Genomic DNA, 144,179 nt, shown 5'->3' with positions numbered 1-144,179 from the left:
AATTCACCATCTTTTATTGCTGCATATTGGTTCATGCCAATATGATCTCATCTCCCTGTGGAAAGGTATGTGCAGCGTTTCTGACAGACTGACATCTCCCCTGTTGGAGAGGGTTGGTGGGAGCACAAAGGGGGGCGCAGTTAGAGAGGGTCTTAGGTCAATGACTGTATTAGACACACTGATTGATCCTGTGGAGAAAGGTGCCATCACACCTAATTAATGAGCGAGAGAGACGTTTATGTGGAGTGGCCCTCTTTCACTGACCTGGAAAGGAAGACATGAGGGAAGAACACTGTTGCTGAATGTGAGAGAGAAGAAAACTAATGATCTGTTTATGAATTTATATAACATGTTAAATAAGCATGGAAATATATTATCCTTATTATTAATGTATAAGTATGAACGTACGTGAAGATGGAACCAGTGACCTGTAGAGGGAGAGCACTGGATGCTGTTATAACTATAGATACTTTCATATGAAAGTGATCCATATATCAACTGGGACTCTAAACATGCTTTGCTGGGGCTTATTAGGCAATAAGAACCTTTATGACACTGAAAATAGATAGAATTATCATTTCCAAGTGAAATACCACCCTGCCTAATGCCATTCATGTCCATTACTTGCTAAATTACTGGTAAATGTTTCCCTTTCAAGCCTGTAATACTCATCACCAAAAAGGCTTGAACCTGATACACTCCTTTGTGTAAAAGCGGATACATACTAAAAAATACAACCATTTTCAGTGAGCTGCTAAGTTAACTGAAATGCTGTCTTCACCAAGACTATAACACAACTCCTTTTAAGATTTCATGAGGTGGTGTCTCTTATGGGTTGCAATGTCTCTCATTCGTTTCACTTTTCAAGTCTGCTTTGCATCTAGAAAGCGAGAACGTCTGGGCTGAGTGTGTTTGCTTGACAGGGGCAATCTGGCTGCGTGTGGGCACTGATGGCATTTATGTGTACATTTTCAAGAAGTGTTAGGGAACCCTAGCAGAAAGATGTTGTGGTACAGACAGAAATGGAGCTTTTTCAAGGTTTCAGAAGAGACGAGTAAACGACTGGACAGGAGAGAGAGAGAGAGAGAATGAGGGAACTGTGGGGACATTACACTGCGACTTTTCTTAGTTTTTGACTAATCAAACATTATTTTACACGAATAAAACTCACAAGCAAACAGTACAGACAGTAAAAGCTAGACTGGAGACACACAGGGCAAAAAAAAACAAAAAAACAAAAAAACATGAGCAAAGATATAAATGAACTTGTTTAGAGGAGAAAACAAAGGAAACTTAATCTGTCAGAAATGTCCATCACATTTTGCAGGGCAGCTTGGTGATTCAACGTTGACCTTCTGTAATTATTGGAGTTGTGTATGCATGGTTTTTCTCTGCCCAGTCTTTGAAGAATCCTTCATAGTGGATAAGTCTTCTGAACAAAATTCTTATCCAATGCCTTTGTTCAGTGGATGTGTAGCATCTGTGCTCTCTTTCTATCTAGTCTTGCATAGCCAGATCTATCTCCACATAGCTGCACCAGTGTTGGTGTACGGTGTGGTTGCAACCATTATCATTCTGCTATTTATTTTATCCAATCACAATCTTCTTGGGCGGCACTACGCCCAGGATGCAGTGATGCTGCACTTGCAAAACAGTGTCACGTGGGAACTTGTTTTGGTAGAACATTTGCACGAGGGGAGGCAAGCACTGGCATTGAAATGGATTATTTAAAAAAAGAAAAAAGTCCATGCAATAGAAAAGGTAACAGCTGCTAGCTTGTTTACTTTTGTACCATTAGTGACCAGGTTAGGCCTAGGCTAAATTGCCATTTTCAGAATAGATCAGCATGTAGGTTCCCAGCTCTGGGGTTGCTGTTCATGCCCAAATAGTGGATTGGCAATGGCAGGCTTATACCCACGCTCTACATCCAGAGGATCCGTCTAAGTAGCGTGTAGAAGTTGATGCCTGACACGAGGGTTCATGTTCTGTCTCACATCATAAATTAATGTTGCTAGGCTATGTTAATATTTAAGCAGGACATGACAACCTAACCAAATGGTTTTTGTAACTTTACTTCAACCATAGTTTCCATGTGTGTATACACTATAGTAATGCATATTGAAAAAACATAAAATTTAGCAAGGGTTTTGCAGAATTATCTCATTTTTAATGTCTGTATAACATAGCTGGGGCTTTGTTCACGTTACCACTCATGTACCCGGTTGGGCTGTTTTCAAGCAATGTCACTGCCTACTAGGATGTTATCATAACAGATAACTGATGACCATAGTTACGTACCTTAGAAACATGTAGTAAAAAAAAAAAAAAGTGTAATTTTCCTTTAATTTACAGCTGCGTGTTCTCATGTTGGATCATAGTCTCGGTTTTGTGGCCTGACTCTTGATTCATAACAGATATCTGTTATATGTGGACATAAATCCCATCAGTGCTCAACAGTGCAGGTAGTGAACAGAGAAAACAGCTGCCCATCACCCCAGAGACCAGATTCAATTCCCCTGCCTCTCAGTTTTAACTGTCAGACATTGTTTTCTCTTTTTTTATCTCCCGCTTCTCCTCCTCTTCTCTTTATGCCTGGATCATTTGTCTTAGATAGATCTCTGCTTTTGCTCCTCATTTTTCCTAAGGGGGTTTTGGGGCTGGGGTAGGTGGTGAGGACAAACAACTCAGAATTCAGTAATCTCAAAATAAGAATATGATTTATTTTTTTTTAGGAGAAAAGCCAATTGGGAGCTAGAAGTTTTTCCTCTGGGCTCTCAAAGCAATAATGGCCTGAATTATAAATTCTGCCTCATTTTAATGCTGCAGTTTTTATTGTACTCTGTACACACTGCTTGTTTTTGCTCCCAATATAGATTCCATTTACAGTTTATTTGTGAGCAATACACAGAGATGGCCCTCTGGTTGTCCTGCCGTCACCTGCACTTGCTTACCAATGTGAAAGCGATTTGTTGCACGAGCGTCACATGATATCTAGCCTAAGCAGCATTTGAGAACCGTTTGTTCATGATGTAGTGAAGAAGGTCGTTTGAATGAAGGTGTCCTCCGGTGCAAGCAAAGTTTCAGGGGATCATTTGTCTTGAAAGTGTTCGAGTGAAAATGACTATATGATTGACATTACAAATAGTTTTTTTTTTTTTTACTAACTGCTGTGAAAACATGAAATGTGTCTAACAGAGTTCCAAAATGATATGTTTTAAAAGCACTACTGAGAGATTTTCTTTCTCCCTCTACTGGGCATGTGAAAGGTGACATGTTTCTGATATCCTACTGGGACAGTCTCTCATTAATGCCTATGTTGGGACCTTGCAGATAACCTCACACAGCAATTAATCACACCAGCCTTAATTATCTCATTATGAAAGCCAGTTCATCCCTCACGCTGCTCCGCATGGAGAAGAAGCGAAGGAAAAAAAAAAAGACTAAATCCACAGTAAAAATGTAGTGAAAGGAGGATTTTTGAATAATCCCAAAAGATATGATGAAAAAAATATGTGTTCTTTCTGACTCTATCCCGCTGCATGTATCTTTTTTCTCTCTCTCCTCTCCTACCTTGTTGGCTGTTTCACTTGCTGACAGGAACTGTCGAGTGAAAGATCTCTCCTGCAGCAGACGGCGGTGACGCCTCATCAGACTTCCAGCAAGCCCTGTGGCCCCTGATGGCGCCACAGCTGGGTGGATGGACATGATCACTCACTCACAGACAGGATTAACCCCCCAACTGCATCTGTCTTTGCTGTCCTGTTTCTAATCTCTGTCTCCTGGCCTCTGCCTGTCTTCGCGCTTCAGATTGTCTCTACCCCACAGTGCTCATGTCCATGTCACAGTGGTGTTAAGTCTAGACAAAGCAGGCAGTAGCCCAAATTCTTAAGACTGCTATTTACTGAGCAGGCTTTCACAGCATTGAGGGATTTTGTTGGTAAAATGCAGGGCTGTGCAGTAAAAGTACAACTTAGACATTTCATCAGTATAAAAGTTGTTGGGTAATTGTATGCATCTTTACATCACATGGTATGCAAGAAAGCAAAAAAGAAAAAAGAAAACTATTTATAACAAGCTCAAACAATCCTGATCCTATTTTATAGCAATTCTCTTTTCCTCTTTTTTTTTAAGATAATGATAAGACTTATAATTATTACTTTGAAATATACCACATGATCAAAGTTTCTGAGCTTGCTTTAGTCAGAAAAAGAGAGGACTATCATTTGACTTTAACAGCACTGAGAGAGGTCCCATTATGGTCTCCAAGACTCTGATCAGACACGTTATCTGTGCTGTTATTGAAAATGCACTCCTTAATTTTAATGTCTATTTGCTGCCTGTGAATCACACTGCTGCACTAAACATAAAATGGAAATGAACAGTGTCTGAAAGCTCTTTAATCTGACTTAAATATTCTTGTAAAGACAGCCTTTCCCTTTGAATTTCTCCTAATCAGATTTTAAATGGATTCTAGCTCTGTTGATCTCTAATGATTTTCCTTGTTATGGAGCCTTGGTGTCACATTAAAAACAGTTCCTTAGAACATTATGCAAAAAGGCAGAACTTTACTTCTATATATTGCACAGCTTGGTGTGGCATCAGAAGAGACTGACTCGAGAAAACTGGGCGGCTTACTGTTATCAATGCCGTCACAAACAAAAGGGTTATCATTAACCCCCCCCCCCCCCCCCCCCCACACACACACACACAAATCTAAGGTAAGAATTGAGCGTGATGATGCTTTTAATATATACAGAAAATACATATACATATAATTTTTAAATGTAAAGTGAGGTTGAAAAATAATACAAAAACATATTATAAATACATTTGATATATAAATGCATGGACACACACAGAGAATCTATAAAATGGTTCCAATGCGATATGCAGCGCTACTTCAAAGCTTGTTCAGTTCATTGCCACGGTCGTTTAACTTCCTGTGGTGCGAGGCTCACACCACCACACTGACATGCATTTCAACCAGCACCATAACACACCAGCAATGCCCACTCCGGCTACACTATTCACACCAGCTAAGGCTTTTAGGGTCCCGACGGACACACAGAACAGTGTCATGCTGAGCTGCTTTGATAGAGACAGCTTAGTTCTATCACAAGCAAAATGGGTTGGGAGGGATGGAAAAAAAAAAACAAAAAAAAAACTGACAAAACACTACATCAAAGTGTGGTTGCAAAACAGAAACTCTCATGTGACCCACTCGTTTCCTGCCTCACACATGCTTGCATAGCGGACTTCACATCCACGGTTCACATGCAGGCTTTGTTGTTGCTCATTTTGTTATGAATATTCCAAGGTGATAAGATTCCTCATTATTGCCCCAGAGAGTTGCTTTTTTAGCTATTAGGTCAGCGAGAAACGTGTGTATTGCTTTTTCTGCTCATTTAGTGTCATTAATGACCAGAGCAGAGCAAACAAGATCCACAGACATCCAACTTGGTAACCTAAATACACTGAGTTATGGCACCATCCCACTTCTGGGGTAATTTCTGATAGTGGGCTTCTTCAAACATTTGAAAACTTTTTTTTTTTTTTTTCACATTTTCTGTACATATTCCACACTAAATCAGTAGTGTCCATTTAGCAAGTAAAATCTCAGGGGTGAATTCAGACAGAATGGATTGTGGCCACTGATAGTACCATGAATTGCGCAACCCTTGCAATCACTATGTACCCTGTCTCAAGGTCTGATTCACAAAAGCACTAATGATATTACAGCACAAATACACCCATAAAGTTTTGCAGCTGAGTGCAATTTGCCCTTGTTTTGCATCTGATTGCAATTATCCATGTGGCAAACTATAAATGGTACACAGTAGGCAGGACAATGGCAGAGAGATGGAGACAAATTAAATTTTCAAGCCACGAGCTACAAGTCCTGACCGACGAGGTGTAGAGGCAAAGGAAGAGACTCGAAAAAACGTGCCAAAAAACAGGAAAAAGGCACAACATAATTTGAATAAAATGTCAACATCTTATTTCATGGACAAAAGATTTAATGGTAATGTTTCTCATGTGTGTTATTTGAAATAAAATGTTCCAGCTTTTTACGATGTACCTGGTGATCAACAACCTATAGGCTGACGAGAATGCTTGGATTCGCTGGCCATGCTGAATATACCTTTATCGGCTGTGCCATTTTTACTGCATGCAACCGAGGGTCGTATTTTTTCACATAGACTTTCATAGACTCACAATTTCTTTTAAGAAAGACAGAACAGGGTCTGGAAAATGAGAGTATGCAGGGGGATGTTTTATTAAGTTGGTTGTTAGCAAATACTCCTAAAAAGACGCTCTGCATCACCTTCTTACCAAGAATTTCCGACAGCTGATCCCCAGATCCGTCATCGAGAGATAAGTTAAACTAAACAAACTATCCTCTACAGAATTTGTCATGGGTTATTGATACAGTGTGGTTTTTGAGATACTTTCCAGTTGTTGCTGATGTTATTTTCTTATTTTTTCACCCCCGGCTATGATTACTGGAAAGATTACAAATGCACTTCACTTACTACCAACCCTCTGAAGATGCTAATAGTTTTCACTCTGACTGCTTTTGGTGTTTGTGAATTGGATTTTTTTGCATTGAGACACATTCGCATAACAGGCCAAAGGGTGCTTTAAGAATTACACGGTTTCTTTTTGCCTTTTTTGTGCAGGTTTAGCACCTGCAAAAGCTACACAGTCCACTCATACTTTCAACAAAGATAAAATAATGATTAGTTTGTCTGTATAAGGCAGCCTGCCAAGAGGCTTGTTCATAATCTTCCATGGTAGCCCAGTTGCCAGAAGAAAATATTGGCAGTGCACATTGCATGCCACAGATACGTTAAATGATTATTACGTTGATTAAAAACAAACAGCTTTCCAACACATATAATTTGAGTTGTGAGGAAAATTTACTTTCATTTTTAGATATGTGAAAAGTTGACAGACTGAAAGCAAAAAAAAAGGGGAAAAAAATCACACTAATCCAACCTAAGGACTAATTATCTTTAATTTTAAACCCCAACATAAGCAGCATACATTTGTCTCCCTCTGCAAATGCTTCCCTCTGGGGATGCACCACCTGTCTGGCTCTCTCCAGCAGTCTCCACTTGTCAGATGTTCCACCCATGATACAGGAACTAATTGGGCATGAAGGTGACAAACCAAGAAGCATCCTGTACAAGCCCTCTGCAACACACACCTGTCATAATGGAGCTAAACTCAACAATATGGCGAGTAAAGTACCCAAGGCTGTGTGTACAGGAACTTGTCAAACTGATAAAATTAATAAGCGATCCTCAAAAACGAGTGTGGATATGTGTACCAAACCAATTAAAACATCAGACTGATTTCATATCTGAGTTCATCGTGGAAATTCCTGTTGTATTTTTCTCTTTCACCAAATATCAGGAGTGTCGAGAGCGGCACTGCAGAGGCATGGTGAAGAATTAAGTTTAATATGAGCCCATAAAGTTGAACAAAGTCTGACCTGACCTGTCTCACTGATGTCCCAACACGCTCAGCTGAAGTCTTCCTTCAACAGACTGCGAGAGTCAGAACAGAGGTTATTTAATCAAACAAGCAGTCTTGTAATATAACTTGCAGGAGCCTGTCATCAAAACCTCTCCCCCCCCCCAAGCCTTCTTTCAAACCCAAGACAGTCTTTGTAAGCAAAACGGCTTAGGTGTGAATGTTGAGTGCAGATTACTCCAGATTTATGTGTTCTAAACAAAAACACTATTGCAGCATCAAATATTCATAGTCCTCTGTGATCAGCATACACCACCATTGATCCATATGGAAAATGCAGCTGCCAGTAACACAGACCTGATCCATCAGCGGCAGCAGAAATAAGAGTGAGGAACGTGAAGTGCAATTTGCAATCACATGGAGAAAATACATGAATTTCCTGGAGTGGAGTGTGAAGGTGAAAGATGTTGCGCCTACGTGAAATTGGAAGCAGACACAACTCTTACATAAATATGATCCTCAGACAAAGTGGCTTTCTCCATCCTGACAGCTTATTTTCTGAGCAGACAGATGAGCGATGTTTCAATGGGTGTGACAGGAAGAGAGTGGCTGACAGTGGTTCTCTGTTTTTTTTTTTTCCTTTCCTCGATGCTATGAGGACAAGAGGAGCTTTTTTGCAGAGTGGATTCAGATGGAGGGAGAGGATATGTTAAGTGATGGAGAGAAGTTTTCTGATTGAAAGACATTTTTAGAGGAGAAAGTATTTTGGAAAGAGGTTAAGCAAAAATGGAAAGGGACTGGCAGCAAGCCTGAAGGAGCTTTTCTGGTTTACCACAATTTTTCTTTGGAGTATAATTCTGATTCAGATTTCTTTTAGGTGTGTGCAGTATTGACCTACATTATAGCAGAGGACCAGTTTACCTTATCTTATTAGCACAACCAGCAATAACAAAATCTACCCCTCTGCAAACATGCATTCTTCTTCTCTATTCACATCAAGTTTTAATGCACATGCAATAAAATATGGGGTGTTGCATTCTACACGGGCCACTGTAAATGTTAAATACCACCATGTGTCTTCCACAGTAAAGGATGGGTAACCACAGAGAAAATCACAGAATACAAGAAGACAGAAAAGTTTCATCAGAGTAAATAGGCCAGCTTAAACTTGTCTGCTCGGAGGCATCATTTTAATGTTCTTACAGTGCTCTTAGACTTTCAGAGCTTGGGTGCAGTGCAGCTGAATGCCACGGCAGAGCTTTAAAGGTGAGCAGAAGGATTTTGAAGTCAATCCGGAGTTGCAGCCAGGATAGCTGTGTCATAGTGAAATTGAGGTGGTCGCAGGTCTCTGTTCATCCTTTAACATGTCAAAAAAATAACAATGACAATGTGCTGTGCTGCTGCTTATCTACTCCACTTTTTGAGTATTGTATCTATCCAACAAGTCCCTCATATAAATGGCAATATACATTAAGACTGATGTCCCTATAGACCTGACAGGCATTTTGAATTGAGGAAAAACACAGATGTAAATAATAACATTAATAATGGTAGCATCCCATTCTATTATGCATGCTTGCTCGCTGGCTTGGCTTACTGGGACAACCGAGCCATAATTTGTGTTAACAGCACTTTTCATCCATGACAAGTCAAAATATTTGCAGTGAAAAAAAAAAACCTGTAGTATATTGGCAGGATGACAATTTTTCCATTCTTATAATCTGATAATTTGTTAGAGATCATGGTTGCACCTGATAAAAAGTAGACACTAATTTCAGGTTAGTGATGGGACTGGAAATCAGGTCTCCTCCATTTAAGTCTGTGCCCATGACAAATCCCGGGTGGCAGGTTTGTCCAGCATGAGCATAATTCCTCAGACTGTGTAACCGTGTGACCAAGTTGGCTGACATTTCCATTGTTTTCAATCAGTTGTTTGTATTTGAGTGCACACATTTGCACTGTAGTATTTAGTCTGCTCTAGAGCACAGTATCACAAAGCCCCCTGTGAGCACATGGATTGTTTGTATCGCCTGTATTAAGTATCTGCATGGTTATGTAATATAGTGATGGTAATATAAATCGCAAAAAATTACATACAAGTGGGTTCTGTATGACCTGCAGCGATACTCTGGCTCACCGTCTACATGGATAAAAATAACCCACTGGCAGATAATTGCAATAAATGATTTTCTCCACATCTACATATTAGGATGTGTGTAGTAACACCATTTTAGGGCAAGTCAAGGACACACATGATGTATGGGTTAGAATTAACAGGCATATAGAGTGGAAAATGAAGTTAAACAGAATAAAAACATCTCTTTCTCAATATTAGTCCCAAGGTGTAGAACGAAAATGGTATAAAACACCTTTGTTCCAGCATTCATCAGATGAACAACTCACAGCAACATTGCGCAGATGCTATTTACTTTATCTGCATTGTGCCTTACTTATTCTAGTAGTTATATATTAGTGTTTGTTTTGTATCTAAATGAAGTGTAATTTGCATGAAAGGTTTATATCTTTTGAAGCTTCATCTTACCTAGTCATCTGGATTCACACTGTAATGGATTACAGTCATTTTGAAAGACACCATTGGTCAGCCCTCAAAGGAAAGATATCTGGTTATATCCTCAGTCTAAACCACAGCCAGCTGTATATTGTAGAGAAGTTGCTTAGTGTCTGTGGCTTCATTTCAAATTAATGTGGGATAGTCTTTTGCTTTAATAGACAAGAGGCTATTGACATTTATTTTTCATGTTATCTTGATGTGATCTGGATGAGCAATGAGAGTCATTTCAATGCAGGACGAACCGAGCAATCATACATTTTAATAAACGATTCTGTCAAATGCATGGTTTGAGAAGAATGCCTTTGAAACTGTAGATATGCATCAAGGGAAAATATGAGTAAGCTGGCAGCCTAGCCCAGTGTTGCTGAAACAGGAAAAAAATACCCTGTCAGTAATTTTGAATGTGAACAGTTTGTTAGAATCCAAAAATGATGACAGCAGAATAATTATTGTTGACAAGTCGATTGATAGAGTGTTGGGCTGTTGATAAATTGCAATAACAAATTCTTGTTTCTGTCAGCCACTTTTGTGTATTACCATTTCCTTTTATATGAACAGAACATTTTTAACATAAAAATTGACATCTGACTTGATACAATCTGTCATTTACAATATATTTAATATTTCTTTGTCAAATTTAGAGATCTGCACAAATGGCATTTTGATAAAAAAAAAAAAGTCCCTGTTTTATATAGGAATGGCTGATAATATGAATGTCACTGTCAGAGCTTTATTAAACAAGAGCAATGGACTATGGTGTGGAATTACTGCGCAACTGAGACTATTGTCATATGTCAAACTGTCTATCTGCAAAAAGTACTACTCCCTCGAAGTACTTCTAACACAAAAGTATCACAAGTCCAGCACCTGACCAGGTAACAAAAACTACTGCTTCTATTTGTGGTCCAACCAATCATATTAATAACTCACCTTTATGACCAGAGGTGTTTTTTTCCAAATGTCAGAAGCACCAGTGGTTGTTCAAAATGTTTTTTTTTTCAACCAAAATGGGAATACAAAGCTTGAATGAATTTCAATGATTAATAAGAAGTCTGAGCGTAAGAATTTTGTTAGGTATGAGACAGTGAATTTCCTGTTTGGTGCCTTGGTGAGGTGGAGCTTCGAGGTTGTGTTAGTGAGATTTGATTCCACAGAGTAGAAAGCAAAGAACTAAACCGTACGTCTCAAGGCGCCATATTGAGCTTCCCTCTCTTCGCTTGTTGAGTCATGATAGGGAGAAGCAGAGGAGCACATTCCAATATTTATTTTTCTTTACTTGAAAGATCTGCCAAGAATAATTCAGCAGTCTCCGCTGGATTCGTGGCAAACAGGCTATTGTTTTCATTGGAAGTCTTTCTTTCTTGTGCATATTCTTCACTTTTTAATTTCAGTCAGCAAAACTGGCATCAGACAAAAGGCTTTGCTAAATGTTACATTTTTATTCTGGTTCATTTTAACGCATGCACGCCTATAGGTCATCATTCAGAATGACTAAAATGAGACTCACCAATAAATGAAACAGACATTAAAACATTTGAAAATGTCTAAATGTGACTGAAATTCTTTAGCAAAATAACATGAACCATGGTGTTGATGTTATTGACATAAAGTGCTCCCATAATGAGGACTTGAGCACCCCCAAAGGGACAATTAGGAGCAATGAGAGAGTTGTGCTGACACTGCTGATCTGTAGAATAATTAACACCTCTGGCCTTTGTGTTATCCCTGAGAGACCCTCTTCACCACAGTGGTGCGTAAGGCTGCTGGAAACTTTTACACCACAAACACATTTACAAGCATATTGTAATCGTTCAGCAGACACCCCGAAGCCATTCAAGAGACTCAAGCCTTGCAGATGAGTTGCCTGTAAAGGCAGTGACATATACATATGGTACACATATAGTGTGAAGAATTCCAGTAAAAACAGTTGCTTTGCTAATTAAAATCATATTCTTGGTTTTAGTAATTCAGGGGCTGAGGAGCACTTTGGGAGGGATGGACGTTGTGTGATGTTGATTTGTGTGATGTTGTGATGTTGGTTTTGAATCAGTCCCTCGGTTTTGTTCAGTTATTTTTACAGTTGTTCTGTCTTTTCTGTCCCTGTCTGTCACAGCAGCTGCAATAACTCACAATTCATTTAGATTTGGTTAAAATTAGATGTGTGCTTTCCAATCAATGACAGATGCTTGCGAGGGGTCCAAGTTTAAACTCCATCTCTGTCTGGAGACTCTCTGCCTCCAGTCCAGCCAGTCATTGCTGACTCCATTCCCCAGGCACTGTTAGTCACCTCTCAGTATGACGTAGTATTCAGTGCCTAAGTAATGAAAAGTACATCCAGGACCATTAAATTAAACTTGACTGTTTGAAGACACCAAAAGCTTTCTGAACAAAATGATGAATAACCGAAAAGTTACAAACACAGTTTGCCTTTAACAAAGTTACTTGCTTAAATCAGTCACCACATTCTGCAGCTGGGGCCTCTTGAATTTCCTGGAATATTGTACAGTATTTACATCATCTTTCTAGTTAATACTTGCGAGACTTATAGATATCAGGGGCGCCCAGTCCAGTCTGTCTATTGACATAAATGTTATATTTACGTTTGTAGTCATGCTGTATATCGTTGGAAAGCTAAGATTCTTGTGATTCAATTAATGCAAATCATTTCAAGATCCAGTCAGGTACAATCAATGCCAATAACAACCAGGTGCTTATCAAATTGAAGCAACTCCTCTGTAAAGTCTCATAGAAATCCACTAATTGATAACACTCTGACAAAAACATTAAATATAGTAAGTAAACATGTACACATAGGCAACATGTTGGTCTCAAGATGGTTGCTGCACTCAGACTTTGTGACTGACACATCACTTGACCAATTAGGGTCTTCCATGTCATCTCCACATCCAACAACTGCCAACAATGTTGGAAGGAACGGCCTCTCTCTCCTCTTTTGTGTAAAGATTGAGCTAGTTGCAACTGATTGTGCACAGGACTGGCACTTTGCATAGTAAACGAAATTTCAAAAATGATGATATGCTGCTTCAGTTAGTAATTTATGCTCACATCAAGGACTTGTGCAACTAGGGATATTCAACAGGATTTAAAATAATAAATACATTAAATGGCCTCTACATAGCCTAAATGTGAGTATATAAATGCCCAAAATATGAGTATAGATGGTCTAAATATAGACCTCCTGAATATAAATATAGATATTTCTCTAGTTAATACACTAAATTACCTTTTTTTGAAGATCCCTGAGATATACTGTTAGAAAAACATACAGAAAACATTCATTTTCTTTGGCGTTATTATCAGTTTTTTTATGCTTCATGCTGTGGTCCCATTGTGTTTCCTAGCTTATAAAGCCCAGATATAGTCATCCGTAGGCAATAACTTGTAAAAAAAATAAAACTAAAAATAAAAACAATTTAGGTGAAAAAAAACCCCTTCGTTTTCAGTATGTTCAAACTTCTGTTACTCAATGCTAGCAGCACGTACTGTGATTCTGACTACTGGGAATAAAACTTGTATTACTTTTTAAAAGAAACCAAAAATCATACATGTACTCTAAGAACAGCTGTCAGTTTACTTTGAGTATGTCTTGGATTGCTATGTTAGGCTAATTTTACAGGAAAGGGAAGGGGCTAAAATGTTAGTGACTGGATGTATTTTTCCTAAAAAAAAAAAAGAAAAAAAAAAAAGAAAATAAGAAAAAACAACTATGAAAACTGTGAAATTACTGGATTTTTGACAGCTATTGAAAGATGCATGTGCGCAAAATGTAACCCTGGAGTCACAAACAAAAATTTCTGTCAGAAATATTCCATCCAACACAAAATCTGCAACAACGCTCAATGTGTCCATCATTTCAGTTTTGTTGGGCATTTCTTAATAAAAAATTCAAAATCTTTCTTTGCCATTGGCTGAAAGGAGGATGAAGAAAAGAGAAAATCTTCTCTTGGAGTAATAGTTAGTGTCAGCTACAAGAATAGGGTAGAATGGTATGATAATATGTACGACAGAAACGAACAGCCCCTGTCCCCCAAGGTACCCAATGACTCCTTGTCAATTTAGCAAATTATAGTTCCATTATTTTCTTTTCATTCCACTTATTAGAATGGTTGGAAAATTAATGAGGGATGTACCCGTAATACAAATTTGCCATGAAGCACTGTTTTTTTTTTTTTTTTTTTCTCTGCTAATCACAATCCTCTTGAAGGATAGAGTGAGAAACAGGGGAATAGGAGAGACAGGGCATGTGTTGGGGGAGGGGCGTGCAAGGGGGAAAGTTGCGGGGTGAGTTAAGAGGACCCTTGGCAGCAGCTTTAAGAGTCATAGATATAAGTGAGGAGGTAATGTGACTAGGCTGAGCAGGTGAGGAGCACTGAGATCAGCCTAGAGGAGAGATAATTACACAGAGGCAGAGGGATTACCATGATTCTAGATGAAGTGGAAAAGCCATGCAAAGCATATTATTATGATGAGAGGAAGTAGAACTAGATCTGTATATAATTTAACCTCTGTGGCAGCATGAGAGGGGAGGATTGAGGAACTTATTTATCCCTGGAGGAGTTCAAGGTGTTTAGGCCTAAATAACAAGCAGGGAGACATCAAAGGGTGTCAGTCCACAGAAAGAACTCCAACCTTGCCAAATATCATGATGGCTAAAGCTGAGTGAACAGATCTATTAAATCGTGAGATCACTGATTCTATATCTTCTTCTTCTGTATTCTTTTTGTGAAAAGCAGATAGAGAAATAGTCGTTATTTTCACTAGTCATTTGTGTCAGTATTGATGTTCACAGTCATGCATACTAATCGCTTTCAGCTATACAGAATGCAGAGAGATCAGAAATTCATTCACGATGAAATATACATACAGGAGTACATACGTAATATGTGTTAAAATATTCATATTCGATTCAGCCCTGGATCCTAGCACGTGTGGTTTCTCACATTAAGAGCAAAAAGCCCAGAAGCTCTGGTGATATGATACTATGAAGCACGCTTTTGCTTGAAGGAAGTGCACAAGCTTTTACACTTGTATCGCAGTTTCAAGGTGTGGTCTAACGTTCTTTTTTTTTTTTTTTTATCTACACAGTAGTTTCCTGCCTCAGAGCATTACTGTCCCTTTATGCATTTCTGCCAGCTGTGTTTTTGTCAGCATATAATTAGCTATAGTAGGGGGGCAAATTAGTCTCAGAGGAGTGTGTTCTGTTCTTGCCCTGACATGATGGAACATAGACTCACACAGCACAGCGTATATACAGTAGATTTTACACATGTGGTGATGATAATATAGACCTAATTGTGATAATTGTACAGTTATTTAATATTGTCTTATCTCTTGGGCCCCTGTGCATTAATCTTTGTCTCTATCTCTCATCTCAGTTTTATGGTGCATGCAGTAATATCAGGCTACTTGATTTTGCTTTGCGACATAAGGCTATTACAGAAGAAAAGCACACTGTGCCTAAACCCATTGTTGAATATTTTCAATACAGGTATTCCACTACATACTATAAATCCATGCTATTTTCCCTGACTTATCCTGAAGATGTAAACATAACAGAGGGCAAGATAATGGGGCATAATAAAGGACAGAAACAGTTAAAAAATGGACACCTCCTAAATTCAAATAAAAATATAAATTGCAATTCTCATTGGTGAATGAGAATTGCAATTTCAAACACAAAGTTGAAAAAACAGCTCTGAAAAGTATTTGAACTTTGAATTTTTGCCAAAGTCAAGTCACAATTTTCTCTGGCCTACACTTCATAACATGTATCTTGAACGAATGGCCAGATTCCCCTGAAATGTTCTGTGGATACTCATGATCACTAGAGGAGGAATTTTAATGAATTTGGAGACACGGTCTTCCTCTGACCTTTGTCCCAGTTTTACCACCAGGCCATCAGTTTTGTTTTCATCATAAGAAAAAGCTGAATGTAATGGGTAGATTTGGTTTCGGTTATTGTACAGCACATTGTGGATGAATTATCTCATTGTTGAGAGCCTGTGAGGACAGAGAGGACATCTCGGGGGTGTCAGGGCAGCAAGGTGGTGCTTTCAAGCCAAAGTTGATTGGATCCACTGTGAGGCCAATGAAGTCATGCTTGAAACTACACTTTCTCTACCAGGTGACGTACAAGTTCCTACAATGGCAGCAACAAAAGGGAAAGGTCTGAGTTGATGGATGCTAAGAGTAACTCTCCATTATCTGAGACTGAGATTATGAGAAGAAGCCCTGACTGTCAAAAACAAAGCAATAAGTCTAGCAAGAAAGGATAAGTTTTCCAAGATTATTATGGAGAATAATGGAAACTCTAGAATATTATTCTCCACTGTTGACTACCTACCCAACACTGCCCCCACCCATCCGCAGTTCTCTGCATCAAACTATGAATAACTTGCATTGTTTTTAATGTAAAAATAGATCTAACCACATTTTATGTGACCATGAAAATTCTCCTGTATTACATTAATTGAGCTCTGCAAGGCTGTCACTCAGTTGAACTTTCTACCTTATGTGTTGACCCTGTACCTACAGCATTTTTAAAGCAGGTGTTTGACAGTGTTTCAAGTCATGACCTGAAGAGTATAAATATATACTCTACAAACAGGCATCTTACCAGATGCCTTCAAAACAGCTGTCATCTTTGCTAAAGAAACCCAACCTCAATGGTGATACACTAATCAACTGTTGGCCAATATCCAGCCTTCCATTCATCAGTAAGATACTGGGGGAAAAAAAAATTATGGGTTTTCTGAAAGAAAATAATATCCTGGAGGAATTTAAAGCAGACCACAGCACTGAAACTACCCTTACCAAAATAATCAGTGCCCTCAGACTAAATTCTGATAAAATTTATGTCTCAATCCATCTTAAACCTACAGTAAGTGCAGGGATCGATATTATTAACCATGATATCTTGATCAGTCATTGCAATTCACACACAACTATACATCTGTACAGCACTTCTTCCTTGCATACAACCTTAATGGTGTAGGCTCGAGCTACATTGCTAACTCCTCTGTTCACTATTTGCCTTCAAAAACACTTCAAACATCTGCTGCTGGTTTATTGGAGGTTCCCAGCAACAGCCAAAAGAATATCTGGGATTCAGCCTCTGTCAATTACACCCCAAAGCTATGGAACACACTACCAATAGATAAAATAACAGCAGGAAGAGTCAGGGGAGGCTTTAAAGTCAATTATAATATCTTTGTTTTAGACACATTCATGTCCAAGCTGGAGAGTTTGCACCAGTCACTAAATTCATCCACCACTGGACCATACTCATTACTGAGCAGGGACACAATGACAGAATCATGCTCAAACTTGATGATATGTCTGCCCTGATAATGACACTGACACTCATCTGTGAACAGCAGTAAAAGTAGTGAGAGGGTTTGTCTCTGGGAGGAACTGGTGGAAGATAAAAGGGCATAAGATAAAATGCCATTGACTTTCACCTTTTGAGACCTGTCAGTTGGGTCAATTTTGTGGATGCTGGTAAGTCCATCTGCTAAAATGTGAGGTTGGACACAATTAAAAGTGGAGGAGAAGTCAATAAAAAGAAAACATACAAAATTCTTTTGCACCACCAAGGTGATCCAGAACCATATTAAGTCGGGTGCCTGTGGGTTCCTTAACAGCCCTTTAAGCAAATTGGAGTGGATCCAATTTTGTCTGAGTGGCATCCAAAAGCTTTTATAATCTTCTCGAAGGTTTTCATAACAAGGGGTCTTGTCTCCTGGAAATTACATTTATATACAACTAATTAGCAACACAAAATATGTTTTGAAGGAGACGGAATGCAGACTGAATTACATTTTGTATTAACATATACATATATATATTAACATGCATTCATTGTGACGACAGCACACAACTATGTGATGGTTACATTTAGAAACTGACAGCAATTGGTTAAGATCGTGGTCTTGGTGGTTCAAGTTTATGTTTTAATACAGAAAAATATCAGCAACAATCACAATCCTTCCCTAACCGTAACTGAAATGTTGCCTGTTTTGTTGCCTGAACCTAACCACAGTCTGGATGCGAATCCTGGTGTCACAGCCCTGCACTTTGTACACAAACCATCCACACCGACTCTAGTGTTTTTGGTGATTTAATCTTGGCCAAAGGTATAACCACTGAATCCTTCCGGAGACAAGAATCCCAACTGAGTTGAAGTGACTTCATGAAGATGAAGGAAAATATGTCAGGCAATGGTTCTGCACAGTTATTAAGAAGTCGACTGCCAATATTATCTGGACTACGACTTTTTCTCTCCTTCACTCCCTTGAAGACATTTAAAACTTTGTCCCTATCAGCATGTATCTCACTCTGTGTATAGAAATGTTCTGAGCATTTCTGTACACAGACAGCTCCTTTCTGAAATGTATGCTAAAGTGTTGAAGCGATCATATAAATGCTAAGGTCATTAGTAAGTTTCGAGTCCATCTTGCCAGCAAGGGAAAAGGAACTCTTGTTAGACTGCATGTCTATCATGGACTTTGCGCTCTCCCATGCTGGGTGTGAATTACCAGTGCTCAGCAGGGTTTCTACTTTGTCCTTATAATTAAGTTTAGCAAGTTTACGTTCCTTCTTAACTTGCGTCTGCGATGCCCTGTAATGAGTATCATCCCCCTGGTTAACACTAATATTCCTCTGAATAATTGTGGTTTTAACAGATTTGGACACCCATGGTGTGTCATTAGGGAAAAAGAAATTGATTTCTTGGGGATTACAAACTCTTCACAAAAATCTATGGATGCAGATACAGTCTCAGTAAGTTCATCCAAATTGGAGCAAACCTCATTAAATAAATACTAGTCTCTGCAAAATGTAGCAATCCTTGGACAAAGTGTCCCTCAGGTTGCTTCAGGACAGATTTATTTATCTGAGCCAAATAATCCATATTGTGATTGGACATGCCAAGAGGAGTTCTACACAAAGATTTCTGAGCTCCCTTAATAATCAAACCATAACCAACATCCAAACATTGCATGTGTCTAGTAGAACAACCGACATATTGACTAAAGTTAAGTGACTTTCCAAGCTTACAGAGATTGATGTTGCCCATATCAAAATTTCCAGTGCAATATTCTGTAGCCTGTAGCCTCAGTGTTTCCACAATAGGCCGTGTTGTGGTGTCATAATTAGCCTTTGGGTGGATACACAAGTATGACAAATATCTGTGGGAATTCTCTTGGTAGAGAAACGGTCATAGAGAAACAGACAAAAGTTCAATATGCAGAGATTCACAACTGTGTTGCACCAGTTTTGTTGACATATAAACACAATCCCAGTCACTGCTGAGTCCCTATCAAGTCGCAGCAGTACCCGAAGGCAATCAATTTCCAAATTGGGGGGCAGGTCCTGCTGCTTGAGCCACGTCTCAGTCAAGGCAATAAGACAGGCATTCCTATGTTCTGATAGGAACTTGACATTTACCTGGAGTTCATCAACCTTGTTATGGAGGGACTCTACATTGACAAAGATAAGGGGAAGGGGAAGCCTTGTTTTCTAAGTGGTATACTCAGTCGAGTCTGTCCCTTTTCTCAGCCCTTGTTGGCCTGGATACCATCCATGCAGAGACGAACCATGCTGAATGATCTCCATTGGGAGAACTGATGTTGGGTCCATGACTCCTGTGAGTTTTGAAATAGCAGAGGGAATCCTGGCTATACTGGAGAGGCTCATGATTCCCACAAATCCTCTGAAAAAGTGACAAAAGAGAATGAGAAGAAGGAGAAAGTCTGTCAGCCTGAGGTGAGTCGTTGTTACTTCAATCTCATGCAATCTCATTAAAAAGAAAAATAAGTTAACAGTGATGTTAAAGTGGGTTTAAAGTCAACAGGGTAGCACACATGTAGAACTGCTGCCTCTTGTCACCATTAGTCCAGCGCCACCATATTTCCTGTGATGCTCCAATACACTGAGTCTCTCTGTTATGTTCTCCCAGCCTTACATGGAAACATCACCCTGGCTTGCCAACAGAAGTGTGGAGAGAGTGCTTTCACAGTTAACACAGCAGATTTCATACACAGCAGTAGATCTAACATCAGTGGAATTTTTTGTTGAACTAAAAATCTTCTGATCGCTGTATTAGGCCTCATCACAGTGTTAATGCCAGTGGTGTTAATATTTTCTCATGATAACTTGTCTTAGAGGGCTTTGGCTCTTTTCCTTTATTTTTATTTATCTTTTTTGTTGTTGTTGTTGACTGTCATATAATCTGTGCTGATGAAAACAGATAAAAACTACAAGGGCTGGGGGTTAAAAAAAGAATCAACACATGATGTGATCACCTTCTGTTGCTTTAAAAAGAAACACAAGTGTTTTCCAAAAAGTGACATGCACACAGTGTGTTGCAGTGCCACATAATTAGTGGCAATTCACCTTGCAGTTCTGTGTCACTTGGCTTTGAGGAGAAAAAAGATGACGAGCTAAGTCCATGTAGCTTGCACTGTTAGTATTTAACCTGCGATGGTACATATTGGTGTATTATTCTGAACATTATTACAAATGCATAACCCTCAAGTAAATACACAATGTAAAAAAAGTAACCCAGCTCGGGGCATTTTCTGTGTTTAATGTGTACAATACTCACAGGGATTCGGTTAAAATGAAAATAGTACAACACTACTGTTGAGCTTGCACGACAGAGTGATACTTGCTGACAGTGGCTATCTGATTTAGAAAGATTAGAAATGAAATTGCAGATGGCATTGTTTTATTCATGATGGAATATATAGCTGACAATGACAAATTTCTAAACTTGTTTTATAAATGCATTTTATATTGCGATAGGGTTAGGGTAAGGGTAATCGTATATATTGCAAATTGGTATTCGAAGTGTACATTGAAAAGGAGGAGAGCATGGAGCATTGTGGAAAAAAACCCTTTAACGGTCTCAACAAAAGTTCTACATGAGGTAGAAATTGTAGGTTATGCTCTAACAAAAGCTAAATGATAGCAAAGTCTGTAAAATATTTTGATGCCCCAAAAATGTCACCAAAGTCCTGAGAACTCCATCCTGAACGAAGCTTGCGAGGTGGATAAATATGCTTTCATTTTTCATCCTCTGTCTTGCCAAGGCGAGCAAAATATCCCCCATTTGCTAAGGTCTTTGCCAATAAAGACAGAAATTTGATATCTTAAGATAACAGAAATGATATTACCCAGAAGCCATAACTGAGTCCTGTCAGAGAGGAGACGGAGTGAGTGATTGCCCCCAGTTATGCAAGAGCTGATCTATCCCATTAGGGTTTGGTGTAGGCGCAAGCCCAGAGCTTGTGCCGCTGAGGCTCACTAGCGGTTATTGCCTGACATGAAAATTCTTCTTCAAGCGTAAAGTGTCAGAAAGTAGGATTGATGCTTCTGCTCATTATTACTTCTGCATTTTGGGATGAGAAAGGTAATATTAGCTTGGAAAAAAATATGAATTGTAAAGCCATGTGATTGATATTTCTGGGGACTCTGTGGCAGTTAAGACTTCAGCTGATATACACGAAAGGAAATAAATAAATAACCATATGAAAGAGCAACACACACTACATACAATAGCATACATCATACAGTACATATGGTAATAAGTGAGAGACAACACCCACAAACTCTTTTAAAACAGCTTTCTGGTACACACACACACACAAAAACACACACACACGCACACACACACACACACACACACACACACACACACACACACACACACACACACACAAGACCGATGTATAATGCATACATTCTGGCACATATTATAGTAATATAAACGGCTGCTGGTTGTTGGGAGCTCTCAGGAGTGTTATGACCAATTTATCCGCTTGAAGTGGTCCACCCTCCGTGGCCTCCAATCAGGTGATATTTTACAGTGTATGTTTCAGCACTACCTCCAAAGCGTTCTGGAGTCTGTTTCTGTTGCACCGAGCAAGAGAATTGTGTGTCAAAGAGATGGAGGACAGGAAAGGTCCCAGATAAGACCTTCACAGGAAAAATGCTTTATGTACATACATTTGAAATTAAATATGTCTGTCATAACTTCTCACAGTAATATATACTGCTGGATTAAGAGTTATTGTTGTTGGTTGACTTCCCTCCATCCATATATATATCTACATACACACACACACACACACACACACACACACACATATATTCACCTCTAAAAAATGTCCCTATTCCATGAAACTGTTATTCTACAGTGTACCTACCACAATCTATAACAACAGTTTATTACTGTAAAAATTTTTTGTACTGTACTGTGGAATTTTTATTTTTTGCATAATACTGTCAGCTTACATGATACTGTTACTTTAGTGTTCCTACTGCAGGCTCCAGTTTATTTTAACTAGTTTATTACTGTAAAATGTATTATAAAACTGTAGAATATAGAAAGAAAACCCTGAAAATTGCTTGCACAGAAATGACCTGGACAAGTGATGGCCTTACAAAAAATGTCTTTTATTGAAGTCAATACAGTATCCAACACATTCAGTTACCGACAAAAATAATTTCATTTTTGTAGAATAGATAAAACAAAATCCATACAACTACCGTTCCTTGTGCTGAACAGGTACTCAATCTGCATGTCCCTGTCCATGTACCCTGAATTCACTTTCTTTTTGGTTGTAGTGTGGGCTGTTCCTTTGTGAAAGTGAGGTCCTGTGTGGAGATGTGTTGTGGCCTAAAGCTCCACTCCATTAGTTTTTTTATGAGGACAGCCAAATGCAGATCAACAGTTGCTTCTTGGACACCACCATCCTCATTGCTGGCCTTTGTTCCACTCTTGGGGTTGATACCAATGAAGTACCTGAATGTTTAATAACAGAGAAAGCATATATTTGGTGTGGTGAGTAAAGATCATCTGCTTGTAATCCAAATAAAAATTTTAGGATGTTTTCTCATGATAATCACCTCTGTGTCTCATCATAATGAAACAATGATCCCAATCCCAGACGGGGAGAAAAGCAACATGACACATCATACAAAACGTGAATGACTGAGCTAGTTAACTCAACTTAGTTTGTTGATTGTGTAGAAATCCGATCCTATGGCTATGAAAATCAAATAAAGTGACATGTTACTAGTAACATGATTTAACAGAAAGATATCAAATGTTGTCCACTCAACAGCTGAAGAGGAGATGCCAGCTAATGCTGGCTGAAAACACCTGCGTGCATGCTAGCATCATGCGATTAACACAAAAAAGAAAAGATCATACAATATAAATTCAGCACAAAATGAGATAACAGGGTAACGTCTTTGATAAAACCAGTTTCCTTCTTCAGTAAACCACAGGAACAGGTTGGATTACGCTATGTGTTTGTTGTCTAGGAGGAGAACAGCACTTTGTGTTTGTCCACTCAGGTGCAGTCCGGTCAGAGGGTGAAAATCGACTTCTTCAGTAGGGGCGGGGCTTACGGACAGGCAAGCCAGGCAGTTGCTTGGACCCCCCGGCCACTAGGGGGGCCCGAGCCGCTTATTTACAACAACGATTATCGATAGGCCAGGGCTTTCAGGGACCTCTGTTGGTCCCTGGACCTCACTTTGAGAACTACTAATCTATTTTTTCAGTATTCATCTCAAATGTCCCAGAAATTGTGCATTTATGTGTGCAAAAACCAAATTTTTGTGGTATGCACGGGTGGGGTGGGGGCCCCAGGGAATTCTTGCTTGAAGCCCCAAGAGACCCTGGCAACGCCACTGTTCTTCAGTTCTGTGTCTTCTTGTTATTTTTCCTTCTACCGTGAATAAAATCAATGATCAACAAGACGTTGCACTTCTTTCTTAGTGGTGAGGTGGTCGGACTGGATGCAACACGACTTCACTGAGATGAGAAATGGGTTGACTAATGTGAAAATACTTTACTATACTGTTAAGATTTGACAGTAGCCTGTTGTTAATATTTCGTTCTTCAGCGGCCTTGACATTTACAGTATTTGACTGTATTTACAAAGAACAGTACATTACTGTACAAAATGGCCCGTATTTTTACAGCAATATGTTATTGTGTGTGTGTGTGTGTGTGTGTGTGTGTGTGTGTGTGTGTACATGTGTACATATATATGTACACACACACACACAGACTATATACAGGCTTTGAGTGACTCTAGGTTTCTACAATGACAGAAACAACAAGAGCCAACATTCACAATGATTTCTGGACTTCTGCTGCTGCTGCTTTTCAAATGTTTTGTTTTTTCCATTGTGGTTCATTGTAAAAGAGTGATGGCAGACATCTACTGCAGACATCTTCAGCCCTCGCCAAATCAGACCGAAACAATTTGGATGGAGAGATACAATTCCCAGCAATAGAATAAGTTTATGACCCTATAGCTCAGACTAAAGTCTGGAATGTGCTACTGGTATGTTTTAGATTATTTATTGGAAAATTTTCCACATACAGTATCTACATTTAACCAAGTCATAAACAGACTCCAGTGTGGATACAGAATACACAACAAATATTGGCTTACTCAACGGAGAAAAGTGAAAACTTTGAGTAACAGTACCTCCATTAGCCCTAAGATTAAAGTGACCTTTCAGGGTACACACGGACATACATTATTCACAGTAGAAGACACAGTGAATACACACAGTACTGTCACATTTCACTGTGTTTGATTGAAGTAACTAATTTAAGTGTGGAAATAAGCCTGAACAGTACCAGTGTAATTTGTTTAGCTGCATTTCCATGGTAATTTAGGTCAAGCTTAATTAAACTTCACTTGCTTCACTGGGAACTTCAATTTGTGAAACAGAATCTGTAAGCATAAAATCTTGCCATGACATCATAAAGGTGCAATCTAAACTTTAAAGTAGTTTGAAACTGTTGGCTGAAAGATGTCTGATAAAATATAGTTCAGGCATGAAAGAAATTTAAAATATTGCACACTGAAGCAACATATTTAGAATAAAAGATATGTTATGGATCCCTTCCAGATATTTAAGACATGTAAAAATACTTTACTTTTCTTAAAATTCTTAAAATTACATCTATTATTTCTACATCATTGAAAAATCTAGATTCTATGAATATGCCTTTAATTTCAGTTGCCTGACACAATGAAAAGTCTATTCTCAGCATATGTGCAGAAAGTTCTGAATGTGCACATCACATTAGTGTATGTTGCACACTGGACTGTGACTGGCTTTGAAACTAATTGTGATGTTGTGAAATCCTCCTTCAGCAGGTGAATGTGAAAAAAACCTTCCAGTGTCAAGTTGTACATATATCATTCTGCACAATGAAGGTCAAACATCCAAGTGCAGTGACAATAAGCATGCTATTTCACCTGAGAAATGAATTTCTCAGGTGAAATAGCCTCATAGAGTATCTAAGCAGCACGGCCTCAGCCACATATGTGTGAATACAGTCTGGTGACAGTGCTTTTTAAACCAGAACACTGTCAGTGGTCTTGACATAGCTTCAGACATCGTTGGAGCCACATGCTGTCTACCAATCAAAGACAACAAAGACAGATGGGAGGTGGAAGGAAGCCCCAGGGGAAAGGGCTTATGTCTCAGTTTCACTACAACAATGGAGCACGTGCGCTTGGTATTGTTGCTATTGTTTGCTCACACTGTGTGCATCAGCTGACTAGAAAACTACATCACATCCTGTCTCAGAGCTATTGATCTTGAGTTACAGGGCCTCACGGTATTTTAACGGATGAAGAGGTTTCCTTGGCAATCTTCTGCTGTGAGTGGGGCCCCAGTGACCCTGGCATCTGACAGATGCATCATTCAAACAGGAACAGGAAAGTGATGCTTGCATTTCCACCAATCACATCATGCTATTTTGTAGTGTTTTGCTGTTTTAACCAATCAGATATCTCTGTATCAATTCAAGTTTCCTTTTCGGAAAAGCTGTTTACATTTGACTTCCACTGGTTAAATGAGTAGGCTTTAATGAGTTCCTTAACTGTTTCATAGCCGTATCAGTATCTGTCCATTTCTAATGTGAGTTCAGATGTTGATATAACTAAAATAATACATTTTGGTTCAGATGCCTGTTTAATTTGGAAAAAGTTAATGAGAGATTTTAGAATTAGTTGCTGAACAATTTTAGTTTAGGGCAAAAAAAAACCAAAAAAACATATGCATTAAAGGTCACCAGATTTAGTAAGATTTCATCTGTTTCAATTCACCAACAAAGGGTAATACTCAAAAAGCATCAAAACTCAAATGAAGACTTACATTAAGTAATTGTACAGTAAGTCAGAGGCTGTTAGACACCTGCAAAAGAAGGATGAACTATTTCTGAAAGGAAAAAAAAACCAAAACTTTTTTTTGCTACCATCATTTTTGTGTATTTTAATAAGAAACATTATTTTGGGTCAAGCAACAAACTGGTTAACACTACTTAGATAAATGGCTTTAACTGGAATGCTGCTGGAAGAGTAGTCTATGGGACTTTTGCATAGCTCAATACCGCATGCATGTGTGTATATTGAAGGAATTTTATTCTATGAAATAAGAAAATTCTTGTATTCTGGGAAAAAAGAAATACGCATGAAGCAAAAAATAATTTTGCTTTAGTAATTTATGCTACATAAAATTAAAGCGGTTTTTATTCAGTGGTTTTACATTAAAAGTCACTCTAACAACGCATATATGTTTTCACGAAGGCTGTCTGTTTGCATTTTTCAAATACATCCTGCCCTTTTGTGTTGTGCCCTGTGATGGCCAAGGCTGTTAAATTTGAATTCCTAAATTGAAAACGTATTGGGCGGTTTCAATAAGCAGCTGGGTTAAAGGGTTATAAAAGCAGCTTGGGTACTGAGGAAGCTGATGAAGGAAACCACTTTGAATGGGAGGGGTTGGACTGCTTGACTGCTTTCTATTGTTGACCATCTGTAAGTGTGCCTCACAGAGACACACACACACAACCTTTGGGCACGGGCCACAGAGTGGTGTCAATAGACCTATTGGGGGATGGGCAGTTTCTACCGTTGAAAGTAATTAATTTCTTAAGGGTTGTTTTGTAGAGTTTTTGAAGGAGGGGGTTGGGTGTTGAGAGGTAATTTAAGGAAACTGAATTTATTTCCTTTGGTTGAAGGGAAAGTTTTGTTGTTGGGAATTGACAGATGTGGGTTGAGAACATCTTGGAAAAAGAAAGTGAACAACGGACTTTGGATATCAGCACTGTTAGAGGTGAAAACAACAACAATAAAATTTGTGCTGGACAGTTTAATTACATGACAAATCTAATGGGCCATGAAGCTCTGTTGTGTATTTTATTTGCATTGCTTCACCCTTCTGTTGACCTAATGTATGTGTGTGTCAGAGCAGCTCTACAATTAAATTAATGCCTGGCTTTGATGACGTAAAATGCAACGCTCAAGCTAAAGTTTGCAAAAAAGACATTCATTATTTACTAAGCCTTAAACACCTGGTAACACAAGCAATAGACCAACCGTCATCAGATGTGATTCAAAAAATGCTAAATCCTGATTGGTGCCCATGAGTGACATCACCTTTACAATGGAGCACCACCCACTTCAAACCAGTCAGAAGAGCCAAGACCAAAATACAAACACAAAGATCTCTTGATTAAATCACCAAACCCACAATGTAAGATCACTTACAGCAAGAAGCTGATTAAAAAGGGTGTTTGGAGGGGGCTTTTAGACTGTGTTAATGACATAAATGATATAAAATGTTAGAGAGCTGTGGTTATATTGTTTGTTAGAGAGTTTGAAGTTTGCAGAGCTGCCTCACTGAAATTTGCATGTGCAGGTTTTGCTAATCGGGTTGGACATGCCAGCCCTTCCTTTCTGGTGTTGCATCATACCCACAGCAGGGTGACAAGGTTACAAGGCTCTGTCTGTGCTCACACTCTCACTCTAGTACCATTCTGCAGGAGGTGAGTTGGGCAAGGCCACATCAACTGAACCTGATTGACCTCAAACAATGCTACAAGCAGACAAACAACAAAGCCCTGATGTGTCTGTGTGTTTTTTTAGGGAACCTGAGACTCATGCAAGATAGAGGTGCCCATTCCAACCCTGTCTGAGAGCCGGTGAAACATCAAAGTAATGAAAGTGTCTTTCAAGTCTACAGGGGTAAACCAGTCACCTGATTGCACTAGCTCCAGTGGCGTTTTTAGTGTGAGCATCCAAAAGCCATGCACGTGGTCAGTAGGTATGGGCCTAATATCTTTCCTTAAGAACCAGGAAATAGCCACAATAGAGCATTTTCTTCCTGTCCCCGTCAGGAACTACTAAAATTACTGACTTGACACAGCTGGCCAGGACAATAAAGACAAATCTGCTGTGAACTTATATGTAGCTATCTGAGTTTTTGAATTATAGGTTTCAGTGTGGCGTGTTTATGAGTTTTTAATGAAGTCATAATTCTGGTTAGGACCCCAAACTGCCAGACCTCCCATGCCCCTGGACTTTACAGCTAGACGTTTGTTGCTGTTGAAAGTTTAAAAGTGTCTGGAGAAAGAACACATGGGCAAAATACTTGTTCACCAAAATGTGTGTGGGTTCACTTCCTGGCATGTTCATCTTCATGTATTTTGTCAAACACAAGTAGAAGTGCTCACAGTTGGGACACTGTTGTGGGATCATGTCCTTGTCTCTGCATGAGTGACTTATTGTAACGGCCTAGTGGAGGACCCATTTGCTGTGCTGGCCGATTGACGGGGAATGGGGGAAATGTACAACCAGGGTAACACTGTGCTGTGCTGAGCAGAGAGCCGGCTAAGATGGAGTTACTGTGATGAGAGCGGATTGAACATGGAAATCACTGACAGATTTCGGCATGGTTGAAACCATTCTTGGAGGAGGAATATGCTCTTCATACCACCAAAGTGGTGAGATCTGAACACCCGCAGACACAGGGATTTGACGGATGGAGTAGTCAGGAACGGGCGAGGTTGAAAACCGGAGATCAAGTTGACAAGGAACGCTGGAAAGTCTGGCATGACGCATAGACAATCTGGCAACCAGAAAAAATGCCAGCGCTGCTTAAATACCCTCCCTGAAACTGTCTAACAGGCTAGGTGTGCAGAGGAGTGAGTATGGGCGTGGCTGAAGAGCTGCAGCAACAGGTAAGGACTGGACTGTGACACTTATTCTGGTTGTTTTGGGTGCATGCATTGGGGGGATCAAGGAACATTAGAGTGACAAAAAAGACCTGTCAATGTATAGTCCAGCTGTGAATTTGACATTTCAAATGTAGAAGGAAAAATGTGGGGAAATCACCAAAAAGGAAAAAAAAATGCCTGAAAATCTTTAATTAAATTGTGCCAACACTGTCTATTGTGTGCTGCTGACTGGCACTCTGCAAAGCTGTGTGGTATACTTAGTCATATGAGTCATATAGCAAAAACAGTTTGTATTGCACAGAAGCCAGCCAGTTTGTGTGGTTATTTTACAACATTCTGGACCTGGTTGCAAAAATTAACAATCAAGGTACCCACACTGGTTGAGGTATTTCAAAATGTGGAATAATCAGACTTATCTCAGATTTTAATTTCTGCATCTCACTAAGGGCATACCTCAAGGGCATTTTGCCAATTAAATCTTTGTGAATACCCAAACCACAAGTATGGTATTTAAAGGCAGTCTTCCAACAAAGGCATAGAGGAGAAAAGTCTTAAGCCAAATTTTCCTCTATACCAGCAGGAAAAACAGATATGTCAGCTGTATGAATGAATGAAATGAATGAAAGATTCTCTTGGGAACCATCAGTCAAAATTTTTTGTTATGTGTTTTCCGGTGCTTTTCTGGTACTTTGTTTAGTACGTAAAGCTATTAGTATTCTATATACAACATGTATTATGCTTTTCAGTAATCCAGTATATATAGGATGAAAGGATTATGAATTGTTGTTAATTTCATGAACAAAAACTATGACAAAATATGTTTGTTCTTCCAGGGCTAAAACAAGATGATGCACCAAAGCCATTAAATGCTAACTGTGACTATAGCAATACCCGAATCAGACTTAGATTAAACCAAAATGAATTATCTGTATTTCTTCAAATTTAGCACCCCCCCTTTTTTTTTTCCAATTACAGGAGACACACAACCAATGTTGTGTCTGATATGTTGAAAAAAGTAATCCAGGTAATTTGGTAAATTTTTCTTCTTCTTTCTTTGGGCTTCTATTTTGGTTAATCCAAACCGATCTGTGTCCATTGGGAAAATGAGAGACTCTGTTATGCTTGCTTTGCTTCATAGACCGAGACACCGATGAGTGCGCACACAAAACAAAACATTCCTTGAGTTTTCGTCGGTTAAGTCTCAAATTGCTGACTGCCATTGTATTAAAGGAATGAGTTTGATGCTTCTATTTTCATGCTTATTTTCACCACATCTTTATTATTATAATCAAGTGAGTTTTATTCTCCATCTTAATCTATGTTCATTTTCTTTTAGAAAAGATGCGATACAAATACAGTGTATTATTATTATCATCATCATTATTATTATTCCTGTTGTTGTTGTTTCTAGCTAACACAATAACACAGTGCCTGCATTTGGAAGAAGCTGCAATTTGCCATTTTTGGATAGCACACACAGAAGCAGGATGAGTAGAAAAGGCCACTCATGGTATCAGTAGCGTCCAGGGAAGTCGCCGTCCTGCTCCCAGTGATGAGAGGTGATAGCCCTGGATCACCAAGGACAGAAAACTGCAGTTGTACTGTTCTCTGTAGGCTGATATTTTCAAGCATGTTGCACTACTGACCGCACCTCAATCAGTGGTATCAAAGCTGTTAAAAGCTGATTGAAAACATCTGCATGCATTATCAGTTATTATGTTAGTACACTTGTGCGCTGAATGGGTTGCATCTGAGACTATTTCAATACCTGTCATTATACATATTTCTCTGCAAAATTCAGATGGCCTAGTAAAGCAACAGCAACCCAGTAGATTTCGATGCCATTAGCCACCCTGCTCAATAATCAGCTTCATTTGCTAAGAAAACAAACTGGGGCCAGATGGCGAGGCTGATGAGTGTTCATCGATCTGGGTCCCTCTTGCATACTTGCTTAATTTTGGAAATGGAGGGGATGGCCTTCTGAAGGGTGAAGAGGGAAACTCTGGGGCAGATGTGACTTCCCTCCTCAATGCTAAGCACAACACTCAAAATATGAGTGGTATAAGAGGTTTGGAGCGGCCCTTTGAGTTTGAAACAGCCCCACTAGTGAGCCTATGTTCACTTCTATCCAGGTATTTTTATAACTGCAGTCAGTTAAGAGGGCTAAGCCTGTGTGAAATAGAACTTCTCATCAAGATATAATATGAACATTTTAAGAATAACCTTCCATTTAATGCACTTTTGTCTATTAAAATCTGCAAATAATGTCTTAATACTCTCAAAGCCGTATTTGATAAGTCATATCTGATAATAAAAGTAGTGTTTGATGAGCTCTTATTTTTTAGGTAGAGGAGATTGATCTCTCATCTAATCTGATAGCGATTTTATTCAAGAAACATTTAACCGGCAGTCTGATGTTATGTCACCTCTACCACTTTCACGTTTGCAGTCACTTAATTATTCATATTATATCATATTTTTACATAAACATTTGTGCAACCCTTTACATGGTGTTAAAACCAAATATTTTAAGTTTAATTTTAAGACTGTGTTTCATAATATAGCCATTATCTTCTCACTGTAATACCACAGAATGAGTCTTAATTTTTCTTCTTTTTTTTCTTTCAAGTTTCAATAGATACTGAAGATTTCAGAATTAAAAGTGTGCAGCAATTTCATCTGAATTTGACCCAAGTGACCTTCCTACTTAGGCTGAGATATTAGTCTCACATTCCTGTGAGATAGAACAGGCAGCTTATTAAAAACAACCCTTCATTACCATAAGACATAGCAAAGCACTTGGCTTCCTAATCTTTGGGAAGCTCCAGATGAATATCTATCCATGACCCAAAAGTTGTTATGGACAGTGCAGCAGAATGCAGTGTTTGCCTGAAAGCAGAATCTGGTGGTTGCTGTTGATTTTTAGCTGGTGTTGTGGCCAAATAACTATTGTCTCTGTGAAATCTTGTTTAGTCATGCTATGATTGTCCTTTATTGGCAGGGACATGGATGTTGAATGTTGGTGGCTGTAAGCGGAGGAGGCAAAGCAGAGGGAGGAGACAAACAGATGGTGTCAGCATCAGGTTTGCTCACATTTAGTTGAAGTTAACAGAAAAAAAAAAAAAGACAGAAATGTTTTGGAGACAGACGGGACTATTAACCTGTCCATTTAGCTAATTTTCAAGAAAGAAACAGATATTAGGAATTTAATTATGATCTTGGACTTGGAAGTGACCAGAGGCACAGGAGAACCTGAATCCACGCCAGGGTGACAAATGCAGGAAGGCAATGACATGCTGGGTGAATACCAATTGATCTGGATACAGTGAGATGGCGAGTGCTGTCGAGAAGAGCTGGCACGCCCGGTTTCAACTCTACTGCTAGCAAGAGACCATGAAACAAATTGAGCTGATTATGCTGATTATGTTAACAGGAAGAGAGACAAGCAGGGCTGATAGCAACGAAGGAAGGGGCTTTGGCTCCTTAATGAACAATTGACTTATTTGCTGGACATGCAAGTAGATGGAACCATTATGTTGATATAAGCTGCTTATTTTAATGGATTGACTCAGGTGCCCAGGCTTATTGTGGGATTTTGTTCTTACATAACAAGTCAAAATCTAATTATGAATCTCAATGAGGCACAGTATATATATATATATATATATATATATATATATATATATATATATATATATATATATATATATATATATATATATATACAGTATATATATATATATATATATATTTTTTTTTTTTTTTTTGCAAAACAGTGGAGAGCTTACACCTAACTCTTACAAAAGAAGATGTTTTGCTACTTTTGTTCTATAACCCATATTGAGCCAAAAATTACAATAACATTGCTTGTAGCCTTTTCCGAACATATTAAGTCAGCTCCCCCAAAGACAGATTTTCCTATCTATAGATGCCAAATGTTGATATCTACAAACACACCCAATTGTATTTTAGGTTTATTTACATATTGGCACTGTATGTGTCACACATAAGCTCCTTTAACTGCTCATCACAGCCATTGTCTTCTGGTCTACACAGTACGGTTGTGTTCTCTGTTTTGGTGTCAAATTCATGTCCTTCCATCCTTGCCACAAGTCTGCTTCTGATTGTTCACTTAGGACAACCTCATCAGCAGCTGCTCTAGGCTCTCCCTCATACCTCCTTACTGAAGTACTATCATTCATAACTTAAAATATCCCAGAAAGTTCTGACGTGCACTGAACCTGACCCACCAGCGATGCACCGTAATGTTACTGTGACAGTAAAGCAGCATAAAGAAACCTCTTCCCTGTATACTTGCTATATATTTACTTGCTATGCTGTAAGAAAAAAAGAACACTTTTACACTGTACACTCAGGTGTCTAAATAGGTTTTGGAGAAATAGGTTAGAAAAACAATGGAACCGAATTTTGACACTTGACAACTGTTACACACAGTTTTATGAATCTAAATTGCTTGAGAGTCTAACTGGATAAACTAAGGGAATTTGTGTCTGAGTCCCTAAGAATCCCAAGATATCTGTTTCAGTCCACTGGACTGTTATGAACAGTTCAGTTTGGTGTGGTATGACTGCCTTGATTGTGTAGAGGTTGCTTTGTGGATAAAAGAACATATCACATGGCTGATTAAAACAGTATGTTTTGAATTTGTTTCCTGGGTCATCATACTGCAAAACATAAAAGGCACACAAAGTATGAAAAATTTCCATTGAGAAAAAAGAGAGGGAAAGAAGCATCATCTGAGTAGCCTTGGCCAATAGTATCTTTTCTCTGATTCAATTCAATCATTTACATCAGCTGGTCTTTTGTGGTACTGTACACATCGCAAGCAGCAGACCTTCATTTAAAGAGAAATCAAATTGTTTCTCCTCTGCTACAGAGAATGTTTTCAGGCAGACCAGCAGCTTTCCTTATCTCCTCATCACTTATGTTACAGATTGGCAGTAGATTAAGAAAACTAGCAAACCCGTTAAATATATTTTTCATTATATGTAATGCATACACACCTGCTACAGCCCACCCAGGAATGAGTTTCTGACAAAGACCAAGCTTGTAAATTGCTTGGTTTCCCATGTTACAGAGAACTGAAAAGACGTTCTGTTGTTGAGGCATCCTGAATGTAAATGATCTGGAAATTCAACTTTATGATACTGTTCGGCTGCGATGCCTTTGAAGAAACTGTTGTTGAGAAGCAGAGAGAGTATAACGAGATCCTGTGTTGCTTTTCTAAAACTCTATAATGATGTCAACCATAATGTAGTTGGATCATAATCCAATGTTTATGTAAAATATGCTTCTCTATCTGTAGTTCCAGCTTAATCAATTAGCATTAAAAAACAAATGGATATGCAGAGCTCCCTGAGTAAACAGAGCTCCCATATCTGGCCTTGTAATTGAAGGAGAAAAAGGAAAATATGATTTTCAAACAAAAACAAAGCCTCTCATTTTCACAGTGTTGTTGTCCTGTATTCCGTCTCCTTTTCACAGAGCACTGTATGTAAATTGGCTTCCATGCAAGTTGTGAACTGCTTTTAATCCACATCTTTTAGGTGGGCTGGTGTGGATTGCTGCTGAATCAGAGGTGGGCGATAGAAAGGCTAAGGCTTCAACAGAGAACATGGGGTTTTTCCTGTTCTTCCCCCAGCTTTAATGGCTGGAGCATTCCTATTACCTGCTCTGAGCCCTGAAGATGGGATTCCTGTGGTGCAGGCCGGGAGCTGCTCTGCTGCGCTGCATTGTGATGAGTTCTCCACTGATGTTTTCCTGCTCTTGCTCCTCGCAGCTCTGCCAGTCCTACTTTTCTCTCCCGCCTGTCTTCAACCATGGTGTTGTAGCTTTCTCAATATGTCTAGTACTTTTGTGCTTCTTTTTTCTATCCTCTTGCTGAATGTATGTGTACGCCTTTTGAGTGTTTTCTTCTTGTGTGTGAGTGTGTGTTTGTGTGTGCACATCTTTTCTTACTATGCTGCATCTGTTGTTACTATTCGTATGACGACACTACTACTGTGGATGTGACTTGAATAATATCAACATCTGCAGTCAAAGCTGAAAATTGAATTGCTGTACATTTTCAGGTGGGCTGTGAATACAGGTATCTGGTTTTAAGTGTCACCCTCTGATTTGGCCAAGTTAGAATACAAATCCACAATTGTTACAACCCACGTCAACAGAAAACGTGCATCACTGAGAAAGAAAAGACAAAGTGAAATTGTTTCTTTTAAGAAGAGAAGTGTTATGATGTATTATGCATTAAATCAGTGAAATCTGAAGCAGCCTTACAGTCATTATGAAGCTAGGCGTAGAAAAACACAGTGAATCCATACATTATATTTAGCACATGAGCAATGACAAAACCATCTGAGAGTTTTACCTTCAGAGAAGAGGACAGAAATTACAGGCTATTTGGTCCTTACTGTCAGTTTCTCTCCTTATTTTCAATTCCTGTCCTCTTCCTCATTTCTCTCTTTCTACTAATGCTTCTCTGTGTTGTCACTCCACGTCCCGCTATCAGACACCATCGTCTCATCTGTTCATACTCTTGGGAACCCTGTTTGTCTCCTTATTCTCTCCACATCCTCCTCTCCTACTCTCTCTTTCTTCCCCAGGAGTCTCCTGTCACCTCCTCTGCTCCCAGTGGTACATCTTGGAACAAACAACCCAGAGACAGCAATGTAATACGGATAGTTGAGTATAGACACCGTAGGATCTAGAATATTGCATTGACAATGAAATGCTTCACTGGTATGTACAGTAAAAGGTTGTGTCTGAAACACTCTTCTAATTAAAACTTGGAGTGTGAGCAGATGCTTGTGTGTGTCTTTGGGTGTGTGCTTTTAAAATATATGTACCACAGATGGACTTGATAAAGCAAAGATGAAGTTCATATTCCCCAAACAGACCCTCACTGCTTCCCCAGGCTATCGCCCCTCCTACTTTCCCCAGCCATCCTGGGGGTAGTTCTGGGAGCCTCTTTTGCTGTGGGGTTGACAGGAACCAATATCTCCCCATCTGAGCGTGCATGAAGTCTGGGTCTCTCATCACAGAACTGGCTGCCTGACAGCTCATCCATTCAGCCTAGCCCCACTAGGCTTTGCCCCAGTGCTCGCTGCCTTAACTGGGCCTCCGCAACAAACCTCTTCACCATGTGGCCTGTGGAAAGCAAAAGGGTACAGAGCTTGTATCGCGCCCTGATCTCAGGGGCTGAAAGGTGGTCGACGTGTAAAGGGTGGAGGAGGAAGGGTAAAGGCAGTGAGACAAGGAAAATGAAGCAAGGCAAATTAAAGAGAGATGTTACAGTCTGTAACCTAAAACAGCAGTGGTGGGCAGACCAGGCATTCCTCTTCTCAGTCCCTTGTGGTTTGCACAGCCAGCCATTTTTCAAGTTAAAAGAAGGATTTGGGTTAGATGTGCAGGCCCATGAGAGTCAATGTGGCATTTGCACTATGAATTGGATACCTGCTGAAAAAAGACAAGAAGGTTTACTGTAGAGCAAACAATAATCTATCAGTATTAACAGTAGTAGATAGATAGATATATAGATAGACTATATTGCAATTGTTAGGAGATAAAATGACATTTTTAAGTGCTTGTTAATGAATTTGTCCACAACTTTAACACCTCCTGTGATGCCCTGATAACTGGCTAATGAATGATGATTATCTTCATTGTATAACAGTTGTAATCATATAAAATTGCATGGCTCTAAAAATGTGACGTATTGCTTCATTTCTAAATACATCTTCACTGTCCATGACAACTGACCAAACTCCCTGATGAAAGACAAGGCTGAAAGCTAGTAAGAGGACCTTCAGTTAAGATCTCTTTTGTCAAATTACAATTTCTGAGGTCAAGAATGAACCTTGAAGCTCAGCATGTCTTCATGAGTCTCAAACGCAGTTATAAATAGTCAGTTTAAATGTTTCAGTTTGGTAGAAGTCAGTGAGAGAATATCAAACAACAATATAAACACACCTTCAGTGAGAAGAATATGGGCACAAGACAGTGTTTTAATCACTTAGACCTAGATACTGAGGAACTCAACCAAAATAGCTCTGTGTTCCGCCCCGCTTATTCCCTCACGTCTGTGTGGGTGCACCATTGCTGAATAACCTCCTCCACACTCTGATGGTGGCCAGCTTCTACTACAGATGGAGGGAAATTGGTTGGATAGAAAAAGAAATAGAAATAGGACAAGCTAGGCCTGAAGCAAATAAAACAGAAGTGGGAATCAATTTTATCATCCAATTATCATTTTGGCCTGACCCCTGTGCACTCAATATTACTAGTTTCAATAATAGATTTAAAAGTGCTTTCCCTACATCCTAATTAGAATTACTACATAGAAATGGAGATGGCCATCTTATTATATCACTATCTCTCAAGTTGCATGTGTATAGGTTGTGCCATAATACAGATGCCAGTTAATATCAAATTAACCTAACATTATTTTTTTTTCTGAATGCACATATTCTATTTCCCCAAAAATGTAACAACAGACTCAACATGAAGCCCATCACTGAATCAGCATGATTAATCATATCATGCTGGGAAATTGTTTAGCTGTCAGTGGCCAGGAACCATAACAAGCATGAGAACTTGCTTACTGTTGTTGGAGAAAAAACATTTTGTCTGAATGTGCAGACAATCTGGTGCCACACGAGTTACGCTGATAGGATCCTCACACAGCAATCTGCATAACTTGTGTGCTAGATTAAATGCCACCCCCATCACCAGCTAAATGCCTACATTTTGACTTATTTTAATATCCAAAGTATAGTTAGGGGAAAGGATTCATCAAACTGTCAGAGAGTCAAACTTGGAAAAAAACAGACCCTTTGCAGAAGTGCTGGCACAGTGTAGCAATTCCTGCAGAAATTACTTGTAGAGATATAACTAATGCAGCGCGTGGCATTAATGGACATAAGTTACGTGAAATGATACCACATTTTCCAGGTTTACATTAAATCAGTGACAATACATAGAATGCGGTTTGGGCAATTAACTCGACACTTACCTCCAATTTAATGACTTGGCCCTAAAACTTCCCAAAAAGGATTTTAATTTTAAATTTTTATAGAAATACAGTCACTGGATCACAGTTATCTATTATATGCATTTACCATATTTACATACATTTAGTAATTTATTCAATATTTATATATGAACTTTAAACTGTCAAGAGCAACATCCACAGTGGGTTCCTCCTGGCAAACCTTTTTGCTTATTGCTTTTCTTCTTATTTTCATATGTCTTTTGGTGACATGTGAAGGAATGTGTGCCAAATATGCTGGCATGCAGTACTGGCATGCTGTAGCCTACTGTTAGCTGCTGTTAAAGTGGTTGTCCAGCTGTCAATTGTTAACGATGCTAAATTTTCTCAATAGTTTTTCTCTGACATGCTGCCTGCATGTCAGTGGTTTTGTTGCCAGATAGATGGTAAAAAAAACTGAGTTGTTTTTTTTTTTTTTTTAAACTCAGTGGATCCTGAAAGAATAGATGGATTCTCACAGTCAGGTTCAGAGTATGAACTATGCCAATATTTAACAATTCTAAAGTTAAGATAATCTTCATAGTGTGGTACAATAGAAATACAGAGACTTGATTTCTTGATCACAATGGAATGTTTTATCATAGCATCAAATTTCAGATACATCATTTCTTGTGATTCATTAATCTGAAGCAAATCAATTGCAATCAGTGATTTTGACGAAAGTAGTATGAGGGGTAGGGGTAAGATAAAACTCACCAATACTTGATAGTTTCCCCATTGAAGACAGAGAAATTTCAGGCACCACAGGCCTCGAAAATGCTGTCTGATGTACTATATGTAATAGTGTTTCCCTCCCCTGTTACACAGTATGCAGACAGCATGCATGTTTGTTGAATAGCAGGGGTTGCTGACCTTTAGCCCACATGAACCATTTGTGAACCATGTAGGCCTGTTTATGTGCCCTTTGTGTGTGCTTCTGGCACTCCTGGACAATCCAGTGGCAGCCAACAATGACCTCTGCCAGCATGTCACAGACCTGAGCTGCTCTCAGGATAATAGACAAATTATGCAAGCTGAAGAAATAAAATGAACAGGTTCCATCTTAACTCCTGCTTCCTCCCTTTTTCTAGTGATGAAGATGTGATTCCAGTTCAAAACGCTGAGACAGTTGATTTTCCATGTTCAAATCTCTAATTCTCACACATTATCTAAATTGGAGAATTGCACTTTGATTCAGGAGACATGGTGACCTTATGTCCATGTAAAATTGTCAAAGGTTGGGCAATACTTGGCAATTTTAGGACGGGGTTTATTCAACTCTGTGTTTGAATTCTTTATGTTGGAAGCCCTTAAGTATCAGGAACCATCTCCAACTTCATTTGCTTTAATGGGGTGGGATGGGATACATCTGCTGCGTTGGATGGTAGCACTTCCACCACTAAAACTGATGAATTGATAAATAATTTTAAGTGTGCCAGGGGAGACACTGCACAGACACAGGCCAGCCCAATGTGGCTGAGGTTAGTAATAAAACTTAAAGTAATAGTACCAGTTTCCGTAGAGACTGGTAGTAATCCATATGGGAGCCTTGCAGAGATTAAAGCTTTTGACCTCAGTATGGACCATGCTAGACAGTCAAGGCCAGCAAAGTTTCATTTAGTTGGATAAGAGAGACAGGAAAGGAACTCATTCAACTAAAAGTGATGACTCAACTTTAATTCTTCTGCTGCTCTCTAAAAGCTAATTTAACAGCATGGTTTAGTGCATGTTTTAAATCTGTGCTTTTTCCTTTTTCAGCATACAGCTTATAACATTTAATTTCTGTTTAGTCATGAACATATATTTCTGAAATTATGTCTTCAAATCTTAGATGCCACCAAATTGTTTGAACAGAGGAAACATGATAGAATAGGATGTCTTGCTTCCATTTACCGTCATGAAACCTGTAGAAATGTCTCTGTCATTTCTGTTTTTATTTTATCATAGTGATGACCTCAATCTAAAGGTCCTTTCCAAACATGTTTTAAGACATTTAAAAAGAATTTGCTGTCGATAATATTTCATGTCTGATATTGTTTCCAATTAACTAGTTCAATGAACTACTCTCAAAAATCTGAATCTGTGAATAAGAAGAAGACTCAGCTTGCTGAAAAGCTGTTTTCAGTTAAAACAATGAATGAGCTTTTCCTCCATTTTAAACACATCAGACTCGTATTCTATTAGGATAGTTAAGTTATAATGAATTCAGAAAAAATAATAATAATAATAATTACAGATAATCTGATTGATGTGAGGCTAAAACCCTCCTGCTGTAAAATTATCTTGCACCTGGGCTGGGCTAACACACATGGTGAATGCTGTCTGACCTACATGTTGATAAATTGGCCATGAGTTTGTGCAATTCTGCTTTTTTTTTTTTTTGTTTGTGGGACAACATCCCCTATCTCCAATAGTATGTGAAAAAAAAAAAAAAAGATTACAGAGGGACTAGATACCAACCCCTGTCTCACTCGTTTTCTCTCTGCTTCACGCTCACATGCACAGAATTATCCTGTGCTGGAGGCTCGTTATACTTCAGAGTTTTCCAACATACAGTATGTCAAGTGTCTGCTCTTGCATGCACTATATGTGCACATTTTCTTAATTACTTGTTTTAAGTAGAGACTATGTACATGCACATAGCACTTGGACCCAGTGCTTGGATTCGTGACATGCATATGCTTATTCACTTAGTGAATCTGTGTGAATGTGTGTGCGAATACCAGCACACTCATCTGGCAGACATCTGGCACTTGAAAGCCACAGAAGGTGGTCAGCTAAGAGAAAGCCAAAATGCAGAGAGACCAAGAAACAGAGACAGAGACTGGTAGGCATTCATCCATCACCTCAGACAAAGGTTAATCTTGAAGAAACTCTCACTAACCCAGAAGGCATAAAAATCCATGTTCAGAGTAACAAACACGCTCATGCACTTTTTGGGACAGGATTTGTGATGCTGCTTTTTTGTTGTGTTATGGATCAGTCAAAGAAATATAAATAAGATGCAGACACTGTAATCCCCAGATCTGAAATCCTGCTGTGGTATAGCAGTGCATATTGACATACAGTATTCAGGGGAGGATTACATAAGGGTGCCACAATTGCACCGGCCAGATGGCTTCGATGAGTAAGTGCCAATTGATATAACAGTGTCACTCAATGGCTCTGCCACCAAACCCATTTTGATTAAGCCCAAGGTACTGATGTGAAGCAGCAGCAGTGCTCGCCACCCAGTCTGATGTGTTGATGACAGGATCTTCAGTCCCGAGTATGAAACAATCACTCCCACACAGGTTCTGCCTGGAACCTTGAGACAAGGCCTCATGAGTAAAAGAGAAACTGAAAATATGGTGTAAATTGTGATAGAGGACAACAGATTTTCTGAGCAATATATGACAGTGAAACAAAAGTACAATGCTGTTTTTCAACCTCTATGGAGAGGCTGAGATATATTTCTGTTATCACAACAACACCTGGATTTGTACAATCCTTCCCTGTTCACAAAAGAGACTAATTGTTGAGAAACTCCGTCTGTGTTTGTCATGACAACAGTTTGAAAAATTAATTTCAAGCGAGACGTGTCTGAAATAAAACCTTGGAGGGATATTTTATTTTGATCATTTTCTGTGTTCCTCTACTACAAATGACTTACGTATGTGTGGTATTTTGTGCACAAATGTTTGGTGCAGTAATAGGAAATTAAAACATTGCCTCAGAGCAAGAGGAGGAGGAGGAAGTCCTGTTTGAAGTTTCTGTTTCAAGGAAGAGAGCAATTGTGTATTATACAATGAGCTCAATAAATATTTAGACAGTGATACATTTAAGCTCCATGCTCATATTTTATATGTGAAATGACAATAACTACTGGGCTAAGTGCACACTTTCGACTTTAATAAGAAGGCAGTTTAACCCGTATCAAGTTGACTGCTAATGAAAACTACACTAATATATTGAAATTACAATTGTGTGAAGTAATAATTTTTAGTCAACAGTTCTGCTGAACTTTGACTTGTGTGCAGCAGTGCATGAAACCAGAAAGGACTCGAGATTTTCTCCCATTATCAGGTTTCATTTTCAGCCATGTTGCATGTCCTTATGCGCAGTACACGATTGAATTTAATGGTTTGAGAATTACACTTATTCAACTTTCTTGCCAAGTCTTAGTGAAGGAGATCTGTACCTCTCTAACACTGTGTCTACACAGGAGGCGTAAGGTGAGCAGCAAGTTAACAGAACAGCGACGGCAGCTTCAGTGCTCCATCTGTGTGTACACAGGAATGCGTTCAGCCACAATATTGAGTGTATGTCTCCTGCGGTTGTGCAGCACTCAGATCGCAACACACAATCACTGTATTTACAAGTGACAGACGACTGAAAAATGCAGCAGAAATGCTCTGTCTGTGGGCACGCCTTTATGTCTGTAAATGAAACTAGCAGCAGCGGGCACTTAGCTTAGCATAAATACTTGATGGGGGAAACAGTTCAAAACATATATATATATATATATAGCCCACCAGCACATTTAAAGCTAACCAGTGAACATATTATCATATATGTTTTTGTTCTGGACAAACCCGAAGTGTAACAACATGGTTTTACAGGAAGTGTGTGCTGAAACCGTTTCTTGTGTGCAGTGACTACCTGGAGACTTGTCATAGTCGTGAGGTTGCAAGGCAACCAGCAGAGGCTCCAGGAAATCAATGTTTACTCATGTTTCTAGGTTTAAGCTTAAGCAAAGCTAATCACTTGCACTTCTAGCCCAATATTTAACAGATGGTTCATTGTTCATTCTTAACGCCAAAGCCACTGGGGATTATTAGTATTAAATGGTAACTTAAAGGTAAGCTATAATCAGCCAAATCAGTGAAACATGACTTTTGAAGTAATGCTAGCAAAGCTGATGCTTGTAGACTGCATGTTTGAGGCCCAAACTGCAGAAAAAATGAAGAAACATTTTTCAAAAAGTTCATAAAAGCATGCACATTCAAACATGTTAAATAGCAGGTGCTGGACAGAAGTACATATGAAAAAGTTAAAAAACAGAACCCACACACTGGTATAGGAAAAAAAAAAATGAAATGGGACCACCATACAGTGTGTAAACTCAAGAGTTAACTATGAAAATCACACATTAGTAAATTTTGAGCATTTACTAAAAAAAATGTCTAATGATGACCTTTAAAAGTGCGTGTGGCCATGTTTTGCCATTTTGGTGCAACTGGAGCCCTGCATGACTCAACTGGATCACAGGCTGAACCAGAGTGAATACCGTTTTTGAAGGGAAAACTTCATAAGCACAGAAAATTGAAGAGGTTCAGTGACATCAGCGCATTTTATTGACTTTAAAAGCAGCAATTCTGTAATGGACAGGTGGAAGAGTCAAGGTCAACTTCTTGTAGAAGAAAACTAAGCAAAAAAGGTCCAAAGATACAGGTCTCCAAAAAGTTGCCATGGGAGACTGAAGTTCCCTTCCGAGCCACATTTATTTTAGAGCACCCCACATCCTTGTTACCATGATATATATGTTTGATTTTTATATGACAGTGATGTGCAGTTAGACAGTAACTACAGTCAAACTTATAACAGAATATGTTTGCAATTAAAAAGTCTTATACTTGCTTATGTTGTGCAGACTGACACTGCAAAGAAAATGAAGATGCCTATGCTTTCATACTGACAACCACTCATAGTCATATTACCAACAACACATGGACTTAATGATTGTAGAAACCGTATCATTCTTACAGATAACAGTGGGAAAGAAATGCAACACAGCTTCAGCTATTTAAAAGTACCATATATTAAGCAACCAGCATACAGCAATATAAATATTTTCTCAAGGTAATGATAAACATAAATTCTGTACAAAGTGCTGTCTCCTTTGTTCCTCTTTTATGCTTAAAATACCAAACTGAGAGCATTATATCACTTTCCTCTTGGTCAATTCCAGGCATTGACGGGAGATCAATAAGACATGCTAGTCTCCTCTCATGGTGTTTGGAGATCATGTCAGGATGGAGTGATGAATGGCAGAAGAAAAGGCTCAGCAGTCGGGAAAAATGAGCTGGACAGGGAACAGAGGGTCAACAAGGTTAATGATGTTGGCCGTGATTATTTGCAGGTGTGAATGATCTGAAATTAATCATTTAGGAGCAAGGCCTGAGTGACAGGAGGTGAGAAATGGCAATGATCAAACTGGTGGAAACAGTCATGAGCTCCACAAAACCTTTAGCGAGGTCGACCAACAAGATGAAGTAAGGGAAAATAATGCAGCTGTCCACGCTCCACTGTGTGTGTCAGGACAAATGCTGAAGAATTGCAGGACGGCATGCACTCTGCAACTATGTTGGGACTTGAGACCTTTGCTCATTGTGATGACTAAACCAAAACACTGGATTGTGTATCTTTCTAATAGTACTAACAATTTGTTAGAAACCCAAATAAAAACACAGGTATGTATGTAGAAAATAATTTAATTAATTAAAGAAGTATGTATATAAAACAGACTGCAAGGCATTATTTTACTTAAATTTCCCTGCAGTTGGTCATCATAACCTATTCAATCTGCATCAGTATTCTTAAAAATCTTGCAGTCCACAAGCCAGTGCATCATCAAAAAGCCAGTGCATCATCAAAAAGCCAGTGCATCATCAAAAAAATCATCAATAATCAATAACAACATTCTAAATTTAACAGATCTGTTTGTGGAATTATCTTAATTGTACAAAACCTATGAATCTGCATACTTTGTTTCTCAACAAGAGAAACGATCTCAGGTGCATTCATAGGAGAAAATACCCAAGCACTGCACTCTCTGCGACATGACAGACACGTTGCGCTCAGTTGCCAGACTGGGCCGAAGCAGATTACCCGAGGCTCTGACAAGAGGAGATACATATATGTTTTTAAGACACACTTGAGAGCACCAGAAAGCAGCTGATATAGATTTATCGGCTCTGTTTAAAATGCATCGGCACGTACATCTAGAGCCAGCTGTCTGTGTGGCGCAATCAGCAGCAGAGTTCTGGGAATACTATTGCAAGGAGGATAATGTGTGGATACAGTTCCAGAGGGAACATACACTTCGGGAAGGAACTCTGTGTGTGTGTGTGTGTGTGTGTGTGTGTATATATATCTATCTAGCTATCTATCTCTCTCTCTCTCTCTCTCTCTCTCTATATATATATATATATATATACACACACACACACACACACACACACATATATATATATATATATATATATATATATATATATATATATATATATATATATATATATATGTATGTATATATGTGTGTGTGTGCTCACTTGGGTTGAATGACTGCCAAGGCCATAGCATGTGATTCACATCATTTTCATTTTCATTCTCATCATACCATTCCTGCAATCCTGCAACAGACCTCTCCCATCGTGTTAGAACTGTTTCATTACAGCATAAAGATGATCACTCACAACAACTTTGTATTGATTTGCAGTGACCCTTCCATCTTAGGGGACAAGCAGACCCAGGCCATGCCAGCAAAATGCCCCACACAGCATTAACAGAGCTACCGGATCCCCTCACTGTAGGGGTCAAGCATTTTGGCCTGTTCTTGGTGTACGCCACACATGCACTCGTCCACTTGTTGAGAATATGGTGAAGAATGACTCATCTGACCTTATCGTTTTTTTCCACATCTCTGCAGACCAGTGCCTGGAGTTTTTGCACCACTGAACTCTCACATGTGCATTCATCTTTGTAATGAGGGGTTTAAATTCTCCCGTAATTTCCCTCTCTATGTAATTGTTGACAGACTGTTCTTGCCCACACAGTCTGATCACGTCCTGCATTGACATTCTCAGTCACCTGAGGAAGAGCAGCTCTTCTGTTTTTCCTTAACATCAAATATGCAGTCTACCACAGTTTCCAACCCTATTTAATGTCTTCCCCATAGATCTAAATGCAGATGTCACTTTAGTCACTGCTCCTATTGAAACACTAGCAGGTTGAGCAGTCTTTTTGACTGAGCTCCTGCCATCTGTGCCCCAACAGTGAACCCTCTTTCAAAGTCACTTATATCTTTTCCTCTTGCCATCTTGATACAAAATTCAGAATTAATTGGGATCTCTCAGCATTTTTATACATGCCACAGAGCATGATTGGAGTTAACTGCTCAATTGTACCATGCAATGCACTTATGAGGAGGCATCGTTGTGTTTCTCTGCTCATTTAATCAGCTTTCTCCTTTAAATTGCCACCCTATCTTTATGAGAACCCAAGTTAAAAGAGCCCTGTGGAGTTTTCTAGTTATTTTACAGTCAGTGTTACTTACCATATCGACATGTATTGTATGTATGTAACAAATATGCTGAGTGCATTTCCTTCACCATAATATATTTGTAAAGCCAATTTCTTCATGATTTTGAATCCAGCAATTGTAACATTCATATTTACTTGCAAGCAGGCGTCATCTTTCCTTCCTTTGCTTGCACATTGAAGCTTGTCTTGGTGTGTCCATGTGCACATGGATGAAATAAACAAAATGGGGACACACTCAGACAGGTCCACTACTAGAGGTCTGAAACTCCACAGGGAACCTTGGAGTTGTAGAGATTGAGAGTGAGGACAGTGAGGATACTTTGGCTTAAAGGAGCTCTTTGAAAGTTGTCTAGGGCGACTTTCACACCTGAGGTTGTGTTCATTAAGTCTGGACCAAGGGGAAAAAAAAGATCCATTTGCTGCTTTGTAGTTCTGGTCCAATTAGTGTTCACACTGGCTCATTAGAAATGGACCAAGCAGAGTAAATATAGAGTCATATGGATTGACAGATAACTCATTCACTGGACAGTTTTCGTGACAGTCATCCTGCATTATCGGCACTACATGGACAAACGAAGAATCACATTTCCAGAAACTGAAGCTGTGCTGGATCTAATACAATTATTTATATTCTCCTATGTCAAAAAAAAAAATCTTTCCAAGAAATTAAATCCTGTGGTTGGTCTGCTTTGCTTTAACACCACAAACAGTCAGTTTGGGCGCATACTGAGATCCATCTTTTCAGACAGTCTCAGATCTGTTGTTTGGTCTGCGCCGGAGTTTGATTGACAGCTTTCACACCAGCCTAAATGAGTTGAGCCAAACGTACAAACACACCAGAGGTTGTTTGAACTGAACCAAACACGTTGGAAGTGACAGCAGTTTTAGTGTTAGAATTACATGGCATTATATTAATCTTATAGGTTTAGGATTTAGATAATGCTTGTCAATGGTCATCCTCAAACATGTATGTGCTGTATGTGTGAGTGTGTGTAACGAGCAAGAGAGGGGAGAAAGCTGAAGGTCTATGTTGACTGTTGACATGCATACACTAACACACCCACTCATATGGAAACACAACTGCATAATTTTACAACCATCATATTTTCATGTACATGCCTATGCATTTCCCATGATAGTTCAAAATCCTGTGGTGATATTTAAAGCAACATCTGGCATTTAATTTAATGCAGACATTATTCATCATCTGTGGATATATTGTCCATGAGTGTCACGGAGTAAATATGTAGATCGCTTCAGCAATAGATGCATCAGGCTAAACTCCTGGGGATAACATGATTTGTCACATGTATCGCAGATGCTGTTTTATTCTGCAGCATTTGAATTATTGTAATTTAATCATTATGACAAGGTCCATTTTCATAAGGCACACATTTAATCACCACTGGCGTGATTTTCTCTGCCTGTAGTCTGTCATTGTGGTAAAAGACACAGCATGGGTCTTAAGCTAATCAATGAAGTGACCTCCCACAGAGCTGTTTATGTCTTATGCATTTGACACATAATCAATTGATAAAAGTGGAATTATAAAGTTGAACCAATCAGCTGTTTCATTCAGGGTCACCAGCAATTCATACACGAGCTGCATGACTGAGCAGCATACTTTAAAAAAATGATGGAAACTGAAGCAGGGAACAACATAAAGATTACATCTAGTCACAAATCAGCGAGCAGAAAATGCAGACATCAGGCAAAAACATATTTAAGAGGAAACAGATGTGATTTAGTATCAGCTTAATGCTCACAAAATATTTTGGACTCAGATATTTGACCTTTGTATTTGCATCTGTGTATAACAACACTTGTGAAGATGGATCATTTTCATAAGCATCTGGAAATCCTGATGGCCTTTTTCTGTTTAAAATTTTATTTTGGTATCATGAGTTTGAAGTTTTTTTTTTTTGTTTTTTTTTTAAAGCCAAATATGCTAAAATAACCCTTTATTGATCCCCATAGTTCTGGCAGCACACAGACATAAATAAGTAGAGATAAGCAGAGAACTTAACAAATAAAAAGTAGGAACTTCCTAAAAATAATAATAAGAAAGGAAAAAAATATGATAAAAAATAAACAGAGCAATTTACAGTAGATTTATTTTACAAGCAAAATCAAACTATGGCAAAGTAAAATCAAAGGAGCGTGAAGACAGGCTGACAACCATGAGCTTGTAGGGTAATTATCAGCCAGTCCAGTTGAGCTGAACTCTCCCTTTAGGCCTCAACTCAAAGATCCCTTTAGGATTTGTTAGGCTTTTCCAGTCTATGGTAGATGGAGCCATATTTTAGGACCACAGTACTGGACAGTTTACAGATATCAGTGCATCTTCATGATTAGTTGTGACTGCACATGTGTTTCTGTATGTGAATTAGTATCTTCCACACTGTGAATGCACATTATTATTTTAAAGCAGGGGTGGGGGACTTTAGGCTCTCAAGCCCAATTTCAGTTTTATAACATCCTTCGAGGGCCATACTAAATAATTGAACACATGTATCACACTAACCTCTAATATGATAGTTGAAGCTGCTTCTCTTTGGTGGGGTGTCTGAGGTCAGATGGTAGAGATGATGGTGTTACTTGCAGCTGGTTATCAAGGGTCAGTCAGTCTTGAGCACAACTGTCTTTGCAAGATTAAGTTATGAAAACAGCTGCTCACAGTTTGTATAGCTCAATCATTTCATGGCTTAGGTTGTCAGGGACTTCAGCTGGTTCCACAAGCACATAGGTTCAGTTCCTTTTATTTTCTTTTCATGTCTTGAAACCTTGAGTTTTGCAGACTCACCAGTATATTCAGATGTCAGAGCAGACACTATGACATTTGAAACAACTTTGTTATGATTAGCAAATCAAAGTAAATTTAGTAGGACCCAAGAGGCAGACAAATCAGCACGGGAAGGAAAGGAGCCATTTGAACAAAAATGGCTTTATTTACAATAATGAAGTGAATAACCAACAAACTTACAAAAACCCGACTAACAACACACAATATAAGAAAAACACAAAATCAGCCCTAAAACAAAACCTCGAGCGGGTGGGAACAGATAAACATCTATGATAGAAAAACAAACTGAGGAAAACCCACTATGGAAACTAACAATCAAAATCGAAATGAGATAAGATACAAGGAAGATATGAGCACAGGGAAAAATGGCTGGAAAGTCTAGGCAAGAAGCTTTGACAATCTGGCAGCGAGACGTCTCCGCCACGCTGCTTATATCAGGAGAGAAATCAGTGGAATCAGCCTCAGGTGCTCCGTCTGCTCACAGGACCGCCAGGCCACACCTCCACTGCAGAAACGGAAGGAAAAAACTAACACACACCAAATACACAGAATAACAAAACAAAATAAAAACCACATCGCACAATACATCGCACAATATAACAAACTTTGCTTTATCCAGCGCAAGCAGTGCCGCAAAAGCAACAAGGCACTCATTCTGAATGAGCATCTTAGCTATTAGCTCACTCAACACAAAACTTGCCTGCATAATATTGTCTCTGTCAGAATGTGGTCTGCTGAAAGCTGCTTGTTGGGTATGGAAACTCCACTGAAGAGCATTAACTTTATCCCAGAGTATTTGTCCTTCCAACTTGTCCAATTTAGCATGTTGTGAGGCGTAATGATGCTAGTGGTTGGCCTTTTTCATCAATAATTGTTTCCCCATTTGTCTCGGAAAGCGAGACCCTCCACATCTACTTGTGTTTTTGACGCTATCGCAAAAAGGTAATTGCTTTTTAGAGATATATTATCATTATTTTTCTTTTTTTGATCTTTGAGTTGCTTTTTTGTAGTAATCTATTGCCTTGCGGGTTGTGTCAAATGGTCTTGCGTGTTGTGTATGAGGTTCCCCACTGCTGTTATAAAGACAGGGGTGAAGATGAGACACAGTCCGTCCTTCCCAGTGAATTTGAGGTGTCACATTTTGGCACCTTGCAGTTCACTTCATATTTGTAGTTTCTTTCATAAGTTTCTCTCAAGGATAAGCATGTCTGAACCCTACTCTTCATGACAGAAGGGTTGATCCACTGTAACAGTGAGTGTACTGCTTTTCATGGGAGAAGAAGACTAGATTTAATTGGCCATATTAATTGACAGCCCTGTCAACATCTAAAGATAATGTATGTCTCCAGATCCAACCGTTTTGACAACTATGCTTTTGCACTTTTGTGCAAAAGACACTGGACTCCCAGAACAAAAACACACCATAACCCACAAACCCATGACTTTAGACAAAAACAACAATGAGGTGACGGGTACTCACGTTAATTTCAGTGCAGGTTGCACGTGCTATGAAACAGTACATCCTTCAAAGGACCTGAGATATTTCAGAACTGTTCCCAGACATGGTCAAAAAGTGACCTTGTCGAATGAGGGATAGGCTGGTTTGAATGTGCACCTGTCCTGAGAATCCAACATCTCAGGGCTCTGTTGCTCTAAATAAATTGTGCAGGCAGGAGTGAACAGGCTGTGTTTGTACTAGTTCCACATCCAGAGGCACAGTTTGACACTGGGTGGGATTAGGAGGAAAACATAATCAATGGAGGTGGTAGGGGTTGACATCAGCCTTGACCTATTAATTCATCTGTTTTCATTTCCAATAAAAGCAGTGCACTCAGTAAAGCGGTTCCATTACAGATGTTTTTCTCAACACACGCAGACATGCCCTGAGTGAATATAGTGCATCTTAATTTATAAGCTTGGTAGGGGATAACACATTTGGTTCATTTGTTTATATGGTCCAAGGTGAACCTTCTCTCAGTGAAACAGTTTAGTGGAGTAATGTGGCACTAACTGTTGGCACTAGGCCACTGATCATGTGTCTATTAGCCAGCATGAGGCATTATTTTAGAGAATGAAAAATAACAATTAATTATGTTTATTAAGTAAATATTAATTTAGACAAAATCTGGTTTGGGATTTTGGCACCCACGACTTGGCATTGTCTTGCTTTAGCATTTGTATGTAAAAGTGAGAGGAATTCATCATTTGAAAACATGCATCACCTGCACTTTATGTTCCTTCACCCATCTGTAGCCAAACACCTATTACTTTGAAACTGCGTACAGCTGTTCTTGCTCAGGAGTTTGGCCAATACAGTCTGTCAACATCAACACACCACCAAAAGCCAGAGGGGGGATAGCAAAGCCAAAGAATGACTCCCCAAATTTGGGCAATCCTTCTATCAACTGCTTGTCTACTTAGCCAACAAAACAGGGGAAGAGTTCTTTATCTGAAAGAGGCTAACTGCAACATTCACAACATGATGGACTATCATTGTATGCGTATGTTGTTCCTCTCATGTAGTCAAATGTTTGTTTATTTCTGAATAATCATTTTGATTGTGATGGTGTGAAGTAAGGTGTTTGGCGTTCCATGAAAGCTAAAATAGGGTTAAATCTATCATTTGTAAAGGCCCTGTCATAGTAGCTATTATGAAAACCTCATGTCAACAATATAGTGAAAAGTTTATCAGTAGTAGTATATTCAGATGTACATATAATTAAATTGCATCATGTTCAGAAACTGGTTGTGATTATAATTGGTCTAATCCTGATCTGACCCATAGTCCTGAAGGTGATTGGAGTGATTCATGGCAAAAAACAAAACAAAACAAAAACACTCCACACACACAGTACTTCAAAATCAGAAGAGGTTCTGGATATTAGTATTCTGTTGTTTTTGTTCAGTCTTTTCATAAGCGTACCAACAATGTCCTTGATGCCGTGCAATCCAAATAATATCACTGTTAACTTTTGGGACTTGTACCACACTGAGAGTGAAATTTAATAAAGAAATATTCCAAACTAAATTGTGCTTTAGTATTCTGAAGGTAAATTCGAAAAGAGGCCAAGTGCAGAATCAAAACGACATGTTTATGCTGTTGGACTCCTCAAAACAGGAAGCACACTGGTGTTAGGTTTGCAAATCAAGGAGCTGAACTCACCTTCTATAACGGGCACAGATTACCTTCAAAGGATAACCAACAATCCTACAACAATACCCTGTTTTTTGTTACTTTCGAGGACGACATCAGCTGTCTCCCTGTCTTGAGATCACCTGAGGAATTAGTAGACATAATTGTCCACTTAACCAATTTGAATGTGGAGTATTGCTGTCAAACACAGATGTTCTATGTAATTAAAAGTAAAACTACAACACCACAATAGCTTGCACATTTTATCACTCTTACAGGCATACATTTTCTCAATGGTGAGATTCTGACAAAGTGTGAGAGTTTGTAAATCTTAAGCATAAGACCATGAAATCCCTTCCAACATGAGTATTCGTAAGACGTCTTTGGCTCCAAGTTCTCCCAGAATGGTTCTGACTGTGTAATTTTTCAGGCTGATGTTTTCGTTTTAGCACAGATCTTTAACAAATCATGACAAAGCTTCTCTTTCCCATGAGAAGGCTTTCTTGAAATGGTGAGTGCCCGTTGCTAACAAGCAGTGCCACACAGGACAGACAAACAATTTTCTAAAGTGATCTTTTAAAGGCTATTAAATATAGAACTAAAACGGAGAGCCACAAAATGAAACTTTGATCAGCTGGTCTCAAAGATGCAGTTTTGAGAAGGACATTTCACAAAGGGCAAAAAAATGCAATGTTCCTCGATAATGCTCAGTGTGAATTACAATAAGTCAGACTGACGGACATTAAAAAGTCAGTCAGAAAACCTGTCCATTAAAATCTAGAGGTCAAGGAAGCCCTAAAATAAAATATTACCTTAAAACACAACACAATATAAAACATTCTGATTCATTCCAGCGGGAGTGCCAGGGTTACGGGCAGGCTCACCCTCCTTCCCCTCCTCCTCCCCACTCTCACTAATGAGAAACTATAAATGAGGAGGTTTGGATAGTGTTTATCTATGTTGCTCTGAGGGGGCCAAGGTGCCCTCACACACAGCAGCGTGTAGAGAGGGTGACTGCTGGGCATAATACTTCACACATCAGCTGCCTCTCGCATATGGCTGTCCTCGTCTGGCCCTGGCTCCTGCCCCATCTGCCTTCCCACCTCAGTCCCCAAAGTTTGTTTTTCCAAACGGTGATTGGCTGCCTCTGAGTCCTTATTGTGTTGCCACGTCGCCCCCAAAGCCAGCCGTTCTATCATTCCATGCCATGTTCTTCATTGTCATGTGCACATAACAAATCTGCCCTTCTCCACTCAATGGAAGCCTAGTCACTCTCCTACCACCGTAACCTTCCTTCCAACCCCCCACCCCCCCCAGATCACTGCCCTTGTCCTGCCAAGCTTGGCGTAGGGTCACATCTGGAATGGAGAATTATTGCCGCCCCATCCCGGCCCTCCCTTCCATCTATTCACAGATGGCCTGTTGATTTTAAGCCCTCTACTGTACAGCGAATGCAGCCTATTGGCATATAGATGATGGTTAATGTACAGGGTGAGCCTGTCAAGGGCTGCAATGCCCAGACTGCTTTGTGGAAAACAGATGCAAGAATTATTAGTAAAAAATTCACACTTTTTTTCCACACTAATTTATACCAAAGTAATGATCTGCTCAGGCGACCATGGGAATTGGCCTGCTGCTTGGTAGGGCCAGACCATAATGCCCTGATATATTAGATAACTGAGCTGGACCAGGCTAAGATGGTTTGGATTTATGAAGCAGAGTATGACCTGTTTGGCTACAGTTAGGCCAGGGAGGGATGAGGTTAAACCTGACATATGTTGCTTTTGTCAAATAGTGAGGATTCACTGCCATATATTTCTGAACACTTGTGGTCTCGTTTTGATTTTCACACTGCTCACATTTTTGCTGTTCTTGCCAATTGAATGAGACCAAGGGCTCTTTTGCCTGCCGTTGAGTCATATATTGTATGTTTTTCTGCACTCTATATTGATTGCATAGTCTTGGAAAAAGCACTGTCTGCACAAATTAATACATGCACAAATACTAATCGCAGATAATCTCTGCACTACAGGGACATAGAGGATGTTATCAAATTATCCACAGGGTTTTGTATTCATGTAAATAGTATCTTGTATTACATTTATTGTTGGTGTTGAATTTATGTAAACATTGCATTGTATTATTTTTGCCTTTATGTTAAAAGAGCCTGGAGATGGTATTTTCCAGGCAATTATGTACATCAGGGATCTATGAACAGCTGCTGGATGCTCTCAGTTGAGGAAGGTGTTGGCGTTTACACTGACATAGTATGTGATGATTAAAAAACAAAAGCCACAAGTGGTAGACTCCATATTACGTTTTGTCTCATGCCTCTTTATTGTGCTGCTACTGCTACAATTTTAAATATCAATGTGTCTGATGCTGTGAATTTACAAGTTTAATTTTCTGTGCAATAAAAATGCTATTTAATATAAATGAATACAATTATATAGTTATTACTTATTAACTATTTAGCTCTGCTTAAACTAGCATACCTCAAATGAAGTGCATTAAAGGGGATTTAAGTGGGAAAAAACATACAGTATGGAGTTTGTTTCTATTTATGAGTTGCAAAACCAGTAGCATTCACTTATACTGTGCAGGTTTGGGATTTTGGCACCCATAATTTGGCATTGTCTTGCTTTAGCATTTGTATGTAAATATGAGAGGAATTCATTTGAAAACATGCATCACCTGCACTTTATGTTCCTTCACCCATCTGTAGCCAAAGACCTATTACTTTGAAACGGCTTACAGCTGTTCTTACTCAGGAGTTTGGCAAATGCAGTCTGTCACCATCAACACACCACCGAAAGCCGGAGGGTTGATAGTGAAGCCAAAGAATGACTTGCCAAATTTGGGCAATCCTTCTATCAGCTGCTTACCTGTTTGGCCAGCAGAATAAAGGAATATTTCTTTATCTGAAATGGCCTAACTGCAACATTCACAACATGATGGACTATCATTGTATGTGCAAAGTCTTCTAACCAAACTAGAATTACATTTACAGTGAAAATTCTGACTTAAACGGAGCAACAAAGGCATTTTCTGCTCATCAACACGGTAGTTAGATGTTCAAGGCTTGTTTCAGCTACATGTCGTTGCACTCTAAAGAAAGAGGATATGGAAGGGGAAAAAAACAAGTTGTTTCCTGTCATCATAACAAGGATGCCAAATGTTTCACTACAATTTGGTTTTACTTAACATGCTAATGTCACTTGCAATGTTTTCCCACTGCTATGTGCAACATTGTCTTCTTGCTATTTAAAAGTACGCTGTTAAGGCTGTAGTATGACTTTGTGCATTCATACTGAAAGTAGAACACAGGAACACAGGGAATAAGCTGCAACAACAAAGGGAAAAAATATGGATTTGCAGGGGAGATGGTTGGTTATAAAAACAAACCATAATAGAAAACTAAACCAAGGTTGCTGGAGTTATTTTAAAGGTTTAGACTTTCACGTCTAGACTATGTTTTACGTTGTATGACACTGGGTCGTAACTCTGCTGAACTGTTTTATAACAAAAAACTGGAAAGGAAGCCACACTTTTTCCTCTAATCTCAGATGATTGCAATGTAGCAACTTCAAAAATGTTTGTCCTCTTTTGTAATTTTTCTATACAGCCATCCTTGACACGGCCAGTTTGATTTGCTTTCCTTATTTCATGCTTGAAGAAAGGGAAGCAATCCTGTTATGCTGACACTTCCCATCCAAACAAAGGCATCGTGGCACACAGGAGGTACAGTACATTAATAATAGATTTAAAAACACAAGATGTCAAATGCAGGTAAATATTGCAAAATGGAGTACAGTTCAGTGTTTCCATTAACCATTGCGACTTGATTCATGTGCAGAAGGTTTTTGTGCACACCCAGTTGGCCTGGGGACTCTGAAATCACATTTGGCAAGCTTCCCTTAAACACCTCTTTCCCCTGATAGCTCTGTGCTGGTAGATACTCGCAGCCCAGGTCTATCTATATTTAGCATCAGTGATTATCTTAGTATTACTGGCAGATGTTTTATGATGCAACATGTGCAATATATTAAAAAGATACAAAAATAGGAGGATAATCTTTTAACACTGACTTGCACCTTGTTCTGCCCTCAAAACAGGCTTAGTTAACTGCTGTGCAGATGGTAAAAGGTGATGAAAATGTCAAACAGACATGCTGGTTCATGGTGACTCCTATACATATAAGTCCAGGCTGTCCTTATATGTATTTGAAGCAAAGGAGGAAGTCAGGTGACGTGGTAAAAAGACAGAGAAAGTCTGCTAATGGAGGAAGGTGGGGTGGATAGATGGGTCAAACAAACTCAGGAGTTTCAACTAGAAGACCAGATCAGAAAGATTCTGCGGTTGAGCAGCTTCTTTGAAGCCAGTGTGGACTGATGGGGTGCTATCTTGCTCAAAGACATTTAAACAAGTTGGATGACTGCATTCACAGGGTCCTTAAACTAGGTCTTCTAGTTGAAGGGTGGCCTCCCTGCTTACGCCAACCTGCTGCTTATTTAATAGGGTCTTCTGACAGCGAAGGCAGCACTATGTTGAGTTTGTCGTGTTTCCTGACCAGCCATAGCCCTGAGGTATGTGACATTATCACATGTTATAAAGATGAGACATGGAATGATTATTGCAGTCTGGCAGTGATTGCAGTAGACCCTACATATCCACGCAGCCACTTTGGTGAGTCATGGCCTGTTGCTAATGTGGAAACAATGGGCTGATTTTAGGATCCCCATCCTTTTCCTCCCAAAAAAACACGGAAGTAGGGACAGAAAATCAGCTGATGATATCAGGTCATTATTAGCAACTTACAGCAAAGCCAAGTGCAGATTCTGTGTTTTGCACAATTATAGGTAGGGCTCTTTTTCAGTTTTACAGAAGGGCTTTATTCAGTGTATTTTGAACAAACAGACAAAAGCTATATGATGAGCTGACCTTGCCTCAAGAGAACCTCATTTTCTGTAACCTGCTGTGGTTATTGTCATCTTGTTGCAGGAAACTGAACAAACAGAGTGGAAACAAGATTTTTTTTTTTTTTTTTTTTTAGATGTTTTGTTATGTTTTAACAGGGTTTACAAAAGGCAGGCAAGACAAAAAATACTGACAGAGTACAAGCTTCAGGTCTGGTTGTTACCACACAGCAAGGCAGACGATATGACGAATACAGGTTGTAACCCAGGTGCTTATGTACTGTGCGAGCAGGTGAGTCCTGATTGATGATTGAGCACAGGTGTGCTAAGGAGGGCGGTCCTGACCTGCTGGCCACACCCTGCAGCAACACCGACACAGACTAGACAGGAGGAAGAGAGACAGACAGGAGATACGAGGAAGGGGAAACACCGGAGTACAGAGGGAAAAAGGAGGGGAGATCTCTGAAATTGGCCAAATTATCAAGCAGCAAATTGTAAAAGTAGGATACTTTCTGATTTCATTGGACATCCCTCTGTCTGAAGATTGACTGAATTTAGTACTTCCATATATCAAATTAAAGATAGTCAACGCTGACAAAGTCACAAATGTTTAGAGGCATTGCAGTGTAGCAGCAGTAATGGCCAGTGCTGCTAAAACATCAGAAACCATAATGTGCCTGTTGTTGCTTCTAGTGCAGTGAGCTTCTACTAGCCACCATTGATAAAATAACCCAAGGACAGCCCCTGGGCACAGTCTGTCTAGCATATGCTCATAGCCTCTTTCTTTAACTGCAAGGAAACCATTAGAAAAACTGCCAATGGCTGAAGCTTGTTCAAGTTCAAGTTTAGTCATTTAAATAGCCCTTCATCACAAAAAGACAGTCTGAAAGGATGTTCCAGCAGAAAAAAGAGAGAGAGAGAAAATGAAAGCAAAAAAAAAAATAAAAAATCTAACCAAGCCCAAGTAAACATAATGCAAAGTAACAGGTCTGCATTGTTAGGGGTACTCAGCACCAGCCTAGTGGGTAACCTAATCTGGCATCACTAGGCATCCCGCCTCTAAACAAAGTGAAGCATTTTCAAAACAAGCTTTGATAGTTTCCCAGGATCATGCACACATGACTCCAGTAGTAGCCTGGAGGTTAGAGAAACAGCATTCTGACTGAAAATTTGCCAGTTCTGGCCCGACTACAAAAAGCTGAGTAAATAGCATTCTCACCCTCAACAGCTACCATCAAAATGCAGTTGAGCAAGGCACTGAACCGTCAGTTGTTGCAGGATAGCTGCATATTTGCCAACAGAGAAAAAGCCACAATGGCACTGGGCAAGTGTGAGTGAAAAACCTGAGTGGGTGTCAGACTCTCCAGCTGGTTTGTGTAAGTAAAAATAACTTGACATCAGCTCGTCTTGTTAAGTCGACATCATAAAATCAGTTGTATTGTGTTAAAAGAAAAACAGCAACACCGCTGAGGTCTCCTTGGAAATCTGCCTCGGAAAATACACTGTAACCATGAAAGTCAATTTTATTATTCATGACATCACCTTCCCTTATTTTTTGTACCATTGTGAGAACAGCAGAAAGTGTGAGATGACTACTAATTTACCTTCATTTTGCATTTGAAAGTCACAGCGATTTGTGTTATTACAGCTCTGTCAGGTTGATGGAGGCGGGATTGATGGAGCCGCTGAGCTGTTCCTGAATGCTCATATGAGAATAGAGGTTACAGTCTTTTTCTCATCAACACCTATGACACTGTGATGAGCAGAGGCTTGTAGTTATGATTGACAACTAAATGCGGAGGCTTGCCACATACTTATATTTGGATAAGAGGCAGCATGTGACTCTAATTTCAGGAAAACACTGCAATCCATGAAGCACAGCAAGACGTGGTTATAGAGTTGTGTGAAGAGAGACAATATAAAGGGAGAGGGAGGGCAGGGAGGGGAGAGAAATGAAAGAGGAGTGAAAAGTTAACAGAAGAGTGTGAACTGCAGAGGAGCAGAGACAAAAACAGACGAAAACTGGAGGGAGGGAGGAATATAACATGAGCTTGTAGCGTCAACAGTGCGGTGCATAACTTTATTCGCTTATTGGTGAGGGACCAGCCTCATTTTACACAACAGCAGGCAGGGACACAGACAGAGGCAAACAAAAACAGGTCCAGCAGCAAAAGCAGGAGCAGAGAACGCTCATGCACCTCTTGTGCTATCCTAGCGGAGCTTGGCTACCCAATTGACCCTGATGAAAAGAGGGGGTAAACAAAACCAGGTGCAGGAAAAGGTTTTGTCTGTAAGAATTGAGAAGTGATGACTGGCACAGCAGTGAGTACTGGGTAGGGAAAATTGGACTTTAGTGGCACAAATGGAAGATTGATTTGGTCCAGGTTTCTTTTTTTCCCCCTTCTTCTTACAGACAAGGAAAAAAAAAACATTCATTTTCCAGATAGAGACATAATTTACATATAATGACTACACTGGTAGTTAGCCATGTTGGTCAAAAGTTATCCCAGTTTTGTACAGAGAGGCCAACAAAGCTTGACCTTTTCAATGTCATGTTGTTCATCTGTTCTCGCATCTGTTCATGGACAAAACGCCAAAGAGGGAAACAAGCATTAGGACTTGTGAGGAAGACTGATTATGTGGCCTCTCTCTCTCTCTGTCTCCCTCTGTTTTGTTTACATGGTGGATTTATGATGACGTGACCTCTATGATAATCAAAAGGGACAGGCAGAGGTTACACCAGACGGTGTAAGAAGACATATTGTCAACATGATCCAGCCATACAATTCCCCCCTTTCATCTCTTCCTTTGCTTCTCTCTCAGTCTAGTTCAGTCTTTTTGCATGAGTGCCTGTATCACAGATCCCAGTCCCCTCTAAAGCAGACATCAGTTGGCAGTTTATCTAACTCCACAGGCGTCCTTCATCACAACAGACCTCCAGCTGTCATAGTAGACATCCTTCCAGCCACCACACTGAGGGGAGAAGAGGTTCAGTCCGACAGAGCTGCTCGGGTTCCTCTCTGACACATCAAGCCCTCCTAGGAAGTAGGAAGCAGGAGCAAAGGGAGTGTTTCCTCTCCCCTGTGGCTCAGTGTGCAAAGCTAGTTATTATCAGTAGGAGGAGGTGAGGGTGCACCTTGTGAGGCAACAAGATGCCGAAAGAATGCATCTCTTTCTTCCTTTCCTTCTCTCTTCTTTCTTTCTTTGTACCCACCCAACAGTGTGTCTTCCTTGCTGTGCTTCTCTCACCTTTCCTCTCCCCATGCCTTCCTCTCTGCTCCTTCTCTACACAGCTGACATCTACACAGGTAATTCTGACTAATGTGACAAAAATACTCTTCTAATCTCAACAAAGTGGCTGTTGCTTTCTCCTGTGCATTCATCTGTGTTAAATCAAAGGTTTTATGCAAATAAAGGTTTTTACAGGGTCTTACTTTTCATCCAAATAAGCAGCTATATCAGGTTGTAAGCTGGACAGCTTTGAACTTACTGTGTAAACAAGTGTCAGGCCTCGTGCTGAAATGCAAACCTCCCCGACGTTCACCTGTCAAAAGCAGGCTTTTTTTTCAAAATTACACCTTTTCTAACAAAGCAACATCTTCTGCAGAGAGATTTAAGTTTTTAATCAGGTGTGTCTGGTGAGTGATTCACCTGCTCTGCTATTTGAAACTCCTGTGACCTTAAAGAGCTTAGCACAACATCATCATTTCCACAGTAGAGCCTTACTGTATATGCAAAGCTTTAGGCTGTCAGCTGTGCAAACTAGATAAATAATGTCGGTAAATGCTGCAATTCCACAAGTAAAGACGTCAGATTTGTAGGTCTATGCAGCCTGGTCAATCATAGTCCAACTTCACCGAGTAAGTTTCACGCCCTAAATACACCCTATTTTTTTTTTTTTTTCATTTCTCCATCTTTTGCTTGTGAGGAAGTACATTACTGTGTTTGCTGTTGGCATAGCAGTGGAGGCATTTAAACATTAACAACAATATGTCAGGATATATGGGGCCTGTCAGTGTGTATGCTGGGAAGCGCATCGCCAAGGCACAGCTGTCTTGTAAGCAAGGATAGGTTCAGTGCAGCAGAAAGACAAAGCGTCACCCTGCAGTATTTATGAACAATTTTTAGAGGGGTGGTGCTGAGTGCTCTCCTTTGTACTCGCCAGTCTACATATCCTGACCTACATAACCTATGTGTGACAACAAGCGTCGTCTGTTGAGTGCTGTCTGCTCTCCAAGGGAATGCCTTGTTTTCTTCAAACATTGGCAGCACCCTGTACTTGGTGTAATGTGCCAAACAATTGATTCATTGGAAAACAGGTGTGCCGTGGAAGCTGCAATTCATGTCAGTTCACCCAAATCACAAATAAACCTATTTTCCCACCTTTTCCGAATGGTATCCAGCCATGCAGATAGTTTTTGTTGGCTTTGCCAAGGTTTCGAGATCTCTGCCAGTGGGATTTATGCTGCCACCCCAATACAGTGAAGGTGAATTTTATGCTGTTGTGCTCAAATAATGGAGAATTCACATTTTAAAAATCAACCAACTGCAGACACTGTAGATTGTTCTAAGTAGCAGGGATTGTGTCTTACATTTCTGTAGAAATGCTTCGTCATGTTTTCAAGGGTCATACGAAGGCAGCATGTGTTTTTTCCGCAATAGTATCAAAGTCCTTTAGATTATTTTTCCACTGCACTTAGTGATTGCAATATTTCTAGCCTGAAGAAGGAATCTGTCCCCTTACCCCATGACCAACTGCCATGGAACACGTGATCATGATCCACTGGGCAATAACAGAAGGAGACATGACATCACAGGCCTCTTGATCCAACACACTGAATTTAGGTCAACACATTTGGATAAGTTGAACACTGGAGAGACCAAATATGTCAAGTTGATCTTTTTTCATCCTTAAAAATTTGCTCTTTTTTAATATATTTTTTATGAAGATTTTTTCCATTTTGTATTTCCAAAATATTCTTTTTGCAGTTATCCAGTAGTAGTGTCATATGTATTTGACCTGCATGTAAGCTTCTAACAATCCATGGGCGCAACCCCCCCTCAATACTGAGAAAATACCAATCTGTCCTCTCAGTAGATGATAGAAAATATTAGATATGATCTCCTTCTATGAACTCTGTCAACAGATCTGTTGACAAAAACTAAAAGCATGGGAGAAAAAAGCATGCCAAACAGTGGCACAGAAACACAACACAGGGCTTCCATATTGATACTTGTTCGATGTAAACACTGTTGCCGCACTGTAATAGTATTCGGTATACATTTGATGACAGTGAAAGTCAATCTGAAGAGCTGAACAAATTACCTAAATAGTACGCTTGAAACACAACATTTAAACCTACAATTAAGCCAAATTAGGTTTATTAAATAAAATGCACTTATGAATAAATCATCAGTATCTCCTCTGTTTGACATTTTATACAGTAGACATTGGGCAGTTCTTCATGTGACCCTGCCAGTCATCATTAGGCATCAGTTTGTGCCCCAGTGGTCCTGGATGATGCCATCAGGAATGGATGTGGTCTAGATACCACACAGGCCTCTCAGTAGCATGCCAGATGCAGCTTTGCCACCCGTGGCACCATCTCAACCTTTTGAAATTTAACGGTTCATGTACGTCAGGGCTGAACCATCTGGCCCTGCAAAGAGTTTTTGCATGTGAAAATGACTTTGGAGGTGTTGAAATGGACACTATGATCAGGGCAAAACATGCATTATATATTTTTTTCTTTCACTCTTATTTTCTGACATTTGATCAGTGGTTTATTGCACCATAAAATCTGTTTATGAGCATGTAGGAGTGTGTCACATCGTTGATTTTGATATATCTGCCTTGCCATTTTTCAGTGGTTATCCATCATTTTCCAATGGCTAAGACAGTTCTAGGATCTGAGCTGTTATTACAATAGAAGCAACTCATCATTGCTGAAGTGATCTTGTTATGAAGAACCAATCTGTCCCCTTTCGGGCTAGCTGCATTTCCACCAGCCTCATCCAAATAATATACTTTTGCATGTGCTCCTTTCATTTATCCTTCTAAGAAGCTGAAATGTGATTGTGGAGTTTCAAACACTCTAACCTAAACATCAAATTGGATGAAAGTTATGGAAATTACTCAAATCAGGGTTTTCCGATCAGCCACCTCTATGGTTAAAGTGTAATACTACTTGGTTAAGGTAAGACCGTGAGCATGAGGGACAGATCATTTTCACAGTTAAGAGACGGTATGCTAACCAGAGGCACTGATGTTGAAGTCACACTCTTTGTTCCGCCCACCCAGACCTTCTCCCTAAGATGATTTGCAGCCGAATAACAATGTCACGCTACTCCCTCCCATCTCTTTTATTACTTGGTTGCGAGCAGCTGGTGCAAAGTAAATCAATTATTTCATCAATGGCTTAATCAGTGGAGCAGTCACTAGATCAATAACTTGATAAATCAATCAGATAAGATCTAGACATGATTTTCAGAAACAAAATAAGTCATTTAGTCTGATCATTTGCCCGAGTTCATATCCTTTGATGTACAACGTGACACCTTATTGTAAACCGGTGTCAGGCACATTGTGTCACACAGGCAGCGGATCTGAGGCAGCACTGTCACTGTCTTTCTGCCACTCAACTGACACTTGAAAACAGGGTGTTCAAATGTGCACTGGGATGTGATCTGAGCTGTAACACTAGCCAAGATGCACCACACGCGCACAGTTACACACTCACTCTCTCTCTCTCTCACACACACACACACACACACACACACACACACACACACAAACTCATGTCACTCGGTGTGATAGTCTGGGTGGTCCAGAGGAAGAGAGAGAGGCAGAAAAAGAGCAGTATATCTAAGGGAGGGAAACATTAGAAGGGCATCTCTTATGTTTTCCATTAAGGTAAAAGAGATGTGATGGCAGGGATGTTGGACCAGATAAGAACAGAAAGGGACATAATGGAAATGGAACACTTTTTTTCCTGGATAACCTGAGGCTAGCATGATTTCACGGTGACTCCAAACGCTCATCCTGTAGAAGAGCTTCGGTGTTACGGTAGCTTTCTATATAAAACTGCGTTCCTGCGCCATACACAAGGGACTCGTCATGTGCCGTATACTCTAATGTAATATATGTAGTACAGATTTGTACAGTGGGACTGCAAATGGAGAAAGACAGAGAGAAGCTAGTACCATTGTTGAGCCAAACTGAGAATCCTTAATTTCCCTGCAGCTGGTTAAGTAAATGTCAGATAGCATTCAAACATATCAAACACCCAAACCAGGGAGTCTTTGTGTTATGTGGCACACATCTCTTGGGACTGACTGTTATTTACACCCTCTCATCCTGTCTAGGTTGGTGCTGTGCGGATGCATCACATTCTCACTTTGTTGTAGATCAGCTTTAGACTGCTTTAACTGTCAGCCACGGCCCTTTAAATCCCTTGAGGCCCATTCTATTTGCACTAGCCATTAGCCGAGGAAAAGGCCTCTGCCTGTCGCCCAGCTTGTTTTGCAACTCTTTGTTTGTTTTTCCCTTGCTGATTCCTATTTGATCGCTCCATTCCTCCCTCCTCATTGATGCGGACTGCGTGGTGCTTCTTTGTTAGTGTTTCAGTGTATAAGTTGGGGAATAGTTGGGGGTGGGGGTGGGGGTTCAAAGCTCTAAAGGATGGTCTAATCACATGCAGGCATGCTGTCAGAGGCTTTAATCGCCTTTGTCAGTGGTGTGTCTGAGTTCAGAGAGGGGCCGGCGTCCCTGCATGATACCCACTGCTGTGTTCATATTGGAGATACATAAACTTTGAAAACAAAGAGAGGAAGGCACAGGGGCCAGGCTTTGATCCGACTAAAAGTTGCCAGCTGTCGTTCTTGTACATACTATACCACACAAAAGTTTAGGCTGAATGAGAGTAAGTCTTTGAGTAAGTGCCAACAGACAAATGTCTCACAGATTCTCATTGTGGTCAATTGACTCTCAAGGCCAAACTCTTCAGCCATCAAAGTTAAGCATTATCCTGCCAGCAAAATTCTTCATTCAGACTCTCAGTGAGCCACCGTGACTCCATTACACAACAAGAGAACATGCCTAAACTCTCCCCTTAAACACAGTGTTGCGTTTCCAAAATGTAAGCCTTTCATGAGCAAAGAAAAACATCCCTTTCTACAATTTATGTCTGAGCAGTTTGAAGGGGTTTTACATTGTTTGTTTAGCATAAGAAGTGGGAGAATATAAGAAACACTCAATGCTTTTGAATAAAAGAAAAAAAATCACCAAATTTGAATATGCATTGTTTTCTTTGGATGACTATATCAAGTGTAGGTTTTTGTTTGAAATACTTGTTTTGTAGAATAATAGAAATAAAATAATCAACAAATTCAGATGCATCATAGAATCTATGGGTCTGACGAATGTTGTGACACAGGTGTGTATTTCTCTACCACTCTGGTGATGATGAAAAATACCAAACAGACAGATCAATCACATCATTTGTTGGAAATGTCATTTGTGTTTTTGTTTTCACAAAGCAATTCAATATGAGAGATAGACAGCATAAGCTAGGTAAGTATGATTTAATTATCTGTCCCACTAATTTAATTTTCTCAACATGAGTTTCAACATGCAGCAAAAGTGATTGAAGAGTGTGAGTTTTCACATTTCTGCATGCATGCTTATATGAGTGAAACTTATCACAGCTCTGTACATATTCTTCAGTTCTCCAAGAGGAAATTATGCCATGTAAAGTTTCACAAGTTTCCCATTTCAAAGAATGTTTAGCACAGCTCAGGCTATATAAGAACATTGTCATAATGGCATTGTGGTACAGCTCGCTTAATGATGGCATAGCTAATTGATATTAGAGGAAAAGATCAATGCTGCAGCTCTGCCATAGGAGAACAGCCTCAATGATAAGACGTTTGTCCCCAAGGTCATATTCTGTTACTGTAATATTGACCTTCCTGTTCCCTGCTGCCATTCTGTCCAAATCACATCCTGTTGTTATTGTACAGCCATTTAGGTATCTATCTTCTCTTTCATCCAATACATCCTCTCTGCGATGGCCTCTGTGGCAAGTTATCAAAGTCTAACAAGCAGTCTAACAGCAGTGTGAGTGCTGGCCGTTAAAACAGGTGCTATGTTATACTTGGAAAACAAATTAAAATGTTCATTAGTCTCACAGATTTACAAATTATTAGCAATAATGTGCTGTAAGTGTTCAACAGGGTCTTTGGTGTCGCCTGTTTATGTGATCATATAGCCAAAAAACGAAATGTTGAAGCATTTAGAATTAATGAACCATTGCATTCAGTAATGAACCAGCTAATTAATGTGTAAATAAAATAATGAATCTGACTCTGGAACATCCAAGGAAGTAACATCTATGAACATACTTGCCAACCTTGAGAGCTCAAAAATAGGGAGGGTTTTGAAAGCAAATTGGGGGGGTTTGCCCCCACAAGAAAAAACTTTCTTTCCTGCATTGTGGTGACTTTTTAAGAACAAATAATAAGTACACTGCAAAAATATTTTTATGTAAAATACTTTTCTTTGTACTTTAAATTCTTAGGAACAAATGCAGTTGTTTTTTTTTTCTTTTTTACCACCATTTCTGTAAATTCCTGTAAAATTGGTCCAAAATACCTATCCTAGGCATGCCCAAAAGAATGTGAAAAGTGTTCGTGAACCATTTGGAGTGCATGCACGATTTTGGTCTCCTTTGAAAAATAATGCTCTTAAGTCTTTTCCCCAGCAGTCAGAATGTAAGTGCTAGTGGCTTTAAGTAATAGAAGTTTGAACACACTGAAGCAGAAGGTTTTCCACCAGAATATTTTTTTCTGTAACTGACAGTTATTAGCTGGAAAACACAAAGGGAGCATAGCATTTAGCCTCATCTAGTCCAATTTCAAATTTGAGTAGACTAACACAGAAAATGAATATTTTACACGTTTTCTAAGGGAATGTAAGTTCGGCTGCTCTTGGGAAGAGGTATTATGTTCGGCTTACCTTTCACTATTTGAGTTGCCCACATGAGTGCCGAAACATGTCTTTCACTGACTTATTTATTTCATCACAGAAAGTGAAGGGGATGTTCGGTTTGGCCACTGACATCTTAGTTTCAGCATATACTACTGCATCAGGTCTCCCTTTGCCAAACAGGCCTATGATGCTTTCTGGCCGTGGTGCACTGTCATCGCCTTCTTATGTTTGGCAGCCTCTCGATGGTGATTCAAGTCAGTGTGACCCCTGTGCTCGACGGAAAAATCAACACAGCAGATTGTAAAAAATGCATGCCCCTTCAGCTAAAAAACAGGAATTCTTCCTTCCAGGACGTTGGGAATTTGTTTGAGTGTTTCTTTCTCTTACTTTCCATTTCCCCCTCTGTCTCTCAGTCACTGGAGAGGACGAGACACGAGCAGCTCTCTTCCATGTCTCATGCATGTCAGGAAATAATGTTTGGTTTAGCTGTACTGTTGTCCAGGTGAAAACGGTAGATTTTTAAAGTTGTAAGGCTTATACACGCCGTACACTGCCTGAAACAGATTGTGATAAGGACAAGGAAAGGAAGGTGTGAAAATTTGTCATAAAGACATACAAGAGAATGTGACTGTATCTAGTTTGTCAGTTAAAAGTAAAAAAAAAAAAAAAAAAAAAAAAAAAAATACCAGTCACAGGAAACAAAATAGATGAATAGAATTGATTTGAAAGTGCGGGTGGCATTTAATGAAAGGTCTTCATAGTTCCTGAGTGTCTAACACACCAGACATTGGACATTTTTGAATTGATTCAGCAGTGTCAGTCAGTCCTGCACTTTGCCAGGGGCACTAATCCATGTGAAGGAATTCATATGCCTACTTCATATTAAGTTTCCCGTGTTGCTTATTGACCTTTTCATCTAGCATTTTCCCTCACTGATGTGAGTTGGCCCCGTCACAGAAGCTGTCTAGAGCCATTATTTCACTGCTTTCTATTCTGCTTCCGGTGAGAAACACTTGAATGCCTAACACACTGCTTCTCTCCGAGGTGACTGGGAAGGAGGGCTTGAATGTGAAAGAGAACCGGCAGTCCGAGCTGCTGGGTGCAGTAACAAGTTCCTTGAATGGCTGAATGTAACAAAACACGTCACTTGCTGTGTTTGTGTCTATATTTTGTATTGATGCATCTATTTTTGTCAGCCTGTCCTCACTAGAAAAGAGTCATATAGGTCGTCTGTGCAAGGAGGTTATTACGACCCATATTTCCGTTTATTGTTAGGTGGACCTCTAGTGGCTGTCGTAATTATGATGGGAGCAAAGGAGACGTAGTATAAAGAGCAAGAAAGTCTGCTGAGTGTCTGGTATGAAACCGAAAGTCCAATTACATAATGTGCAGAAGTTACATCACGTTACAGTAATGTACCAATTTTAACCCAACCAGACTGTAACCCAACCACAATGCCAACCATCTGATGGCAAAGATCCAGTACAACAAAGGTCCAGTACAACAAAGGTCCAGTACACCTGTCGCTGCCACTCACCAACGGTCACAAATGTCATTTTGGGAACTGTCATACAAGTTGTTTTAGGAGTCAAAGGCAGTCGTTTAGGTGTGAGGATGTGTTGATTTTTGTCATTTTCTGTAGGTCTGTGTGCCTTTGAGGACCTGCAAACACTTTTAACCTAATACAGACTGAAGGAGGACTCTCTTTCAGACAAGACAGAATTTCAATAGAGTCTGGATACACATTTACATATAGTGTCACAAAAACTCTTATCACCATGGCACATTCACAGAGCCATGCATTATTTTTTAGGCATGTGATGCTGTTTGCCATGATTGTGTGTGCCATCATTTCTTCTTCTGTTTGATGAAAAGTGATTCTCTTAAACACCCACTCAAGAATTGTGGCCATAGATACCTTTTGTGTTTCTAGTTTTTTTTTTGTCAGTGCCATCAAATCAGAGTCGACACGCATGACTGTTCCTGCTGTGGTGAGACGTGCATTCATACTTCCAACCTCTCTTTTACGCAACCATACATGCACACTGTCCCTTTCACGCAGTCTTACACACACACACACACACACACACACACACACACACACACATACACACACACATATAAATTTTTCAATTTGCCTACCTTCGCAAGCACTACCATAAATGAAAGAACCCTTGTCCTTTAAATCGAATATGAATACCTTCTCTTCTTCATACTGAAAAGATCTTCTCTTCATTTGCCCTTTTAGCCAGCTCAATACAGAATGTTACTTGATTAAATCCCATTAGCAGAGTTATTTGGATCAAGGACCTTGATTAAAATGCAGAAATACGATTTTCCTATCTAGTATTCCTCCACTAATATCCACCAAAACTCTATGCAAATTTGCTTGCTCTATGTATTAAACATATGTATTGCCATGATAATTATGACATTAGATTCTATCGCATGCATCTGTTGCAGAAATAATTCATGTTATGTATTGCCAGACATTATATTCCACTGCTTTTTTTGCGCTCAGGATTTGTCACATTATGAACCCGTGGCTGCTCATTACCAGCCGCACAGCCAGCCATACCATAAGTATTTCACACTTGGTCGCAGTTTCAGTAACAAGTTGAGTGATCTGCACTGTTCTGTGAAACTATTACTGAAGGTGACTGACACAAGAAGAAGAAGAAGACAGGCTGTTCTTCAGGTTTTCTGAAGGTTTAAAGAAAACTCTTACCACTGGACCAAATGAGACAGCGCTGCACGTAGCTGCTGCAGTCCTAGGAATGGTGTTTTTAAGAGAGTACCTCTGCTATCTTTTTAATTAATATCTGCCTTCAGGCGACTAGTTAGATACAAACAGAAAAAAAGCCTTGATGCATACCAATGGTCTGCAAATCCAGTATGGGGTAAACCATTCCCTCTGTGGTCAAAATGAAAATTAATTTGATCGAGTCCTCTTCGAATGATAAATAATTCCACGAATAATTTATCTTGATGTATTTGAGCGAGTTCTTTTTGTACTGGATTTTTGAACACATAACGCACTAATGTTACCATCCCAGTTAATTTTAAAAACCCAAGCGTATTAAGACAACTACAAACACTTCAGTCGTGTGTTATCTATCAAATTATTTTTGTTTCATATTTGAATTTTTATATTATATTCAATCTCTTCAGCATCAAGGAAAATATTCACTGGCAGGTTATGGGATCTTTTTCTGTAATTTGGATGTGATAGTCCTGATTGAGCATTTTTTTGGACTGCAGTCTGGGAAATTACTAACTTTAATCCTTAGACAGCAGTGTGCCGATTGATGAGTGGAGTCACAAAAGCATACAGCCATATGTACTTCTGCAATTAAACAGCGATGATGGAATAGTTTCCAGAGATAAATGTAATCGTGTATCATTAGCTTCCATGGTCTGTCATTTTGTATTGAGAAACACTGAAAAAGGACATTAAAAACCCATTTGAAAACACTAATACTTTAAGCACCAGTCAGCTCTTAAAAGTTTGTTTACAATTCTTCTTGAAGAACTAAACACCACAAGGGAGGTCACATCTGCCACTGACAGTGCATGTTCCACTCTGAGCGTCTAACACCTAATAGCCATTAATTATGCATTTAGCAAACCAGATTTGACTGAGCAAATGGGAAATATACAGTATATTTCTCTAACCACAGGCCAGTGTTGGAGAGACTTCAAATTGGCCTCTGAATGTGAATCTAGCTGAAGGGTGGAGTGCAACATCTTATCTGAGAAGCATTAGCACACATAATTTCAAGCACCAATTTATTTGCCTCTGAGCAATTAGAAAAAAAAAAAAAAAACAGCACGAGCAGTAATCTTTTGTGTGGCGAAAATGTGAACTAATGTAATGAATGAAGAATCATTTGCCCAAAGCAAAATTTTAAATCAGTGTGTGTGCGTCTGTGTGTGTGTGTGTGTGTGTGTGCGTGCCTGGGAATGAGGTGCATGCATATGTGCATTTAAAACCAAAGAACGCAATTGAAAAAAGTTAATTCTTATCTTTTCCAAAGTAAGCTGGCATTGTCAGACTAAACAGTGCAATCCCATTCGACAAGGCAAAATTGGCCTTGCAGATGCTTGAAGGAACAAAAATATCATGTGCGAAGTTATCTCTTAGGAGAAGAGATATTAAATCAAAGCCATGACTATCCATTCCTCAACCACCTCATACAAGGACAGGAGCAAACATTTATTAGTAATTGCTTTTTTATTTGATCTTTTCATCTTTTTTTTTTCCTTTTTTTTCAGATAGATCACAATGAACACAGCCTTTAGACAATAGCAGTTGAAATAATCCAAACAAATGAATGTCTCTGGTCTTTTCACCAGTTGCCCATTGTAGCGTGGAGCCCTATGCTATCAGTGTGGGCTTGGGGGTGGGGGGGGGTGGGGGGAAGACACTGACAAACAGTGGGTGCTTGCTTTAACTAACCAAAATGGCATGTTGTCTCTATGTGTGTCGAAGCAGTGGCTGTCTGAGTCAGTGTGCACCTGCATCAGTGTGAGTCAGAGACCAGAGGTGGTTAGCCACATCCTACAAGGCCCTGTCCTAATCACTTGGTAAAACCAACAGTCTCAAGTGGGTACAAATCACCCACTCTAGATTTGAGGAATGCACTGCCAACAGTGTATGATTCCAGCAGTGTGTAATTAGACAACGAAAGACCTTATATTATGCTCAATCTCTGTCTATGTGTTGACCTCAGCAGCAGCCTCTGCTCTATTAGACAGCAAATAGCCTGAGAGAGGGGGCATGGCTTTAGAGAGTACCTTCATTCCACTGGACCCAGCTCATTTCCTGCCCACACTTTGTGAGTGTGCAGACAGCGGCCAGGCCAGGGGAACACCATTTGAGGGGACAGCACTTCAAATGTGCCTGAACTGTGACAGTGACTCTTTGTGGCAGCCAAACCGAGTAAAAAACAGAATCCCGGGGTGACCTCTGCACTTTGTTCTAATTAATGACCAAATTAAAGACAGACCACAGCTGTAGGGGTTTGATGTGAGTTGGAATGAAATCCATATTACACGGGTGACATAAATTAAATAAGAAGAAAGGAATTGTTCTGTCAAACAATGAAGGCATGAAAGCAAATCAAGCACAGGCGCAGAGTATGCTTGATCCAGCATGAGGACAATGAGATAAAGAGAAAATAAACCATGAAGATAAGTGTGGAAGGGTGACATTTGTATGGATAGTGTTTTGTCCTCTCTTTCAGCCCTTCACTTTACCTTTAAGGGGCTATGCATTTAAATGAAAGACAGTGTGCTGCTGAATTGCCCGGTTGTTTGTATTTGTGTATGTCTGCAAAACAGCATTTTTGCAGTTGCAGAGTGCACTTTGAACAGCACACTTGTGCCGTTTGTATGATGTGAATGTCAGGCCTGCTTGATTTATCCAGATATTTGAGAGAGATAAAAAAAAAAAAAATCTCATTTAAAAATAACCATAAATATTTTCCTCCTCCGTCAAATCTTCCAAGCCCTCTCTAAAAACAGCCTCTGCCATCTCCCAGGAAAAGAGCAAGGGTAAACCGAAACCAAACACTTTACAGACGAAAGAGAGGAGAACAGCTAACAGTTGCTTTGCTCCTCAGAGGCGAGAAAGCAAACAGCTGAAAAGGAGAAAAGTAAACAAATGAATAGTGAAATAAAAAAAAAAAAAAAAAGATGGCAAGCAGGCAAAAGATAACAGCAGAATGGCAGAATGACAGGAGAATGTCCAAACATGTACCTCGATTAAGAAAAAGAAGCAAGAACAGAAGTACCAAAATACTCGGATGTGACATGTCTGAAGGACTGAACACGTTACATCTGCTGTCAAGATTCCAACTCAGCTCACACACACTTTACAGCAAACACACCAGAAGCCGTACGAATGTAAGTCACTGTTCCCTCTCATGGCTGCATCTTAAATAGATTTGGTGATTGTGGACATATTTACCAGAACACATCTAGTCTAATAGCCTACTGTTCCGCTTATTTTACTGTCAGAGAATATTAGAAAAAGCACCTCTCATTCCTATTTCAGAGAGTGGCCGAAATGTGCCAAAATTTTCAAAAATAAATGTCTATTATTATATTATTATTTTTTTTTTAAGAAAGCCTGAATGTGAAGACACTTGGTTATATAAACCGTGTACCTAAACAGCTAAGACATCAAATCCAAAGTAACTTCAGATAGAATTTCAGATGTCAAGTTTCTCTGCAAAGTATGAGAATTCTAACATGTATAGAGAAGGAATACATACATAAACAACACAGACTGCTGAAAAAGAACCTCTTTTGGTCCTTTATAGAAAATGCACATTCTGGTGGACCAGGGCTTTATAAGCAGTCACAAGCTCCACAGATACAACAAGCTCTCCGCAGAGACAGTAAGGCAGTTTTATGATCACCAAGGAAACCACTCCACTTTCCATATGGCAGGTTTCTTTTTTGGAAAGAAAGTAAAAACATAATGAACACAAGATACGCATACTAGTTATTGTTAAAGAAAATAGCTGCCGTGTAAAAATCTGCTCAGTAAAAATATTCAAACTGTTATCTTGTGGTTGTTGCTTTTTGTTGGTTTGAACTGTATTCTAGATCAGCTGGCTCATTAAGCGTTCAACAGTTATTGTATTTGATCCGGCGGGATCTCAGGGTAAAAAGAGGCGACATCTCAAAAGCACTGAAGCCAGCCTGCAAAGATGCAGAATAGAGAGGAAAAAAACACCAAGAAAAACCCAAACTAAAGCAAACTCACAGAGTTCGACAGCTACTAAGGCAACTTTTGCCAAATACAATATAAGCCCATGTATATTGCAACACAACTATATATTAATTTAATAAAATACACAATATAGCTTTTGTACACATAACAATTTGGCTCAAATGCACAGAAATTGCAGTAAAATCAACAAAAATATGTCAATTTTTTGATGTAAACACATCTAAATTGGATACATTTACACATATAATGATATTATGTATAGTGATAATGTGAAGGGACATTTTCTTGTTTGTTTATATTTTTGGATATTTGTCTTCGAAACAATGGCAGTGTCCTTTGCAGTTCTTTGAGTTAACACCTCACTCTTGACCTTAACTCGAGGACACTTTTTTTGCTGAGATTCCTCATTTCTTTTTTTCTTATAAAATGTATAAATATTTTAATATTTGGACACTATACATAGATTCATACATATAATCATCTATATAATCATATAGATATCATCTTTTCACAGTTGAGGAAAAATGTCCCTTTTTATACAACTTGTGATCGCCTTAAGGCATAGTCACACACATGATAATTCACTGTACACAAGGGACTGAAAGCTGATGATGTTCATGTATAAGACAATTACACAGATGGCCATCGGTGTGTAAGCATTAGTGTGTATGTGTGTGCGTGTGTGTTTGCGTGTGTGTAGAGGCATCGGTGCATGGGAGTGTGTCAGCATGTGTGTGCACAAAGTGTAGTGCACATGTGTAAAATTGGTGCGTGCGACTACACCGGCCAGCAACATGAATGTTTAAATAGAGGCGTGAGACAGACACAACTTACACATGTGGCTACAAATGACAGGTGAAATATGGTTACACTGTTAATAATCCTCCTTCAGCGTCGCATTTAATCCCCTCCAAGCAAGTCCATAACCAACCCCTGCGAACACAGCCCTGATTAACAACTCTCTTCATGTTCAGATACAGGATCCATCACAGGTTAAACACCTATATTAAAGTCAGAAAAGATAAGGTTGTTTTGCGTATTTCGATCTTTCACCGTCCCAAATAGATTAGAATTTGTTTCTCTGCTTCCACATCGATTGTCGTGTCTGACCATAAATAGTCCTTTTTCATTCAGTTTCTATGGCCATCACACATAACAGAAATCCACCTACACACACTTAGATATGTAGGATTTCACGAGAGACCATGAACAACACACTTATGAGCTGGTGGGCACTTAGATAAGCTTGCGAGGTGCCAGAGGCATAAGCCTCTGCAATTTGCTTAAGAATCCAAAACAAAAAGAGTTTAGAAATTCAGCAGAATTCGGATGTTTGTTACCCAGTTCCTTCTTGGTGGGAGCAATCTAAGCACCAAAACTGGTGCCAAATTATAAATGTTCCCATTGTCCATCCAGTGTCGGTAGTTTTCAACAACAAATAAAGTGAAAAGGGCTCCTATCAGAAGAGCCATTTAACCTTTTTGATTTGTTTTGGTGACAGTGACAGTTTTGGTATGAGAGTTTTTGGAATAGCATTATATTCCTCTCTCTACCTCCATATTTCTTTTTGTTGCGGTCCTTTGTGTCACTTCCTGAGTGTGCCAGTGGCCTCACTTCCTCTGCAGTCCTGCAATAATTTGTCGATGTCTCTCACCACCTGGTCAGCGTCCATTCTGTCACGGCTCACGTCGGGCTCCACCTGCTCCAGGACACACTCCATTTCACCTGATGCCTCTTGGCTGATCCTGGAGCGGGCCTCTGCGAGCACCTTGGCCACGGGGTCTGAGGGAGGCACGGGTGGGTAGACCCCCTGGTCTCTGGTTTGTTTGGTCGGTGACAGGTACTGACCATCAGGGGGTCCGTAGTGGCCAGAGCAGGTGGCAGGCGGGGGTTTGCCTTCAGCTCCGTCAGCTGGGCTTTTGACTGAGGAGCAGGGAGACATGGTGGAGCAGCCCTTGGTGGGACTGCCAGATGCTGAGGGTACCTCTTGGAGGAGTGGGCTGAGGGCACGTTTCGCCTTCAAGTAGGGCTTGACATTGGCGACCAGGATGGTGTGGTCACGTCTCTCTTTTCCAAAAGTACAGAACGTCTTCTTGCCATTGGGGTTGACAGTCTCGTAGGTCTCTGTCTCGGGCACAGTCTCCATCCCCGCTGGCACAAACATATTGTTGCGGTAGTCGACACCCTCTGCCTGGTTTCCTCCAGCGGGGAACTGGGGCATCCAGCAGCGGTCAGAATGACCCAGTACTCTGCACTCCTCCGTACAATTCACACAATCCTCATCTGCAGAGAGAAACAAAGGGAGGGGATGGATGGAGAAGAAAGTGATATTTATGTCACCAGTGTGCACAGAATAGAGTGAAACCACAGAGGAAGAGGTCAATAGAATCATAGTACTATTATGAAACTGAACAGTACAAAGAGTTAGAGCCCAAAGTTAGGGAAGCAGAGCCAAGCCTGGTGAAATTATGCAAAAAAGCCATGAGCCAGTTAAGGATGTTCCATTCTAAACACTGTAAATGCATGCACATGTCCATGCACGCACGCACACATACACGTACTGTACACACACACACACCTTTCCAAGGGACTGGGGGACACCTGCTAGCATTTTCCAAAGCTCTGATCAAGGGGATGGCAGAGCATACAGAAGGGATGGGGAGGGAGCGAGAGAGAGAAAAACAACAACAGTTGAGGTTTGGCAAAGGCATAGTGCCGTTATCATAAATTCATGTCAGTGGGCTTTGAAGCCCTCCCTAGACACAGAGACTGTGCCAAATGGCTTGTGCTTCTTCCCCGTGTGTTTGTGCCTGTTTATTTGTGTGCTCCTTGTTGTTGTGTGTGCACGCATGTGTGTTTAAGTGTGAGTGTGTGTTCTCCTCTTTCATCTCTATTCAGAAGGATGCACACTCTGGCTGATTATGGGAGTGTTCATGCCTGTGTCAAACAGATCCAGAACTTGGTTAAAAAAATATATTAAAAAGGGGGGAAAAAAAAGAAAAAAAAAAAAAGAGAGGACCACATTTTTTCCCCTCTTGGGTGTGAAAGTGAAAAAGAGAGAGAGGGAGAGAAAAAAAAAGACTGAGCATCTGTTGTCTCATAAATGGAATTTTTCCATGGGTCGGGTGGGATGAAACCAAGAGAAGACAGAATCCCAACATTTGAGACAATACGAATGAAATTTGTGCATCTCGTTCCTTGTTTCTCATCCTCATCCTCACATCAGGCAGTGTAATATACTGTCGACATATTTCAGTATGCTGCCTTGACAGGCCTCCATCAATCATTCCATTAGTTGACGAATTGTAAATCTGACATGGTGCAGGTTAAACAAACCCAAGAATGCACAACACACCAGCATTTAACACTGCTCTCCAGTAAAAACCGAAAGGTTGCTTGCACAGGCCTCTAAGCAAATGCAGCAGCTCAAGCCCATTTGCATACTGGTTTTGAGATGCATCTCTGCCTGTTTGAGGAGGCAAAAGCTGCAGACAAACACCACACTTCTAATTTCTTACAGCAATGCTACACTTACTTGTTTGCTAAAATACATTTTTGGGAACAGCACAAACAGCAGCAGAACTGAAGCGGCTTTCTTTGTTAAGAGGAATTAGGCAAATCTATTCATAGGAGCTTAATTTTTGCATTGTTGATGTTTGTATAGCCCAATGAAAGCGTCAGAAGCACAAGTGTCAGACAGCGATGTTTGAACAAAAACACAGTCACAGACTTAGCAATTTCACACTTTTCTAATGAACAGAAAACAACTTTCTCGTCACCTTTCACCTCCGCTGCTGAATGGTAATGACTTAAACCTTGATTCCTCATGATGAACCCTTGCCCTTGAATTTTGAGTATGGCACCAAAACCACATTTTAAATTAGTGAAATCTAATGCCCTTTCAAAACACTTGAAGTCTGCGGGTGAAATTTTGAAGTATTTGTTAACAGAGATGTTCTGTCAGGCTTTGTTTTAAATGTCACATTTAAAGGAGTAAGAATGAGGCGGCTCTGAGCTGTACAGTGTTTCCGCTACTATTCTCAACTAAATGGGAAACCGCAGCATTACTGTTAGGAGCTGCAACATCACTCCATCAGTTCCATTATGTCGTGCATAGACCTTTACAGCACGGCGACAGTGCTGCTTTAAAGACCACAAACTTGGGACTAATACAATCTTTTGTTGATGCAAATGAGCGGGCAGAGTGGATGTGCTTGAGTGCACTTGGCTGGGCTGTCTTTGCTGTGTTGCGGGTCAGCAGCCTTGATTCCTAGGAGACTGCCCTCCTAAGCTGTAGAGATGAGCTTAACACTTCACAAATGTTTGAAGAAGCCAAACAGCATTGGCAAAGAGAGCCTGACATTTCCCATGTCGAGGCAGTCATCTGAAGAGGAAATAGGGTGAGCTGGAAAGCGGAGGCCGGACCAGTTTGAGATGGACTCCATTTAAATGGTGTGGGGGTGAGCGAATGCATCTGCATGCACCGAGTAGCATTTGTGTGCGTGTTTGCACGCCTGTGTTTGCACGCCTGTGTTTGTGCAAGAGTGATTTGAGATTTGAATAAGAAAATATAAACAACACGTCGAAGCCCAAAGATTGATGATATGGTCGAAATCTTGTACATACATAATAAAAACCTGGATACACTTTCCAACCAGAACACGCTATTACTCTAATCCATCACCAAGCCACAAAGTATACACCATACATGTAACCAAGCCTAACAGCTGGACAGCCACTGCCTGTCACACACCCGGCTTGCATGCATTCCAGACACACACACACAATTAACTTAGCCCCTACAATGTCTTCATGCTCTCAGAGGTGATTGTCCATTCACCGTGTGCATATTAAAGCATAAATAATCCATGCAGACATATTTCCCTCTATTTAGTTGGAGGAAACCTCTGATAGATTATTCATGTCTCAGCTGCACGTTCAACCTTGAGGCGTTCTCCTCATATCTATGGCTAACAATATGACATATGAGAGCAAGGGTGACATTCATCTCTCTCTCTCTCTCTCTCTCTCTCTCTCTCTCTCTCTCTCTCTCCACCATGGCTCCACCAGCTCTTTGGGATGGGCAACAGAAGCCTCCACCAAGGACACATTTGCCTGTGATGATTTGGCTAGCAGGGGCGTGCTCAATTGTTCCCTCTCCAGTTTCTCTCTCAGCGCTGTGTATTGCCCAAGATAAATTACACTGATAAGATACAGTGAGTCATCCAATCATTTGTCAAAATTTGATTCACCTCTCAGTCAGTGACTTGATATGGCACAATGATGACAGGCTAACCTGCTTTATTCATTATTTTTGAAATCAAAATCAGTAAGAAAAAGACTCATATTTCGGTTTTGACTCCTACAATATCATCTTTTGTATTTCTTCAACACTTGCAACTTGCTTTTATTGTCCTCTAACCTTTATGTTGTGTACTGATGACCTCAGTCCCTCGCAGTATTATTTTTCATTTTGCAACATCATTGCTTTCATTTTTTGGCTGAAATTCAAAGTGTTTGCTGCAAAATCATAACATCAAGATCGAGCCTCAAGATATCAATCTGTGTTTACAACAGGGACACAGCATTCTTTATCTTTCACTGTTCACTCTTTTATCAAGTTTGCAATCTTGGACGGTGATATTGTATGGCGAAAGAAAAATGTGTCCTCAAGTCTCATCTCGTATACAAGCCTTGAAAATGGCCGGTATATCTCATAACCGCGCTGGCCCTGAATCAAATGGGAACAAATGAAAAAGACAGGGGACGACGTGGTGATTTGCAGCGAGAATTTTAGATTACTCAGTCTAGAGCGTGATCAAAACAACTTGGACATCAGAGAAAAGAGAAGAGGCAAAATTCAGCTCAATTTACAATGAAAGTGTCACTGAGACTCTGATTGAATTGTCAGGAGGCAGGCACCGCTGATGTTTGTATCTTTGCAGCCCTATTGTAGACACTTGACCCGAATCCCTGATTGAAATCAGATATTTATTACACCTCTATTGCCAACAAAAAAGTTTAATTAACTCCACACACTCTTTTGGACTTGTGGATCCTTTTTTAACAGAGAGCAGCCAGAGCTATCTTACTACCTCTGGCAGGGTTAATTGCCTTGCTTTAGGGCAGAATAGCAAGACTGGGTAACAATGAGTTAGATAGGACGGCTATGTAGTTGCCAGTTATCTTTACTGCTAAGGGCACATGAAACAGATATCAAAGTAGCAAAGCGGCTCTAAGAAATCTTTGAGCAATAGCAAAAGGACACACAGTGTCATAAAAGGTACCAATTCAGAGAAACCCTTAATTCAGCAACATGCCCAAAATATATAAAAAGAGGAATGATCCTGGTTCAATGTGTTATTTGTCAACATCAGATATTGCTGTGTCCGTAACAGCAGCCGGGGTGAGAGAGGTCGGTGGAAGTGAAAGACAGATGAACGAAGGATTTGTTAATTACTTTCTGAACCAGTGAGGTACTTTATCTAAAATGTAAAAATCAGTCCCTACATGTATCTCTTTAAAGTGACTGGGACATTTTTAGAGGCAGTTCTTGCTGAATAAATTATGAATAATTTGAATGAATAATTTCAATAACGAATTCCATTTAAAAGCAGGCTAGAGTGTCTAAAATACAGCGTGTGATGACTGCCCCATGTACTCAGATGAAGGCAAGGAGGGAACAACAGAGGGCTAGACTAGACTATTGAAACTGTGTCCGTATGCGTGAGTCTGCATGTATGAACGAGTTCACATTGTACCTAACTTTATAGTTCTAAAAAAGTTCCTAAAAACAGGGACCGAACCAAAAAAAGACTTCATTCATCTGTAACAAAGGGGCACAATGAAAGGAGAAAAATGAGCCATTTTCATTTGTTCCTGATAGTTTTTTCTTTTGTTAAAGAAAGTCTGATTTTCAATGCGGTCCTTCTCTGCTCTCTGTTAGCTGCATGCCCTGATCTTTCTGGAGCACTGAGCCTTTGCTGTGTACTTACACTGGATTTACAAGAACAGGACACTATTATTGGTATCTCATTTTTCAACCTACCCTTTTCTAATACTCCTTGAGGAGCACCATGCAAGTGCAGATGCAACAGAAAATACACAACAAACACTCGAGGATGGCCGGGCATACCCGCCATAAAGACACACTCACACGCACCCACACACGCACTAACCGCTATCACAACTCCACTTGATATGATTCACAACACAGTGTTAGCTGTAAAATGCCAAGATGGAATGAGGTCGATATTAAAAAACTTCACAAACCCAAAGGGACCAGAAATAAATGCTGAAAAACTTAATACAGTGTTAAGCCCAGTGGAGTCCTAAATTGTTGTGTTCTGCTGTCATTTAGCCAGTAATCATATATAAGCAGCCACATTTTATCACCATCTCATATCATGAGAGTTATCAGTATCATGAAAACCTCCTGCAGCCATTTCAGCAGCACAGCAAGTGACGGTGCTTTTTCTACTGAGCCGTAAAATGCCTCTAATCTCTTTCCAAATGATAAAAAAAAAAAAAATGCCCCTCTGTTTTCCTTCCAGAAAAAGTCTTTTAATAAATTAATGCTTAATTAACGAGGGCCACGGGCCACGTAAAATCACACATACTGTAGGTGGGCAAGAAGACACAGGGCTCTCCCTCAACGCAGACTAATAGAAAGTAACTGGTCACCATCCCCAGAATGCCGAGCTGTTCACAAGCTGTTGTTTTTTTTTTTTTTTTTTTCTCCTCTCCTCGATTAAATTTTTCAAACTTTCGGGGTGGAAGCTTTCAGGATGGCGCGTGAAGGATGTGCACCTAAACCTGTGAGTGTGAAAGTGTGGCTTGTGTATCAGTGTGTGTCATAAAGCATGGTGTGATTTCCCTAAACACCCTTTTCTCCCTCCAGACGCCTGCCCCCCTGGCCCTACATGCCCATCCCTCCTCGCTTTATTACCCAGCCTTGTGATTAATGTCCCTCTGTCACACACTGTGGTTCCCGAGGAGGGAGGGAAGAACCGAGGGAGAGCTGTACATGCAGCCTATTGCTGGCAAAGTAGCAGCAGCATCAGCAAGCTGAATACAGGACAAACTCATAGTGTGGTAGAGTGTTCCCCAAGTTCAAAAAACAAGGCGCAGGAAAGTAAAAAGCTGCAAACACCTAACAATTTAGCTTCCATCGCAGTGGTGGTGAAGCATTCCACCACTGAGTACACCTGGGTAGTCATTAGACAGATCTTTGAGCTACCAAAGCAGCCTATGTGGATGGAGGACGATCTGAGATAACATGCGCGCGCGTGTGTGTTTGTGTGTTAACTCTGTGTTGCGGTGAATATCTCCCCAACCCACCCAAGGTGGACAGGAGGAATGGCAGCTGACGAATTGCGTCGAGCATCTGTGACAGACCATGACTGCACCTGTTCACCTGAGGGAGCTCACAGTGTGTGTTTGTGTGTGCATGTGTGTGTGTGTTATTGTGTTTTTAATCTCCTCGCCTACTGCTATCTGGCCCAGCTGATCCATGCAACCCCCCCCTTTCCCACATTCTCAGCCAATCAGGGTGGCTAAATATTTGAACTGCACAGATGAGAGAGTCTCCGCTCTGACTGAGCCTAATGTTTAGTAAATATCTTATGACTTCTCAGGTCGCCACTCTATCAAACAACGGCAGTTAAAAGAGAGAATTTCAGACTCCAGGTCTGGGAGAACAGAGTGTGCATCAGATATTTCAGATTTTGTTTTCGAAGAAATTAAAAATTACAAGGTAGACTAGAGGGCTGATTTGTCCTGGAGCTACGTACAAAAAATAGGATTAATGAATATGATTTTCACTGGTGAGGTAGATCTTACGGTAACCACTGCTTCAATTTTGGGAATGACAAGGTTTTATAAAATAACTGCTGTTTTCTTATGAAACTCCCTCTGTTTCTTCTTTGGTGTATCTGGTTTCATCATGACATAGATCCAAATAAATCAAAATGTTATACTTCAAATATCAAGAGCAAGCTGGTTTATATTCGCTTCTCCTTACACAGCATTGTTGTGTTGAAAATGAGAACATTACTCAAGTGTATTACTGCGCCTGATATTTTTGTGATTCTAAAACAGAGCTGTGCTGGGAAAACAGGTTGCTCTCTACAGTTGGCCAGTCTGTTTTGTCAACATTATTTCAAGAGGTTGCAATATAATACAATTTCCATCAAACTGCTGGTCTATTCAATATAGTCTTCTGTGAGACCTGCATTTCATACTGGCCTACAGCTCTGCTTGAAATCTATCAACGACATCAAATGGTGCCCATGATGTGATTTAAAATGGTATTTTGGAATAAACTGACGATTTAAATGCACTTATCCCTTTTTTTTTCTGGTGAAGCTTTCCATCCATGGCATCGGAGCCCACAATCAATATAATGTATCTAAGTAACGTCGCTGGATCCAAATTAAAATGTGGTAAATTGTTGGTTTTACTTTAAAGTTCTACTGACAGTGTGGTTGTGTGTTGAGGGAGTACGTCTGGACTGTATTGTGCAGCGGGTGGCTTAGCACAATGAGAAGGATACTTCTCTCCAGTGTAATAGCTTTTATCACAGTGGGAGGCAAGAGAACACCGATGCATAGCAGGAAATGCTTGGCAGCAGTGGTGGGGGTGCCCGGTGGCTGGCGATGCCGAGACTGAATCAAGGACATATATCTCAGGATCAAACACGTCCTCTCTTCAGGCATTCCCTCACAAACTGCGGGCCCCTCCGTCAGTTAATGCCTGGCTAAGTTGTTCAAAGAACACCCTGAGGAGAGAGTATTTATGCATAGGAGAGAGAAGGATAAAAACCCAAGAGGATGAGGAAGAGGAGAATAAGCTCATATTCAAACAAGAACAAACACACAAAGCCTAATCAATGATGAGCAAGCAGGGATGTGTGCTGTGGGTGGCGAGAGAGGTCTGTGGGTTGTTGAGATGGGGGGCATCTGGACAGCCAGATTGATGTTCTCAAATAGCGCTTTCCCTTCCACACAAAGGGAAAAAATGCACAATGTGGTCCTTATAAATACAAATTTGTTTTCAAGTGACCTACCTAATAACATAAAGGCTGCCTTCTGCCTGCACACGTGTGTGTGAGTGTGTGTGTGCACTTGTACTTGCTACATAGAGAGGACCAGATCAAGTTTTTAACCACAGAGTGAGGACATTTGTGGAAAGTGAGGACATTTTGGCCGGTCCTCACGACTTAAAAGGGCACTTTGAAGGTTAAGACTTGGTTTTAAGGGTAAGGTTAGTTAGAATTAGATTTAGGTTATTAGTTTTGAAGTATTTGATTGTGATGTTATGGTTAGGGTAAGAGGCTATGGAATGCTTTATGTCAATGAGGGCTGTCACAAGTACTGAGTGTATGTGTGTGTGTGTGTGTGTGTTTGCCTGAACAGAGCAGAATGGAGTGTGTCTGGTGGCTCAGTGCAACTTGGGGCATGTTTTCCCTCACATTAACGTACATTTTTACTACATGCTTTAGACATTCACAGCTGAGCCATGTGCTGCATGCTATAATCTCAATTATCACAGGTTTATGTAAGCTTTAATTGTTAGTCGAGGTCAGCCTTGAGACAACTGTGTGAAAAAAGGGTGGGGGGATCTCACAGTTTCTGTTATCTGTTGACCTCTGACTAGAAGAAAACAAAGCCCAACAAACAGGTTTTCAACGGTAATGAATGGCCATGGGAACCTATCCAAGGCCAAAAAGCGCTGAGAACAGGCAAGCTGATCTTTATCTGTAACCACATCTGTGACAAGTGACAACACTCTTCAGAAAATTCCCACTGCTGTGCTTAAACTAAGTTTCAAGTGTTCTTAATGGAGATGCTTTTGTTGCTGCAGACAGAATAAGAGAAAGGAAGAAAACTATCACAGAGAATAAGTTATTTTTGCATTCTTTCTCTCGCTGTGTGTAAACACAGCAGCTCGGAGCATTCACCGCTCACAGCGGTCAGAGGCACCTAATAAATATTGCAAGGTCAGTCAAGGAAGATCCTTGCTTCAGCCCATCAAAAAAAAAAAAAAACAAAAAAAACCTGTGCCTCTCTTTGACTTAATACATATAATTCACATTTCCTCTGGCTACAACTCACTCTTCGACTCCCCGTTCTCTCACTGCTTAAGTGTTCTAATGGTGGAGTAATGGCCAGATGTCTGAGAGGAACAACTCTAACATCGTTCCTGCTGTCATCAAGCTATTTATACCCCTCAGTCCATTAACATGAAAAGATTATAAGTGGAGGAATAAAAATATACAATTACATGGTGATATATGACAATCTATACTTGTTTCTATAGACCATATATTGCATTTTGCTGTAAAGATATAAAAGTTACAAGTTCATTTCGTGGTATTTTTTGTCAACTTATCAAATAAAAATGACACAGGCGCCTATAAAAATGTACAAATATTTACAGATAAACACAACTGTTTGCTTTGATAGAACAGTTCAGCTTGCTTTTGTACCTTTGGCACTGAAAATATGCATGCCATTGCAAATTGAATTTCTTAAAAATGTCTACAGACAAATGCAATATTGTGTGTCAGCCCAAATTGGCAATTTGAACCATTTTCTTCTTTTGCAGGAGATAAAATATGCTCCATGTATTCACCAATGATTAAACTCTTGCGGCAACATTTCTCTAAAGCTGACCAAAAAGCACACATTTACCCTATAATAAACAACACGGGCACACTGTAACACATACAAAACAAAGCATGTACAAGACTGTGGTTTTATGTATTACTGATGCATGACCTGTCCTATGTTCAAATACTGTACATAGATTGAGGAGAACAGCTAACAAAACAAGTCTGCTGCACAGCCTACTTTTAAAATGGGATTAAGTGTTTTCCCCTGTTAGGTGTTGTCTGAGGCAGACATGTTAGCAGGAAGGAACAAAGAGAGACAGAAAGCCACAGGTCAATAGTATCTTGCCACCTTTACCTGGAGAGAGACATGGAGGGTGGCACAAAGGGCGGCAAGGAGACAAGAAGGGAACTTATTAGAAGATGAGGCGAGAAGCGTGGTGAATCAGTGGCTAATCCTCCGTTTCCTCTAAGCCTGTGTAATTAGGACATGGGGGATTGCACCGTGACAGGGGATGCTTCTGGACCGCCTTGCTTTTTTCCTTCTCTTTTGTTTATTTCTTCCGTCTTTAGCCTGGCTTTATGGCAGTTTGTCATCTAAATATAGCATGCTCGTGTGTGTCTCGTCTTTACTGTGCATGTATTGCGGCACTTTCCGTCATAAGCAACATAAACAGACACAGCAGGCCTGCACCTTCTTTTATGTCTACTCACTACTACTTACTGCTTGCAGATGTGAACAAGAATGCTCTCTTTTCAGGTGCTTTGGTCGCTGCATGACACCCTTGGATTGTATTTGGGCACTTGTGTGTGAATCAAATGGGCTGTTTCAATCAAACACTTCATCCACCACACACACACACACACACACACACACACACACACACACACACACACACACACCAAACAAACAAACACACCATGGTCGAGGGGGGTGCCTATAACTGAGGAGCCTTAGGAGACAGAGCACAGTGTGGAGCAGACATGAGACCAGAGACCAGAAAGGCTGATCAGCATCCTTCTGCCTGTTAATAGCCTTAATCTACTTCCTTCCCCCAGTAGACGGTAAGGGAAGTTGCCTTGGCCCATTTAGAGAGATAGTGAGTGCAAGAAATAAAGTGAGAAAGGGAGAGAGAGAGAGACAGGGGAAGAGAACTCGGAGAGAGAGAAGAGGGAGGGGGCAGGGAATTAAAAAAAATTAAGCCAAGAGAATCTATGACTCACCAGCTCATTACAGAAATCCTGTTACTATCCAAGGAGAAAACAGGTTTAAAACACCCTATTAAAGAAAGAATGAAGGGAAACCTTTTGTTGCTAATTCACAGAGGGTCGTCTTTTGATGTGCTTCACTCCAACAAATTTTTACATTTCAACCATTCTACTTTAACGATGCTATTTCCAACACTCTAGATTTGAGGGATCACTTCTTAAACTGATTGGATTTAGTGCCTAAAATGAGGCGCCGAGGCCCTGTCCTCGCAACTGGCCTAAAACAACAAGGATAAAACCCATTTAGTGTTGTGGGGGCTTCATTCAGACAATCCATACAATAACATGAGCCACCAGACATTATACAATCCTGTCACATTTGCTGAATTAAATCACTTTCTTATATTGTCTCTCTCTCTCTGTCTGCCTCTCTGTTTGTCGCTCTCTTTTGAACAAAGGGATTTGAACAACTCAGGGTGTCATGGCTTTGTGCAAGTAATCATTCCCATGTGTAGTGCTTTAGCAGGATTATGGAAAAGTGCTTCTGATTCTTTCTCTCAACAGAGCCATCACTGTAATACAACAACACATACAGTGTGTAGTAGCGTAGCGTTGTCCTTACTATTGCATGAGGGACCTGTGGTATCAAATGTCCTTGATAATTTCTAGCATTGATTTTTTTGTAAGAAGCATGAAGCTAAGCTCTAAGACAAAGGCTGGAAAAAGGGTTGGGCAATTAGACGAGTATATCTATGTATCTGCAATTAGCTGAGTCCATTGCTGGAAGGGTTGGGTACCCAAAGCCAATGCTAATATGGCACCAGTTCCTATACGACTGGTATATCAGACCATGCATGTGTAACATGTAACATAAATTCCTCAAAATCATGCAAAAAAAAAAAGGGGAAGGAGAATTCTGTGACCTTTACGCTGATGTGACAGCCTTCCTTTTTGTGGCTGAAACAGGTCAAACTCGAGAGAAGGTAGGTGGAACATGTTGAGAGGCATAACACTCAGAGACAGACACCTAGAAGGATGAAGTGGTCTTGATTGGTCCTGGTGTTTTGAAAAATATTTCAGACGTCAGAAAAATCACCCTGTTTGCAGAAGAGTTGAGGCACAGTGTCAAATGGAAATAAAAACAGAATGCAAATGCTTGCAAGCTAACTGTGTTTACCGAGAACAGTTTTACAAAGTGTTCCTGAGCACATGTAGGAATATCCTTTATACAATCATGAGTTCACATAGTGGTGAACCTCGCTCCATCCTCATTTGTGAACGACTGAGTCTTTCGAGGATGCCCCTTTCATACCCAATCATGATGCTATCACCTGTTACCAATTAACCTGTTTACCTGTGGAATGTTCCAAACTGGTGTTTTTGGAGCATTCCACATCTTTCCCAGTCTTTAGTCGCTCCTGTCCCAACTTGTTTGAAACGTGTTGCTGAATCAAATTCAGAATAAGCTTAAATTTACAAAAAATCAATGAAGTTGATGATGTAAAATGTTAAATATATTGTCTTTGAACTGTTCTCTATTGAGTATATGTCCAAAAATGATTAGCAAATGATCACATTCTGTTTTCATTATGTTTTACATAGAAATCATATTTTCAACACAATTACAAACAAATGGATTCTTAATCCAAGTTTGGGATTTATGTGCTGCAGTGGAAAACCTGCTCTTCTACAGTTGGATGAAAAGCCAGATGTGCCAATGATTTGTAATATTGTCTTTCAGACTCAGTTCTGCAGATTGTGATACCCTCACCAGAAAGCTCCAGTATTTCGTCAGAGAGCAGCTGTGACACTTGTGAAGATCTGTTGTGTACTTTTCTTACATTAATTCAGCTAAACTAACAGCATCTGCAGCTATGTGGAAATACTTTAAGCACATACCTGATATGACAACAGTCAGACATTTTCAAACAGCCTAATCTGACAGACCAAGCCTGCTTACTAGTTTGTGCAAATATTTTTATTTTTCTTCCACTTTGACTCACTAGACTACATAGAGTCAGCCATTTTCACTGCGTGTTATCTGCGTGTTATTGCAATTCCGTAGAGTCCACTAAATCACATGAACACATACATTATTTATTTGTAATTTGGCAAATAAAGGAGAAACTCAATGCTGAAGCAAAGTTTGGGCTTAATTAATAATGCACGCCATCATCGCACTTCAAATCACTACCTTGTCTTTGTCCCGCACATGACACCAATACTGTGTGAAGTATCAAACTATCAAATAACACTATCATTACCTGCTGTAACGTAATGTGATCACCCTCAGTCTGACTGCCTGCTAAACAGTGTGATGCATCTGTCAAAAGAGGGAAAGAAGTGTGAAGACACACCACCTGTACGCTTCTTGCCGTGCTGCATAGCAACACACCACTCGAGATTCACCGTCCTGCACATGTACTCATGAGACTAATATGTGCAATAAGAAAACTGTACACTTTAGCATGTAGGCATTTGATCAATTGTGCCAATGAACAGCAGTGCAGCTCCCCTAAGGATATTGGCGGGTGTTGAACAGAGGCTAAGTGGAAAGGTGGAGAGAGGTAGGTTGAGTCGATGGTGTTGGCTTTCTCAGCCCCGGGGCCTAACACATTTAGAGAGCTAACTGACACACTTTGGATGTATTAGCCACAGTGAGCTCTGCCAACCTCTCCTCTATTTCTGCTGCGCCTCCTCCTCCTCCTCCTATCGCCGTCTGTCTGTCACTGCAATCTCCTCTCCGTGCAAGACTGAGGAACATGCCTAGTGTTTCAGCAACATTGCTTTAGCATTGATGTTCCTCCGTGCCCCAGCCAAATTGGTGTTTGCCAGTCTAGACACTGGTTGCTTGTGTCTCTGTGTGGATAAACATACACACACACACACACTAACACTCTCAGTTGTCTGTTTATAAGTATGATTAGATTAAAAGAAACTGACGGAAATGCAATAACGGTCTATTAGTCTACCCGTCAGGGGGGATAATCATTTCAAATAGAAATGTGTTTTCCATCTCACTATCTAATTTATACTTTCTTTGCCTCTGCATATGTTTCACTCCTGAGACTGGTGGGTTATGAGCACGAGGCTTTAAAACAGGCTGGGTTCAAGTCCAGGCCACTACAATAAAACACAAATAAATAGAAATATATAGCAATAAGTGCTGCTCAGACTCGGCTCGTGAGAAACAAAACCCAAAGGCTAGAGGACTCCAGCTCTCTCTGACAAATGTATGCACTGAATTTGAAGGTGAGAAAAACAACTCCTCTCAGTCCACGCTGCCCCATTCTATGTGGTGGTTTAAGATTAGGGTCAAAGATTAGAAGGCTTACACAAGATAAGAATGGGATTAAAAGAGCTCAGAGATGTAAAATTACAGATCAGAGAACTGCTGAAAACACACCTGAATCATAAACAAACTCATAACACAGCAGCCACCTGTCCTGCTGGACAATCCTGGCATCATGGGGGGGTGGGGGGTGGGGGGTGGGTGGTGGGGGGTGACAAAACAATGTATTCCTGATGAGAGAATAGGAAGTGAATATTATGGAAGCAGCATCCAATATTCCAGAGATGGATTCAGCACACATCAAAGGCTGCCTCTGCAGTAAGTCTGTTAGATTTGGGATTAATGGACTCCAGAGGGGCCTGGACACACACGCAGGCACACACGCACGCGCACACACACACACACACACACACACACACACACACACACACACACTCACAAACACGTACACAGAGACACACAAAATCCACTACCACAACTTCGCCTGATAAGATTCACAACCCAGGCTAAAGCACTGCAGTGCAGAGTATATCTATTCTAGTAGCTCTCCACAGTAGAGTCTCTACTGCAGCATGATACTGTGTTACAACGTGTTGCGAGTCAGTGTAATTTCTTAACATTCTAGTAAATTTTGGACAACTAATGCTTCAAATGTCCAAGTGGTTTGAGTGCAAGATTTCCATGAACGCAGAGCGTGCTCTCTCCAGCCATGTCGACTGGATTGTTTGGACAAGTTCTTTATTTTGCTTGTCAAATTACGAAGCACAGGCCCAAACAGACACACACACACACACACACACACACACACACACACACACACACATGCATGCATACGTGCACACACAACCGTAAGTTGCCTCCAAGCTCCAATGAGTTCATGCAAATTACAAAAATGCAAATTCGGGTGGTAAGGCTCAGCTGTCCTCTGATGCATTTTGAGGAAAACACGACAAAACTGGGGAAAGTCAACAATGAATCTATTTCTTTTAATCTCGACAGACAGAAAGACAGCCTAATCCCAACCCTGACTGCCTTTCCACCCCAATGCCCAGCCTCTCGCCCATGCTGCCACCCCCCTCCTGCATCTCCTGCCCCCTGGGCTAAAACCACAGGTGCAGGCAAATGCAAACCACTGGGTGGAAAATGCTCGTTGACAGCATTCTGGTGTGTTTGCGATTGGTCAGTGAACAATGAGGGAGTTTCCTGAACCACTTGTCGTGCTGATGGAACAGCTGGACACCAACACCATACACGGATCAGGGTGGGAAGAGACCATGCGGAACAACAGGGAACTTAAAACTAAAATGAGATTCAGCGGAGCTTAAGCTCACTGTCATTTCACAAACTGTGAGCTGCAAAGAAAAAAAAAATCACAAAGAACACAAACAAACCTAAGTCATAGTTATTTGCAAGAAATTCTCTACATTTAAATGATTGGATTATATTTCACACTGTAATTGTGTGTGAAATAAGCTTCTGCACACAGCGGGATTTGTCTAATTTTACTGTCACTTGGAGATATTGTATGTATATAAGATGGTGGCAATCACCTGTTGTTCGATATGTCTTGAATTTTGATGTGGTTGCCTGGATACAGCAAGAGTATGTGTATTTTCACATCAGTCTGTGTCTACTAATTCACTGGCTTGCACTGCTATTGTCTGCCTCTCGTCTTTTCAGCACCACCACACAAGCACGAACTCACAGCCATGTGCGCACCCAAACCCGTTCTCATCCACATGATCATCCTGAGGAGCATTATCACAATCTAGGGAACTAGATTATCCCTGGGCTCAAAACTTCATCCTCTTTGATCCCCACTTGGGAGGGGATGAGAGGCAGCACAGGGGAACGTCACCCAGATTTCCCACTTGTTAATCAAGGAAGATTTTGATCACCTTCAGGGACAGATGGACAACTGTTTTCAAAACATCACCACACAATGGGCATCATGCTATCAAGGATACTTCCTCGAACAACCTCAAACTATTTCTGAGATCCCATGATGATGTCAGTAATGCTTATTTGCTAAAACTATATCTAATATAGCTGCAGATATTTTTATTAATATGTTTCACTGTGCGGTGCCTCAGACAAGTATGTGTGCACCAGTGCTGCCTTTCACCCAAATTCAGCTAAATTAATGCAATGCTACACTCTATAGCGCTTGAATAAATATATCAAACTTGGAGAACTAATTCCAACAATAACAGCTATAAACACGAGTGAATCTGGTGCTAGCGTGAGTAACATGCATAATTTGATCAACTGAGTGGGGCTCTCTCTCAAATCTGTTCCCAAAAAAAACAAAACAAACTGCACATCTGCAACACATCCAATGTCACCGTGGTCTGAATTTCAATGAAGTGTGTGTAAACCAAAAGAGGAGGCGCAAACACCCATAAGCACTGTATGAAGATCCATCACACTTAGTTGTTTACACTGCAAGCCCTCTAAATCTCCATAATAGATCTTTGTTGTGGTTTGAGGTGGGATGGTGAGGTCAGCTGTTAATTGGCTGCTGGTAATTACAGATGCATCTTAAGCTTGCTGACACTGTCCATGGGGCTTTGGAGACTCGCGACTAATACACTGCAGACATTACTGCAATGTACAGAAAATTATACAACTGTCACTCATGCATACTGAAGAAGAAATTAAAACTCCTCAACCTAATTCTGACCTGGTTCTCGCCCTGTCATTGAGTCATTGTAGCCATTGCATTTTAGGTTTAATGCCTCAAATGATACTAAGTTTGAGCAGGGCACGTTGCTTCTGCACATTTAAGAACAAATCAATTCGTCTTTGCCACATGCACGCCACTTCATTTAAATGTTCAAGCCTGTCATTTCCTTCAATTCTTCCATCCTTTGCCACTAGCCATGAGGGTGTTTTTCCCCTCTGTGGGGCTGCTTCCCGGGGAATGGAGGTAGTGCGGGGACAATAGCAGCCACCCAATTAAAGCTGTGTTGGCCTCGCAATTCCTCAAGGTATTGCCATGTGACAGTTTAATTAACCAAGCCCCTTATCTTAATTTAGCAGGATCAAAAAGTAACAAACTGAGGTTATCAGAGAAAAACACTCCCAGTCGCCATCCTCACATACAATCATCAAGACACACACGTGCACCCATTCGCTCTCTCAATCTCCGTCAGTTCGGAAACGCTATAGTACAGTGCCACACGTGTAACAGAGATATTTGATGCAATTCATACAGCCAAGCTTGTACTGCCATCTGCACAGATGCCACAAAGCAATATTCATAGAGCAAATGCTTTAACGCATATTTATTATGGCTGTAGGGGTCGGCCTAATGACAGTCTTTTTATGCAGCCGCAGTGTGTGCAAGTGTGTCCCTGAGAGTGTGCGCATGTGCCTGTGTTCAGCTGTGTCTTTGCAGGGTGTGCGTTTACGTTGACAGCTTTCTCTTTTGAATTTGAACTCAGTGACTGCAGGAAGCCAGGCGCCATGCTACTTGAGCAAATCTCCATCCATCTTTCTTCTGATCATCTGATCACTTATCAAATGGTTGCTGTTCCTTCCTTCCTTCCTTCCTTCCTCGTGGCTCTGTTTCTTTGATTGTTGTGCACCTATTTGACTTCATGACTATTTACATGTATTTCATATATTTCAGCTCTGCTACTGTTGCTCTGTATATTCCTTCATATAGCCCATTTCTCTTCTTTTCTGACATCTCTGATCATCCCATCCGCTGTCATCGCATAAACCATATCCCCTCTCTTTGTTTTAGCGTTTCCTCTTCTTCAGCTACTCCATTATCTATAGCACTGCAGGCACTGGATGAAAGGACATTACTAGTTATGGTTGAACAGAGAAGAAGTCCTGATGCCTTGGACAGGCCAGGCCCCATTTATCTCTCTGGTTCCTGATGCAGTGTAACATGGGGAAACAATGCCCCAGGGCACCACAAATATTCATTCACATCAGCCAAGGAAACAGCCTAGACGAAGGGGCGCTTCACTTGTATCTTACTGATTCAGTGGAAGTTGTGCTCAATTCACTGTCTTGGGAAATTCTTACCAGACATTTCATTTTCAAATAATCAAAGCTGAACAATTTCCCCAGTTTGCAACTGCCTGCACGGAATTGATCAAACAATCCGTCACTTGGTGTTTTTGTAATTAATAACGCTGCTGCATCTGGTGAAGCATTACTGGGCACAATATAAGTCAAACCACTGCATTGTGTGATCCAAACATCAGCTGATTGTGTCTGTTCCACCAAATCCATACAAAAACATATTAATATAACTGCTCACTTACAGACAGCACAGTGTGGACAGAGAACGGTATCCAGCTGTTGAGTTACATAAAATATGAAAAGTGTGCCACCCAGATTGCTAATTTAAAGTAGCTGCTCTGATACTGAAAAATGGCAGTAAAATGCGCAGGTAACACTTAAGAACTCATTAAACTGAACTGCGAGTGAAACGCTTGTGCTGAGATGAAGTTGTGTGAAAAAAAAAAAAGACCTTCCACAATATTGCTACCAGCTGAAGAGAGAATTAACACCTCACCCCACCTTATTGTGACAACAGACTACAGGTTTCATACGTAACCCATCACTCTGAATGTATTGAGCGTGCCACTCCATGTAAAACTTCCGTTCCACTTAACAGCATTTTACTGCAAACAACAACATGTAAAAATACAGACATACAAGTGCAGCTAACAGAGCTTTAATCTTCATTTTGACCCCATATGATAAAAACCAAACCTTTATTGGTTACATGTCATTATTTGTAGCCTTTCATTGATTTCATGACATGGACTCTTGGAAGATTTCTTCGGTCTGACAGAAATCCAACTCTAAAAGCTACTGATGGCAGCACTGCCTTTACTGCTAGAATACCAACAGAAATCTACTACGGCGTACAGCTGCAACTACTGATGATCAATACATTTTTTCCACCATTCATCAACTCACCATTTGTCTATAAAACATTGCTACCAATTAACCGACTGATTTGTTCTCACTTCACTTCAGTGTACGATGAATTGAAAAAGAGTAAAGCAAGCAGCGCTTTGCATTTTGCTTCGCTTCTCTCAAAAGCGGTAACTGTTTGGTGTTTTTACTTGATAAATTGCTTGAGCAATCATCAAATTTGAAACCAATGAAGATTTCAAGGCATGCAAGTCAGAGAATGCTGAAAGAGATGAGAATGATAATGTATAGGACGGAAAAATGATGAAGAGGCTACGAGAGCATATGTAAAAGAGTGTGGTTAAAGTCTAGAATTACACACACACACACACACACACACTTAAACACACATACAAATGCACCAATGCCCTGCTGTCCATGGACAGAGGACAGATGGCCGCGGAGTGGCTCTGGTCCAGGAAGTGACGATGTTCTGTATCATTATAATCTGCTCCGTAGTATCCTCCCTACTGCTGTGCTGGACAACATGTTTCACCCACTGAGAGCAGATACTGGAACAGCTCTTCTGCTGCTCTGTCACACATACTCTTAAAGAGGTGCTGTGACAACAAACTAACTTCTATATGTCAGTGCTCCTTCGCTTAACCCTTAGAAAGTTGGAAAATGGTCATTTCACAGCCCACAACTCACATTGATTTCTAGATGCAGCAAAGAAGCACACACAAGGACAGCGCAAATTTATACCAACAGCATGTTTTAAACGCATCAGTTCAGCCCTTTACAAATCAGTCTTGGACAGCTCATGCAAGTTATTTCTGTCAGTCCGTCTGTGTACCTAACCAACACACAGACACGAGCACAGGCTGTGAAGCACTGAGTCTGATTCACCGTTCAGGCTGTTCACTGTTTCCAGTAAAATCTCACTTGGTGCCACCCAATCAGCTGAAAAAAACATCTCCACTCTCTGAGTCTAGAGCCAGAGCTTCTATCTTAAAATATCTCAGCATCAATAGTTATGATAACATAATTGTGTGTGCTGTTATCACAAATTCAACTAAGCTTTTCAATTAGAGGTTAATGCCTGAAAGGAAACAAAAAAAAAAAAAGAAAAAAAAGAAAAGAAACAAAAATGTAGGCTGCACTGCCATGGGGCTCAGCCACACAATGTTAATTAATTTCATTTATAGCACAGACACCACATCTACAAGGTTGTTGTTCATGTGATTACAAAGAGAACAACTGGGAGCAGAAGCATGTCTGTCGTGATGATGGAGGAGATAAATACACTGGATTTGCTCTCTAGCTGCTGCTTTGAGGGAATTCATCTTACGTGTGTGTGTGTGTGTGTGTGCGTGTGTGTGTGGTAGAGCAAGTTTAGCAAGCGGGCTTTTGTTCACTCTCACTAGTGTGAAAACAACATAGCTTATGTAGGTTACTAGTGTGTTTACAGCAAGCAGGTCTGTGTGCATGTATAAACTGTCAACATGAAATATGCAAACTAATCAAACCGCCTGGCCTCACTTTCTAAATTCTATTACACACAAATGAGGTATTAAAACAAACAAATTCAAATTCATCTGCAGGTGAGGCTCCTGATAAGAACTACGACAAAAACATCTCCAGCTCGACCATAAACAAGCGTGTTTAATACTGTGCATGTCTTCCAGAGAGCCGAATAAGCAAAAAACAAACACACGCACACAAAAAAATAATAATAATATCACAGAGGTTTTACTGGACCTGACAGTAGATGAAACTTTAACAATATAGCTGAAGAGTGATTAACTTTAAATCTCCATGACTCTGGACTAATCCTCATACTCAGTGCGCCTACATTTTTTAATGGGCCTTGAATAACATTTCCACAGCATTTAATGGCTTTGTGTGTTTTTTCAATGTCTAATATGAGTGAGCACACACTTGGATTAATACCCTGTAATGTCCTCATTACAGAGCAGCGTGAGCGGAGAGAGCTGGGCAACCGTAAGCTTTTAAGGACAGCAGCTCTTATTGGAAGGTGCAGGAGGAAAGCACTCAATGGGTTCGAGCGCAGACTTTTTTAAAAGATGAGAAGTCCAATCATGCTATGATGAGAGGTTGTAATGGTACTTAGAGTGAAATAAGACATATTTTTACTCATTGCTTCCATAAACATGCCATAATTATTCACTGCGGCGACCGGGGTGAAGGGATAATGTCAGAGATTTATAGCCCAAGTGGTAAGTCCAAGATATTCATCAATCCTCTCCAATGCTGTGGTGCCACAGTGCTTGAGATAGGCTTCACTGGCTGAATGAGGATCAGGGGTGAGCCGCCATCCAGGCGGGCTGAGGTTTAGAGGTGGAAATCACACCCCACAGCTAGCCCAGTGCAGTATCACACACACAGCACAAGAGGAAGGACACAAGAATGGACACTGCCCTTCGTGAACCGCAATCATAACAATGGAATTTAATAAAACTTCATGTATTAAAGAAAATAGACTAATCCCTTCAAATCTTCCATAATGAGAGAGAAGAAATCCTAAGACTGTGATATTTCCCCTCCCTTCACCCCACAAGATTTTAGGCTTTCCACAGGATTCCACTAGCTTAGCCGCAAATCGCCTCACTGCTGTGCGATACCGCCACATCCTCTAAGAATGGGGTGAGCACACGATCTGGCACATGTGTATGGGCACACACGCACACAGATGCACACGCGCGCGCACAGACACACACACACGCGCGCACACACACACACACAAATCTTATTTGACTTTGAGTGATGTCCAGATTGCTGATGGTTCTCATTTTCTACACCAGGAAAGTAGCTGGTGATGTTGCCATGAATCAGGCTATCAGCCCAGCCAGGGACAGGCCATGGAGAGCTGAGAAGATGAGGAGCACGAAAAGATGAAAGGCTCAAAGACAAATCCTCCCTGTCCAACGGCTCGTACAAACAGTACGAAGAAACATGAGCATCTGGCCGCTGTTTTCAGATGTTGCATGTTTTTCTAATCTTTTCCCCAAGGCCATGCTACAGACTTTTAGATGGATTCTTTAAGGTTTGATATCAAAACATGCGACAGACACTCCATAAAGAGAAGTTAAAAATGATGGCGATGTTTAAATGAATGATTAATGCAGTCAGTGAGCTGTTAGCCAAAGAGGAGCTCTGTAACACATCAAGTCCTGTTGGTGTTGCTGTGACAGAGTTCACTGAAATGACACATGCACACGTCTCCACTGGAACAACGGGTGTAAACACACTCTGATGGCCGCGATTAATCATGTTTAAACAGGCAGATGTGATAGCATCACACGAAACCATGACTCCTCCATATGCTACCTGTTTGGAGTAATGTTTGTAAACTAACTAATTACAATGCTCTCAAATGAAGCTCCTCTCTCAGCAGATGTTTGTCCATTAACCTGCAGAACAATTAAGCATCGTGTGAAGAATCGTACATTAACAATGCCCTCTCTGCGCTGGAGAGTGCACCCCACAAAACACTTGAAACATGTTTGTTGTGCTAACTTGCCAACAGGAGATGTTTAGATAAATAATGATGGTTGTGTTGTAGCTTTGAGAAAGTTCTTGCTGCATTGATTTATGGAAGAATAAATGTACATTTTTCAACTACTCCATTTTTCATTCATGTTTTTTCTAAGTGTAAATCAATGAGAAATTATTGTGCTGTATTTGTTGTTGTCAGCGATGATATATTCTAGGACTTGTACAGACTAGGACTGAGAATTATTTATGGAGTATCGCAATAAAGCCTCTTGATCACATGGCCTAATGGTATGAATATTACATATTATAATATTACACATAATATCAAATACACCATGTGCACATCGCATGTATAAATGATGCGTTATGGGGAACTTTGCCTGCACTTCTCATCCTCATAACTGCAGTAACTGATGAATAAATAAAATAACAATAAAAGTCAGTTTTCCTGTTTGCAAGATAGGATTGAGTCATGTTCTGACTGTGCTGTAGCTCCGTCACATCTCCACTTTGGATCCGATGCCCACTGGAAATGTTTCAGGAGAAGTGCGTCTTCAAGCAGCCTGCCTTTCAGCAGCCAGATTTTGTGTTGCTTTGTTCATTTGTTTGTTGGATTCAATTGTGTGTCAGAACAGTGTGTTTCTTTCCTTCTCTCTGTCTTTCTTTTCCTTCAGCCGAAAACTTCATTATTAATAACTAGACTATAAACAATAATTTACCCCTAAAAGGGAACCCACATAAAAACGACTATTATATAAGAAAGGAAGAAACATCTTAAGCTATGAGACTGACTTTGATGCACTGGAGCTAAACTAAAATTATACTATATAGGTACAATTTGCCAGGCATAAAAGCATCTGATATTTCATACACGTTAAAGGAATTCTAAATATAAATATCCCCATTGCATTATTAATTGCTACCATAATTATAACATATATCAACTGTACTGGGCTAAGTGCACTATTTGTAATGCAAATGACATCCATGTCAATAATAAACTCATAACAGGCAGACAGTGCTGCGTTTTGAATGCAAATTCAGAAGCATTCAAATTACAGATGTAATACGGATCTACCCAGCCTATGAAAAACGTGTCTGCATTTATCTGTCCATGAAATATGAATGATGTTGAATGGAATGCCCTTTTCCAACAGTCAGATAAAGGTTTATTGAAGGCCGGAGTGAGCAGGATAGAGGTTGCCATGGCTACAAGTGTGAAAAGGGCATCTGATCTGACTTCTGACCAGTCAATTAATCTTGGAATTGCATTTTTTTTTTTTTTTTTTTTTAATCAAAGATTCACTCTCTGAGATTCAAAATTAATTGCGGTGAATAAAACGAAAGACTGAAAGGCTGAGATTGTTGGGACTTGAAACACTTTGGAAAAGTACAGCAATGCTAGAGTCTTAAGATTAAGACTGCCACGAGGGAAGATGGGTGAATATTTAAGATGGATTAAAGTCTGAATATTTAGTTTGTTTGGTCCTAGTGTGTGGTGGTAGAGAAAACCTATTTTTCAACAAACCAAAACATAAAGACCTCATTTTCTGATGATTTTACAGATGAATAATTGTCAAGCCACGTCCTCTTCTTGCTCGTCACAATGCCAAATTTCAATTGCCACATTTCAAAATACATATTGTGTTTAATGTTTATTCATCAGCTTTATGTCCAAAAAAATGAATGGGCTCATATCAACGCTCCAAGAAGCACATTCACATGAAATCCTTACACTTAGATATCCTGTGATGTCGTTATGTAAACAGGGCTTCCTATGTGACACGTGCTATTGTGGGATGTAGGATGACCATATTGTCTTCTACCCAATGCTATATCAACTTAGGCTGCAGAAAAAAATGCCAGTGAAGGATTAACTAGAAAACGCTCACTGAGCTCTGCCATGGCTGCAAAATCCCACTATACACAAGTTATTTAAATAGAAAGTGTTTCTTAATTTAAATAGTTTCAAGAAAGATTAATACAGAACCAGTGTTTTAAATTGTGTAAACTTAGACACTTTTTAAGCTACTGTGCTACCAGATAGAAAGATTAACAGATGGCATCCCTAAAATCACACATTTGATATATAACTGCACATGCATCCAAGTTCAGAGGACTCACTGACAACCTCAGCACCATAAATGACTCAACACCTACAGACAAGACAAGCATCACATAAATATAGGGTTTGGTGGGCAATAATTAAACAACTTGTACTGCCAACATCATCATTTATTTGTGTATAGTGTATATGTCTGTGTGTGCTTTTACATCACTGTTGGGGTGTGTATGTGCCAAGAGTTTGCATGTGTGAGAGCAACTGACAAAACATGACATTTCCCTTATTTAAGCTATTCACAAACTGTGGGATGATGTGGGGGTGGGGATTTCTATCACCTAGCCACAAATAACAGGGAAAAATCAGTTTCATTGCCTGTCACTGCGCTGTCATAGGAACACATCTCGTGCCATCTCTCCTCACAGTATCAACGCTGTCCTTGTAGTATCGCAGCCCCTTCCCCCCCTCCTCTATCCCACTCATGCCTGCCTCTTAAAGCAAGGCAGGAGGCCACTTGATTATCACACTCCAATCGCAGCTAATTAGGGTAGGTCAGCTGGTACAGACAAACAGTATCCCTGTCAAACAGTGTCCCTCCATGCTCTTCCTCCTCCTCTACCATCATCCCTCTCTCCCTCCATTTCCTCGGACAGCCCTATCAGTGGGTAACATCTCCCTACACCACTGCCGCCTGTCTGTTCGTGATAGCGACTATGGCAGTCATCTCCACAGAGGCGAGCGATGTGCTGCCAGCCACTCCGCTGGAGCCAGACAAGCCCGTATCAACGTCTGCTGCAGGCGCGTTGGAGCATCAATTAATCGCCGTTTAAAACTGGCAAAAAATGCATTTGATATACTTAAGCTTAATTAATACATTGCTACCAATTTTGCAGGGCTAATTAATCAATTTGAGACTAGTCCCTGGTGCGTAGATGTCCAGATTATGTTGTCTGGAAGGAAACCGCACTCAACATCAGAGGAGAAGATGAATTACAAGCACGGAAACAGGGAGCCGTGTGTTTGTTCTATCAATGCATATTGCCAGAAGAGATCATAAACAGTGAATTTCAGGGGAAATTAAGTATAATGAGAAAAGGCCAAAAAAGATGGCAAACTCAAAAACAAAAAGGAGAGGAGCACAGAGTTGTGTATACACTGTAGGCTACAACCTAGTGACTATAAAGGCTAAGAGCTGAAACAGGGCTGGGGATTGATTGGGACTTGAACTACATGCTTTGTGCACTTGTAGTTCTGTTTATACTGAGCCAGTGAATGAGGCCGCAGTGTCCTGGCAGGCAAGCAGAGAGAGCTACAAAGAGTAATTGGGAGGGCTATGCTTGGAGAGAAACAGAGGACTTAAGATGGGATGAAGGAGGGAAGGAGGGGGGAAAGAGAGAGACCTATGAAGTAGATGCTAAGTGCTGAGATGTGAAGAAAATAAGCCTGCAGGAAAACGACCCTGGGGACAGTGACCAATGACAAGCTCCCTTTTCCTTTTTTTCCATCTGATAATAGACATACAGTACCTGTGTGGGTCCATGTGTGCAGTTCATCTGTGTGAGCACAGGGAGCTTTATTTAAACCACAGAAAGCAACACCTGAGTGCAGAGCAGCACGTTACACTGCATTTTCTTTAACAGCTCATGTTTCAGTCCACTTTTTACTAAGCCTCATTAATTAGCCATAAAATTACTATAATAAATTACATGTACACGAGTGGGTCTGCCGAAGACAAAGTAGCATATGGGACTACTCTAAGCTTACCAGCCAAAAGGTAGCATCTTGCAATTCATCTCAGACAGCAGGTGAACATTAAAGAATAAAAACAGACCTTTCTAAGCAGATGACATTGTAATTTGAATGGCAGAAGATCACACTAAAAACCTGCTTTCTCATGTAAATATTAACACAGAGTGAGGTGTAATTTCCTGCTTTTGAACACTCAATACGGACGCAGTGGAACACTGCCAGAGTGATGTTCACCGTCCCTCACTCATCATCACTGCTCTTGCACAATGCCTTGGCCTTCTGCTCCTGCCCTCCCCCACAGCTTAGCTAAGCCCACATGTTATTGGCTAAACACAGCCAGCTGCAGCCAGTTAACTGTCTAATCTCACATCAATCGATTTCCCCAAACAAGGAGAGGTGGAGAAGTGGAACGAAAGTCATGGAGCGAGGGTGAAAACACAGAGGAGGGTGAGAGTAAATGGGAGGCCAGTGACGAGTGAGAGACAGGCAAAGGCAGGTTAGAGCCTTTCACTGAGTTTCCAGCACCACCCGAGCCTGTCTGTGATGTGTGTGTCTGTGTGTGTCTGTTTGTGTACGGGCACAACAATCTCTTGTTCGAGTCTGTCAAAAGGATACTGATCGAAGGCAACACACAGAAAGGTGGATGGACAGGCTGAGGTTGGCACTATCAGGCAGGAGTAGCACACATCCACCAACAATGTTGCACTGGGACAGTTTTTACCGACTGACTGCTGCCCAACACGCTCTCAGCTCTCTTTGTCATGTGTTTTGTGTGTAGAAATGTGATTCTTTCAGTCCCTCACGGACAATTAAATGGGAACATTTTCAAAATGAGAAACATATGGAGCTTTTTAATTGGCCAATTTCTCTTGCCAACGTGTGTGGCTTTTTTTCATTCAAAAAAGCAATGAAAAGGAAAAAAAAAAAAAAGCTATCTAGTCAGACATGCATATTGCAGCACAGAGTGTTGCACAAATTGTCATTGTCCTTCCGCAAGGAGTAAAACAGCCCTTCTGTTCCCTGGATTAATAGCACCATTACAGAGGATCCATGCTCAGTATACAGCACATGCATACGTGGTGGTGTAGAGACGTCAGTGAATTTGTATTTCTATGGGAATATCTGTTTTGCCAAGCAGGTAATGACCCACACTGAGGTACACGACTGGTTGAAGCTGCAGTGAGAAATACACCATACCTCCTGTCCCATTACTTCTCTCTAGACCTATGTATAATCTTGGTTTCTTGCCTCCCCTGACCCTACACTAATCATATGAGGTGGCTAGGGTGAGGAGAACTGCAACAACTCATATCTGGGGAGTTATTGTTCTACACATGTCATGTGTAATCTGCCCGACCCACAGCGCTTAGAATAATTATTCATATTTAATCACCACACTACGAAGCTACATCGCCTGCCGCTCACTAAGTCATTTTCCATGTTCCATTATCAAAGTTTCAGAGACGGGTGCTCAGGGAAGGGGGACTAAATGGAGAGGCTGAAGTAGTTGGGCTTATAAAAACATAATGGGCTTGTCTGCTTTGATAAACTGAGGACGTGTATAGAATGCACACTTGCTCACACCCTAAAATACACACATACTGTAGGCATACACACGCCACACACACAGTAAATGAGAAAAGTGCTGAGAACAAAGTAGGGGAGAATAAAGTAGCCAAGTATAAGTTCAGATTGTGTGCGTTCAGGCAAGTCAGGAGCTCAATCGTTAATACAAATAACTGCCGCGCAGAAAACGGATTGATAGTCATTTGGTTTAAGTGTGTTTGGTTTGCACGGCGGCTTTCATTTCTCATGCAGTCGAATTCGCCGATGAGGGCTCACCTTGCTCCAAAGGTGGCGGTTTCACGCCTGTAGCCTTCAGCTTGAGGGCCTCTTTTGCAGACATATCGCAGCAGGAGCCTTTGTTGGTGTCCTGGTCGCTGTCAGCCTGGTCACTGTCACCATGACCACTGTCTCTGAGACTTGCTCGTTCGGGGTCTTTGAATGTTGAACTACTACACAAAACAAAACAAAAAAGAAGAGAGTATTAGTGTGCGGCGTATGGCTGACAGTTTGTCAGGTTCTTTTTCTTTTACCCTCAATGTAAGTTCAGAGACTGAATGAAACATTGATGAGTACCCCTGAATGATTAAACAAAACAAAAAAAAAAATTAATAATAGGATTTAAGATGTAATAAGCACTGCAACAGCAGTCCTGCCTGCTAAAAGAAAATTACAGATGAAACAAAAAAGAGAGGCTCTTCTGTGTTGTCATATTTTATGTATTATAGAGAATACTGTTACACCACTTTTAAAACTAATTGAATGTACATGCCCTTCCTCTCCCTGCTATGACTCAGTGCAATTCATTGTCAGTCCAGTTACAGATGGGAAAGTACTGTGTTGGGACTATTGGAGAAAAGAATACAAAGGTCTGAGATGCACTGATGGTTATAGATCCCAACTCTTACCTTTGAACAAACTGTTGTCTGCTACCCATATAATTAGGCTCGGTGGGGAAATTGTCCGTCTGTGGAGAAGAGAGAGAGAGAAAAAAGCATGTAGTAGGCCATACAGAGTCCTGCTGTGAAACAAGATCTCCTAGTGACATATGATTAATTATGGAGAAAAAAATGAGGTAGAGGACAGAGTAGGGGCGAATGAAATACTGGGAATGAGAGGTGTGTGTCGTTTAGGTTGGAGCATTTCATTAACCGCATAAAGCAGGCTAATTAGCCATCGGAAAGTAAACCGCAGAGCTGAACATCAAATCTGGCAGACATAACATAATCAATAACTGCTGGGACAATAGTCTTGATGAGCACAGAAAACTTTGCAGCTGCTGTGTTGATGTGTCAGCTAAACATCTAGTAACCAAATTACAGCACTATTTGTGCAGAAATTAAAATGCAATTTGTTATTTCCTTTCAAAACACTTCAGTGACAAACTGTTCACTCTCTCAGTCTCCAGACTTTTTTCTCTGCAGAAATGGAGAAATTGTTTGCGAGGATCCGGGGCTTGTATGTGCTGAACCATCTGGTGTTTACTTGATACGGGGCTACCTGATCATACACGGGGGGCTTCATGCTATGTGGATCGATCGGAAAAACACACATACATGCTTGTGAACGCACGCACGGACACACTGACGCTGTCTAACATATATAGTCACACAAAGGAACAGCATGGCATGTATGACAAAATACAAGAGCATAATGGAATACTGGTACAAACCCTATACTGCATAAACTACACAAACACTCAGCAGCACGCAGCAGTGCATTACAGACTGGATCAATCACATTGGCACTGGAAAATACTCTGCCTTTCCCACAGTCTGTCTCTCTCCCTCTTTTGTTAATTATATCAAAGTATGGTATATGAGGGTTTTTAATCACATCAACTGAGATGAAAGGTCACAAGGATCCCAGTTTCTTTCTGGCATTTACAAAAGTGTCTGTCAACATTAATGAAAACAGCATAAAAACAATCAGATGCATAGACCTCACTCGAAGCCACAGAGAACACAGGAAGACAGAAACTAATGTGTTTATATTTTAGGATTATTACAGGAATATCTCAAAGTCCCTGTTGGTTAGAGGTAGGAAGGGTGGAAACAAATGCCTTCAAGAGAAATAGCTTTCATGCGGTTGTGGCGGTATGCATCACAGCAACACAAATAATTACGCTGTGTAGTGCACAACTTTCTGTCTTGTATTGATAGCAGTAAAATGTCATGTTTAGTGAGTAATGTCTCCTTGTGCCAGGCTTTTTCACATGCACAGCTTGACTCACAGTCGATAGAGTATTTCAATGTCATCCGTGCTCTGCGGTGGCTCAGTATGAAAAAGGGTGTGTGAAGGTCAGACAGGCCACCTCAGTACTTTGACCTTCCATGCTTTTGCCAACACCTTTATCTCTACCTAAACACTCTGTTCCACCTCAGCCTTCACCAAGATTAAAAGAAAACACTCACAGAATATATCAAAGGCTGGAATCTGACCACGGGGTAAGAGAAGAATGAATGTTTGAAATAGTTTGGCATTGAAATGATAACAGCCTGGGTTTTTCAAGAAGGAGAGATGTAAGTCTTTATACTGATGTGTCCCTTCTGTACTTTCATGACCAGGGACTCGTCCTTGGACATACTTTTCAATCAACTCGGCTCTGTTGGCACCGACAGGATGAAAGGACGATAACAGGAAAATGTTTTCCTTGATTGTTATATGTTTTAATTTACTTTCTGCACCTGTGCACATTGAATAAATATCTAAATTACATCCTTATGCCCAGAGCTATTTTCTCTATTACAATAGACTACAAAGGTCCATATTTTGTCAGCCATTGTAGTGTTTACCATTATGAAACGTACTTGAAATGGCAATGGTCTTCTGTGCTTTAGTATAAAAACTGCTTTGATAGTTTGTTAAGTGGAAATGCACTCCTCAATCCCATAGCGTGGTGTTCATAATTGTAGTGTTTTTCTTGTCGCACTTAAAGTAGCATGTGCTCTACATCCCTCCATCACCTACCCCCCTCTTACAAGCCAATAAAAAGCACATTACGCCACTTCATAGAAACCTCTTTCCTGCCAATTAGAGTCCAGGCTGAGCTTAAGCCTCCATCTCTTCCTGTCTGTCCATACTGCCCAGGCCTTTCACTACAATGGGCCACTTTCCAATTAATGGATCGATAACAGCTAGTATGGGCTGCTTTGTACTTAGCCAGTCTGAGCCCACAATGAATACAGGATAATTTGAGGGGGGAATGATACATACTGGCTAGATGTCCAGTAGTTTTATTAGTCATTATTAGGCACTGTATTATACAGTACATAAATTCATTTAGCATCGCCAGTATCATTTAGTATTTCATGTTGCATGCCCACATTTCTTGCCTTTTAATTTCCCCTTGTGGGACTTCTTGAAATGAACTGCACTGAACTGACCTCTTGTAAATTGAATGGACCCAAACTGTGGAATCTGTATATTTGGCCTTGAAGGTCTCAAAATCTGATATGCTTATTGACCTAAAATATGAATCTTTGACCTGAAAGGTTCAGAGAGGCACTGAACCTATTCAATGCACAATGAGTCCGAGCTGCTCTGAGTCATTGCACAGTTTTGTCGGTAGTGTGCTTGAGAATTGCAAAAGCATGTTGCTGAATTGTATTGAATGATGTGTTGTATCTAGTCCATGCAGCAAGGCCACAAAGGTCAGAGAGATACTGAGTACAGAGAGGCTGAGTAAGTGTAAAAAGCTGCACTCTATTCTGTATTCCCATTGAGACCCTAAGACTGACCGAGCAGACAGCAGGCCGATTGAGACAAATGGGACGAGCCTATTGGAGTGCTATTCTTCTCTCAGGCCTTGTTGGTGTATTTTGGGGCAGTGTTCATTTCTATGGGTATATGTTTGCATGCATCTGCGTGTGCATGGAGACACGTGTGTTTGATATCTTAGGTAGGGGCGGTAAGAGAGGACAAATTGCCGCTTCTCTTTCACACGTCATTGGACAGTTCTCTTTTATTCACAGGAACGAGAGTGCACCACCTCCCTCTACCTACCCTGCTAGGTATGATACATGCATTTGTCCTTTGCTGTCTTCCAAAAGCACACATAGCACTCACTCTGTGTGCAGAGCATGAGTGCATGTGTTCCTTCATGTCAGAAGGTGTGAGTGGTTCCAAATCCAGCATAACCTTGTCAGCAAGCCAAAAGGATCTGGACCGCCGTTCTTAATTTGATAAAGTATGTCTTTGTTGTGCGCTTGTACGTGTGTGTGGCATTACCACTACAGGAACTCTAATTTTTTCCTTTTGGAAAACTGTCAAAGCAGCTCAGCAACAGCTGAACGGGAAGAGTGGGTAACGGATAAAAGAGAGAAATTGAGCTTAGAGGGAAAAAAAACACATTGCTGAAGGGGGATGCAGCAAAAGCATGAAATAAAAGCCGAGAACAAGCAAAACGACAAAGTGAGAGGATGATAAAGGAAGTAAGGAAAAGGGGGCGGAGAAACAAGACAATAATTAGACTGAATCGATTACCTAGTGGCTGAGGAGCAATTGTAAGTGATCAAATCTAATTAGCTCGTCCTATACGTCTTCCTGGAGATAACACACCAATCAATCAGGGGGCTTGAGTAAACTTAAGGCTATCACAGTCTACTGCCTGCTAAATATCTTCCACTATCTTCCAAATAACTTACAACAGATCCAATTCAAACGACTTTCAGACAAGCGAGTGCCGCCGATGCGAGTAAATGGAGACTAGACAGATTGCAACCACACTGAGGTCTTATCAGTCCAGATGGACATCTTGTTAATGATTCTGGACAGTGCTTAATAATAAAGGAGACTCTGAAAGGAGACATCTTACATATTTGAGGACAAGTTTGGATTTCAAGCTGACACAGGATTGTTTGGACAATGTTTAATGTAGTGTTGGCAAGTGATGCAGGCTGATAATATGCAGTCATAGAATTTATCATGCCTTCTCCATATTGGGGGAAAATTTTCAGTGTTATTATTTGTCATTCTGATGGTATGACAAAAATGACACATAATAACTATAGAAAGAGCCAATATGCTACTAATATGTATGCTGATAAGCACCTACTTAACGGTGAATATGTGTAACTTAATGTTAAGTGTGACCAGAATAATTAAAAAAATGCCATTGCTCTAAATTAGTCCAAGATTTATTTGGAGGATAAATATACGTTGCTACATTTGGATAATTTGCATTTGTACCACATTGCTTGTACACTGTTTACAAATTATCCTGCAATGAAAAATGTTGTAAAATAGGTAAAAAGAGTGCAACTTGTGTGTAAAATGATGATTTTGAAGTATGTCGACTTCAGAATAACAAACTAAAAAGAAAACGAATTCTTTAATATTCCACCACATGTCAGCGACACTCAAACGCAACCTCTTGCATAATTCCAAGGTGCCCCGGTGAGCTGTGTTGTGGAGAATGGTACAAATTGGTAGTTGAACTGGCATCTTCCAAGTGTGAACAAGTGCAGCTGTATGAATGACCGAAGCACAGCTGAAATCGAGCATGCATGCTGAGCAAACCTCTGGATAAAGTTAAGAAAACGACTTAAAAAAGGTTTCTTTTTGCAGTGCACACAATCACCTGCAAGGGAGCATTCGCACCTAGTCTGTTGGGTTATTCATTTGAACCACACAGCTTCAACTGTACACCTTAAGCTCTGCGAGTTTCCGCCAGAGATCTTACAGTTTATCCATTTATTTATTTATTTATTAACATTTTGACAGCAGGATCTATGGCCCACGAGGCAATGTGTAGTGTTGCTGTTTTTCCAAACAAATTAAAAGAAATTCTCCATTTTCCAAGCCATACTGAAAACATACAGAACTACGACCCCAAAACCATGGTGCATATTGAGCTGTGCATTTTCTGTAGAGTTACAGTCCTCATTACCCGAAAACGCTGAGATGCAGGATGCATCGTTTTCTGGTTGAGTTTTATTTATGAGTTGTAAAGTCCTGTTGTCTTGACTGACTTCATACGCTCGTTGCTGGTCAGACCACCACTGAAGATAAATAAAACCTTGCAGCAGTGTTTGCGCAGAATGACTTGTTACAGTGAGTGACCTTCATAAACTGTGTTGATTTTCCTCTATACCACAATGTTTGTCACGGGGTGGCAGCTTACCATTACTGTCATGTGAATGCATGAGCTGGAACTCCATGTGACTTATGCTTAAAGCTCTGGATTTGTTTGATATAAGGCACTGTAAACTCAAATGGACTTGATGCACGTACAATGACGCATCCTTTTGTGGCCATATGAAAAGCTTTCATTTTTTTTTAGGCAGCTGAAATTGAACACTATGCACTGAGGAATATTTCAGAAATGTCTGCAGCAAAGGATTGAAATGATTCAGGAAAGCAAGAAAACATGCTGAAAAATTAGTGCCAGTGTGACGATAACATGTCACTCGAGTATGTATTAGAATATATCGATTATCTGTCCCTCTCCCAGTAATCAGTTATTTAAAGTATCTCTCTCACAGACAGTCTCTCGTCTCTTCCTCATCTCTAATTGTACTGAGCTCGACTTCAGTACCACAAATCAAATACAACTCAAGCTGAATGAAGCTGCCCACATGTACATGCGTTAGACTTGCCACTGCCTGGAAATATTGTGACTGTGTGCTTCATAGGACTACTATGGGGCTTTTTTGTAAAACTATCGGTTTACCATGAAGCTGGTGACTCAGGCGGCTCTGATCCAACTTGATATCCTCATCTTGCTAATCACGGTTTGCCATCATTCATAACATAACTGCATTCCTGTTTGGTGTATGTGTTCATTTGGTGGGGAATGTGGCTTTTTCCAGGCTCAAGTGGCACTTTAGGAGGCTTTTAAACACAGTTGCACAAACAGCATGACCTCTCCCTTGCATATTCACTGCTAACCAGCAAAGACACAACATTCATAACCACTCAGATCAATTACTTTTTTTTTTTTTTTAATCATACTCAGTCTCAACAAAATCACTTCATATCCTAAGAAAATGGCATGCAGATGAAAGAATTGACTTGTTTTTCTAACCACACACTGAACAGGGGACTGAAATGATCAATAGGTGAAAAGCACAAAGGAAATGCGGACAGAAGGGGTGCACAGGGCAGAGGGAGGGCTGAGGTGGCCGTGCTTGCATCTCTTCATGAAGAGGGATGAGACAAAAACACTCCTTCAAAATGAATTCCCTTCAACCTGTGCGGTTACTGCTGCTTTATTATTCCTTTTGAGCGAGAGCCTGAGCATGCATAGATATCATTTTCTCCTCTGTTTTTTAATGACTTTGATCTCATTTCTAAGGTGGTTTCTTCATGTGAAAGTTGGGCAGCTGCATGTGCCTTTAAGAGTAAAAGCTATGAAAGAGTCCATCTGTGTGCTTTTTTGGTTTTCTAAGAGGTGCTTTTGTAGAGCACATTCATTCTTTATAATAATGTTTGTCATTTAATTTTGGAGACTAAATTACTTTTAAAGAGCATGAAAAGAAAACTCGAAGGGATAAACAGACCCTCCGAGTCTGGGAGATGGTCAACAAAGCGTTGTTAAACTCCACTCTTAAGCCTGTCATTATCATCTTGAGAATCAACTCACGTAGAAAATAATAAAATGCAAAACTCCTGAGAGAGTGCATATCCTTGAACTTGTTTCTCTCTCTCTCTCTCTCACTTACACGCACACATACCATTAAAGGTGTTGGAGATCTCAGAGTCTAGCCTATTTTATGATGCATGAAAAATCAAATGATGGGCTAAACTAAATCCTGCATAAACAAAATGGCTCAGAAGGCTTGTCTTAATAGGCATGTAGTAATACAGAATAATCTGTTTGCCTCAAATTACAAAAAATATATAATAATCTGTTTCTTAACTCCTATGCATATAATTGATTTATTAATAGGCTGATTAAGCTATTATTGAATGAATCATCCTTATCTAACCAAAAAGGACATTACCCATAAACTGTTATGATGTTGACCAACATCCCCTCGGGTAAAGATTACAATAAGCTGCCACACTGGAACCATACAGCTGAGGCTCTACACCACAGCAAACTGTCAACATTTTTTTTTTCTTTTTTTTTTTTTGCTAAATGGAAGAAAATAAAAACAATTTGACTGTGACCCATTTTACAATGCACCTCCAGTTTCAACTGAATTCAAGATGAGCGTTTCAGTCAAGGAGCCTATACCTTTGTGACGAAAACATAAGACAGCAGTCATACAACAGTTGTGTATTAGATACAGGCATTAGGGATGTGGTGCTCATGGCCTTGTGAGATTAAATTTGGCGGTCTGCACCAGTGCTAAACAAATCAGCTAGTGTTTGTTTGAAGGGGTGACAGTGGATAACAATTTTGCCACATCTCCCAACCATACGGAGTTTGGTTTTTGTGCTGCAAATAATATCTTTATACCCAGATTTTTACTTGAACTTTGATAGTATTTCTTTTTTAAATCATGTCTTTGCATTTTTTTTCAATTAGAAATACTCAACAAACAAAAATAACACAACCTAAGAACACATCATTTTCACCAGTGGAACACAGCACACATGTATGCATACACACATGAATGAACTGATGTCAGAGATTGTGTGTGTGTGTACGTGTTATCCCCGAGCCGTTATATGTGGTGTAGTCGCACCTGTGTGCAGTGCAAAATAATGAGGCAGTCTGCTCGGGCATCGGCAGTCAACACTACACCAGACAAAGAAAATCATTAAATGGGACCTGGACATGAAAAAAAAAAAAAACATTCTGAAGTCCACTAGAAAAAAAGAGTCTGACTGGAACAAGTTGTGACCCCATCTCCATTTTCAAAAAAAAAATATATATATATAGATATAGATATAGATATATATAAAAGCTTTTTTGGTCTCCAGTTGAAAAGGGCAGGAAGGACTCCTCATTCTAATCTTACATAAGAATTCCAGGCATGGTTTTATTGCCAATTATCTTCTTTGGCATTAGCTCTGTACCATTGCAGTTCCTACCAGCATTATCTTTTACAAATACAACAACACTGACAACAATTCAGCAGCCAATTCAGTCTCCACTGCCATCTCTGAATTCTGCTCAGAGGAAACTTTTCTGTTCTGAGGAGGAGGGGCTGCACAAGACGGCGTGTTTGTACTCCTATCAACACAATCCACATCTGTGGCAGTTTAGCCCCAGGAGTAAATGATAAATGTAGCTTTTGGCATAGATATTTATTCACACACGCACAAAAACCCCTAACACAGCAGTTTGTCGGCTCTCCTAAAATAGCAGTGTCATTTTCCCCTCACTACTTGCATTTACTTGGTGTAGACACATTTAACCAGCTGGTCTAGGTGCTGTAGCTTACAGCTGGGATCAGTCTTGATTATTGATAAAGGAGAATATGTTAACTTTGGGGGGGAAAGTGAAAGAGGTGGCGGAGACAGAGGACTTTACTTGATATTGAATTAAATATACACAGCTGAAACTGTGAGGAGAGCAGAAAAAAAGGAAGGGTGCGCTGTGTGATCTTCCTCTGTAAGCTACCAATCATTCAGTACTTGCTCATCAATAGTTACAACACCTTTGCCGTTAACTCAAGTCTTGAGTCAGCAGTGACCTTGCTTCACCCTCATTAATCCCGAGCCAGCTCAGCCCAGAAACCCAAAGCTGCTGCAGAGGTCTGTCACACTGTACATTTTAAGACATGCTTGCATGAATGTAACCTTACATAAGAAGTAGCACATATGTAGTACGCATACTGGGCAAGATGTCTATGTATACGACTTTAGAGCAACAGTTTTGACAGTTTGGTAAATACGCTTGTTTGCTTTCTTTTCAAGAGTTAGCTGAGAAGATCGATACCGCTCTCATGCCTCTACACTAAATATGAATCTCATGGGGACGACAAGACTCCAGGAAATCACTGCTTCTGGCCAAGAAAAAGATCTGACACATAACCTCTCACAAAACCACAATCTGTCATTTTACACACTGTGGTTAAAAAAAATGACCTTGTGAGATTTAAAGGGGATTTTTGTTACCTTCAGACAGAGCTAGGCTGGCTGGCTCGTTTCCAGTATTTATGCTAAGCTATGCTAACCGACTGGTGGCTGTAGCTTCAGATCAAGTGGTGGAGAGTGGTATCAATCTTCTCATCGAACTCTCAGTAGGAAGGAAATTAGTATATTTGTCAAATGGTGTATCGAGAAAAATGATCTACAAAGTTTTCACTCTTCAGATGATGGAATTTACTATATATAACTAATTAGAAATTAGCGCTCAGTGGAACAATATGACCAAACAAATTCAAATTCAGAGATGCTTTCATAAAATAAACTGAACAAAAGTATCCTGTATCCTTCAGTGTTGACATCCTAAATAAGCATGTGCATCATTTACAGTAAGCCAGTCTGGCACTTCAGCTTCTTTAGAGTGTTTGCAGCCTTGCAATCTAAACCTGAAACACAATCAGCCTGTTTTCAGGCTGCTAAAAGCACACGTTTACTACACTTCTGAATCATGAAACCCTCTTATCTAGTATTAACATCAAATTTGACTAAAGAAACAAGTATTGTATAATTCAGTTTTGAAACAAACTATCCACAAAGACGGTCTAGTTTGCAGGTTAACAAGACAGAAGCTGGGAGTTTTTTTGAACAAAAACATTAAAGAACAAAATTATTCCATTTGAATTGATGGAGGAAGAGACGTTCCGTGGATGAAAGGATTTTAGATATTTCCCCAAAGCCCAGAACCAAGGCCAGACGCGGATAAATAAACACACAGAACGCAGGCACACGTAATGTCTAATATCAATACATGCACAAGTGCACACACGCACACACACCTGCGTTCTCTCTCTCCGTTTCTCTATACACACACGCAGCAGATGGACTACGTCTACTTTCACTTCAAGGTGACCGATCTACTGTATATGCACCGGGTCAGACGTATCTGAGCAGAGGAGGGGCCAGGAAAAGGATGACTGGAAGACAGGGAGGATGCTGTCCATACACCTCGGTAAAAAATAAAAAAAAAACTGACAGGAAAGGCTTTAGGATAATGCTCTGTTGTCAAAGTGTTGGACGTCAGTTCCTCTCAGTCTCTTTTAAGTGCGTCTATGGTGCATTAAGAATCTGTCAGACCAGCTTTAGCATTAATCAGCTAGCCCACAGAAGAAACAATCGCACATAATCTCGGGCTCTAAACCCTGCTGACCTTCTCTTCAAATGCACAGATAAACTCCCCTTGAAACCTCAGTCCTTTAAAGACACACACAGGACCAAGCTCCGCCGCTGGTAATTTTTTCCTCCCCGCTCTCCCTCCCCTGTAGTCTGTTTGACTGGTTCCTCCCACAGCAGCACCCATGTCTCTCCACCTGGGAGTACATCGACTCAGCATGTCAACGTGACCTCAGAGAGGACACATTTCAGACAATGTGTGTGGGGAGAGGGGGTGTTTTACCCCATCAGTCTGGAAATAGGAGAGGAGAGGAGATGAGAGAGGAGGAAAGGCAGGAGGAAAAGGGAAAAGAGAGGAGAGGGGCAGAATGCACAAGTTCCATTCATCATCTCAGCAGCGTTGAGAGTGTATAAATAGCTAGATCTGCTCAGAGTTATCATTGAGCCAACGCTTCCATCGTGGTACTTCATTTATTAAGACTGTGCGCAGATCAATATGGCAGACATATACACTCTGTACCGTTGACAAGATAATCTCATCATTATGAATTTGGCTTGGGTCGTCAGTAACATGAGCAATTGCAACGCTTATCTGAGATGACAAGAGCAGAGAGAAAGGACGGGAATCCGAAAAAGGAAGAGAGTCGGAGCAAAAGAAAGAGGAGGCGAGGAAGAGAGAGAGAGAGCGAGCGCTCGCTCTTTTTTTAAACTAAGCAATGCTCAGAGCGATAGATAATGAAATACAGTATTTCAGTACCAAACAGAGCAAAAATCAATAAGAAACAGAGCAAACCAACAATTGATCTGAATGCTAAAGGCCCCAAAAAGATTTCTCTCTAAGACATAAACCCAGTGAGGGGCCAATTGAGTACATCTGTAGTAGTACAATAGAAAAAGATGAAACCGGCCAAATATACGATACGCCACTCAGCATCGCCACTGCTACCCTGAAGAGCAGACACAGTCAAATGTTTGATGACAAATCTTGTGTGCCCACCACTTAGTGGGCCTTTTGTTTACGCAATAACATCTGAGAGTGCAGACTCATTCGCCTCTGTTGCCACAAACACATAACAACCACTGCAAAACACAGTGGCTGTCAATTCCCTTCAGACACACACAGGGCTTTAGACATGGGAGTCAGATTTCAAACTGTGCCAAAGATATGAGCAGGAACAGAGGAGACAGTGGGATCTCTCCTATTAGAGTGTCGGACCCTCTCAGACACACAAACGTGCAAACTTACACTGGCGGGATTACACTGTTTGGTGAGATACTCCTCAAATTGCAAAGCAAACTGTCATTTCCGGATTGAGTGACTGTAATGTACTCCGGTGCTTGTGTGAGGGAGAAGAACGTGTTTTATGGCGGCTTGTTTTGACACGTAGTTAGGTGAAATTAGAGCAAATGAGATGGCATTCATGGTATGTCCCTCCAATCAATTAATCACATTACTGATGAAGCTGAAGAAGTGCTGAACTGGAGAAGGCAAGGACAAGGAGAGACGTTCAGGGAGACAGGGATAAATCATTTCTCTTATACTAATGAGATAGAAGGTGAGAGCAGATTCACATAACTCATTCTTTGAGCTGCGTGTTGTTTCCCACATGCCTCGGGGGCACGGTGAAGGAAGATGTGGCAGAAATAAAAGCTCTCTCAGGTTGGACTAGTGCCAAGACACTGCAGAGCGAATTCCACTTTGTTTGACTTTGAAAGTGTTTGATTTACAGCAAGGAGACCCAGCTGCTGGCAGTTCAAAGAATACATCGCCACGCCATGTACGCCTATGGAGCCCTCTGTGCGCTGTGCGTCTCAGTGCACATTACTGTCAGGTCACTCGTACATATACCCATCTATTGTTGCAGCTCTGGCAACCTGCTGCTAAAACATTAAGGCTGAAGACCCCAGGAGGGATCTAAGTGCCCTCAGGGGGCAGGCGGCCCCTACAGGGAAGCCCATTCCAATCTGAGGGAACCAGCAAGACCGGTGCTTCAGAACACAGCTGGTGGTAGCACAGGTGCATGTGTACGTCTGCACATGCATACGCACACATAAACACAGACGCAGACACATGGCAGCTGAATCTTAGATTCCTCCACTGTGACGGTTATGTTTTGTTCTCTTGTTTCTGTGACCTCACTTGATTCCAGGTGGGATCCTTATGCCTGAGTTGTTTGAGCATTTACCTTGGTGCCAGAAGCACCAAGGTAAATGATTCACAATCTACTGAGGGCATACATGCACAAATCTCTTCTTTCACTTTTATAAAATGGCATGAATTGAAGGGGTTTCTATTAAAAAGAAAAGAAATTACAGTAAAAGGACTGTCAGGTACAAAACGCACAGATCCATTTGGTGTGGGCGTGCACTTACAACGCAACACAAATCCAGACAACTTGCAGGATCAGCGAGGTCAGGAAAAAAAGACACACTGTCACACAAGTCATGCTCTGTGCAGCCTTGCAATGACAAAGTAGAAAAGTAATTAAAAGTAAACTAGATGACTTGGTTTGATACCGCTTAAATGCCAGTCTGGCTATGGAAGGTAAACCACGCTACACAATGACACTTGCTACTCAACAAAATGACATGACAGTAAAACACAACATTTTGAGGCTCCGGTGTCAGTGATAATCGGCAGAGGAGTCCTGATTATCCACTTCCCCTCCATCACAAACACACTCATGCACACACAAACACACAACAGCTCGAGAGTGAATGTCCACTGACAATCCGCAGTCTTATTATCGTGCCCATGTCATCTCCAATAGGCAGCTTCCTATTGAACCAAGCAAATTGGTTTAATGTGTCCGGCCAGTCCAGCTATCACGGAGGTCAACTTGTGTTCTCATATCCTGTCTCTTTCTCTACACTTGAGAAAAAGAAATAAAAATTCCTTTGTTGCCCTGTATCGCCAGGTCGGGAGGTCTGTTAAAATAATGAAATTATGCAGCGCAGATAAGTGCTGCGTGCACATGAATGCACAGCAGCTGGCTGAAAGGATTTCTGGTGGCTGACCAATAAGGCCAGTATACTCTGTATATACATTTCTGCCTCCAGTCATCTATATAGATCTACTTCTGCCTAAAGTTTGACTCTACTGGAGTTTGTTTAAAGTTAGAGGAGATTGTGTCGAGTGGTGGGCAGAGTCAGGGGCCTACATTTATATTCAATTATTTAGCAGGGTTACTTGGATTTGTGGGAACTTGCAATAAATAAAACATTCACTTCCACAGCTCCCTCCAATCTCAAACAAATTTTCTCTGTGCTCGCAATATCTGCCTGCAAATGGACTATTAATTGTGCAAATCTTTGAAAACCTCTGACTCTGTTTAATACTGAGGTTAAATGATAAAGACATCGGGTGGTGTTTATTATGACTGGTGCACATGCTCTCAGTCTTTCTTTCCAAAACTTGAAAATTTCATTACCACTGGGCTAGTTGAGAGGTGACGACAGCCATCTCCACTCGCACGCTTCCTCACATTACAAACAGACCCAGGAGAAGTAAATGAATGCTCAAATTCTGCATATATCAGAAAATAAGTAGCTTCTGTTTCCCCGTGTTCTGCCCTCCCCCAGCCTGTATTCACAAATACGCTATGTAGCCAGAGACCTCCGATGTTTATCGTGACATCTTCCGCTTCCCTCTGATTTGTTAAACGTTATGATTTATTAATGAAAGAGGATGCAAATATAGCCGCTGTTTTGTGCTGTGCGTTACACTTCTGCTACAGCTCCAAGACATACTAACGCATATCTAGTGAAACAAGCACCTCTGCAAATTGAAATGCTAGTAATGGCGGTGAAAAAACACTCAATGACAAAGATTTCTAGATTTTGGTTTTATAGAGATAACATAATTTATTGCTGTTCCCCAGAGCAACACTCTGTGGTGTGAAGGCACTTCTTCTCAGTTGTATCTATCATACAAGCTTGGGGGAGATGAAGAAAAATAAAACTGCCTATTAATAATTCAGAATTTCAGCGTGTAGTGTTATGTACAGTAGCAGCAGGTTTATTTGAGGAAATATGAAGATACACCCTCAGGCGAGCTGATTATTTTTTTTTATGTACTGGCAAGTTCATATAAAACAAATCTGGCCTAGTGGTCCAGAGGAGCTCGACTGAGGGACAAAAGTATACGTATTACAAATAGCTTCTTGAACTGTCTCTCATTCCTTTAAACGACTGTTTGTGCATCAAGTTGCTGAGCTGCTCAATCCTGCCCACAAGCAGGCTTCAGTACATACAGGTTCACCAAACTCATTCCATGGAAAGCTCCAGAGGAAAGCAGTTATCTAAAGATGAAGGAAGAGAAATGAAATAAAGAGTGCTTTTCTATTCATTGCCTCAGTGGCCACTGAAGTGTGGGAGCAATTTCAATACAATATATAGCGGAGGCTTTGATAAGACTTTTTGGGAGAATCCTTAAAAACAGCCCAAGCCCGGTTACATGTGCATCTGTGTGTTTGTGTGCATGAGTGTGAAGTGTGTGTGTGTGTGTGTGTGTGTGTGTGTGTGTGTGTGTGTGTGTGTGTGTGTGTGTGACAGTGAGTGAGTGAGTGAGTGAGTGTTTCTTGGAGGAAGGGTGTTTCAAGGTTCGGACAAATGCAAGATTGTCTCGCTCATAAAAGAGAGGGGCTCTGTCACGGAGCCTGCCAGCTAAAGGCTTAAATCACATGCCTGGAATACACAATGACGTTACACCCACACACACACCCAAACACCACACACACACACACACACACACACACACACACATACCCACACATACATAGATAGACGCGCGCGCGCCCACACACAGACACACACAGACAGACACACACACACACACACACACACACACACACACACACACACACACACACACAATCTCCCTAAATTATGCAGAGTAAGAGCATTCCTGGAAGCATTCATTTTTAACATGTGCTTCAGCTACATTGTTAGGATGCACATGTTCAACCTGAACAGAACAAAGGAGTGAAAATTTTATCTCCTATTTGGTATGCATGCTACTTAAATCATCACAGTCACACCTCTTAACTGTTTTTTATTTGTTTTTTTCTGCCTTCTTTAAAAATCACTCAATACGTTTATGGCTGCCAGCGATTTCGAGAATCCATTCAAAAACCTTGGTTTATTATAAATTGTTAAGAGGGAAACCTAATTTGCTTTTCTGTTGTATGTAATCTAAGTAAAAGTGTGAGGAAATTCTAAAAATTGTGGAATCAGTCAGCTAGGTAGATCCAGTGACTGTCACTCAAAACAGCTGGGGAAAAAAATGCCGTAATGCAGGAAATTTAAAGAAAAGTATTCAATAGTCCTTGTCTTTGTTACATTCAAGTGTGACATTTTTCATTAGAGCAGTAGGCGCCTCCTTACCAAGTGACAAGTGTCAATGTCAAGTCAGCAGAGGCAAGAGCCCCTTTTCTCTTTGGCACCCTCATCTCAATGCCACCCTACACAAGGCAGAATGCCGCCACCTAAAGGCAGCTTTAATAGCCTTTCAGACTCCCCCATTGCCTCTGTACCACCTGCACCTTATTAACATGGATGGTCTCCCACCGAGACAGCATTCTGTTTAATTAGAGTGTCATGGTGAATCAAATTACAACACTCAAAACTTATCAAAACAAATCAATATGATTAATTATGGGACAATTAAAAGTAATGACACAGGAGTCTTTGAATGTTTGGTTACAATGAGGGCCACCCTGGCAAAAAGGTAGCAGAGAAACTTGTGAACCCGTTAGTGGGCCACTGCCTGGCTCAACCACTGAAGCTAAACATAATGTGGGACAAAATCCTGAAACATATTCAAGACAGAGTGGGCGCGGGCTCGCTCTTTGGAGCGAATTACTGAAATCCCTTCTTCCTGAGCATTGAGGAATTTTGCAGCAGATTGGTTTTAACCTTGATTCCACACTAAGTAATTCCCTTCAACGCCTTAAGCGGAATTAGGCATCATTACGTATCATCCATCTCCTTATCCAAGGAATTCTCTTTAGAAATGAAATGAAGCTCTCCACTGGGCTGGGTGCTGGCATGGTGGTGACAATGATAAGGCCAGCAGAGCTCTGCTGATATGTTCATATTATTCCCCTCTCCCAGCGAGAGACCAAGCCCAGCCTGTCTGCCAGTGCACCACTATAAAACATCATTAGAGGCCAGCAGCAGTGTGGAAAGAGACTGGGAGTTGCAGGCAGTTACAGTAGCCCTACTATGTGCAGATGAAGACAGCAGCACTAAGGTGCCCTTGTGAAACTGACTGAGCAGGCGATATGCTCTCCCACTTTATCCATCTCTTTATTTATTTTTCCTATTTAGCCCCTCAGCCCGTGGCAACTGTAGTGACAGATGGGCTGAGAGGCCTTGGGATCGATGGAAGGGGAATTCTGTCTTTGTTTCCTGACATTTTTCCCATAGCCACTCGCTTCTGACTCAGGTTACTTACTGTCCACACGAACGGAGAGAGACGGCAGAAGCAGAGAGGAGGGAGGAAAGTGATACGCTTCTGTGCAGCTTCTGAAGAAACTTAATGCCTCAGGCCATCTCCCTCTACACAGGTTTCTGTTGAATAACACAATAGAGCACCCTGCACGCCTGATGCGTCGAGGGGACCCTCTGTAAACAAGACACTAAGGAATGTGTTGTTGCTGCGCCTGTTTGTTATCCCTTTGACAATCTTGAACGGGAAAGAAAAGTGCACAAAATGGGTGTGCAACAGCCCGACATAGTCTAATTCATCATCACTACATTAGCAGAGTAACAGCCTGCAGAATAGACCAGCAATTATTCTGTCCCTCTGATTAGGAAGCCTTAACGGTCTTTGTGCTGACCCTTGCCCTATGCAGCTGGCTCATAATAGAAGCAGGGCTGAGACTGAAAGTGGGAACAACATACAGTGGTCATCCTCCCTGGTGGGAACACGTCACATCTGATCACAGTCATCGTCACGTCCATGTCCAGTGCAAATAGTGGGATAGAAAAGACAGCACAGAGCCTTAACGAGAGACTAATGGTTATAGTCCAAAAGGATGTAATTAGAAAGAATGTCGTTCTTCGACTGTGCCAAATAGTATAAGGTCATAGGCAGAAGGTAATAATAATAAAACTAATTGACGACTCTTTATTATTCCAATCAAATTATATTAGGAGCATAAATTTTTTACTGTTAACAATAGGTAAACATCAGAAAAAGGGCTCACTTTGCTACAACTGCCCATTATCCCCAGAGTTACATACCACTGTCTTAAGCAGGTCTTAATCCTCGTCTGACACGACAGACTTTTAATGGGCTTAAGGCCAAAGACACAGAGAAGTTATCACATTAGAGGCTTATACACCCAAGTACTCCACACAAAGACGTACAAAGTAGCTGTGAAAATAAGTACAATCTACTTATCTGTAGGAATTAAAATCGCTAGAATTAACCACAAAGAGCTGTAGTTTTTTATTATTTATTATTTTACGACCGATATGATGTTATAAACAGTGGCTTGGAACAGCAAACAAGCATCTGCTATTGGAGTGATTTTACTCTCATGATATGACACTATAGCTGTTACTATTACTGTGTACAAGTACATTAATAGAATTTATTATGCATAGTTTCCAAAGATCTAGTCCTTGGATTAAGATATGTAAATGTATGTGGGATAACTGGGTTTAAAATGGAATTGCTCCTAAAAAAAAACACATGCTTGCTTATAGTTCAGCTACAGGTTAAACTCTTTATTCCACAGAAATGAGATGACAGTGATTGAGTGATTAATGAAAATCTGTACATGAAAACTGATTTCAAAAGCCTTCCGTGACATATTTCAAGCACAACTGATTTGTGTCGATGTCACTGGCTCTGTTCTATGAGAGCACCAGAATGACTGTTTAATCCTTCTAATGCTCAGCCCTCCCTCCCCTCTTTTCTCTCTCTGTGCTCCTGGGCCTCTCTGCCTCTGTCTGTCCTTATCTTCTTTTTCCTTTCATTTTACAAAACAAGGGGCAAATGTTGATAAAGGAAATGGGAGCTTTCTGAGGGCTGTGACGTGGAAATGGTGGCATAACAGTGAAGGAGGAGAGTGCAATTTCCCTTACCTGTATGATGGACATGCGGTTAGTAGGTGTGTCTGTAGTGCTGGTGACTGGGCCTGTGAAGCTGGTGTGGCATCCCACGTGGCCTTGGGGCACGCTGAGGTTATTGGCAGTGGGCTTGAGGTACATGACCTCTGACCTTGGTGAGCTGAGTGGCAGGCGTGTCTGGTAGTCAAAGTACATGGGAGAGGTGGCCAAGGAAGGGCTGCTTACCACGTTCATCACATTCATGGCATCCCGCTCCTCCACCTCGCTCTGCACCAGCATGATGTCGTTCTTGTTAATCTTCTTCTTCTTGCCTTTACCCAGCTGAGGGTGCGAATACTCTGCAATGCGACAATTATAGGTACGGATTTCCTTGTTTTCCCGTTTGCACTTTATCGCTATGGTGACCATGGCAGCCAGAAGCATGATGGATATGATGCTTAGAGTTACAATAAGAGGGAGGGACATGTCCCAGTTCTGATTGTCCTTCGTGTGTGGCAGTCCATCAGGAGGACGTCCGTCGGAGGCCTTGATGATGAGCCTGGCGGCAGCATTGAGCATTGGCTTACCGTGGTCTGAGACTCGAATGATCAGCTCCACAATGGGGCTCACATCATCCCAGAATGGGTGGGCTGTTCGCACCTCCCCGGTCACTGGATCAATCTCAAAGAGGTGCTCCTCATTGCCATCTGAGATCTCATAGGTGAGCCTCCCACTCTCACCATAGTCATTATCCACCGCCCTCACTGTGGTGACAATATAGCCAACGCCTACATTACGTGGCACATGGATTTCAGCTGTGTCGTTGAGGAGTAGGGGCAGAACTATGACAGGGATGTTGTCATTGACATCCAGAACACTAATGCGCACCGTGGCATTGCTCTCCAGGTGTGGAGATCCGGCATCTTTAGCAAGAACCTTGAAGTCAAAATACTTTATTTGCTCATAGTTAAAAGATCGCACAGCATAGATGGCTCCATTAGCAGCGTTCACATTAACATAGGTGTTGACATCACCTCCACTCACATTGGAGTTGATAATGCTGTAGTACACTGTCCCATTCTGGCCAAGGTCTGGGTCATGTGCCAGAACCGAACCTAGGTACTCCCCTGGGATGTTGTTCTCAGGTATCTGAAGAAGGTAAACTGACTTGGTAAAGCGAGGAACATTGTCATTCTCATCCAGAATCTTTACGGTGAAGGATTTTGTGGAGTTTAGAGGAGGAATGCCATTGTCTTTCGCCACAATGGTGACATTGTACTCGTCCTGCATCTCTCTGTCCAAGGGCCTGTCTGTTACCACTGTATAGAAGTTATCATAGTTCTCCTCAAGTTTAAAAGGGACATTGCCCAGCACTCTGCACTGGAGCTGCCCATTCCTGCCTGAGTCTTTGTCTGTGACACGGACCAAAGCAATGACAGTGCCTGGAGGTGCTGCCTCACTGATGGCTCCCTGTCTCACAGACACAAAGCCTATAGAAGGCCAGTTATCATTCCTGTCAAGCACTTTAACGGTGACTTTACAATGGCCTGGGATTGGATTGGGACCTAGATCCTTTGCCTGGACGTCAATCTCAATAACTGGACTCTCTTCATAGTCAATTTCGCCCTGAATCTTTATGACCCCTGTTCTTGAATCTATGGAGAAGAGCTCCCGGATTCTCTCTGGGGCATAGCCACTGAAAGAATAGACAACTTGTCCATTGTTGCCCTCATCAGGATCAGTAGCATTTAAATCGATCAGGACTTTACCAGGAGGTGAGTTTTCAGGAATTTCCACTACATATGAGGGCTGATCAAACACAGGGCTGTTATCATTGGAATCAATAACTTTAACATTTATCTGCATGGTACCTGACCTAGGATATTCCCCCCCATCAGTGGCTGATAAGATGAGGGTGTGATGGCTTCGTTCTTCTCGGTCCAGTGGTCGTTGAATAACTAATTCTGGGAATTTAGTCCCGTCCCCACGAGATTTTACCTCCAAGGAAAAAAGATTGTAGTCGTCGCGTGTTATTTGATAGGTTTTCAGGCCGTTTTCCCCTGCATCTGGGTCATGTGCGCTGGTCAGGGGAAAGCGTGTCCCTGGCACAGCGTTTTCCGAAATGTCAATATCAATCTGATCTGAGGGGAAAGTGGGGGAGTTGTCGTTAATGTCCTGAATATCTATTTTGATCATGCAGATCTCCTTGTCATTGGCAAACACCTCCATGGAGAGCTGGCACTTGGGGTTTCTCTTACACAACGTTTCCCTGTCGATGCGCTGCTTTGTGTATAACAGTCCGCTTTGGGGGTCCACGTCGATGAGATGCGGAGCGGAGTTCTCCAGCACCCTGAAGTTGGCTTTCTTACCCTGTCCTCCCTGTCCAGTCTGTTCGAGTCCAAGTCTGGCATCTTTGGCAATGTTCCCAATCACTGTCCCCGGACCCTGTTCCTCCGGGACAGAGTAATTCAAGTTTTTCAATGTCAGGGCATGAGCCCATAAGAGGAGGAAAAAGAAAATAGAGAGATACATCCCCACTCCGTAAATGCTGCTGTAATCTGTGTTGTGTTTACACCTCCTTTGACCTGTTGATATTTTGTTCAAATTTGGTATTTCTATTATTCGGGATCAAAGAAAGAGTTCTGTTCATCATGTGAGGCCTTGGCATTTGTCTCTGTGGATTGTCTTTGCTCTGTCTCGTTCTTCTTATGCCCCTTCCAGCAATCTGTGGTGCCGAACACCTAATTTATATTCAGCTGAGCACCCAGACTCATCGGAGCAATAATTGCGATCCAGCCTCCAAACAGAATAGGCATTGTAAGTGTTCACTCATACCACCTAAGAGGGAAAACAGAAAAAGACAAATTTGTCATAGTGTATATGTGGCAATTAGTCACCCAAATGAAAATAGACTAAGCTATATTACAACCATTCTGCCAGTAAGACATCTGATCCACCACTGAGCCAAATATAAAACAGGGCTCATGTGTAATTCATCTCCACAATTATGGGGGAAGCTTGTCAATTAGTTAACCTTGGGAAGACACTCGGCGCAGCCCTGATACACAGAGATATAACGATTTCCCTTACAGCTTATTTACTATGTGTATTGTCACAAACACAACATTCAGAATGCAGTTTTTAGTCTATCCCTAATGTGCAATGCACCACCTGACCCTATCCTAATAATGACCCATTCACACATTATAAGAATGCTGACTGGAACTGTAATAGGGCAACTTTAATAATATGGGAACACTGCATGCGTACAACTGAAGATGGCCTATTGTGGCGGCTATTTGAATAAATGTGTATAAAATGAGCCTCTTACACGCATTAACAAATCCGCATAATCCGGATATTCACAATGAGCCTTTTAAAAATTCGGAAATGAGCTGCCAACATCTCAGCACAGCCGTGTAATTCTCTCCACTGCTGCTCTCTGTCTCTCTCTCTCTCTCTCTGCAAGATTCAACGGTCCTTGGAAGAAGCTGTTGCATCCGCATGCATAGGGGATGGATGTGAAATAACAATCGTTTGGGAATGAGGAACAGACAAGGCTCCCACTGGGAAACTGCACATGCAGAGGAGACCCAGAGAACATAAAAGACAAAATGCAAACTTACCAAAAGAAACTGCTGCAATAGTCCAAAAAATAAATATATAACTGTAAAAAAATCAAAACAGTCAGTTCCAGTAGATTTCAGGGAGACTTTCATGCCCAAAGCACTTCAGTGCGCACCACCCGTACCCTCTTTCCCCTCTGTGTGCAGGGGGAAAGAGCCTCGAGCCTCCGATGCACACACACAGGCTACAGTGCAGCGCAGTGGAAATAAAAAAAAAGGAAAAAAAAAAGAAAAAAGTGCTCCAGAAAAGTATGACTGTAATGTCAATGAGCTGAAGTCCTCTCCGCTGTCTGATTAGGGATGCAGCGGCTCGCCTTCTGCCTGCAGTGAGTCACCGATCTTCAGGAAGGAAAACTGTTCGGAGAAATACTCTATGTGGATTTAAAAAAAAAAAAAAAAAATCCAGATGTGTTAGGTAGATCCAAAGCGGATATTTAAAAGGCGATCAGTGTTTTTTCCCCCGTCCGAAACACAGCTGAGTGACTGATTCCCGTTGTGGCATTTTGTCCTTGTCCGCCGTCCCCCGTCAAAGTCCACAGAGAGAGACAGATATGCTGAGGAGGTGGTCAGCAGCAACCCCGCATTGTGGCACAAGGCTCCCCGTAAGGGCGATTTTCTCGAATATGCGCACAGTCGTTATTTAGTATTTTCAGCACGTAAAACACTCCTAAGCACACTGAACGCTTCCTCTCACTGACTGAACTCCGGACACCGCATGGTGCATTAAACATTGTCGCTACTCCTCTGTCAGCCAATGAATTTGAAGAGGTGGGAAGAGAAGGAGGGATTCAAAAGCCGCTTCGGGTACAGACTACAAATGATTGGTGGCTCGTGGTCCACCGGTGGCGCATCTGTTTTTTTCAAATATCACACTTCATTGTTGTTTACAATAAAGGAAACGGTGCGTTGGACAGCCTCGCCGAGAGACATGTAGGGGCCAGGCTGGAGTGGTTTGAAATTTCAGTTAAGCCATCTATCAAAAACGGACCATAAAAAGCTATCAGTGGGAATTAAATCACTTGAATCAACTGAATTTAAGACCTTTTATTCTGAATGCATGCACAGCTGCAGGGACAAAATGTTGTGTCTGATGCAAAAGAAGAGCACAAATCCAACAGTATTATTAGATATATAAATGAATTAGGGATTTCATTCCACATTTAGTGTGTGTTTGGCATGTCACAGCCATCTATCTACTTTGGAGGTTTGTCTTTGCACCCAGATTTAAAGTTTCAATAATAACATCTGGTTTAAAAAATAAAAAAACTGAACCAGTATCTGGGTTCAATAGGTCCATGAAAATACTCTGCATTATTATTATGCAGCTCTGTTGTGCCACCTGAGAAGCAGCAGTAATTGTGTTTAACATTTTTTTTTTGTGTGCAATTAAAAGTGTTGAAGACCTGGGAAATTACGTGATGGAAAATAATGAGAGATTTGGAGAATGATTGCAGCAGGTATGTGAAGTGACAACGGAATCCTGCGTCGCCATTTTCAGTATTAAGCTTTCACAATTATAGCTTGAAAGCGTAATTTCATCTTGTCTCTGTCTATTACAGTTCCTGTTACAGAGAAGAACCAACAGACATGGTCCATTAAAAGTTTTTTTTTTTTTTTTTTCCCAGCCCAGAAAGCTGAAATTATTAGTCGATCGACAGAAAATTAACTGGTAACTATTCTGGTAATCAATCGTTTAAGTTATTTTTTTCAATTTGACAAGCCAAACATTACCCATTATCCTCAGTGGTGACAATTCGATGCTTTCCTTTGTCATATGTGATGAAAAATTTACTCTCTTTGTGTTTTGAATTGTTTGTTTGATAAAACAAGGGATTCAAAGGCATCACGTTGGTCTGTAGTTGTAAGTGGAGTTTTATTGCAGCCCAAACTGGGAGTGTAGGAAACACACTGGATCGGTTATCAGTGCAGCAGGGTGAACGCAACAATCATCAATGCTTGATAACCACTTTGCTTTGCAGCAATATTGCTAATCACTGAGCCATTATGTCATCCAGATTATTTTACAATATATCGTAACTCATTATGTATCCATAGAAATGTCAGATCAAGGCCCGGAGGACATTTAGTCATCTTTTGACTTGACTGTTGTCACAGAGCTGCGGTTTTGTCAGAGTTTAACCGTGCCCTTCATTTGGTATTGCTATTTCAACATGTCAGCTTTGCTCAGTATAATCTTGTAGTTTATCCATGTATAAACATGGGTCTCAACCTCTTTGACTTTCTCACTGACCTTTCTCTCTGACAGGAGGGAATGACAAGAGTGTCAGAACCATTCGTTAGTCAGATGGCGACCAAAGCTCATTATTAAACAGCAGGTTTGATGTACTAATGTCAAGATGTTGATAACTGATGAAGGTAAATGTCACATCACTGTCTCTATCTGCATATAGGGTGTGTAAGTGCGTGTGTGTGTGTGTGTGTGTGTGTGTGTGTGTGCAGATGTGTGTTTCTATTCAAATGTGGTGCAAGTTTTGTCCATTGAGTGCACTCTCCTCTGAAGTCTTCAGGTCATGCGGGCATTCCCAGAATTATAGAACCCCAGATGAAATGCTGAGTAGCAATGAGCCAGCTGTTTTTAAAAATATGATTAGCAGCATGTGTGGAAAACAATTAGAAAATAATTCAATCTCTCTTCAATGGAGCTGAATTATCTATCATCCTCAAGACCACATTATTTCCAGCACTTTTTTTTTTTTATTTGCCCAAATAACATGTTTACTCTTTTTCTCTCTCCAGCTACGAAATGCTACACACTGAGCTTAAACAATGCCCGGAAAATCACCTGCCTTGATGAAATGTCACCAGCGCTGCCAGAGATAAACCCAGCCATTAGCAGCTTTCTTCATTAGCCCAATTAAATGGCCCTCAGGAAATGCACTGACAGAAAGCGTATTTGGAATGGGCTGCTGCTGAACAGCTGCTTTAAAACACTGTTTCGTAAATTAAATTTCAATCTAATGGCAACGGCCTTTCTTCAGGTGGTAATAAGAGAGCGAAGGCTTCTTCCTGCCTACACTATTTAACCCATTTCTGAATTCTCTTTTCCTCCCTTTCTTACACTCTCTGATTTCACTTCTTCTTCCCTCGAGTAATAAAAAATGTGTTACACTCCTCCACCATAAAGAAATTTAAACCATGAAGATGGACCATGTGGAGTCTGAGTGCGAGCTTTTTCTCTGCTACATCTGTCAGAAAAAAAGGAAAAGAAATCAGAGCTGAGTCTTACACGTGGAGAGTTTTTCCAGCAGCGAAATGTCACCTCTCTCACCGTTACTTTTTACTTGGCTGTTGTTTGTCTCCCACATAAATTTTTCCATGTTGCCGTCTGAATCCCTGCCTCTCTTCTTCCTTTGCACCATTCAACTGTTGGCTGCGTTAGAGGGAGAGAGGGAGTATCACCTTCTTGTTTACTTCTCATTGCTGTGGTTCAGCAGTAGAGGAATGCTGGTCTCCAACACAGTTTCAGTAACCTTTCGTCTTTGCCTATGATGGCATGAAAGCTGAGACAGTAGCTGTGATGATATTTTTAAAGATACGTGTATCTTTCATTCTTCAAAGACATAAGCCTCCTGTAATGTACATTAGTTACGGCACCCATGTATAATGCAGTCTGACTGCGCTGAGGTATTAATATTAATCTCTTTCCTACAGGTGACCCGCTTATGACACGATTTACTGAAAGTTAGTTCAACCTGCATTTGACCCCGTATACTGCAGATTTTACCGGTTAATTCCTGAACATCTAAAAGACACTGCTGAAGCTGTAGTTCCCTACAGCTGAATGCCAAACCTTAGAATTAAACTGAATTGGAAATAATGACATTACATAGAATAAGACCTACATAAAGTTTGTCAGTTTCTCTTTCACACGCTTGCTTATTGGGGTGCCGTCTTTGCTGTCTTTCTATCTCTCTTCATACATCCTCGCCGGTAAGCAAAAGTCTCTGTATACTTCAAATGAACAAGTTTGTATGAAGTGTTGTGGAGAGAATAAAGTGTTTATACCTGTTCTGAAATGCCAGACTCAAAAGTAGGGTGAAAAGTCTGCTGTCAAGGAAGAGGACACCATGAATCTAGAAAAAGAGATAAGAGCGCACACTTTCGGACAGAGGCAAGTGCTAATGTGCATGGTGAGGGTTTACAGTGTGAGACAGGGAATCTATCTTTATGTTCATATAGCTTCTCCCTCTTTATTTTCTTCCTGCTCCATTGCTGTCTTTGCAACAGAGCTGCTTAAATCCCTGCCCTGGCTTAGCAGTGTCATTAAGCCTCAAGAAAAACAATGGTCTAATTCAAATATTCAAAGAGGCTGATAGACAAAGTGCTATACCACATGTCCCGTCCATGTACATTTTGTGTCTCTTTGTATACATGTTGATTTCTAATATATCTTTCCATGGGCTGCGGTAATAAACGCATTTTGTGCAGAGTTTATTGGACAGGATGAATGTGTTTAATGATCAAGCACAACCTGCATCTGTTTGTGTGCCTGTTTCTGTTCGTTTTCCCTGCGTGTCTTTGTGTCAACCAAATGTTCACTTTTCGCATGTTCCAAGAAATACTCCCTGATCAATGCTCACTGTGCAACTGGTTCTGCCTCATCACAATCCTCACTGTTAGATTGTGAGCCATAGCAGGCGTCAGCAGGGGGAAGGCGGCATCGTGGATTTTCACAGTGAAAAGGCTTTTATTCGTGTTTGTGAAATCTTCAGCGACGTGTTTCGAACATGATCTGCATTGTACAGTTATACAATGATTCATTTTCAGACAATTGCTGGACAACCTGTTCTCCTACACTGACGCCTTGGATGAAAACATTAGTGTAGCTGCATATATTAATGCTCTCAGCATGCTCTTAATGGAATAACCTCTTCTCTATAACCAGAACATGAGTGAGAGATGAATCATGATCATCTCCTATAGCTTTTTAGCATCACCTAGTGCTCCTAAATAGCCAAATCGCGTTTGGCCAGCTGAGACTGGACACGGGAAATTGGTGTAGTAATGAGAGGCAGGCTCATGGTTATGCCAACAGTATGTCTTTCATTCACCCTGATGTGCAAATAATTACCTCTCCTCTCACCTGCTGAGTCAGGTATCATGCTGAGATGAGATGAAACCAACAGCTCTCTTTGGCATGTAGGTGGGCTTTTAGATGTTAACCCAATATCAAATGATACACCAAGACGCATAACACCATTTTTGATCATCATGCACTGCATTAAAAATGTCAGACTCACTTCAACCAGAAACACTCAAAGTGCTGCATCTTTGTCTCTTGGGTTTTCAACATCATTTTGTTCTTGATCAGATGAAGTAAAATGATCCAAAACACTTTTTCTTTCACACAACAGTTTCAAAACCTGTGGAAGAAATCAAACTGGGCACTGACGACCTGCAATGCTTTTGTTTTGCTTATTAATATTAGAGAGATTAATTAAAGCAACAAGTGACAGAGGAGGCCCCCCTGACAAACAACACACAGACAATAGCTTTTCATCAGCACTTATTAGCAGGATATTATTCCTGTCCTTTCAGCCTGCCATCAGCCTGGCAATGTAAAACTGCTCAGTCTAATGAAGGTTCATTTTCCCATGTTCATTTAGCAATTTGAGTTATATTAAGTGTTGCTTTACACAATCTCAAGTGAATCCAGTGGACAAAGGACCTGACAAATAGTAATGTATGAAATACTCCGAGGTAGTGTCTCAAGATAAGATAAGATAAGATAAGATAAGGTAAGACAAGACTTTATTGATCCCACGAAATTCTCTTGTCACAACAGCACAATACAAAGGAGAGGTAGAAAAAAGATAGTAGAACAAAAAGACAATAAAAACATACAAAATAAAATCAACTATAGAAGACTATGTGCATTAGATATAACATTATTGTACAGTAGATAAATATATGTATGTGTGTATATGTGTATATATATATATATATATATACACACAATTTTTTTTTTTCTGCACAGGATAAAGAGGGTGATTAAGATGAAGAAGGAAATACTGGCTTAAACTGGTCTAAAATTAAAGCTGTTGAAAGACTCAAATCACTTCTTAGAACATACTGGAACGCCTGTTTCAAAATATGCTCAAACTCTAATCTCTTGAGCCAAAAGCTACATGTTTTTGATCACATTTTCACTTTATTTTGCATGTTCTCCTACTTGTTTTCAAATTCATCTCACTTAAGAATAAAATAAGCATTTATTTATGGTTTTATGATGCACCACCAACAGTCCACAACAGGCAAAAGATGTGGATTGGCACTGAAATCCATTGAAAGGGGTGCATAGCCAGAGGTCCATTCAAAAAGGAGTGAAATTAACCAAAACGATGAGTTTCAACAAGTTTCAAATTGAACAAACAAACACCCACAGTCTTGCATCCCAATGTCCCCCTAAAAGCCTAAGCCCTGAGGCCTCTTGGATTAAGTTGATTTGACCTGGTGTTTGAGTTTGATTTGACAAAGTAAAAACATGTTACCTACGTTTTTTACTTTCTTCACAGCTGTGGCACTCAAGGGACCGACTGCGGTCGACCGACTGAATGTCTTCCAGGCTCTTTCCTTACAGTGTGGATGAGAGGTCATTGTTAAATAACCAGTGTACTCATTTTGGTTTTCAAAACAGCATCAAACACTTACTTTATCTCTTGTAGTTGCTTTATTTGCTGTATTTTTTAATGCTTCTAGGCTTCCCTTATTAACCTGTATTTGACGCCACTACGCTATGAAATGTGAGTTATTCCCTCTGGCAAAGTCTGCAGAAATACAGACATGTGGAAAGTATGCATAGACAGCTCAAAAAGTCTGCTAGAGAGCCCTGATGCACATGATGATTTGACAGTGGGACGGTGCTAATGCTGCATTCCAGATGCAGAACATTTCTGACCTCCTACACGAAAAAGAAGAATGGAACACCACTTAAAGTTGGAGCTTCTATTTGTAAAATCAGGTCAAATCCATCTATTCAGACTTCATGAAGAAACGCTGTCTTTCCTCCTCTTTTTCGCTTATATGTGCAAGTAGGCTGTACTGCAGAGACCTGAATTGTGTGTACACCACCAAACTTTCAACAGGGAAATTTCAGCGTCAAACTTTCTCCGGAACGCAGCAAAGCTTTCATGGACTTTATGGGAATATGCCTCAAAGTTTGTGAGTGTGGACATTGAGGATACATCCAACGTCTCTTATTTGATATTTCCTCATTCCTCACTCATCAATCCTCGCTTGAACTGGAAATCGTTCTGGTCTGCCATCTAGCAGCCCATCTTAAAGCTCTTATTTCTGGTCCGAGGAGGGCCCTCTGAGGAGCCGTGAGAAAGGATACACGAGAGCAGTCCTCAAGGAAGTCTTTTACTGGCTAACACGCCCCTTTGTTGGATATGGGTTGGGTTATGCAGCCGATCGGACTCATCCCAACAGAGTGAAGACAGATGACAGATACATATCCAATGTATATTTTTTATGTTTTCTGATTCACCATATATTCACAAATCTGTGTAAATTGTTGGCTTGAACAATAAAAGGACAACAAACAACTTTTGCCATTAATGAAAAAGATTTTTCTTTTCACAATCTGTTATTTCCTCCATTAACTTTTATTATGGATACAATTAAAGTCTGAGTAGGAGAGTCTGTCAGTCATTTCCCTTCAGTCACATGTGAGGCTGATGACAGTCAGGGATGTGGGTTACATAATTTCAATTTCGAAAAACATTTAGCCTAATAAATGATTTCCAGTGTTCAAAAGACACCATAATCTTATGCAGGGTTATTAAATAATGATTCCACATTCAGAATATCAATAAATACAGATGCAAATAATGAATAAATAATAAACCCATTCTGTGCCTCTGAGCAGGACACAGTACATGGTATAAATACAGAATGCAGGTTGTTATTCATGTGCTGGTGTTTGTCAAAGGGGTAACGGAGAGAGAGAAAACACTGCTGCTCTGGCGCTGATAGCTGTGTGCCTTTACTTGTATTAGCACAGTGAACATGCGTGCGGACGCAAATTCATCAAAAGTCTCTACAGCTGTTAAAGCCGACTGACAGCTGATCCAGCTGTGATCAGCTGCATCCGTCATCAGAAACAGATGAAGCCTCATGTGACGCTTCAGAGGAAAGAATGTCACATTTCTCTGAAAACATCTCCTTGTTTCTTCTTCCTCGCATGGTTTCTTTGCGTCTCTCCATGCATCCTCAGTGGGAGCGACTAAGACGCAAGGAGAAGACGTAAGTGAGGGAAACGTGGATGCCTGGTACTGTTTTCTCAATCTGGAGCCTACCATCTGCTCAGGTAACCGCAGGGGTGAGCTCAACAAGTACAAGCCTTTTGAAAATACTAAATAAAAAACAAAATAGTGAGACGTGCTTAAAGGCCCAGTGTGTAGGATTTAGTGGCATCTAGCTGTGAGGTTGCAGATTGCACCCAACTGAATACCCCTCTCCTCACCCTCCCCTATTGTGGCCAATAAAAACACAAAAAAGGCGTAAGGCACTCTTTGGAGTCGGTGTTTGGTTGGTCGGTTCAGGACTACTGTCAGAAACATGGCGGTGCAACATGGCAGACTCCGCGGATGAGGGACTGTGCTCTCCGTAGATATAAAGAGCTTATTCTAAGGTAACGAAAACTCAATGATTCTTATTTTAATGTGATTATACAGTAATGAAAACCTAAAATAAAATATCACATTCCATTTCTGCCATATTCTGCCAATAGATCCACCTAAATCTTACACATTAGACCTTTCAGATAGGTACTGTTGGCATCTAAATTCAGCTCTATGCATGCACCCCCATTCACATGAGCTACATTAATAAAGTGTCATCCATTGCAGAATAATTTTACCCTTTCTTCAGCCTCTTGTGGGAGATTCCATGCACGCTTATTTTCAATATCATTAAATAAAGAGATGATCTGCAATGAACTGCACAAACAAAACTGATACAAGCTCGTGCTGTTATTTAGAACTTGACTGATAAATTCCACTGAAAGAAGTACTGAAAATCATGATATAACACTTCAATAAACCTGCTAATGCTAAAGAACAGGGCCTTGTGAAAAGCTACCTTTACACATTTGGAAATGCAACACAAGTTATCTCATGTTTAAAGCACCATCTAACCACCAAATCTCACCTAATACATAACAAGAATAATAATGCTTAAGGATATGTCTGTCAGTTCACCAGACTCCTGCAGGGATATGAATACAACATTTTTCTGGAATGTTACTGAATAACATCTATACTTGGGTATACACATAACTGATACACAGTTATGCATGCACAACAAAAATCAGAAATGGCTAACAGTCAGTTTTATCAAAATGTGCATTTGGATGCCGTGCGTACTTGAGATTGTTTACGTTGTGTCTGTGTCCAACAACAGAGAGTTTACATCTGACTTTCTGGGACTGACTGAATTGAGTGCTGATCAAACTGCACAAGCCTTAAAAGCATTTTACCACAATTATTGCACTGCACACACCTGGGAGAACTGCATGAAATCAGCTGATTGAAAGGTTCCTTATTGTGAGACATTTAATCGCTCCATTGCACGTTACTACAGTTATATTTACAAAAAAATCTAATGTGTTCACAATATCAGCTGGTCTGCATGGAGGTGTAAAACATATGAAAATATAATAGCAAGACTATTGCCAGAAGTGATAACAGTGACCTGCAACATATCTGCACTATGTTTTCAGTGTTTTCTAGCCATCCAACAGGTTCCAGAAGGAATTGTTGACCATTGCAGAATATAAAGATGACCTCACAGTGACCATTTGACAGTTCACACTTTTGCCTGATGGTGAGGGCCACAGGACACACACTGTTTCTAACGCTGAAGCTGACAGGGACAAGACAAATGTAATTTAATTGAAGAGTTTAAAATCAAATATGAGTCCAACAAATCATGTGATTTTTTTGTTTGTTTGTTTGTTCGTTTTTGATCCTTAAACTTGGCCTCAGGAAATGTGAGATCTGCACTGTTTTGGCAACACAATAATGTGCAAGATTCTCCAGAAATACGAGGCCACCTTGCAACTTGACAGAGACTCCACTGTGAGAGACTGGATGTGCTTAAAGCAAACAGGAAAATGCTTGGCAGCATCCTCTGTGTATAATGTGGTCCAAACAGTAAATTCAAGCAATCCAGATTTTTACTCCAACATCAACAAGGTAGTTAAATTCTCTTACACTGGCTCTGAGCAGTGCAGCATGTGAGAGGGGATTTTCACATTTCAACATATTAAAAACCAAGTCTACATCTCGTCTGCCTCATGCTCGTCTCTCAGCCCTGATGCTCATTTGCCTGTCAGAGAGACATTTGACCTAAAGCTAGCTGTTGACCTGTGGAGGTAGACAGCTAATCATCTTCATCATCTACCATGCAGGAAGCTGAGATGGAGGACAGTAAGGGACACACAGAGGAGGATGGATGGGATGAGTAGCAAATATCATCTCCTGGTACTCACCTGCCTACCTTCTAACAAAGTAATGTGCACCCCTGTTTATACTGCAGAAGCACGCCTAAACTTATTCCTGTGTTTCATTTAATTCATTCGTTTATATGATAAAAGGCAGAAATAAGACCATGGACTACTTTACATCAAAATAGGTCAAAGTGATTTTCTACAGAGGAGATAGAATCATATGGGTCACTGCATTATTTCTGGAAATTCAGAAAGAACGAGTGTTGTAGGATTGTTGAAAATTACAGACCAATTTTATATAGGTGACCTCATAGAGTGTCTATATTTGGGCTTCCTTGGGCTTACTGTATGTGGAAGGAGTGGATTTGTCTCTCTCTCTCTCTCTCTCTCTCTCTCTATTTCACATCTTATCTCACTTTATCTGGACTTTGCCGCCTTCTCTTTCTCTCTACATGGCTGCCTGCCTGTGTTAGCTGCCCATGTCTGTCAAGGCTAGACTCCTGTAAAACCATTGTAAATGTGCATTTTGAAAGCCACTCACTTGTCTGGAGCCTGTCTCATGGTGTAGAGAATTGGGTACAGGGACTCTCAATTACACATGATATCAAACAACTAGTCTTCAAGTGATCCCAAAATGAACTCTTAATTGTTTTCTTTTACTCAACAACACTAAGAAGCATTGTCATTTTGATTTCAAGAGATTTGGGATTTGAAAACAGGATTTTGGATTTCGTCTTTGATGTTTGGCTTGACTTGTACTCAACTGGGCCAGCTCAGTTTGTCTTGTCTAAGGCGATTTTTACTCTAGGGATGGTCACAGTCTCGCCCTCTTTATCTCCTTCTACTCACTCGTCAACTGTTATCTCCTTCTTTCTCTGTGTGCACTATACCAACCACTCCTCCTTCTATCTTTCATGTCTCCTTCCCACTTGGTGCCCTCTGTCTCAGTCACCCTGTAGCGAACAGGTGTATCTGTCTCTCTCCTGATGAGTTTATTACTCTGAAGTGTCTCCATAGTCCCCGTGGACCCCCTGCCTCCTAATACGCTTAGCCCTCACAGCTTATGTCAGCCAGAGTGGGTGGTCTGATAACGCTCCACTTGATCAAGCCATCCACATCAGGGTCCATCTGGTCCACAGTCACTTCGGTCAACTTGTATGTCAAGGAGTAGACACACAGACAGACAGACACCCACGCAGAGCATCCTTCCCCCCACCCATTAAAGGTGATGGGAGTGACACTGCACTGTGGTAGCACAGTGACCAGCTTTCCGGACTTGGGGAACATTTCTAGACATCTTTCTTTTTCTTTTTTTTTTTTTTTCTTTTTTTTTTTTTTGCAGTGAACAGGTATGGACATTAATGCAGAGTGACTCAGCTTGGTTCCTTCAACCCATCAGGCTGCTGTGCTCTCAAGAGGAATCAGGAAGAGGTCCATTATATATACAGCAGCCCAACGACTGTATTCACTATTCAGTCTCAGAAAGTATTTACAATAACATCCCAGATTTAAATAGATAAAGCTTTAATACTGCAAATGTCTTCTCAAAAATCTGAACACTAAAGCATGGTTGTAGGATAAGAGGTAATGGTTTATTTTTAAAAAATGTATTTTGTTTATCAAATCAGTGGAGAAAATAGTTTTTGGATACTTGGGGCAGTGTAAACAAGCTATCAACACAACACTAAAACATCATTTCCTTTTAAATTCATTTGGCAAAACTTGTTCGCAAAAAGGTTGCTTGTTGACAGCAAAACTAAGCAACATTAGCATTAATGTAGAGTTGTGTTTATGGCCGCCTAATAGACAGAAATCCAATATTCAGTCTCCTTTTAGCTCTGGTATGGTCTCCACCAACAGCTGGGGGGAAATATCTGGCTCTTTAGCTGCTAAATGAGTCACTATGTTTACAAGCCAGGCTGCCGTTTGGTGCTGCGGAGGCAGCGTATAGTGGATTGATCAGAGCCTTTTGCCTGAAAACGAAGCAGGTGAGTGCAATGAGAGCGAATCTAAACAGGAAAGCTGAAGGCATGAAATCCAAAACAATGAGCTGCAAGATGCGGAGATGCTCCACGGAGCTTAGGGGAACTGCATAGTTGTATTAAAAAAAATTTCTGCACTCACTCAGGGACCCCTTTCACATTACACATATTCATTTGATTCATACAATATAATTAATATAAAACATTGATCATGGTAGCTTTAAAGCCATACAATACTGTATATTCCATGGCATGTAATACATGAACAACATCATAAGATCCCTGAAGAAAACAAAGTACAGACAGTTAACAATATGGAATGGGACACACTACTGTGATACAAGGATCAGGATCAGATGTCACATGCTGTTCTAAGGTACAGCAGTTCGTAATATGTGGTTTTACTGGTGGAGGTAAATGCTCTATATGTACAGTAATAGAGAAATGTGAGACTGCATGTTTTTTCAGTTTCGATATTACCCTTCATCCGTTTTTGTATTCGCAGTACAGCATATAAATAACAGCAAGCTAGCACATGTACTGAGTCATCCATGGCGGCTCGGTGCTCTGATCCTGGGCAGCACAGGCGAAACAGGAGGCAATGTTTTGCTTCCCATCAACGGCAGAATGATCCCATCCTACATCCGCGTTGTCTCCTCCGCTCTCTCTTTCTCTCTCACTTCTGCAATATTTTTCCTGTCTTTTACATGCAAACGCCTGCCCCCCACTCCTCCTCCACCACCACCACCACCACCCTTACCACCAGGAGATATCAAAGGGGTTGAAAGGAAGACAAAGACTCCAACCCATCCCCATAGAGCAGTGCAGTGCCTCCGCTTAGATGTGATCATGCTGAAGTGAGAGTGCAGCACCTGATTCCCTCAGAGCTGCTGCGAGTCTTTGTAGACTCTCAAGGCCTTGAAGTATGCATATGGGTTGTGTTCATCATCACTAGATGTACACAACAGTAGGAGACAACCTTCTGACTCTGTGATGTGCCTACAGGTGTCACCCGCAATGATGTTTCACATGCAAAATAAGCCACGCTGCGGTGCTTACATTTCCTACAAGCATCACAGTTATTTACGGTGCATTATTTGCTGGAGCCTCAGCTGTTTTTCACTCCCATAAGATGAATGAAGTGAGAAGTAATAGTTTATTTGCAGTGATATGTTGTATTCAATTCACATTGTTTCCATTATCCATTCCCAGTGTTTTCCACATCCCCACAGTCCCCATCAGTTGTTAAGAAAAGTACTCTGTATACTTTACACCATACTTTAATGTCTGGTTGTCCATGGCAACCACACACTCTTTTTTCTCCCTCTGTGGTTGCAGAAGATGAACACGGCTCATACTCAGCTGAGCCTTTGCGATGTCTTTTTTCCTGTGTTTTCACTACAGTAGGCTTTTTAGACAAATATGTTTCATTTATGTGTTTAAACTTAAATGGTTCAAGCATTACAAATAGAACATCCGTCTGCGGATAGGAGAGGGGTGGGAAACACATTAGCACCATCTAGTGGTGAGTTTATAAGAGTCCCATTACAAGATCCCACTACAAGATCCCACATGCTTTTTTTTTTTTTTTTTTTTTCCCCCCCATGTGTGGACAACTCATATTAGCAAATAAAAGTGTAGCCTTAAAGGACAAAACATAAATAAATACATTGAAAAAATCATTTTGCAAGCCATCACATTTAAGTACAAGTAATAAATATATGTACATGTTGGAATTCATTCAAATATCTACCCATCTACCTTTGTCTGCCTGCATGAAAATTCAGTAAATTGTATATACTGGCACACTGTCATCACACTTTGCAGATCAAGTGCCCTGATTAAGAGAAATCTCAATCTAGAGGTAATTAACAATAAAGAATTCTGAATGTCAAGTAAATTATGAATTCACTTCTAGGGTGTTCATGTAATTATCTCCAAATGTGTCCTTTTCAGAATCCCAGTTTATCTGTTGGAAAGTGCTAGGGTCTCATGTTGTAAATAACAGATCAGGTCATTTGCAGGGACATTTACAGGCTGCTAATAAGCCTTTGTCATGAAAGTCACGAATCCATCTCCATTTAAAACAAAGATGTCAATGCATATAACCAGACTGCACAAATGCCATAGCATGATTGCCATGTGATTTGCAGGGATTTTCTGATTTGTGCCACTCTTAACAGTGTGGATGTTTGTTTCCGTGTCTAAAATCGAAGTACAATTCCAGTCCAGTTCAGCAAGTTCAGCAAGGTAAATTTTGAATCAGTCTGGGCTAATGTTAAACTACTGTCTCACTCCCTCTGGGATGTGCATATTTGGCTTTGTGGCATCCATATTTCATTACACATTCAATGTTTGAATAATTAACTTGGCCAAATATGTACTTTTTAATGAATGTAGAATGCTTCATGTCAAGACTAAATGCTTAGAATCCCCCATTGCAAGAATAATGTGTTATTTGTCTGTATAGGAGAGTTAATTAGTGTGGTTGGTGTATTAATATGATTCTAATTATGGAACAGTACAGTTCATCCCAGTGAGAGATTTACATTTCTTGAATGTATAATGATATGTATGATGCTGCAGGTTCTATTTTATAGCGTGATAACTTTAAGGACACATTTGTTCAGTTTTGTACATGCAAGGAGAAGCCATTATTCCTGATATCACTAAAGATATCAAATATATATAGTCATATTACAGGTCTGTGGACATTACCTAAACATTTGATGGCTAAAAATCTGATGGTTAAAAAGTTGCGTCGTGGTCCCTCTGTTTTTACATGTTTTTCTAGGTTGTAAGAATGATTTTGTTTTGATGTTTTGCAGTTTTTAGAATATCTACTGAAGAACTGATTGTTGTGCTGAAATGAGTTTTTTTTTTTTTCCTCAGATGAAAATAAATGCCACCAAATGTCAGGTAGGTGGCTTGTATTTGCAGAAGTAGGAGAGTGACTGTTGTCTTCTCCTGCCAGTTTTTACATCAGCACCCCAGTGTTTCAGCAGTTGATTTTGCTGTTGTAGATGAATCTGACTCGACTTTAAAGGAGCAACAGACAAATTTTCAGCACTCCCTAGCGTTTCCAAGCAAAATTATTGTAGCCCCCTTATTCACAAAGCCAAGGATCGCCTTCTGTTTTCCTTAGAACCCAGCAACTACCGAAAAAACAGGATACACCGCATTTGTTTCCCAATTTTAATGTACAATCAACACCACTCTGGAAATAAGAGTGAAGAAAGAAGCATTTTCACTGAAGAGGTAATGTGAAGTTATCATAATTATATATGGAGTAATAACATAGTTTGAGTATTCCATTGCACAAACAAGTAACTAGAGCATGGGTTGGCGTTATGGTGGAAAGGGGGAGTCGAAGAAAACACTTGGAGAAAAGACGTGACTTAATTCAATCATTTGGTCTTCAATGGAGACATGAAAGGAGATAGAAATGGTGCCAGCCAGACTGGATCGCTAGTCAGCCTCCATTTTCCCAGGAGATGGCAGACAAAATTGCATATTGAAAGTGAGGCTTATAGAGAACCAATCTAAACACTGATGGTGTCATTATTCTATAGCCATTATATTGTGCAGTCAACATTTACTTCATAATGGTGGGTTAAAAAAAAAACAAAAAAAAAACAAAAACTTGTCTATGGCCAGTTTAAGTTAGATTTTACTGTAATGTTCTAATCTAAACATGAAGTAAATCAATGTAATGACAGTATATCCATACTGTTTGCACCACATTTACCCCTTTTTGCTCCGGCACACAGTTAAGTTCTGAGAGTAGAAGGAGCAATCAGAACAAAAAACTTCCTTTGTCAGATTCAGTATGACACAAACTTGAATTCAGTGATCCCTGGTCTAATTCTGTTGAGAGCTCACCCATAACATCAGCAAAGTTATCTATTACACTAATTTCCTTTTTGAGCTGAACCTGTGGTCATGGTGTTTTTGCTGATGCTCTCACTCATGTTGCCAGTTGTTTTATGGTTTGATAAGATAACCTGCTATGTAACTCAGTTACTTCATAGTCATTTTAGGATGAGGGAGAGATGTGGGAGGCAGCTTTAGTAGACTAGTGGACTGACTCTGACTGTGCTCATGGAGCCATTTGATGATCTCTCTATCTCTGCTGCTGTCTGCATAAGAAGTCTTTCTTCAGCCGTTCTGCCTGTAGTACTTTAATGTCAATTTCTCCACTGTGTTACATGTGAAACATGGGAAAAGTGGACCCAATGGCCATGTGTGACCATGAATTTGGAGACAGTAGCCTCTGAAGGAGTACCGAAGGATGGTGTATAACTTGGCTGTTGAGTTCAAATAGAATCACCTATTCCACCCTTAAAGAAGACTGATAACTACACTGAGTTGCACTGAACATGGCGACAGATTGCAATTGCTGTTGTGCAGTTTACTTTAGCATAATGATAATTCGTGGCAAAATGTCCTCCAAAAATGTTTAATATGGATCAATACGCAATTCATATTTCATTTGGTTGGAGACTGTTATTGAATTGGCACTCCTTTGATACACTTGATACTGTAACTTGATGAATATTTGTATTACATATGTGTCTGTCTGATCTCCCTGTTCTCTCTTTTATTTTACCCCCTTTTCCCCATCTCCAGTGCTCTACTACCTGTGATGCCATTTATGTACTTTCTGAGTAATTGTAGTCTTCTGCTAGGATCACGGTGTGACATTTTTGGGGGCCTTATTATGGACACATGGAGACAGAAGGAAAAGAAAAGAAAGAGAGAAAAAAACTGTAGAACATGATAAACAGTGAATTTGTCATAATAACAATGAATATATTCTTTAAACATTTTATATATCTATATATATTTCGTTTTCCTTTATGAATCATCTAAAGCGATGTTTGTGAGAGCAGGTTGAGATTCAGCATTAATTTTAAATCTTAAATAATCTTT

At 40.5% G+C, this 144,179-nt stretch overlaps 1 protein-coding gene across 2 annotated transcripts; it reads right to left on the bottom strand.

Moving 5' to 3' along the window:
* Window positions 1-71,534: 71,534 nt before the first annotated feature.
* pcdh17 (protocadherin 17) lies at window positions 71,535-127,520 on the bottom strand. 2 transcript variants are annotated; one of them, XM_076730524.1, is made up of 5 exons: window positions 126,792-127,520; window positions 123,202-126,003; window positions 104,859-104,917; window positions 104,230-104,402; window positions 71,535-76,344 (listed from the first exon to the last, which is right to left on the bottom strand). In XM_076730524.1, exons 2-5 carry the CDS (start codon window positions 125,695-125,697, stop codon window positions 75,647-75,649), a joined length of 3,426 nt encoding a protein of 1,141 aa, XP_076586639.1. In that variant the 5' UTR covers window positions 125,698-126,003; window positions 126,792-127,520; the 3' UTR covers window positions 71,535-75,646. The 2 variants fall into 2 exon arrangements, with proteins under 2 accessions (XP_076586639.1, XP_076586649.1); XM_076730534.1 differs by having other exon boundaries at window positions 123,412-126,003; window positions 126,792-127,490.
* Between the last annotated feature and the right edge of the window lie 16,659 nt (window positions 127,521-144,179).

Source organism: Chaetodon auriga, chromosome 1 (genome assembly GCF_051107435.1).
Source record: "Chaetodon auriga isolate fChaAug3 chromosome 1, fChaAug3.hap1, whole genome shotgun sequence".
Classification (NCBI taxonomy): domain Eukaryota; kingdom Metazoa; phylum Chordata; class Actinopteri; order Chaetodontiformes; family Chaetodontidae; genus Chaetodon; species Chaetodon auriga.
This window is presented reverse-complemented; position numbering and strand designations above follow the sequence as displayed.

Coding starts and splice junctions, on each gene's coding strand:
- pcdh17 (XM_076730524.1), bottom strand. CDS start 125,697: ATGTATCTCTCTATTTTCTTTTTCCTCCTCTTATGGGCTCATGCCCTG. Junction 104,918..123,201: donor ACCGCATGTCCATCATACAG/GTAAGGGAAATT, acceptor TCTTCTCCACAG/ACGGACAATTTCCCCACCGA. Junction 76,345..104,229: donor ACCGCCACCTTTGGAGCAAG/GTGAGCCCTCAT, acceptor TTCTCTCTGCAG/ATGAGGATTGTGTGAATTGT.